Source organism: Mustela lutreola, chromosome 3 (assembly GCF_030435805.1).
Source record: "Mustela lutreola isolate mMusLut2 chromosome 3, mMusLut2.pri, whole genome shotgun sequence".
Classification (NCBI taxonomy): domain Eukaryota; kingdom Metazoa; phylum Chordata; class Mammalia; order Carnivora; family Mustelidae; genus Mustela; species Mustela lutreola.
The window spans coordinates 61,269,421-61,413,599 of NC_081292.1; the positions used below are offsets into that span (position 1 = coordinate 61,269,421).

The 144,179-nt window shown below is 38.8% G+C and overlaps 1 protein-coding gene across 1 annotated transcript; it reads left to right on the top strand.

Moving 5' to 3' along the window:
- The first annotated feature begins 29,946 nt into the window (after window positions 1-29,946).
- Window positions 29,947-106,305, top strand: TRPA1 (transient receptor potential cation channel subfamily A member 1). The gene is made up of 28 exons (XM_059166234.1): window positions 29,947-30,012; window positions 39,948-40,377; window positions 48,692-48,851; window positions 51,266-51,441; window positions 58,011-58,118; window positions 61,195-61,303; window positions 61,491-61,636; window positions 62,051-62,187; window positions 64,649-64,697; window positions 66,500-66,599; window positions 67,483-67,583; window positions 68,560-68,729; window positions 68,815-68,979; window positions 70,823-70,937; window positions 72,221-72,387; window positions 74,013-74,106; window positions 77,516-77,575; window positions 78,211-78,309; window positions 81,224-81,294; window positions 88,646-88,808; window positions 89,580-89,669; window positions 92,542-92,711; window positions 94,276-94,405; window positions 95,031-95,213; window positions 98,068-98,136; window positions 101,785-101,895; window positions 104,439-104,536; window positions 105,404-106,305. The coding sequence occupies exons 2-28, from the start codon at window positions 40,267-40,269 to the stop codon at window positions 105,612-105,614; spliced, it is 3,363 nt and encodes a 1,120-aa protein (XP_059022217.1). The 5' UTR covers window positions 29,947-30,012; window positions 39,948-40,266; the 3' UTR covers window positions 105,615-106,305.
- Window positions 106,306-144,179: the final 37,874 nt, after the last annotated feature.

Genomic DNA, 144,179 nt, shown 5'->3' on the forward strand with positions numbered 1-144,179 from the left:
GTAGGGCCACTACCTGCCATGACCTTAGGCAGCAGAGTTGAAGCAGATGGGAAGCAGGGCTCTAGCATGGCCCAACCACCCAGAGAAGCCATGTCCACCAATACATAACTGGTGGTGGACCCTCCTTTTCTCGAAGGCAGAGAAGGTTGCTCTTAAAAATCTGGCCTTAGAATTACCATTTGCAACAGCCTGTGATACAAAGCAGCAACAGCCCCAGGGTGTTTCCACACAAGACAAGAAGAGTTTATGACAGAGAGGGGTGGATGGGATCCGGGAAACATAGCAAAGGTGAATAGACACATTGAAATATCCCTTGGTTATGGGCTGAACTGTGCCCATCATCCTTCCCCTAAAACTTGTATGTTGACATCCTGACCTCCAGGACCTCAGAATGTGGCCTTATTTGGAAATAGGCTCATTGCAGATATGATTGGTTAAGGTGAGGTCATACTGGAGTAGAGGGGCCCCTAATTCAGTGACTGGTGCCCTGATAAAAAGGGGAAGTTTGGAGCCAGAGGGAGCAAACAGAGAGAATGCCATATGATGAGGTAGGCAGAGATGGGGGTGAGACACCTATCAAACAAGGAACACCGAAGACTGCCAGCAAACCACCAGGACCCAGGAATGAGGCATGGGCCAGATTCTCCCTCACAGCCTTGGGAGGGAGCCAACCCTGCTGACAGCTTGATCATGGACATCTAGCCTCTACAACTGTGAGGCAATCAATGTTTGTCATTTAAGTCACCCTGTCTGTGGCAGCCCTAGCAAATGACTTCAATCATTTACCAGTTCCTTAGTAAGTGCTAAACACTAATTACCAGAATACCTCTGTATAGAATTAGTAATAATCACATTCATATAACAGATGGAAGAAGCAAAAAGAATTAGAGGAATAGGTTTTGATTAATTCTAGTTGTTTTATTTCTACATTTACATGTCTATCCATCTACCTATTCTCCCTCCATAATTCAGTTAACCACATGGAAAACTGTCCGCCAATCTTTTTTTTTTTTTTTTTAAAGATTTTATTTATTTATTTATTTGATACAGAGAGAGAGAGAGAGGTCGCAAGTAGGCAGAGAGGCAGGCAGAGAGAGATGGGGGTCAGGAAAGCAGGCTCCCCGCTGAGCAGAGAGCCCAATATGGGGCTTGATCCCAGGACCCTGAGATCATGACCTGAGCTGAAGGCAGAGGCTTAACCCACCCAGGTGCCCCCTGTCCACTGATCTTGTCCCACATAGAGGTGTGAGTCCTTCTCAGCTTCCTCTCCCTGCTGCTGTGCATCTAAGCCTGTTAGAGATAACTGTGCTTCAGATTCTGCTGACCAAGGGGCCAGACCAATTAAATAGTGCCTCTCACCAAGTGGTGCTTCAACAACACTCCTGTTGGGTGTGCCACAGGTCACATCCAGGAAATTAAACTATCTTTTGTGCAACTACTATGTACAGGGCTCAAGGTGAGGCTCTTGGGGGCAAGACATACATTAATAATTAACTATTAGGCTGAACATTAACAAGAATACAGAGGTCATTTTTGCAGCTTTTTATTAATAATACCCTGGACAGAAAAAAATGCTGTGGATTGTAGAGATAAATCACAGGACTTCTTTGGGGCACCTGGGTGGCTCAGTGGGTTAAAGCCTCTGCCTTCAGCTCAGGTCATGATCCCAGGGTCCTGGGATAGAGCCCCACATCGGGCTCTCTGCTCAGCAGGGAGCCTGCTTCCTCCTCTTTCTCTCTCTGCCTGCCTCTCTGCCTACTTGTGATCTCTGTCTGTCAAATAAATAAAATCTTAAAAAAAAAAAATCACAGGACTTCTTTGAATTTATGACAGGTTTTATGCTTCCAAGGTCTAAAAAAGCCTAATTATAGCATTTCCCTCCTCTTTATGAAGAGGTACATTCTCTAAAGATCCCTACTTCCTGGACATTTGCCAAGTGAAGCCCTGTCACCTAGAAACATAATTACCAAAAAGTCATAGATAATTTATTATTGTATGATTATAGTAAATCATTTTACATATACCTCTTCCATTTTATTTATTTTTTAAGATTTTATTTATTTATTTGACAGAGAGAAAGATCACAAGTAGGCAGAGAGACAGGCAGAGAGAAGGGGAAGCAGGCTCCCCGCTGAGCAGAGAGCCTGATGCAGAGCTCGATCCCAGGACCCTGAGATCACTACCCGAGCCAAAGGCAGAGGCTTACTTAACCCACTGAGCCACCCAGGAGCCCCATACCTTTTCCATTTTAAAAGGCAACTTTCTTCTAACCTCTAAGGTGTGTACTACTTACCTTCATGTGAAAAAATATGTAGTTAGGGATAATTTTATCTTGAAATATTCAATACACTTTTTCTACTTATTTGCTTCTTTTTTTTTTTCAGTGACTTTATGGAAGATGTTTTATGAAATGCTTTGAATCCCCACATCCCCTCTCCTGCGTTCTAGAAGCACATAGGTAATAAAAGCTTCCCGCATAGGCTAATTGGAACTTACTGGATAAAAAGGGACTTAATCTCTGCTCCAGGATGACCCTCTGAAGAGAGGCTTTTTAAACAGCATCATTTAACCACAATCAGAAGTAGTTTCCTGACTTATACACCAGTGAAACTACTTCGGGAAACAATTTGCTTTATTGATGGAATGGGAAGAAATGCCAAATAGCAATCACAGAATCAGTGAGCAAACATTATTAAGCTTGTGATGGAAAGAACATTATTTAATCTGAATCCTTTCATTAGAATCCAGTATTTTGTTATAAACGGGTTACCATAGAATGTTTTCAAATTAACGTGAACCTCTTATTTAGATGTATCTAGAATTAGCTTCTATATATTAAAATCATGACTTGTGACTCCTGTACTTATAATTCTGCATTTCCTTAACAGGATCAGTCTAGTTTAGTATATATCTATGAAGCATATTTGAAATGGACATGGAGTAGCTCATATAAACACAGTGACCACTCTGGCTTTAGAGAAAGGTAGAGAACCATTTGGAGACATCTGAAACCATGAAAATGAGTAACTCCAATTGGTACATAATAACTAGAATCTTAAAAATCTGCCCAAATCCACTCTCTTCCTATAAAAGGTGTATATACAACTGAACACCAAAAGACCCCCAAACAATCCAATTAAAAATTGGGCAGAAAATGTGAATAGACACTTTCCAAAGATGACATCCAGATGGCCAATAGACATATGAAAAGATGCTCAACATCACCAACCATCAGAGAAATGCAAACAAAAACCAGAATGAGATATATCTCAACTGGCCAGAATGGCTAACATAAGAAAGATAAGAAATAACAAATGTTGAAGAGGCTGTGGAGAAAAAGAAACCCTCATCCACTATTGGTGGAAGTGTACATTGGTGCAACCACTGTGGAAAACAGTACAGAAGTTCCTCCAAAAATTAAAAATAGAAATGCCACATGGTCCAGTAATTTCACTACTGGGTATTTACCCAAAGAAAACAAAAACACTAATTCCAAAATATATACACACCTCTATGTTTACTGCAGCATTATTTATAATAGCCAAGATATGGAAGCAACCTAAGTGTCCATCCATTGATAGATGAATGGATAAAGATATTTTATATATATACACATATATATAAGCCTGTTAGAGGTATACACACACACACACACACACACACACACATATATATATATATATACACACACACACACACACACAATGGAGTGTTACTCAGCCCTAAAATGAACGAACTCTTGCCATTTGTGACAACATGGATGGATCTAAAGGGTATGATGCTAAGTGAAATAAGTCAGAGAAAGACAAATACCATATGATTTCACTTACATGTGTAATCTAAAACAAATGAACAAACAAAAAAAATCCCAAACAGACTTAAGTACAGAAAACAAACAGGAGGTTGCCAGATGGGAGTTGGGGGGATGGGTGAAGCAGTTGAAGGGGATTATGAGGTACAAACTTCTAGTTACAAAATAAATGAGTTACAGGTATTAAAATACAGCATGAAGAATATAATCAATAATACTGTAACAAGGTTCTATGGTGACAGATGGTGACTACATTTACCATGGTGAGCACTGAGTAATGCACAGAATTTTCAAATCAATAAGTCATATACCCAAAATGAATATTTTATTTTATTTTTTAAAAGATTCTATTATTTGACAGAGAGAGACACAGCAAGAGAGGAAACACAAGCAGGGGGAGTAGGGGAGGGAGAAGCAGGGTTCCCACAGAGCAGGGAGCCAGATGTAGAACTCAATCCCAGGACCCTGGGATCATGACCCAAGCGGAAGGCAAATGCTTAGCCACTGAGCCACCCAGGCGCCCCCCAAAACTAATATTTTTTAAAAAGCATATGTTCTCTCCTCTTTTGAAAAGCCTTCTCTTGCTGTTCTTTAATCTATACATGTCTTAATTCTTTCCAGAAACATTGATTTCTCAGTTAGCATGGATTCAAAGTCAAATGCTCATAGTAGCCAGGAAATCATACACTGGGGAGAGGTGGTGAGCAAGTTAAAGCAATGTGGCAAGTGACAGTAAGTGTTGGGAGCAACAGGGAGAAGAGGCAACTGTAGTGAATGGAGATTCTCTAAAGCTGCCTTTGGCTCTCTGGGTCATTCCAAGCAGGAATGTGGGCTCAGGTGAATGTCCTAATTTTAATGTCAGATTTTTAACACACTTGTGGAAGTTGAACAAAACACTTCTGTGTTTTCCACAGTGAGATTATTTCTTGCCCTCAAGGATGTTACAATCATTGAATAAAGTGTGATAACAGAGGTAGACATGATTCTGTGGAAAAAGATTCTTCATCTATTCTGAACAGGCTCAGAGGGCAGTGGGGGATGGGTGGAGGTAGCTTGGTAAAAGAATGCTTCTGGAGGATGATCAGCCTTATCTTGAATGATGACTGGGGGTGGCCGGATGTGAAAGCAGGCATAGAGACACTCTAGGTAGAGGACAGAATAGAAGCCACACAGTTGTGTGAACCAGAGCAGGGAAAAAGCTGCTGAGGTTCTTTATGCCTGGGGTATAGGTGAGGTGGTGAGAGAAGGAAGCTGTGGGTGAAATTTATGGAATTTGAGTTGAGCTGAAAGATTTAAAATATTTCCATTCTAGGTCATTTATTTTTTATTTAAGGTCAAAACAATGATTCTTTAATGTTGGAATTTCATGGACCAGTAATTTGGGACATGTATTTTAAAAAATTAATATTGAAGATAAACTTGATTTATCATAATTATGGTATAACACATCTCTATAGTTTTATCAAGTTTTAAATTGACATAAACCTCACATTTGATTAAAATATGATTAAAAATCATAAACATTATTAACATCTGTGTAAAACTGTCACCTCATTAAAGATAATTAATATCTTCCACAAAAGTGTCCTCATGTGCCTTTGTAATTACTTCTTACTCCACCCTGCCCCACCCTTGTTCACAGTCAACCATTGATCCGTCTCCTATTAATATAGATTAGTTTGTGCTTAATAGAGTATTATATCAATGGAACCATATATGTACCTTTTATCGTCTGGCTTCTAGCATTATTTTGAGATTTGTCAATGATGTCGAAGCATCAAATAGTTCCCAAATCAAGAATATATGAAAGTTTCAGCCTTTAAAAATTTTATCAGTTCTCATGGATGTAGTGGCGTATTACTGTGGATTTACTTAGCCTTTGACTAATGACTAATGATGTTGAAGAGCTTTTCACGTGCTTATATGCCGTCCATATATCTTCTTTGGTGGGATAGAACCATTTGCGGTCATAGACCCTTTCAAGCCAAAACCACTTTGTAAGAAAAGAAAGATTCTTTGGCCACAAACTGATTCTGAGTCTAACAACTATAAGCTTAAGATACAGTTAATGGATGAAACTTCAAAGTGGAGCACTGTGACTCTTTGGCACTGATGTATGTTTAAATTATGTGTTGTGATTGATTTTGCACATGCTGTTTTAAAGAATTTGTGTTATTTTTACATGGATTGTTCCAGACCTTAATTGTCTGGTCTCCTTTTGTTATTGTTGGGTAGCCCTTCCCTAAAACCTGGTCCTACCCTTGGAGGCCTGGCACTGCCAGTAGGAGGCAGGGCAGTGGCCTGGCAGGTCTACAGAAAGGCCACTTTCTGTCTAGAGAAAGGTGGGCCACTCACCACAATGGCAGGAGGCGACAGGACACACGGCCAGCTCATGCTGTCACTGCCCCTGCCAGGAACCTCTATTGGAATTCTGTCCTTCTCCTAGCCAGGTAAAAATAACCAGACCCTCTGAGAACCTATAGTTGTTGGGGAAATCTGCTTCCCTATTCTACCACTATTCTTTCCTCTCAATGCATGAAACAGGCTTAACATCCATTTCTTCCTTTCTCCCTATGGATTCTTCTCCTTCCTATAATTGAGTCTTGGGAGGCTAGAAGCCAAATGAAAGCTTGCCTATCATTTTATACATAAATTGTATCTGTGTAAATTGTATCTCTGTATGGTCATTTGACACACCGCCTGGGGAAAATGAACATGCTGTATTTTAAAATTAGTCTTTCATCAAACCCCTGGTCAGTCAACTAATAGCTTTAGTTTTTAAAAATTTTTCTATGAGGGTTTTATACTAGGTAGTACCTTACTCCTCCCAGCTCTAAACTCTCCATATTTGTAAACATCAATTTACGGAGGCATTAAATGTGTCACTCTTCGCAAGGCTTAGCTGTTAGTTCTTTCTTCCTCTTCTCCCTTCCTATGTAACAAAAACATCTGGCACAGAAGTTAAACAATATTAGGAGTGTTGATTGATTTTTCTTTTAATTTGTCAAGACATGATCTGTAATGTATGTTCTTAGATGTTTAATTTTCTCAGGAAATTTCAGTTGGCACTGCCATATTACCACTGTTACATATAGATTATTACATTACTCATATTTTGAATTACTCACATTTACTATTTCCTGTCTTGTCATGTAAAGAAAATTTGCTGTGAGGAGGGACAGAGTACTTCGAAGTCAACTGGATGGCAATATTCATTAGAATTGGTGAACATGTTTTTCTTCTAAAATAAAAAGTAAGAATCACTGTAATTACTGGAAGAGAGCTATCATGTTGGCAGAGATCAACTGTACCATAAATATTCTAATATTTTAAAAACTATTATTTTTTTATCGAAGTTGTACATGTTTTAAACAATCAAATAGCTCTATAACACTTAACAAAAAACTGCACAGGCCACCACCACTTTCAACCCCACAAAGGCAATAATTTTCCACTTTTTATCTAATTATTTTTTAATCTAATTTTTAAAATCTAATTAATAATTTTGTTATTTATCTCCATATCACAATATAATATGCTTCTGGATTGATTTTTCACTTTTCATCCTTTATTGACTGTTGAAAATGGAAAATGAGGCACAAGCTCTTTTTCAGTTTTTCACAATACCCCACACACTTCCTAAAACTTTAGTTTGTCATAATTCTACCGTAATATCATTGTAAATGCTCTTGAAAGATGCATTTTAAAAGGATACAGTGATTCGTTCTCCTTTTCTGTATATTTTATTTTCACTAGAATTAATTGTGCACATTTATTTGCTAACTCTTCTATATATTTATTACTTATTTAACTTCCAACTCTCCTTCAGTTATATACATCTCTCAGCATGTCCAAATGTTTTAGATATTCCAGCGATTTTGTCTTATTGAGCTCGTCTCTCTCAGAGCTTTCAGACTTGCTTCAGTCTGGAATGGTTTTTTCTTAGTCCCCTGGCTCAGGGTCATGGCAAGCTCTCCTCTCACCAGCCTCCAGGTGACTACTCTACTCTCCCCTCCCCTCCCCTCCCCTCCCATCCCGTCATCAATCTCCTTTCCTGGATTCCACATCTTCTTTTGCTCTCTACTCCCTTGGTATGATGTGGCGCATTCTCTTTTAGCTTCTTTTAATTTTTTTTTTAAAGATTTTATTTATTTATCAGAGAGAGAGAGAGGGAGAGAGCGAGCACAGGCAGACAGAATGGCAGGCAGAGGCAGAGGGAGAAGCAGGCTCCCTGCTGAGCAAGGAGCCCAATGCGGGACTCGATCCCAGGATGCCGGGATCATGACCTGAGCCGAAGGCAGCTGCTTAACCAACTGAGCCACCCAGGCGTCCCTAGCTTCTTTTAATTTTTAAAAAAATTTTTAAAAGATTTTACCTATTTACTTACTTGACAGAGCACGCGAGAGAGAAATCATAAGTAGGTAGAGAGGCAGCAGGGAGTGGGGGGAGCAAGTTCCCTGCCGAGCAAAAATCCCGATGTAGGGCTCGATCCCAGGACCCTGAGATCATGACCTGAGCCGAAGGCAGAGGCTTAAAACCCACTGAGCCACCCAGGTGCCCCTCTTTCAGCTTCTTTTAGAAAGCATAGGAGATAACATGTTCAGCTTGCTATTTATTCCACCTGAACACTTAATCAGGGTTTAAAATTTCAGTTTGGAGGTTAACTTTTTAAAAAAATTTGAAAACATGAATTATCTCCAGTCTTCCAGTGTGGCTATTAAGTCTTTTCTCATTCTTTAAAATCTTTTTTCTTTTTTATAAAACCCTTTTTCTTTTCTCTTTGAAAGCTGTAATTTTTTCTGCAGTTTTGCCCCACTTTCATATACTGTGCAGAGCACTTTGTAGTTCCTTCTATCAACAAACTCCAAATTCTCTGTTCTTAGAAATTTTCTTCAACTATTTCTGTAACTATTTTCCTCCCTGCCCCCCAATCCTAGTTCAATTTTCTCTTTTTCTTTTTTCTAGAAGTCCAAATATCTGAATGTGCTCTAGTTATCTTATTTTCTTGCTATTTTTCATCTGTTTCTCTGATGGCTGACTTCCTATAAGATTTTCTTCATCTTATTTTCTAAACTTTCTATTGAATTTTTAAAAATTTCTGAAATGATCTATTACATATTATCCCAGAAATTTTTCTCTCTGAATATTCATGCTTCATGGACATGGTATCTTCCCTTCTTTTATGATATTTATCTTAGTTTTCTTCTTTTTAAAATCCTTTCTCCCCTCTATCTTATCTCTATGCCACACTTACTTGTTTCTATTTGTTCACTTTGGCTTCTAACTTTTTGTGATTGGAATATTCCATTTTGCATAATGTCTTCAAGGTTCATCCCTGTTATAGCATGTGTCAGGATTCTTCTGCTTTTTAAAGTGGAATAACATTTCATTGCATGCACATGTCACACTTTGTTTATGCATTCATCTGTCGACGGAACCTAGATTGCTTCCACCTTTTGGCTATTATGAATACTGCTGCTGTGAACATGAACATGGGTATACAATACAATCCTTAATGTTGCCTTTGTTCAGACCCTTTCTTAAAGATCTCCAAATTTCTTCCCTTTGGTGTTTCATCAAAATTTTCTTTCTTCTTTGTTCTCTTCTCACAATTTCTCTGTAGCCCTTTACTGAACTTACAGGCTCAAGAAGGATAGTAAAGCCATGAAGGCTCAGTAGGCAGCACAGTATAGCTAAGCCTCAGAGGGACTTATCTTCAGAGTAACCCAGGCCTCTGACATTAAGGGATCTGGTCCATTTAGATAAATTAATACGGTTAATTATTAATTAATTAATTAATTAATACGGTTAATTAATACGGTTTCGGCTATGGTGATATAGTTTTATATGGCCTATCTTAGAAACTTAACCACAATTTGTATTTAATTTTTTGTATGAATGTACTGACTAAACATTTGGGATATAATTTGTATTGATCTGTATATTATGGCTACAACTTGTAACTGATTTGTAACCTAGTGGTTACTTGTAGAAACAAAATATTTTAGAAATAGTTTTAGCTATATAGTAACAAAATAATATGGGTGGGCATAGAATTGAATGCTACCTAAAAGACTACATGCAATTCAAATCCATAAACATTTTAAAATAAGTACATTTTAGGCACTGAATGTAATGAGAGTAGCTACCTATTAATACATGTTTTAAATATTCTGCCATGCTCTATTCAATTAAACTATACGCTCACTAATTCACGTGAGCATGATCACGTGAAGCCCCGTGCTGGAGAGATCTAGACTTAAAGCAATTACATAGCCTACCAAATAACACAGATGGTCTGTATGGTCCATACAGATGTCATACATTGATGTCTGTATGATCCAACTCATACGTTGGTGCTCTTAATGCTATGGTACAGAAACAGAATGCACGAAAAAGGCAGGACAACTCTAGGTGAAAAAGGAAGGGAAGTCTTGGCATTATAACATGGACAGGGAACCCTCTCATAAAGTTTTTTTTTAAATTTTAACCTTTGATTACATTAACTAATATTTAAAAAATAACATCTTTCAAAAAGAATCTTAAAATTCTCTATGTGTGTTAGACTCACCACAGTAGAAGTTAGTGGGGTGCATTTTCCAAGGACAACAGAACACCTTCCTGGTCTGTTTCATATATAATACATCATCCCACAGCTAATAATCATGACAATATGGCCTCTACACAGGAGTAGCATAATATATGAATATGAAAGACCAATGAAATCACAAAATATTTAATTCAGGTTTTGTAAAGATCTTTAATCTTTAAAGCATACACCTATTTCTATCATCATGATATTCTTAAATTCCATGTCCTAAAAAGATAGTTTTAAGTTCTGCCAAAAAAAAAAAAAAACAAAAACCCTTTTATATTCAATACTCCCAAATAGAACCCATTGTGTGACTGCATGTCTAGATGAGGTGCCTCTCTAAAATTCAATAGAATTGTAACTGAGAAAAACTTAGATTGAGATTTCTGTAAAGTTCACCTGAGATCAAGAAGGTCTTAGAAAATAATCTTTCTAATGGGCTTAATTTCAGGAACTCATTTACCGATTCCCTTGTTACTGGTGCCACTCCCTGAAGAACACAGTGTGAAAGTGATCTGAATCCAAGGAAGAAGGGGGAATGCTCTTGGAAAGCTAATGGGTTTTAAAAGCCTCATCATCTTCATCTCTGAGTACCCTGATGGGCAGTATTAAGCATCTGAAGATGGAAAGTGTTCCATGAGAGCACATTTTTAACCTTATTAAGCTTCTCACAGCAAATTGGGGTTTCTTATTCAGAAAAGTGCTGAAGAAAACCTCAACCTTGTTGAGTAGTAATAATGTAGGAATCTGGGACAGCAACCGTAATTGCTGTCAGTAATAATTAGTTTCAAGTGTAAAATTTAGTGATCATCAGTTCCATACAACCCCTGGTGCTCATCACAAGTGCTCTCCTGAATGCCCATCACCTATTTAACCCTTCCACCCCTCCCCCCTCCACCTCTCCTCCGGTAATCATCAATTTGTTCTCTATAGTTAAGAGTCTGTTTCTTAGATTCCTTCTTACTAAAACACTGATTGTCAGAATTCTCTTTGGGAAAGAAGTCATGATAATCAATCTCTATTATTAAAGCTTAAAAGCTTTATGGACTTAACCTTCTACAAAATAGTAAATTGTAAGTAAAATTATAAAGCCAGAAAGTACTTAACCTAGTTGAAATTCGTTATGATACAGGCTTTGGTATGAAATCGTTATTTCTAAGTTTAAATGGATGTGTAGCATAATGAGAAAGATATATTTGGGTTTCTGTCCCTGGTCTCTAATAGAGCTCCCAAAATTCTTATAAATTCCTGAGTGATAGGGACTATAAGAACATCTTTTATTCTAATATTTGGTCTTTCTCCTGATTCCTGACCTAGGCTCTTAATTCCTCTGGAATTTCCTGGGAGATCAAAATATCTTTTGTTTCAATGGGGCGACTTTTATAGCCTCCTAAGAAGCTACAGGATAGGAACTAATCACCAGGCAGACCGAGACAGTGTTTCAGTAGTACAAAAGTAGACAAAGTGAACAGAAGGACTAAATAAACACACCAGAAATAAACCTACCTGTCTCTAGATACGCACATCATGACAAAATGACCTAGAAGTACAATAGACAAAGACAGCTTTTTAATAATGGTGCTGGATTAATAAGATGTTCATATGAGAGACAAGTATACTTTGACTCCCACCTCAAACCACATATAAAAATCAATTCTATATAAATTGGAGATCAATTCTGTATAAGTTGTAGACCTCTATGTGACAGATAAAATAGCAAAGCTTTTGGAAAGATAAGATAAGATATCATTTCATGACTTGGAGTAGGCAGATTATTTAAAATAATACACAAAGAGGCAAAAGATTTGTATTAACTGATGAGAAACCAGAGTATTGCCATTTGCAACAATGTGGATGGAACTAGAGAGTATTACACTAAGCAAAATAATCAGAGAAAGACAATTATAATATGATCTCCCTCATTTGAGGAATTTGAGAAACAAGGCAGAGGATCATAGCGGAAGGGAGAGAAAAATGAAACAAGACAAAACCAAAGAGGAAGACAAACCTTAAGAGACTCCTGGTCTAAGGAAACAAACTGAGGATTGCTGGAGGGGAAGGAGGGGTAAGGGATGGAGTGGTAGGGTAGTGGACATTGGGGTGGGCATGTGGTATGGTTAGTGCTATGAATTATGTAAGACTGATGAACCACAGACCTGTACCCTTGAAACAAACAATATATTATATGTTAATTAAAAAAATAATACACAAAAAGGACTGAAAGATAAAAGATAAAAAAGCACTAAAGATGAAAGGAAAAATTGGGAAAGTTGACTATGTTAAAATCAAGACTTCTGAATACCAGAAGATACCACTGAAAGAGTCTAAGACCAATTCACAGAGTGGGAGAAGATACCTTCTTACATACATCTTAAAGAGGACTTTTTTCTAGGATATATTAAGGACTCTTACCAATCAGTAAGAAAAACACATATGTCCCAAAGATACTGAAAAAATACTTCAACATATACATCACAAAAGTGGATATTCAAATAGCTAGCAAACCTATAATAAAATGTTCAGTTTCATTATTATCAGGGAATTGTACATTTAAACCACGTGATACCACAATACTGCCAGAAATAAAAAAAGAAAAAGACGGAAAATATTTGGTGTTGGCAAAGATGTGGATAAGCTGGGTCACTTACCCAACACAAGTATGAAAAGAAATTGGTATAACTGCTTTGGAAAATGGGCATCTGTGACAACCCAACAGACTCATACCCTAAGACTCAATAATTCTACATATACACTCAATAAAAACACCAGGAACATACATTTGCCAAAGGACATGAAAGAGAATTTTCACAGGGACACTATTTTTAAAAGCAAAGTTCTGAACATTTTAAATGCCAAATAGAATGGATCAGTAAATAGTGATATAGTGACACACTGGAATGTATGCAACAATGAAAATGAATGATTTACAGCCGCATGAAACAATTTCAAAATATCTCAACCTAATATTGAGTGAGAAACCAAGCCATGAAAGAGTGTTTAATTTATATAAATTACATAATCGGACAAAGATAATGATGGTTAAAGTAGAATTATGGTGGTTAAAGAAGAATTATTACTGTCTGAGGTCCTAGTAATATTTTGTTTCTCTTCCTAGGTGCCAGTTACAAAGGTTCGATCTGTGCAATATTCCCTGAACATTATGTATATGCACACAAACACACACACATTTAAACTCTATGTTTAAAATGTTCCTCTTTCCTATGGATCTCTATGCTAGAGTTTCCTAGTTTTCTTAATGTTTCTTAATGTTTTTTATACATTCTATTTTTGGAATGATGCATATGAATATATTTGACACAACTGCTTTTTAAAAATTAACATTTGAATGTAAAATTGTAAGAAGGTTCATAAAAATTCAAGTGGCAGAAAATGGAAATTTAGTCTTCTGTAGCAAATTATAGCTTTGTGGATTCAAGTGACACAGTAATACACTGCCATGTTTATCACTGTGGTTTGGATATTTATACAAAGGAATTACAATGCTTCTTGAGTACAGGATGTTTAAAGCAATGATACCTTTTATGATAGTAGAAGGAATTTATATTATCTTGACTTAATTTTACTCAACATACCTTGATGTTAGGAGCCTGAGTCACTACTGACTCAGCCCTTGAAATACAATGGCGCTTTCCTAATAATTTTTCAATTAATTGAAAATTAATTAATTGAAAAATTAATTTTCAATTAATAAACTTTTATGGTAAAAAAGCAGAGGAGTACACTGGCAAAGCTATCAATACTGATTTTGCCCTCACTGTAATTGGCTTCAGCAACAGAACATAAAACTAGCAATAGAACATGGAGAAAACTCCTGCTAGTTTATTTTGTTCGCCTTTTTTGTTTTTTTAGATTTTATTTATTTGTTTGAGAGAGAGAACACAAGTGGGGAGGGAGCTCAGAGAGAGAAGCAGACTTCCCACTGAGCAGGGAGGCTGATGTGGGGGCTCCATCCCAGGATCCTGGAATCCCAGGATCATGACCTGAGCCAAAGGCAGACCCTTAACCAACTGAGCCACCCAGGTGCCCCTAGTTTATTTTGTTCTTGAAAATACGAATAATAGGGTGCCTGGGTGGCTATATTGGTTAAGCATCTGCTTTTGGCTTAAGTCATGATCCCAGAGTCCTGGAACTGAGCCCGGCATGGGGCTCTCTTCTCAGTGAGGAGCCTGCTTCTCTCCCTCTATCTGCCTCTCTGCCTACTTACGCCGTTAAATAAATAAATAAAATCTTTAAAATTAAAAAAAAAAAAAGAAAATATGGGTAATAAGTCCTCCTTCCCACAATAAAATATAAAGCCAAAATTTGGGGGGCTAATCTCTGCTTGGTTTTGATTGGTTTCTTCTTTGAGCACCCAAGAGACATCTCCCAAATTTGTGCCACATTTAATAAAGGGAAAAAAGTAATGATAAAGACTTTTTGTTGTTGCTGTTTTGTTCTCAGAATTAGTTACTAATAATTTTTCTGTGTCACCATTGGCATTTCAACAAGAAATTGGGAGAAGCTTTGTATAATTATATGCATTTGAAGGAATGTTTTTAAATACAAGTAAAAGAAAGTCTTTATTGTTTTATTAATAAAAAGTACAAAGAAATAGGTTTCCAGGATTGGTTCTGTAGCTCCATGATTGTGCTGCAGATGTAGAATCTGTTCGTTTTTCCTGTATCACCATTATGTGCCATCTTTCACTCAGGTAGTTTGCCTCATGCAAACATTAAATCCTCACATGACAATGTCCAAAGCTGAAGGGAGGTAAGTAGGAAGAAAAGGGCTTTTCATCCTATGGTTCTCTCCTTTAATCAAGGAGAAAAATTATTCTCAAATGGCCACTGCTCCCTAGCCAACCTTCTTAAGTCTCAAGTTCAGGGGCGATTACCATAATCAGTTTAGAACAATTACGGCTTAGTCCCTGAAACTCATTGAGCAAAACTCTCAGTATTTTCAAAGAAAAAAGTACAATGGACATCAAGTAGGCAAGGAATATTATCCATTCTAGGCTGTTTGCCATACACTTCTGTGAACAAAAGTCTTCACCTGAGTTATCCAACATCTCATTCTCTTATGAGATGCCAAATGCAGGCTTTATATGCTGAATATACGTCATTAGAAATCAATATCAAAAGCAAGAAATAAAATAATTTATTTCTTAATATTCTTACTGCACAAACCCAATAGCTATATATATTTTAATGATAGGCTCACAAGTCAGGTCACACTGGAAGGAAAACTGACTCTAGCTAAATGAGTAAATTGGATTGAAGATAATATTTGAACAGATATTTTCAATCCTACAATAACACCACCAAGAGCCAGTAGAAAGAAATGCTAGTAGATGAATGCAATTCATCACCACCACGCAAAAATTATCACAAGCATAGAACCTCTGATATTTCACCTTTTTACACCAGATAACCAAGTTATTTCCATGAAATCAAAATAAAAGAACACTGGGAAATGTATCCAAGAACCCCAACAGATATCACAAAGTCCACTGGAGGAAAAATCAACAAATGAAGATGGAGATTATATAGTGGTTACTATTCCAGAACAAACACATCTGAGTTTATCTTCTCCCAAAATATTTATTTTACTTGTTAAGACAGTTTTCCTGATGTTTAAAATTTTTCATATGCCTAAACACCCTTGTGGATAGGCAACCACTCTGTAAAGCTATGATGTGGCAACTTTACAGAAAGTCAGGCAACGTTTGGCAATATAAACACAGGATGTAACAGAAGATGAACATCTGTGCAGAAGGAAAATTAGCTGTTCAAATGGCATCAAAGTCAGTGGTGTGCAGTGCACCCTTTGTATCTCTGGTTGGCCAACTGGGCCAGTATCTTGTGGGAACATGCTCTATGAGGAGAACAGATTTTCACTGTTTGAACAGATGGATGGAATTGCATCAGATTATTTCCCTGAATGGGATTAGAATCCTTATTAAAGGATGCTCACTCAAGAGAAAAAAAATATTACTCTGGAAGCACAGAGTGCAGGAGGAAAAAGCAGAAGGAAGACAGCACTGGGAAGCAACAGGAGGATGATAAGAAAAGACAGAGAATGATCTCCTTCTTGTGGAGATTCTTGGATGGTTTTAGGGGCTCCTCCTGAGACCAAGCTATGACTTTGTACCACATTCTGTCCTCTAACCCCGTGGAACCACTTACAGAGGCAATGCATCACACCCACATGGTGGGGTGCAGGTGGCATTCCCGAGGACATCAGTCTTGGCTCTCCTCTCTCTTTATTCTAGATATGGCCCCAAAAGTTTTTGGTTCCACTTGCATAGTCTTTCTTCTTTCCCCACCTGTTTTCGTCCTGCTCAGTTGCCCTGGGAGGTGATTCTTGTCAGCTCCTTTAAGGCTTGGGGATGGGTGTGGACAAAAGACCCCAGCAGAACACTGAAGGACAACAGGGGAGAGAAGTCAAGTTGTTCTTTTCTGCTTCCTCCCTCTTTCAATGCTATCTCTCTGGCAGTGGCCTTGTTCCTGCCAGCAGGTCCTCCTCTAGCACTCTGGGTCCCAGTGGGCTCTGGAAGCCCTAGTTCTTCTTTTCCTTCTGCCTTAGTAGCCTATCATGCTTCCCAGAGCATTCTTGGTAACTAGTGGAAGCCTCACCAGCCATTGTTGGTTCTCTCCATCCTAACCCACCTCTGTAAGAAGGCCTTTTATTTCTCTACATTTGAATCATCTGGAGTAATTCTGCTTCCATTTAGGACCTTGACCACACAGCTGCTGTCTCCTAAAATTGGGAAATCACCTCTTGAAAAATCAGACTTGACAATACCAGGCTCATATTTTCACATCAAACCAATTATTTAGACAGAAAACAAAACAAAACAAAACAAAACAAAACAAAACAAAACAATTTGACCTTTTAAATCAGTGCTTCCCAGGCTTTAGTGTGCCTGAGTATCATTTGAGACTCTTGTTAAAATGAGTATCTGGCTATAGTAGCTCTGGGGTTGGGCCTGGGATTCTGTATTTCTAACAAGATTTCAGGTAACGTCAATGTTGACAGTCAGTCCATGAACCACATTTTTGAGTTGCAGGACTTTAGACAGGATGTAGTTACCCACATTTGCCACTCTCATCTATGTTACTTTCATAGTACTTTAATTTCCTCCACCAATCCTCACTCATTTATGATACTGGTCTGGCTTATAATCTTTGCTCTCTATTCATTTTCGTTAATTTTCTTACTCTGATGATCTCAATTGTCTTCGAGTTCAGACGTCTCCCTTGATCTTCCGATGAGTGATACCACCCACCACCCAGAAATGGAGTAACCCCAGAAAAAAAAAATCCCCTTTCCTCTACCCACATTTAACTGTTTAGAATTTTTGCTGTTTCTTTCTCCCATAAATCTTATCCATCCACTAGCATGTCTATTTGAATTTTTACTGCCCCCAACCAGACTCTTATTATTATCTGCCTGGTAGGACCTCTTACCGTGCCCCCCTGTCTTTAGGTTTTGTGCCTTCAACCTATTCTTCAGACAGCACCCGACTGATTTTTCTTATCTCTTTTTTTTTCTTTTAAGATTTTATTTATTTATTTATTTGACAGACAGAGATCACAAGTAGGCAGAGATGCAGGCAGGAGGGGTGGGGGGAGCTGGCTCCCCGCTGAGCAGAGAGCCCAATGTGGGGCTCGATCCCAGGACCCTGGGATCATGACCTGAGCCGAAGGCAGAGGCTTAACCCACTGGCCACCCAGGTGCCCCCAGACTGATTTTTCTAAAAAGCAAACTGAATGTTGTCTCACTTTTTTTTTCCCCCTTTGGTGTTTCATACAATCTATAGCATAAGAAAGCCTTAGCAATCCTGTTTCCAGCTTCTGATGCAGCCCCCCACCTATTAATTTTATGTTCTGAGAACATTGAAAAACTTACAGGAGACTTCCAGTCCCTCAAGCTTTGTCCATGCTGTTTCTTCTCCCTGAAATGCCTTTGCCACCACTTCTTGCAAACACATCTATGGGTTTTTGCTCCCAGGAGAAGGCCTTCAGGCCAGAAACCATGTCTCGTCTTCTTTTCCTTTCCCTTTCCCTTTCCGTTCTTTCTTATGTCCAGCATGTAGTCCAGAGTGTCTTCAGTAAATGTTAATAAATGTATCATTTAAAATGGTAGATTAATGTTTGACAATGTATTATAATATTCTATTTCAATTTATACACTAAGATTTATTTTAAATGTGGTTAGATATAAAACAAAACTGTTACTTCTCTTGATGTTCTCAATAGTAGGGAAGCAATTTTTAAAGAATGAGGTTTATCATCTTCACCCTGGTTGTCCATTTGGCCTTTATTAGAGATTAGTTATCTTCCTTGGATCTGCACTTGGAATCTCCTGATGAGGGTGACAGATGATAGATCCAATGTAGACCCTAATCTGTATTAATTTTGTATCTTACTGAGGAAGTAAGCAATGGTAATTTGTTTCTTTTTCTTTAACCACAACACAGGAAATTTATATCTGGAAGGATTTCCTCTTGGGCAGGCAATCTGCCTGGAAATACTTATTGAGCACAGTCCAGAGGAATCAGACTATTGGGTCTCAGTGTTTACAGATAAAAATAACTTACATTTATAGAGCAATAGAGGGGGTATTTGAGACTTGCTGCTGCATAGAGATCATTAAATGTTAGAACTGACAAGCAAAGATGCTACAGAATCCCTATCCGTGGCAGTTCTTAAAAGCCACATACACTAACTTAGGAAAGTCACTCCACCATTCCATTCCATGCCCTACTTGCCTTATTTGTAAAATGGACAAAATAAAAGACCTACTTCATAAGTTGTCATGAGAATTCACTGAGGTAATAAATGGGAAGCACTTAAACGAGATAATAAGTATAAACTTGCCTCACTGTGTTCATTAATAAATGTTACTATCAATTTAGTAAACAGTGTGTAGTAATGACTGTAAGTATCTTGGTGACTTTGGAATAAAGAATCAGAAAACATTATTTCCCTTTTATTACAATGGTTCAATTAAAAACTTAGTCTATAGTCATTGCCCCAAAGGCTCATCTTATTCCCAAGAACCTCAATAAAGTACCTTTGACTTTAGTAAAGTCCAAGATTAAATGTTTTTCCACCTGAAAGTTCCATAAATGCTGTGTCTTATATTGTATTCCTAATGTATTCTCCTGTCACTGATCATCAGCATAATAAATAAGCATTTTGTAATGGTGCTCATAAAACCCAGATGATTATGCTGCACTTTACAGTTTAATCAACATTTTCTCATGCACTAATTTGCTTGTAACAACCCCAGGGAGGCTTGTTGTACTATTTCCATTTTGTGCATAAGAGATGAGAAAATCAGAGAAATTACAAGACCAACCTAAGGTCATGAAATTACCAGATTGCAAGTTGGGACTCAAACATTGGTCCTTTTACTTCACATTTCATGTCATTGCACAAACTTGTGTCTCTTGGCCTGGAGAAGACTGGTTTAGCAGACCATTTGCAGAATCTTCTGTGAGTAGATGGTACTTTGGGTGTGGGTTTGCTAATTTCCTACTGGGATGACAGACCAACATTTGCAGTGGTCCTCTATATTAGTCCATAGCTGTTTTACATTCTACTATGGAATTATTGCATTTATTTATCCCTGAAGAGTGAGAAAAATAAAACTAAACATAACCAAATGTAAAAGGTAGTTTTTATTTATTTGTTTTTGTAAGAACTCATCATATTATAAGTTTAAAATAAATACAGGTCATTCACCACTTAAGTTTTTGAGCTTCTCATAGAATATATAGAGAAAAAGTTGCTCCATTTCAGTTTTTATAAGTATGCGATTATATAAACAAATGTATTTTACAGGCCAATTTCCATGTCACTTTTATTTCTTTGAGATTTTGTTATTCTAGATAATGCAGTATTGCATTTTGTTTTTTGGTTTTTTTTTTTTTTTTAAGATTTTATTTATTTATTTGACACAGAGAGAGAGAGAGATCACAAGTAGGTAGAGAGGCAGGCAGAGAGAGAGAGGGGGAAGCAGGTTCTCTGCAGAGCAGAAAGCCCAATGTGGGGCTCAATCCCAGGACCCTAAGATCATGACCTGAGCCGAAGGCAGAGGTTTTACCTACTGAGCCATCCAGGTGCCCCTGCATTTTCAGTCTTGAGAGATTTTCCATTCTACCAATTACAGTTTTGCTAATTTTTACAAGCTATTTTTTATCCTTTAGAGATCTGGAATTACATTGAAATGTCTGTTATTAAAATGTTTATCTTTTATAATAATAACTAAAGCATATCAGGGAGGAGTCAAGATGGCGGAGAAGTAGCAAGCTGAGACTGCTTCAGCTAGCCGGAGATCAGCTAGATAGCTTATCTAAAGATTGCAAACACCTGAAAATCCATCGGCAGATCGAAGAGAAGAAGAACAGCAATTCTGGAAACAGAAAAACAACCACTTTCTGAAAGGTAGGACCGGCGGAGAAGTGAATCCAAAGCGACGGGAAGATAGACCCCGGGGGGAGGGGCCGGCTCCCGGCAAGCGGCGGAGCAACCGCGCACAAAATCAGGACTTTTAAAAGTCTGCTCCGCTGAGGGACATCGCTCCAGAGGCTAAACCGGGGCGAAACCCACGCGCGGGGTCAGCGTGGCCTCAGGTCCCGCAGGGTCACAGAAGGATCGGGGGTGTCTGAGTGTCGCAGAGCTTGCGGGTATTGGAACGGGAAAGCCGGCTACAGAGACAGAGCCGACAGTAAGCTCGCAGCTCGGTGTTACCTTGAACCGGTCGCAGGCTCGGTGAGCTCGGAGCGCGGCCGGAGGTCAGGCAGACGGGAGTAACTGGGCGCTGTTCTCTGAGGGCGCACTGAGGAGTGGGGCCCTGGGCTCTCGGCTCCTCCGGGCCGGAGACCAGGAGGCCACCATTTGTATTCCCGTCCTCTGGAACTCTACGGAAAGCGCTCAGGGAACAAAAGCTCCTGAAAGCAAACCCGAGCGGATTACTCACCCCGGCCCCGGGTAAGGGCGGTGTAATTCCGCCTGGGGCAAAGACACTTGAGAATCACTACACCAGGCCCCTCCCCCAGAAGATCAACAAGAAATCCAGCCGAGACCAAGTTCACCTACCAAGGAGTGCGGTTTCAATACCAAGGAGAGCAGCAGAATTCCAGAGGAGGAGAAAGCCAAACACGGAACTCATGGCTTTTTTCCTGGGATTTTTTTTAGTCTTGCAGTTAATTTGATTTTTTCTTTTTCATTTTTTTTTTTTTTTCTCGCCTTCGGGTAAAATTTTTTTTTTTTAACTGTTACCTTTTTCTTTTTTAACGATTTTTTACTAGTTTATCTAATATATATATTTTTTCTTTTTTACATTTTTCTTAGGTGTTTTCTTTTTTTAAAAATTCTTTTCTTTTCTTTTCTTTTTTTTTTCTTTTCTTTTTGTTTTTTTTTTTTCTTTCTTCCTTTTTGAACCTCTTTTTATCCCCTTTCTCCCCACTCACGATTTTGGATCTCTTCTAATTTGGCTAAAGCATATTTTCCTGGGGTTGTTGCCACCCTTTTAGTATTTTACTTGCCCCTTCATTTACTCTTATCTGGACAAAATGACAAGACGTAAAAATTCAACACAAAAAAAAGAACAAGAGGCAGTACCGAAGGCTAGGGACCTAATCAATACAGACATCGGTAATATGTCAGATCTAGAGTTCAGAATGACAATTCTCAAGGTTCTAGCCGGGCTCGAAAAAGGCATGGAAGATATTAGAGAAACCCTCTCGAGAGATATAAAAGCCCTTTCTGGAGAAATAAAAGAACTAAAATCTAACCAAGGTGAAATCAAAAAAGCTATTAATGAGGTGCAATCAAAAATGGAGGCTCTAACTGCTAGGATAAATGAGGCAGAAGAAAGAATTAGTGATATAGAAGACCAAATGACAGAGAATAAAGAAGCTGAGCAAAAGAGGGACAAACAGCTACTGGACCACGAGGGGAGAATTCGAGAGATAAGTGACACCATAAGACGAAACAACATTAGAATAATTGGGATTCCAGAAGAAGAAGAAAGTGAGAGGGGAGCAGAAGGTATACTGGAGAGAATTATTGGGGAGAATTTCCCCAATATGGCAAAGGGATCGAGCATCAAAATTCAGGAGGTTCAGAGAACGCCCCTCAAAATCAATAAGAATAGGCCCACACCCCGTCACCTAATAGTAAAATTTACAAGTCTCAATGACAAAGAGAAAATCCTAAAAGCAGCCCGGGAAAAGAAGTCTGTAACATACAATGGTAAAAATATTAGATTGGCAGCTGACTTATCCACAGAGACCTGGCAGGCCAGAAAGAGCTGGCATGATATTTTCAGAGCACTAAACGAGAAAAACATGCAGCCAAGAATACTATATCCAGCTAGGCTATCATTGAAAATAGAAGGAGAGATTAAAAGCTTCCAGGACAAACAACAACTGAAAGAATTTGCAAATACCAAACCAGCTCTACAGGAAATCTTGAAAGGGGTCCTCTAAGCAAAGAGAGAGCCTACAAGTGGTAGATCAGAAAGGAACAGAGACCATATACAGTAACAGTCACCTTACAGGCAATACAATGGCACTAAATTCATATCTCTCAATAGTTACCCTGAATGTTAATGGGCTAAATGCCCCTGTCAAAAGACACAGGGTATCAGAATGGATAAAAAAACAAAGCCCATCTATATGTTGCCTCCAAGAAACACATTTTAAGCTCGAAGACACCTCCAGATTTAAAGTGAGGGGGTGGAAAAGAATTTACCATGCTAATGGACATCAGAAGAAAGCAGGAGTGGCAATCCTTATATCAGATCAATTAGATTTTAAGCCAAAGACTATAATAAGAGATGAGGAAGGACACTATATCATACTCAAAGGGTCTGTCCAACAAGAAGATTTAACAATTTTAAATATCTATGCCCCCAATGTGGGAGCAGCCAACTATATAAACCAATTAATAACAAAATCAAAGAAACACATCAACAATAATACAATAATAGTAGGGGACTTTAACACTCCCCTCACTGAAATGGACAGGTCATCCAAGCAAAAGATCAGGAAGGAAATAAAGGCCTTAAACGACACACTGGACCAGATGGACATCACAGATATATTCAGAACATTTCATCCCAAAGCAACAGAATACACATTCTTCTCTAGTGCACATGGAACATTCTCCAGAATAGATCACATCCTCGGTCCTAAATCAGGACTCAACTGGTATCAAAAGATTGGGATCATTCCCTGCATATTTTCAGACCACAATGCTCTAAAGCTAGAACTCAACCACAAAAGGAAGTTTGGAAAGAACCCAAATACATGGAGACTAAACAGTATCCTTCTAAAGAATGAATGGGTCAACCGGGAAATTAAAGAAGAATTGAAAAAAATCATGGAAACAAATGATAATGAAAATACAACGGTTCAAAATCTGTGGGACACAACAAAGGCAGTCCTGAGAGGAAAATATATAGCAGTACAAGCCTTTCTCAAGAAACAAGAAAGGTCTCAGGTACACAACCTAACCCTACACCTAAAGGAGCTGGAGAAAGAACAAGAAAGAAACCCTAAGCCCAGCAGGAGAAGAGAAATCATAAAGATCAGAGCAGAAATCAATGAAATAGAAACCAAAAAAACAATAGAACAAATCAACGAAACTAGGAGCTGGTTCTTTGAAAGAATTAATAAAATTGATAAACCCCTGGCCCGACTTATCAAAAAGAAAAGAGAAAGGACCCAAATAAATAAAATCATGAATGAAAGAGGAGAGATCACAACTAACACCAAAGAAATACAAACTATTATAAGAACATACTATGAGCAACTCTACGGCAATAGATTTGACAATCTGGAAGAAATGGATGCATTCCTAGAAACATATAAACTACCACAACTGAGCCAGGAAGAAATAGAAAGCCTGAACAGACCCATAACCAGTAAGGAGATTGAAACAGTCATTAAAAATCTCCAAACAAACAAAAGCCCAGGGCCAGACGGCTTCCCGGGGGAATTCTACCAAACATTTAAAGAAGAACTAATTCCTATTCTCCTGAAACTGTTCCAAAAAATAGAAATGGAAGGAAAACTTCCAAACTCATTTTATGAGGCCAGCATCACCTTGATCCCAAAACCAGACAAGGATCCCACCAAAAAAGAGAGCTATAGACCGATATCCTTGATGAACACAGATGCGAAAATACTCAACAAAATACTAGCCAATAGGATTCAACAGTACATTAAAAGGATTATTCACCACGACCAAGTGGGATTTATTCCAGGGCTGCAAGGTTGGTTCAACATCCGCAAATCAGTCAATGTGATACAACACATCAATAAAAGAAAGAACAAGAACCATATGATACTCTCAATAGATGCTGAAAAAGCATTTGACAAAGTACAACATCCCTTCCTGATCAAAACTCTTCAAAGTGTAGGGATAGAGGGCGCATACCTCAATATCATCAAAGCCATCTATGAAAAACCCACCGCAAATATCATTCTCAATGGAGAAAAACTGAAAGCTTTTCCGCTAAGGTCAGGAACACGGCAGGGATGTCCATTATCACCACTGCTATTCAACATCGTACTAGAGGTCCTAGCCTCAGCAATCAGACAACAAAAGGAAATTAAAGGCATCCAAATCGGCAAAGAAGAAGTCAAATTATCACTCTTCGCAGATGATATGATACTATATGTGGAAAACCCAAAAGACTCCACTCCAAAACTTCTAGAACTTATACAGGAATTCAGTAAAGTGTCAGGATATAAAATCAATGCACAGAAATCAGTTGCATTTCTCTACACCAACAGCAAGACAGAAGAAAGAGATATTAAGGAGTCAATCCCATTTACAATTGCATCCAAAACCATAAGATACCTAGGAATAAACCTAACCAAAGAGACACAGAATCTATACTCAGAAAACTATAAAGTACTCATGAAAGAAATTGAGGAAGACACAAAGAAATGGAAAAATGTGCCATGCTCCTGGATTGGAAGAATAAATATTGTGAAAATGTCTATGCTACCTAAAGCAATCTACACATTTAATGCAATTCCTATCAAAGTACCATCCATATTTTTCAAAGAAATGGAACAAATAATGCTAAAATTTATATGGAACCAGAAAAGACCTCGAATAGCCAAAGGGATATTGAAAAAGAAAGCCAACGTTGGTGGCATCACAATTCCGGACTTCAGGCTCTATTACAAAGCTGTCATCATCAAGACAGCATGGTACTGGCACAAAAACAGACACATAGATCAATGGAACAGAATAGAGAGCCCAGAAATAGACCCTCAACTCTATGGTCAACTAATCTTCGACAAAGCAGGAAAGAATGTCCAATGGAAAAAAGACAGCCTTTTCAATAAATGGTGCTGGGAAAATTGGACAGCCACATGCAGAAAAATGAAATTGGACCATTTCCTTACACCACACACAAAAATAGACTCAAAATGGATGAAGGACCTCAATGTACGAAAGGAATCCATCAAAATCCTTGAGGAGAACACGGGCAGCAACCTCTTCGACCTCTGCCGCAGCAACATCTTCCTAGGAACAACGCAAAAGGCAAGGGAAGCAAGGGAAAAAATGAACTACTGGGATTTCATCAAGATCAAAAGCTTTTGCACAGCAAAGGAAACAGTTAACAAAATCAAAAGACAACTGACAGAATGGGAGAAGATATTTGCAAACGACATATCAGATAAAGGACTAGTGTCCAGAATCTATAAAGAACTTAGCAAACTCAACACCCAAAGAACAAATAATCCAATCAAGAAATGGGCAGAGGACATGAACAGACATTTCTGCAAAGAAGACATCCAGATGGCGAACAGACACATGAAAAAGTGCTCCGTATCACTCGGCATCAGGGAAATACAAATCAAAACCACAATGAGATATCACCTCACACCAGTCAGAATGGCTAAAATCAACAAGTCAGGAAATGACAGATGCTGGCGAGGATGCGGAGAAAGGGGAACCCTCCTACACTGTTGGTGGGAATGCAAGCTGGTGCAGCCACTCTGGAAAACAGCATGGAGGTTCCTCAAAATGTTGAAAATAGAACTGCCCTATGACCCAGCAATTGCACTATTGGGTATTTACCCTAAAGATACAAATGTAGTGATCCAAAGGAGCACATGCACCCGAATGTTTATAGCAGCAATGTCCACAATAGCCAAACTATGGAAAGAACCTAGATGTCCATCAACAGATGAATGGATCAAGAAGATGTGGTATATATACACAATGGAATACTATGCAGCCATCAAAAGAAATGAAATCTTGCCATTTGCAACAACATGGATGGAACTAGAGCGTATCATGCTTAGCGAAATAAGTCAAGCAGAGAAAGACAACTATCATATGATCTCCCTGATATGAGGAAGTGGTGATGCAACATGGAGGCTTAAGTGGGTAGAAGAAGAATAAATGAAACAAGATGGGATTGGGAGGGAGACAAACCATAAGTGACTCTTAATCTCACAAAACAAACTGAGGGTTGCCGAGGGGAGGGGGTTTGGGAGAAGGGGTTGGGATTATGGACATTGGGGAGGGCATGTGATTTGGTGAGTGCTGTGAAGTGTGTAAACCTGGTGATTCACAGACCTGTACCCCTGGGGATAAAAATATATGTTTATAAAAAATAAAAAAATTATATAAAAAAAAATAACTAAAGCATATCATTGGGTATAAGGATTTGAAAAAAATAATTTTTGATTCTTCATACCTTGAAATTTTGTTGTCATAAATTCCAGAAGTCATCATTCTTGCTAATAGCATGATCTTATATCATTTTTATACTGAACTTTAAAAAAGATTATTGTAAATTACAATACTTAGCATGATGTTTTAGTAATAATAATATGCATTATCATCATCAAATTTCCCAACAATTTAGGCAGAGATGGAAGTCTTCCATATGGAGACATGCCAGCATTGGAACTCCAGTAATTCTGTATAGAAATAATCTTTTTTATATTCAAAACATAATAATTAATTTTAAAATTTGCCCAATATCATTGTGATAAACATCATAGCCCCTTCCTATCTATAACTGAATCACTTAAACACTAAACTAAGCTGTAACATTTTTTATCCTAACAAATGTGATATTATTTCCAATGCTATTTAAGTGCTTAGTATTAATAAATTTAAATGCTCATACTGCTGTTAGCAAGATCACCGGTGATACTCTGGTTTCCACATTGAAAAACTATTTTTTGGTTCTCATTTTTTTACCAACTGAAGGTTTTACCATATTAAATATTTCTAACATTTTTAAATCTCTCATCTCATGGCCTTCTGGATGGCAGGATTTTTTTCTCCCTCTTCTCTCAACACCTCTCACTTTTCCCTTCCTCCCCTCTCCATCTCAAGGAAACCAGAAACCCTGCAGCCATTCTACATTCTACTTTCACTCATCTCACCTTCAGATTGTCCTCTGATGTTTGTAATGTCTATGTCCTAGACATCTAATAAATCCTGCCCCCTCTTTGTTTCCATTGTCATGATTCAGGACTGGACTTCTTCCTTCTGAACTTTATGGCCACTATGCCTTCCTTATTGATTTTAGTGACTCTACTCTTATCCTGCTTACTTCATTCCCACAATATTGTTAGAGAGACATACGAAAAATGGAGTTTTATACCCTACAAAGTGGACAACCATATTACAAAACCCATCCATGTTCCTTCATGCTCTGTTTTCCTCCTATTCTTTCACAGGAACCCATGTTCTTGAAACGCCTTAATTTTACCATCTTCTCTCACTCCTATGATTTGCACATGGCTCCTTCTTCTACACAATGAGCTTGCTCACATACCTCTTAGTTCACCACTCCAGTTTAGCTCCTACTCATCAAATCAGATGGGCTTTTTCTCCTTCACAGAGCCATCTTGAACAACCTCCCACACAAGCTACAGTCCCAGAGCACGTGCAGAAGGGACTATCAAGAAACACACTCCTCCTCTTCCTCCTCAGCACCACCTTTCCCAGCCTTCTTTGCTGTTATTACAGTCATGTCACCACAAAGGACCTAGCCCAAAATGATGCCCCTGGAGCTAATCCATGCTTTTTTGTCTTTCATGGCTGGATACAAATAAACAAGGCAACATGGGAAGCCCTGAGAGGAAGATGGCAGAGTCACTATATGGGCATATCCTTGGTTTCTGAACTATCACTTGAACAAAATTTCTGGCTGGTTAGGAATACTTATTTTGGACTCTGTATGATTAAAGTACCAAGTTTTATTACCACAATTAGTTTATGCTAATACACGCTGTACACTCTAGCAAAAATGTCTACTTTCTTGTCTAATCAAGCTGGCAGCTCTCTGGGAGATCCCAATACACTACCTATTATAGTGACTACTCAATCAGTGTTTCTAAATAATAATTAAATGAGTGAATTAAAAATGTTTTAGAGAAAGAAAACAGAGAATAAATCAGATGGGACATCTTTTTTAAATTTTTTATTTTTATTTATTTATTTATTTTTAAATATTTTATTTATTTATTTGACAGAGAGAGAGAGAGATCGCAAGTAGGCAGAGAGGCAGACAGAGAGAGAGAGGAGGAAGCAGGCTCCCTGCTGAGCAGAGAGCCTGATGTGGGACTCGATCCCAGGACCCTGAGATCATGACCTGAGCCGAAGGCAGCAGCTTACCCCACTGAGCCACCCAGGTGCCCGGGACATCTTTTTTTTTTTTTTTTGTTAAGATTTTATTTATTTATTTATTTGTCTGAAAGAGAGAGAGAGCAAGCACAAGCAGAGGGAATGGCAGGCAGAGGGAGAAACAGGTTACCCACTGAGCAAGAAGCCTGATGAGGGACTCAAGTCCAGGACACTGGGATCATGACTGGGAACAAAGACAGATGCTCAACTGACAGCCACCCAGGCATCCCCAGATATTTAATCAAGTTGTCATAGTTGATGTGAAAAGTTAATTTTTAAATATTACAGCTTTCATAAGATAACTTGATAGTTAACCACTTTAGCAATACATTTTTCTCTAAATCATATCCATGATAGACACAGATATATGTTTTTGGCATGAGGCATCTATCATATTTTATTTTAGATAATTCTCCTTGGATAGGCCAGTTTTATCCCCAATATACTGATATATAGTAGATTTTAACAAATGATAATGCTATGGTCCTTTATTTACTTTTATTAGTAATCTTTTATTCAGTAGGAAGATGATAATTAGTTCACCAAAAAAAGCCAGATAATTCTCCTAAGCCTACCATTCTTAATTATTTTGAGTTTTGGTACTGCATTACAAAGGGGTCATAGCAGGTGAGATAAACCTGCAAGCAATAATTACATTAGGTGATTTTTTTTTTCAGTTGCCAATAATCAAATTTTAAAGCTGGCATTATGCAATCTTAGTGTTTACCCATCTTTTATGTAAGATAGTCTAATAAAAAGGCATAATATTGACTCTTAGAATGAACCACTCCTTGTATAATCATATGGAACTATAAAAGTAGATGTAACATATTGACTCTGTCAGGAAAAGAACAGTTCTCTACTTGGACATTTATACTTGTGTAACATCAGAAACAGGATGTCAATTTTTATGAATGAAGGTAAGCATAATTTTTATTACCTTGTAACTTTCACTTTTTAAAAAAGATTTTATTTATTTATTCAACAGACAGAGATCACAAGTAGGCAGAGAGGCAGGCATAGAGAGAGGGAGGGAGAAGCAGGCTTCCCGTTGAGCTGAGAGCCTGATGTGGGGCTTGATCCCAGGACACTGAGATTGTGACCTGAGCTGAAGGCAGAGGCTTAACCCACTGAGCCACCCAGGCACCTCAGTAACTTTTCATATTTTTAAAGGATAATGCATAGATTTAGATGTTAGAAAAGTTTTCTCATATAAGAAATTAGTATAATTTTAATACTAATTACATATCTGAAATGCCATTTTGGGTTTCAACTGAAAGGAATGCAGGCTCTCATTTTACATTTGACATTATTTAGCTTTAACCTGACCTCCTTACCATAATGCATTGGATAAAATAAAAACTTTATTTTACAACTAATTCAGTTCAAATTGTTTAAGCTATTGTCCAGAATTCGCTATGGAACTTAAGAATTGGGATCCTAAAAAGTTTTTCTCTTCACAGACTGAGATAAGTTAATATATCCTTGAAACAGTAAACAGTATCTCTAAATACTAAAGACAGATTTTGAACTACAGACATTATTAGTATGAGCTACCTAGGACAAATTTGATAAAGTGTTTTCATATTTTAAATACTTTAAAATGTTTTAAAATTTAAATAATTTAAAATATCCTTGGACTAAAAGCATTCCATATGTAATAAATTTGTTAAGGTAAATAACAGAGTTGCTAAAGAGAAAAGAACTTTCTTTTGTATTCTCACTGCCCCGGTCTAAAATGATCTATGTATAAATTAGTTTAGTGTCTATCAAGTAAAGTTGTATCCTACATGCCTTTTATAATCAGTAGGAAGTTTCAATTATACTTTCAAATCCTATAAAGGAATTCTACTATTATGAGGAATCTGCCATTATCTCTCATTCACTGGCAGATATCATGGCAACTTTTAAAATTTTGTCTGTTGCTTCTGGTTAAATAGTTGGGAGATAAAAATTTACAATGTCAGGATTAATCCCATCATAAAATTTTGCCTCACTTTAGGTTAAACAGAACGAAAATTCACAACATAACGACTAATTCTATCATCTGATTAAGTTATATAATAGAAGTTTATAAGAAGACGAATCAATTTATTATACCTAGATTTATTCTAAATTTCAAAATATTATTTGGTATGACATAATTAACTTTTAGGAAGGTTTTCCTTGTATAGAAAGAAGGCCAACTTAATTAGCTTTCTAAATATCTCACATTTTAAATAATCCTATCAGATTTGCATTTTTATTAATTGTTCTAATAATTTCCCTAGACTATGGTTGCTAACGGCCCTGAGAATGGTGCTGGTTTGGATAATCTACGTACAGCAATTAGTCCTCTGGGTAGTAAACAGAGCAGAATTTCCTTCAGGTTTCTCTGTAACGAAGTACACTGAGTTGCTCTGACTCCCTGGCAGAAAAGAGCATTTCATAAGTGCCCATAGTAGCATGTGTGTATGTGTATGTGTAATTTATCTCACTATTTATCAAGATGAAGCAGAATTTTCCATGTGAGACTCAACGGTCACAAGACTAATGACACACCCTGTGACTAGGAGAATCTCATGAACATTAGTTTCCTCCCTTCCTCCCTGACCCAATCCTTTTCTCATGTAATTTCAATGTTCAAGACATGCTATATGAAAAATTTCTCCTTTCCATGCAATTTGGCAGGAATGAGGTAGAATTTTTGAAAGTTACATAACAAATAAGAAAAAGCAATTAAATTAAGATAATTAATGTGATAGTTATGTGTCCTGAGTATACATATTTATTTTCCTTTCCATCTGAAAACCTATGAAATGTCAAAAAAATTTTAATAAAGAGTAAATACAAACCAAGGTATGAAAACAAAAAAGCAAGCAATGCCACCTACCATCTAGAAATGTTAAAAAGAATTCTGGGAAGATGGAAGGTGAGCGGGATCACATCTACAGAGATATAAATAAAGGAAAACACAAGCATAGGCAAAAGTATACTGTGATGGGAAAAATGACAGGGAGCCAGGAGCCAAAGGATAAAAGAGGTAGGCTTTAATCATTCCTCAGAACAGTTGTTAATGGATGAGAAATGGTCAGAGTAAGGCTAGTCAATACCTCTCTCCTCTCCAATTTGTAGTAAGCAGTAGACAGCAATGGTGTTTGCCCATAGCCTAAAGTGAAGTGTGGGCAGTGGGGGCCTGGAAAGCAGAGCAATGTTCCAGAGAGGACAGGAACTGCTCAACTCAGAAGGGAAGCTGATGCACACTGCATGATCTTCCAACAGCCTATCTGGCCTCTCCCACACAATCCCCAGAGACTGAGCTTGAACAGTAAAGTCAAGTGCATAGAGATACCAAACACAGAAATGAACTAACAGCAATTACTGAGCATGTGAAGGAAATGACCACTACTATAAAGAGGAAAGGAGATCAGGACTTTAAAACAACCATGTGAGCATATACTGCATTTAAGGATACTCAAGCAGAAATTTTGAAATAAAAATTTCTTCGTGAAATTAAAAAAAAATACTTGAATGATAAACCTAACTGGAGAGCAAAACAGTGAATTGGAAGATCAAGTTGAAGAATTTTCCCATGACACAGTATAAAAAGAAAAATAAGTTATACGTATATGCTTATACATACACACACACACACAGACACCCATATATATGTATGGGTATGCATTCTTACATATAAATGAGTGACAAGAAGCTTAAGATGCAAGGAAAGATGGATCAGGAAATGTTAATATGTAACCAGAAAAATCAAACAGAGAGATGGTATATAAACATCCACACAACCAGCTGGAAACAGACACTTAGCGTCAATTCCTCCTTCTTCTGCCAGTGTACTCCAAGTGATCTCAGGGTGATAGAAATGATCGTTCCCCCATTCTCAGTCCATGCAATTCAGGCAAAGTTGATATCAAGTATGACATTGACAAAGAGCATGTAACTCAGATCTGAATAATCAGATCACTCTTTTTCTGGCTGTGGTGATTAAGATATTGAATTTATAACCCAATTAGAGCCAGTGGTACATCATGGAGTTTTGTAGAGCTGGTAGAAAATTCAGTGGTCACACCCACAGATGTAAACTTGAACAATTTCAGCCAGGTGCTGCTGTAGGTGAAACTTCAAAGAAGTGGAGACATTTCTTTCTTTCTTTCTTTCTTTCTTTCTTTCTTTCTTTCTTTCTCTCTTTCTTTCTTTCTTTCTTTTAGGATTTTATTTATTTTTTTGGACAGAGAGCACAAGCAGGGGGAGCAGCAAACGGAGGGAGAGGGAGAACAATGTGGGGCTCAATCCCAGGATTCTGGGATCATGACCTGAGCTGAAGGCAGCCACTTAATGGACTGAACCAGCCAGGTTCCCCAAGTGGAGAAATTTCTTGCTCTTGATATAAAAAAGTAGAAACAGGTTTTTTATTTTTAAGATTTTATTGATTTATTCGAGAGGGAGAAGGACAGAGGGAAAAGGAGGAGCAGAATTCCCACTGAAGAGGAAGCCCGACTTAGAGCTTGATCCCAGGACCCCAGGATCATGACCTGAGCCAAAGGCAGACATGTAACTGAGTCACACAGGTTTCCCAAGAAACAGCTTCAATGACATGGAGTCCTGGATCCATCTGGGTCCTAAGCTAGTTCTGCCACAGGCCTTTTTCGTTTTGGAGCCAATTAATTCTAGTTTGGGTTAAGCCAGTTCTGGTTGTGTTTTTCTATTATTTGCCATGAAAAGATGCCTAACTTATGTAGAAATAAATAATGACACTAAACAAAATAGAAGAAAATTTCCCAGAACCCTAGAAAGATAATCACTAGATTAGAAGAGACCACAGAGTACAGAACAAGACAAACAACAGAAAATCCCCACTGAGTTACAGGATGGTGAAATTTCAGAACACCAAGAATATAATAAAAGTCCTAAAGTTTTCAGAGAAATAAACAAAATAAGTACCAAGAAATGAATGAGATATAGCTTGACATTAGACACTTTAACTGCAAATATTGGAAGGTAAAAGAAAACAAGAAAGTCTTAAAATTTCTGAGGGAAAATGACTTTGAAAGAGTTTTGTACCTATTTAAACCACTATCTACTATGAAGGCAAAATAAGGAGAGTTTTGTAAGGTAAGTCGCAAGGACGGAGGCATCTTACCACCAACATACTTTTCCTGGAAGAATTATTTATATATAGAATCTAAAAAATTAATATGAATTCAAGAAAAAGAATTATAAAGATTGTGAGAAACAATGCAATTTGCGATTGTCTAAATATTTTATAAAGTTTAATTTCTTAAAAATCAGAAATTAGAATACTGGATGTATTAATAGGGATGGAAGAGAAACTCAGGGAGGAGAGAAATGCAAGCATGGTAAGCTTATTATATTGTAAATGGGGAAGATACAGACAATCACTAACTTTTGAGGTCATACAGACAATCATTAACTTTTGAGGTCAGCAAAAATCTTAAGTCATTTAAGTAACAACAATATGATATGATATTTTGATGACTTCTCATCAGAAACAATAGAGGACAGAATAACATTTGAGTTGCTCAAAAAAACAAAACAAAACAAAAAAAAACACAAAAAAACCAGAACACAAAAACCAAACCAAACCAAAACAAAACAAAAAACCCCCCCAAAAACCCCTGCTAAGCAGAAGTTCTCCATCCAGCAAAAGTATGCCTTAACATATTTTTCAAACAGAACTGCCTTACAAAAAATTCCAAAGAAAGCCCTCCAGATTGAAAAGAGAGGACACCAGAAAGTAACTCAGATCTACAGGAAGAAATGAGTAGTGGATATGGTAAATACAGCACCGTATTTTAGAGTGCATAACATTAAGAAAATAAATTTTTAAAAACTTACAAATAAATGAGAATTGTTTTCCAAAAAAAAATGTTGGACACAAAAGAAGGCATTAAAGAAAGAACAGATGGCAGAAAATGATATAAGATATAGAAAACAAATATCAAAATAGAAGTATCATAGCAACAATTACATTAAATGTCAATGACTAAACATTAATTAAAAAGCAGAGACTATCAAGCTGGATAAAATAGCAACATCTAACTCTATGCTATTTACAGGAAACAAACTTTAAAAATACAAATAGGTTAAAAGTAAAAGGATGGGAAAAGATTTACCAAAGAAACAATAAATATAGGATATGTGGAATAGCTATCTCAGACAAAATTGACTTTAACTGGAAATATTACTAAAGACAAAAAAACTCATAATGATAAAGAAAAATGCAATAGAAACCCCACAGTTACAAATATGCATACATTTAAGAACAGAGAATCCCCAAAATGAAGTAAATCTTGAACAGAATGAAGAGACTAGAAAATTTAACAGTTATAATGAAATGTTAACACTCCTTGCTCAGTAGTTGATAGAAGAATAGACAGAAAGTTACTAAGAATACAAAAGGCTTGAACAGCACTATTAACCAACTGGACCTAATAACATATTGAGAAACTTGACCAAACCACAGCATAATACACTTTCTTTTCAAGTAACAATCTCCAGGATAGACCACATGCCAGCCATAAAAACATGTTTCAACAAGTCTACATTTGAATGTAGACAGTCTAAAATCATACAAAGTATGTTCCCTGAGCACAACCAGATTGGATTAGAATTCAACAACTGAAAGAAATTTGAGGAAACCCCACATATATAGAAATTAAACAATACACTTCTAAAAAACAACTTGTGAATAAAAAAAGAAGCCATAAATGAAAACAACAGCAAATCAGAGTTTATGGGATGTCACTAATACAATGTTTAGAAAGTATCTTATAGCTTTAAACACTTACACTAGAATGATGAAAGATCTAAAATCAATAACCTAAGGTTACATATCAAGGAAGTAGAGAAAGAAGAACAAATCAAACCCAAAGTAATTAGAAAGAAAGAAAAATCAAAGAAGAAAAAAAAAACAATGAAACCTAAAATAGATTTTAGAGAAAAACCAGTAACATTAAAAACTGGATCTTTGCAAAGATCAAGAAAGTTGATAAGCAATAGGTTATAATAACTAATAAGCTAAAAAAGAGAGATGACACAAATTATCAAAATCAGGAATGAAAGAGCTGGCATACTGCAGATCCTATAAGAATTAAAAGGATTATAAGGGAATTTTATGAATAAACCCATACCAAAAATAGGTGACTTAGATGAACAGATATATTTCTTGAAAGATACAAATTACCAAAATCTACTGAAGCAAATTATAAATTCAGAAAATACCTATAAAAGAAAAGGAAATTGGCAATTAAAAATATTTCCAGAAAGAAAAGAGCCCAGACAACCCAATTCACCAGGCTGCACTGGTGACTTGTATCAGAAATTTTAGAAAGAAATAATACCAATATTATATGTTCTACTTCAGGAAATAGAAGGGGACATTTCTCAGCTCTATCAGTGAGGCCACTATTACACTGACACCAAAGCCATACAGAGACATACCACAAAAGAAAAGCCACAGACCAATATTCTTCATGAATATAAACACCAAAATCCTTGATATTAACAAATTGAATTCAGCAACATATAAAAGGCTAACTAAATATTATAAAATCAATTAATGTAAAATAATAGAATAAATGAGAAAAAGCACACAATCATCTCAACTGTAGAGAAAGCATCAGATAAAATTAATGCCTCCTCATGATTAAAAACTCTTAACAAAGTCATCATGGAAGTTATGTCCCTCAACATGATAATAGGCAATTATGAAAATTCTAATATTAACATCATACTCCAAAAGACTGAGAAAGAGGCAAGATGTCAGCTCTGTTCAACTGACTGTTCAACAATGTTCTGGAGCTTCTAACTAATGATTATGGAGGGGAAAAAAAGTTAAAGATGTAGAGTTGGGAAAGAAAGAAGCAAACTGTCCTTATAGTGAAAGGCACAATCTTATTAGTTCATAAGAAATCCAGGAAAAAAAACTATTAAAGTTAATGAGCAAGATTAACAAGGTTGTAGAATATACAAGAAATATAAAAATTCAAATTTTATTTTTATACTTTAAAACAGATAGTCAGAAAGTGAAATTAAGAAAATAATTCTGTTCAAAATATCTTAAAACTAATAAAATTCTTAGGAATACATTTAACAACAACAACAAAGTGTATGGCCTGTCCATGGAAAATTGTAAAACGCTGCTTAGAAATCAAGAAGTATCTATATGATGGAGAAAATGCCACATTTCTGGATTAGGAGACTTGATATTGTTAAGATGGCACATCTGCCAAATTGCTCTATAGACTAAATGCCAATTCATCAAATCCCAGCAAGCTTTCCCATGGAAATTGACAAACTGATTCTAAAATTTATAGTGCAAAGAACTTAGAAGAGCCAAACCAATTTGGAAAAAGAAGAAGTTTGGAGGATTTATACTTACTGTTTTCAAAATTTGCCATCAAGTGCAAAATCAAGATTGTGATATTGACTTACTTAGGCACAGACTTATCAATCAATGGAATAGAGTATGAAGTCTAGGAACAAACCCAAATATTTATGGTCATTTGATATTTTTTTTAAAATTTATTTTTTATTTTCAGCATAACAGTATTCATTATTTTTGCACCACACCCAGTGCTCCATGCAATCCATGCCCTCTATAATACTCACCACCTGGTACCCCGACCTCCCACCCCCCGCCCCTTCAAAACCCTCAGATTGGTCATTTGATTTTTGACTATGGTCCCAAGGCAATTCTATGAAGAAAACACAAGCTCTATTTAACAACTATGTAACAACTGAATATCCATATGCAATAAAAATGAACTTATACCTCTCCTCTACCTCATACCCTATATAAAAATTAACTCAAAATGAATCTAAAAGAATAGAATAATAAGCCTTTTTTTAATTTTTTTATTTTTTATAAACATATATTTTTATCCCCAGGGGTACAGGTCTGTGAATCACCAGGTTTACACACTTCACAGCACTCACCAAATCAAATAATAAGCCTTTTTAACGTGATCATAAGCAAAAATTGCTATACATGACACTCAAAGCACAATCCATAAAAATAATAAATTAGACATTTTTCAAAGTTAAAAGTTTTACTTTTCACAAGACACCATTAAGGGGCATGTGGGTGGCTCAGTCATTAAGCATCTGCCTTCGGCTCAGGTCATGATCCCAGGGTCCTAGGATCGAGCCCTACATGGGGCTCCTTGCTCAGCAGGAAGCCTGCTTCTCCCTCTTCCACTCCTCCTGCTTGTGTTCTCTCTGTCAAATAAATAAATAAAATCTTAAAAAACAACAACAACAACAAAAGACACAATTAAGAAAATAAAAAGAGATTCCAGACTCTGCAAAAATATTTGTGAAACATTTATCTGATACAAGACCTGTATCCAGAATAAAGAACTCCTACAACCTAATATTAAGAAGACGACTCGACTTAAAAAAGACAAAATAATTTAGTAAGCATTTTGTTAAGATGTATGAATGGCTAATAAATGAAAAACGTGGACAATATCATTAGCCATTAGGGAAATGCCAATTAAAACCAAAATGAGATACAATTATATACACAACAGAATGATTATAATCAAAAAGATTGTTGACACCAAGTTTTGTGAGGATACAGAGAAACTTGGAAGCCTCATACAGTGTTGGTGGGCATGTAAAACGACCCAGACACGTTGGAAAATGTTCAGCAGTTTCAACAAAGCCAAGCACATACTTATTATATAATCAAACAGTTTGCGACTAGGTATGCACTCAAGAGAAATGAAGACAGGTGTCCATGGAAAGACTTGTATGAAAAATTTCATAGCAGCATTACTTTTGATAAACTAAAAATTAGAAATAATCCAAATGCCCATCACCTGGTAAACAGGAATAACCTTAATATATCCTTCTAGGGAATTCTAAGGAATTCTATTCTATGGGTGGAACAGATGGCAACCTGCAAAATCTATTGATAGCTTTGGCGGGGGGGGGGGGGGGCGGGGGGGGGAGCTTCCATAGTCCCCAAATAACATCATGCCACATTACCTGCCCTTACGTTCAGCCCAGCGTAGCCCCTAGGTCAAGAAGTCCACAAACCTCTATTTATTTAGCACAGGATCTACGCCAGGTCCTGGAGCCATGAGGGTCTTGTGACACATACTGGAGATTGCCGTGTGATTAGGACAACCCAGAGCCTTGAAGGAGCGCACAGATTGTCCAAACAAGAAGCTGATAAAGTTTTGGCCTGTGCAAAGTATAGTCACTTTTTGAAAGAAGTTTTTTCCTTTCTAATCTTGTAGCCTAAACATAACTGCTACAGTTTCAAAGGCTCCAGTGTATGAACAGAGAGAAAAGCAGCCTGGTCAGCGGAGAGGAAAACACCTTCCTCTCCACAACTTACACACAGGCTGTCGATTAATAGATGTAGGGCAGGCCCGTGAAGATAAGCTTTTCACAAACAAAGTTGAGGGTATACAAGCCGAGAGCAGTCAATGTGATTTACCTTTACCCTAACAGTGATTTTTTTTTTTTTAGCCATTCTGAAACACCAGATCGTGAGATTAGTATTGCCATCCACAGGAGATGGGACCTATTTCAAAGGGACCTGATCTAGTTACTCAAATCGGTGCCAGGGTTTAATCTCTCTCCCTATTCTTCTGGAAAGAGAAGTGTTCATAAAAATCTTATTTCCGACTCAAAGAGTCTAAAACGCAACGGGCACCCAAACTCAGAAGCGTTGGGGGAGGGGAGGGAGGGAATCCTAAAAGAGAAAAATCTTCCAAGGGACTCGGTTATCCTCTCATTCTCCACTTCCAACCTCAGCCATCCTCCACCCCCACCCCCGCGCCCCACTCCAGTGGGTGGGAGGTTCTTACTACTTTTATTATAAAAGATTCCAGGTTCCTTGGATCCACCCAGACCTGACACCTTGAGTCTAAGTGTGCGCAGCCGGGACAGGCAAGTCGCGCGTGCTCTGGGCGCGAAGCGGCGAGCGGGGGACAGTCTCAGGGCGGCCACGAGGTCTGTGTCCCTGCCTCCTCCCCGTGCCCCTCCTGTTTCCTGCACTGCTAGCAGCCCGGGACGCAAAAGCCCTTCCAGAAGTTCTCTCCGCCTGGGGGAGAGCGAGGCGCCGACAGCTCTCCGCGCTCCCTCGCCGCGGGTGCCCGCGCACGTGGGGAGCAGCTGGCGCAGGTGGCGCCGGGGTGCGGTCGATGAGGCGCAGCCTGAGGAAGATGCTGAGCCCTGGGAAGCAGGAGGAGCCCCAGGGCGCAGTCTACCAGGGTGTGGAGAACGACATGGACGACTCCAAGGACTCGCTTAAGGTACTCCGGGCGATGGGTGGGCGGGACGGGTCCGAAGCCGGGCGGGGGCGGCAGTGCTTAACTCTGCGCTCCTGCGTTCGGGGTTTCCCAGCCGGCAACCCCGCGACGGGAGGACGCCGAGCACTGGGGACCTTCTGAGAATGGGGGCGGGGGGCGAAGGGCCGCGTTTGCTAGGCCAGTTTGCCTGCCGCTTTGCTCAACCTGCCCTTACCCCGGCGCGGGCACCTGCAGTCTGGGGAGACTTACCCCCAATACGGGGACTGGCGGGACTGGCGGGCTCCTCCGGGGAGTGGGGGCGTCAGGAAGGACTGTGGAAGAAGAGGCCTCTTGACGTGGGATGGGTGGGCTTCTCGAGGCGCTCAGGGCTAGGATGGGCTGGGTCGCTTGCATGGTTCCCGGGACACCCTGGCGTCCGTCCCAAGAGGCAGCACTAGCTGCAGACTGCCGGGTCGGGGGACCAAGGCTGTTGAGGGCTCAGCAAACCCGCCCCTGGCTTTCCGCCCGTTGTCAGCAGGAGGAATGGTCTTTTTTGTTTGTTTGTTTGTTTTGTTTTGTTTTTTTACCGTTAATATTACGAGTCTTTTCGACCCCACCCCCTACCTCAAATCCATTTCCTGAATTGGAACCGTGTTATCAGTGCCTCCAGTATTTTCCAGAGCGCGGGAGAGGAGGAGTTTGAACAAATACATACACGTGACACAAAATTATATTTTAGAGTACTTTAAAATTCACTTACAGATGTACCTCACTGTGTTTTTGGAGCTTTATAGTATTCCCTTACGTGAATGTATCATGATTTACTTCACTAGTTCAGCATGAGTGGACTCTCAGGTTGTGTTTGTTTTTGTTGTGTTTTGCTATCACACATGTGCTTGTGTAATGAGTGTGGATATAGCTTATTCTGTTAGTATATTAGTGAATATGCATGCATATCAAAGTCTTAGCAGAACCAAGATGTGTGTGCAGCTTTAATTTTGATAGAAATCACCAGCTTGACCTCTAAATAGGTTGCACAGATTGTTACTGAGACAAGTGCGTGTAATGAATCACATAAACTGACAAACCAGCCTTCCCCTATTTGCACATCCAGATCAAACACTTTTTTTCTTCCCTTCTCCTTAATATAAACATATTAACTAGGGTCTTTTGGCTTAATCCAAAGGATTGAGGTTCTGAGTTCCAGGGCTAGGATAGTGTTTTTGGAATTAATATTACAGACTGGAAGAAAATTGTACATTTCACAAATCTCAGAAATACTTCACTTACCAACGTGGTTTTGTTTTCAAGAGATATTTGCCAAAGGATTTCTACAGCACAGAGTCTCAAACTTCATATTTTTGTTTGTAGCTCATGTAGTTTTATTGCCTAAGTCAAGTAGAGCCATTTATGTGATTTAAGGCTTTTAGAGGCTACAATAGAGCTTGTAGTTTGAAGGGTTTATGTATTTTATTAACTAAAGTAATTCCAGATCATTCTGTAGGAATGTCAGCGGTGAGACTAATTACAAATTGGTACCTATAATACTGTAGAGAGTTCTGACTCTAAAGGTTTTCTGATTAAAAAGATGTGGTGTATAGTATTTTCTCCAGCATCTCCACACCATCTCAGGAATACTTAAAAAAAAATCAAAGGATGGAAGAAACCTTACAAGATGAGAAATGTGGACAGAGAACCATCTGATTGAGGCCTTTACCTTTTTCCATGACACTCTAAGCATTTGACCCTTCATTTGTCAAAATCTTTCACCTGCTTCCCTCTTTTTTACCCCATTACTGCTTGTATTTCATTAAAGCAACCTAGAACAAATGCATTTGATACCTCTGTGTTTTTTTTTTTAAAGATTTTTATCTATCCATTTGACAGATCACAAGTAGGCAGAAAGGCAGACACAGAGAGAGAGATGCCTCTGTTTTAAAGTGCTTAGAATTAGTTTCTTTAAAAGTGATTATGTTCTGTATCTAGTCATGTAGTTTGGAATCCAAAAGAATCTGAAGTAACCCTGTGACAAAAAAACAAAACAAAAAAATAAAACTATATTGAGTGAATATAAAATAATTCTGTCTAAATGACATTCCCGAATTACTTTCAGAACTTTAAAAAGTCTCTTCAAAACCCAATTTAACATATGCTGTACTAAATCCAGACTGTTTAGCACATCTGATGAGCTTATATAAAGTACTTAGATGCTCTTTTGTCATTTTGAATTCAGCAGTACCTTATGAGCGTCTGAGCCTAGTATTTGTCCTCTAGAGCATGTAATTGGGTTTGTGTTGACAGCACGTCACTGATCAGACCTGTAGACTGTTCTCTCCAGCCCTGCAGGGTGGGCAGTGTAATCCCTTTATTACTGGGAGAACATCAAATTCAAGTGCTAAAATACTTCCAAATGTAATTAGACACTTTCTTTGGTAGAGTGAGACATTGAGAAACAGTGTATTTCTGAAAGAACCTCATTTTTAATTTTATTATTGAATCTGTTTAAGTTTAGAAATGGTTGCATGCTCCCTGTTCTATCATTCATTCACCAAAATTATGGGTTGTTACATAGAGTTTTGTAGTTGAAAAGTGATTCATGTGTATTTAAAAGACTATCATAGAAAAATGATTTATTCGGTACTATTCTGTGATAACAGAGCAAAAACCAAAGTTCAAACTTTTAAGGGATTTCGTTTTATTTATTTCAACCTGGCATTTGTTGAATGAATCCTTTGAGTTGTTGAGTAAATCCTAATATGCTCCATGTTTATTAACTATATTAAAAAACATTAAGTAGTTTAACAATTTTATGTCAATGCGTGTCAAACATGACCAGTCACAGCCAAAGGTAGAATTAAAGCAAGTATCTGGATTATTTGTTTGGAGAATGTTGCTGCATTTTCAGGAAGTAGTTATTTTATGGTGGTTTCTATGAAAAGCTACTGTCTTGTAAAATGTTTTGTTTTCATTTCATTTGATGAAATATTTGATAAGAAATACCTTCAGAAAAAAGTCAGATTATTACTTGGTCTCATATTTGCAAAGCTTGGAGGAACATTGAGAAATAATTTTAGCCAATATATTAGTATAGCATTGGAATGAGGCTCCATTAATTTTTCCCACTGATTTTTAAAAAGGTAGTCTGGGGAAATTCTGAGGTGTATACGGGTCCATATGACCCCACCTGCTGCTCTGTAAGAGCTCTGGATCTGCCTTATTTCTCTTCTTCCTTCAGTTTCTTTTTCTGGAAAACCTATTTACATATATAAACTACCATGCAAAATAAGTATCCAAATGTGTAGAGCACATTTAGCATAGACAGTCTGAGGAATGAACTAGAGAATATTTCTCAAACTTTTTTGTGTGTGTCTTAGAACACCTTTAAACTTAAAATTGATGATTTCAAAAAATGCTTGTTTATGAGGTTAAAGCTACCAATAGTTACCATATTAGAAATTAAAGTGGAGAAAACACTTAAGACATGGGAATCCATGGCACGCATTCTAGTAACTGTCAGTGCTATAATGTCACCATACCTTCTGTGGCCTGTCTCTCACTGCGCAGTCATGAGAGACAGAAAGAAAGGCTAGGCTAGAGAATGGCATCCTGTAGCTCTCCCGAAAGCCTCAAGGAGGAGGGAGAATTTAGGAGGGCATTTAGAAGGTGGATTGGAAAGGAAAGAGAACAGGGCACACTTCATTCAGGTGGACAGACTGGTATAGTTTGAGCTAAGCACAACATGGACACGGTGCAGCATGGTGCTAGAAGAGGCTGGCTTCTGGAGTAGAGCACTTGTGTGCAGTTCAGGGACATGTCAGAGTTTGGCGACAGCCTCAGTTTTGGCCCACACTCTGCAATTTGGCTTTGGCTTTGGCAATCAAATATGAAAATACCTTATTCAGTGCCATTTCTGGTGTCTTCTGGCTGATGTGTTATCAGTGATACCATCATATCTAAACACTATAAAAATGTTAGCAATAGAATATGGCATGTTGTTCATATTTGTTAATACCTAAACACTTTCAAATATAAGGAATTCTAGAAGCAACTTAGACTAACACTCTTGTCAGTCAGTTGAAAGTGTAATTAATAAACATGATTATATTTAATTATTTTGAAAATTCCTTTTTTTTCTTTCTAAAGATTTTATTCATTTGAGAAGGTGCGAGAAAGCACAAGAGTTGGGCGAGCAGAGAGTCCAATGTGAGACTCGATCCCTGGACCCTGGAATCATGACCTGAGCCAAAGGCAGATGCTTAATTGACTGAGCCCCAAATTTGAAAATTCTTAATTTTTTGTATAAAACAGATAGTAAGAATTTTCAAGTAGGGAAGTAGAATATGGAACTAGACTGTCAGTTAATACAGATATTATAAAAGGATACATTACTTAATTTTTGAAAAAAACAACATACTTTTGATCTAAAGTATTCATGAAAATTTAAATAATGCAAGGCAAGGTAATAGAAGTAAGTTCATTACATTAAGGTTTTAATAAAATTTTGTTTGCTATAGTAACATTAATAACATCAAATGAAATTATTTTTAAAGATTTACTTATTTTTTAGTAAATTTATTCTGTTTAGGCCATGAGGTTTTCTAGAAAAAGTTCGGCTTGGGAATTTTTCATATCTTGTGAGAATGAGTCAAAAGCGGAATATCAACATTGTCACCACAAAATTTCATAAGGAAGAGATACAGTGTCATTTATGATAAATTATCCTCAGTCCAGTCATGATAAAGAATATAAAAAGCAAGAGGAAGAAAAAAGAGTATTAGAGAAAAATAAGGTATTCAAAAAAAGCTCTCACTTTTCCCCTGACATCAGTGGAAATGAGCATATGTTTGGAGTTACACTTTCACAGGCCAGTGACAACAGCCAACTATGCCAAAAACTTACTGAACTTGCTCTCCAAGATCTGTTCTTATGGTTCAAAATATTTTTTTTTTTTTTTATGCTTAGGAATTTTTTTTTTTTTTATAAACATATATTTTTATCCCCAGGGGTACAGGTCTGTGAATCACCAGGTTTACACACTTCACAGCACTCACCAAATCACATACCCTCCCCAATGTCCATAATCCCACCCCCTTCTCCCAAACCCCCTCCCCCCGGCAACCCTCAGTTTGTTTCGTGAGATTAAGAGTCACTTATGGTTTGTCTCCCTCCCAATCCCATCTTGTTTCATTTATTCTTCTTCTACCCACTTAAGCCTCCATGTTGCATCACCACTTCCTCATATCAGGGAGATCATATGATAGTTGTCTTTCTCTGCTTGACTTATTTTGCTAAGCATGATACGCTCTAGTTCCATCCATGTTGTTGCAAATGGCAAGATTTCATTTCTTTTGATGGCTGCATAGTATTCCATTGTGTATATATACCACATCTTCTTGATCCATTCATCTGTTGATGGACATCTAGGTTCTTTCCATAGTTTGGCTATTGTGGACATTGCTGCTATAAACATTCGGGTGCATGTGTCCCTTTGGATCACTACGTTTGTATCTTTAGGGTAAATGCCCAATAGTGCAATTGCTGGGTCATAGGGCAGTTCTATTTTCAACATTTTGAGGAACCTCCATGCTGTTTTCCAGAGTGGCTGCACCAGCTTGCATTCCCACCAACAGTGTAGGAGGGTTCCCCTTTCTCCGCATCCTCGCCAGCATCTGTCATTTCCTGACTTGTTGATTTTAGCCATTCTGACTGGTGTGAGGTGATATCTCATTGTGGTTTTGATTTGTATTTCCCTGATGCCGAGTGATACGGAGCACTTTTTCATGTGTCTGTTCGCCATCTGGATGTCTTCTTTGCAGAAATGTCTGTTCATGTCCTCTGCCCATTTCTTGATTGGATTATTTGTTCTTTGGGTGTTGAGTTTGCTAAGTTCTTTATAGATTCTGGACACTAGTCCTTTATCTGATATGTCGTTTGCAAATATCTTCTCCCATTCTGTCAGTTGTCTTTTGATTTTGTGAACTGTTTCCTTTGCTGTGCAAAAGCTTTTGATCTTGATGAAATCCCAATAGTTCATTTTTTCCCTTGCTTCCCTTGCCTTTTGCATTGTTCCTAGGAAGATGTTGCTGCGGCAGAGGTCGAAGAGGTTGCTTCCTGTGTTCTCCTCAAGGATTTTGATGGATTCCTTTCTCACATTGAGGTCTTTCATCCATTTTGAGTCTATTTCCATGTGTGGTGTAAGGAAATGGTCCAGTTTCATTCTTCTGCATGTGGCTGTCCAATTTTCCCAACACCATTTGTTGAAGAGACTGTCTTTTTTTCCGTTGGACATTCCTTCCTGCTTTGTCAAAGATTAGACCATAGAATTGAGGGTCTATTCTGGGCTCCCTATATTGTTCCATTGATCTGTATGTCTGTTTTTGTGCCAGTACCATACTGTCTTGATGATGACAGCTTTGTAATAGAGCTTGAAGTCTGGAATTGAGATGCCGCCAAATTTGATTTTTTATTTTTAACATTCCTCTGGCTATTTGGGGTCTTTTCTGGTTCCATATAAATTTTAGGGTTATTTGTTCCATTTCTTTGAAAGAACTGGACAGTATTTTGATAGGGATTGCATTAAATGTATAGATTGTTTTAGGTAGCATAGACATTTTCACAATATTTGTTATTCCAATCCATGAGCATGGAACATTTTTCCATTTCTTTGTGTCTTCCTCAATTTCTTTCATGAGTACTTTATAGTTTTTTGAATACAGATTCTTTGTGTCTTTGGTTAGATTTATTCCTAGGTATCTTATGGTTTTGAGTGTAATTGTAAATGGGATCGACTCCTTAATTTCTCTTTCTTCTGTCTTGTTGTTGATATATAGAAATGCAACTGATTTCTGAGCATTGATTTTATATCCTGACACATTACTGAATTCCTGTATGAGTTCTAGCAGATTTGGAGTGGAGTCTTTTGGGTTTTCCACATGAAGTAACATATCATCTGCAAAGAGTGATAGTTTGGCTTCTTTGCCAATTTGGATGTCTTTTATTTCTTTTTGTTGTCTGATTGCTGAGGCTAGGACTTCTAGTACTATGTTGAATAGAGTGGTGAAAGTGGGCATCCCTGCCATGTTCCTGATCTTAACAGAAAAGCTCTCACTTTTTCCCCATTGAGAATGATATTGGCTATCATACAGCTCATTCTATGATGATGGTTTTTTACCTCAACTTCAATTTCTCTTGTATGTTGGTTTTTCCATCATTGACCAATCAGCCAAAATACATATTCCATGCATCTCCTGTTCAAGTTGTGACTTTGCCATTTACTGAGTCCCTTTGGGCAAATTGTGCAACCTCTCCATGTCCTCGAGTGTAGCCCTACATAAGTCCACAGTATAGCTAGGATTTCCAATGTGCAGAGAACAATGAGGTTGGGCTGACTTGGCCTGGTGCAGGATCCCACTAATCAAAAGAGGAGGAATAATGTAATCCCAGGGCATGAGTGGATAGCCATCTAGACTACTAACCAAGTAAGTTACATAACACTGTTTTGGTATAAATCTAGCTCTGCTACTTAAGGAAACATTGTATGGGAATTAACTGTCAGCAGGAAGGTCAAAGATGAGACAATAATTTAGATTCCTGGACTTAATCCTTGTATCATGAAAATATTTTTATTTAACAAAAATCCCACATGCTCTGATATAAGTACATATTCATCTGAAAAAATTTCTCTATGTTTCTGGGCACCTGGGTGTCTCAGTTGGCTAAACTCCTGCCTTTGGCTCAGGTCATGATCTCAGGGTCCTGGGTTCAAGTCCCCCACTGAGCAGGGAGTCTGTTTCTCTCTCTCCCTCTGCCCCTGCTCATTCTCTTTCTCAAAGAAATTCTTAAAAATTTTTCTCTATATTTTCACTATACTTGCTATTTTTTAGATCACATCCCTTATAATTACTTCAATAAAAGTTTTCTCAAGGCCTTTATTTCTACAGCATATACAAGTTTATGATCAGAAAACCTGATCATTTATTTAATGCATTTATTAATGTTCAAGCATCTACTTGTACCTTCTATATATCTGTACTCATTTTGTGTTCTTCAAAAAATATTTACTTTATCATAAGCATGATGAATAATTTTGGGTGATAGTAACCTTTTAACAAACAGATTGTAGTGAGGTGCCTGGGCAGATCAGTGGTTTAAGCATCTGACTCTTGATTTTAGCTCAGGTCCTGATCTCAGGATTTTGAGATTGAGCCCTGCATGGCCTCCACCTTCAGCAGATTCTCTCCCTCCTTCTCCCTCTGCCCCTCCTCCCTTAAAAAATTAACTTGTATTAATACGTTTTATGTATGCTTGTTGGAGGTAACAATTTTTTATATACTTCCAGGTGGTTTTTGAAGGAAGTACATGTAGACTTAAAAACCTTCTGAAGAAACGAAAGAAATTAAGCAAATATGATGATATGAATGCATCCCCTTTGCACCATGCTGCAGCAGAAGGTCATGTGGAGCTGATGGAGATGATCATCAATGACTCCTCTTTTGAAGGTCACGGGATGTTACAATGAGAGCTGTATAAGTACATCATCCCATTAGATTCATTGGGAAGAGTGGTATGAAGTAATTTTGAAGGGCAGATGAGTTCCAGATTATAAAGGGCTTGAATATCTCACTCAGGAGTGTGGTTTTCCCTTCGAGCTAGTTTCCACTGAAATAATGCAAAGGGTGATGCAGGGATCTGGCACATTGCACAACATGCAGAGATTTTCTTTATACACATTTGTTGAGTTCTTTACTATTTTAATTGAGGTCATTCTGCACTTAAATTGCATATCATTGAATAAAATCAAGGCTCTAAGAAGACGGAACATCCTCTCCTATCCAGCCTCATGCACACACAACCTTGTTTGATAAACTCAACTGTAATCCCATAAGGAAGGGAGATGCTACAGATTTAAGCCATGAGATACTGTGATAAGACCTTTGTTACTTGAGCTGATTCCATCAATATTGTGGAAGATGGATTGGAGGAGGAAGCACAAATGAAAAGCTATTTTAGTAGCAAAGAGAAGATGAGAGTCCATGAGGGTTTTGAGATTGCAATAGGGAGAAAGGGAGAGAATCAAGAGCTGTTTTGCTTGTAGAATGGACAAGGCTTGATAAGAGATTGAGTGTGAGGAGTAAGTAGCAAGCAGTGGAACCAACTTTGAGTTTCCTAATTTAGGAGATTAGGCTAATAGTAAAGCTATCCAGAAAAGAAGGCATATAAAAAGAAGAGAAGAATAGTGAGAGTGAGATGTGAAGAATAATGAATTTGGTTTGGTCATACTAAGTCTGAAAGGTCCAGAGGACATCTACTATTGGAAATATCCAGTAGACTAGAACTCTAGAAGGAAGGGGGCTGCCCCCACAGGACCTTTGTTCATAGAAAGTATCAGAGGCTATGGAAGTGCATGGAAATCCTTTAGGAGACCGTGAAATTGACGGCAAAGGTAGCTTAAGGTTAGAGCACTGTCATTAAGGATCAGATGGCAGAGGAAAAGCTAGCAAGAGGATCTTTGAAAAGGGTGGTGGATAAGGGATGGATGGTACAGAAGCCCAGGGAGGAGTTCTCAGATGTGTAATAAGAGCAATTGCACCCAAGAACTAAAATAGGAAGAAGAACACAATAACCCATGTGCAAAAGGGTCTCAATGACCTTTATAAAAATGGTTTCTGAAAACTGATAGAGATAAAGGTCAAATTCATTAGTTAGTTAGTGAATGGGAATTTATCATTGTAGGCCCCTGTTTAAGTTTGGTGCTGAATGAAAATCTTGAAAGGAGTGATTTAATCAGACAGATTGGTCCAAAGATGTAGATGAGTATGAGAGAGTAGGAGTATATGCATGTGTGTGTGTGTGTATGTGTGTATGGGTGTGTTGCTGAGAATGAGGTATTGGATGAATGAAAGGAGAGAGGAAAGATAAATTTTTAAAAGGAGAAACATGGGCATTGTCGCTGCAGTGTGGTTGCACATGGTCCCAAATAATTTTCATGATTGAGTACTTTCCCATCTCCTCAGACATAATAATATCCTGCCACTAATTAAAAAGGCTGATAAAGCAGACAGACATGTCTATTTTAGAATAGATATAAGATACTGCTGTAAAAAAGGTCTTACTCTTATGTTGAGCTCACAAGGTAAGTAGTATAATATGTTGCATTGTAGCGGAATTGTAAGCAGAAACCACATGTGCATTAGGGGCACAAACTCTAGTTCTAGCTTTATGGTTTATTAGTGGTGTGTCTTTTTTCTCATTAACATTTTTTTGAACCATTGCTGTGGGCCATTCTACTAGAATCATTGAGGACATGATTTGATATTATCCCCCCTCAAACATTGTGAAGTATATATATATTTTAAACTTCCTCTTTCCTCCCTCTCACCCACGCTTTCCTACCAAATTTGACTATAATAACACTGAGGTTCAAAGAGTAAGGCAGTTTACAGAACTCCATACTGGTTGTGTAACATTGGCAAGATTTTGAACCTCTGGTCTCATCTTTTTTATCTTTCTGAAAAAAATGGCCGTGGTTCCTTGTGGGGTGTTGGAGGGTTGAATGTGGTAAAGGTTATATGGAACTTCGTTGTGTTTCTGACATATAGTTACTACTTTTATATAAACTCAATATTTTATAACTCTTCTCAAATTCATACTTAAGATAAAAACATATAGCAACAGGAGAATCTGTTTCTTGAGGATGCTGTAGACGGACATCTGACTCATTTGACAGTGCTGGTGCTGTACTTCAGCATATCCCTGTTAGGTGTCAGTCAGATGTTTCCTGAGAACTGAAGCTATATTGTATTGTTTTTATAGAGAAGGTAAAGCCTGTGTCAGCAGTACCTGGCTTTGAAGTCATGCAATAGGTGTTGAATATAGTCCATGCAAAATCTGTTATTTCGGTGTATTTTTCTAGTGCTGAACGTCATGGATGATTATGGAAATACCCCTCTGCATTGGGCTGCAGAAAAAAACCAGGTTGAAAGTGTGAAGTTTCTTCTTAGCAAAGGAGCTAACCCAAACCTCCGGAACAGCAGCATGATGGCGCCCCTTCACATAGCTGTGCAGAGCTTGCACAACGAGGTGATGAAGGTAAGGCTGCTACCCATACCCCATCATAGCATGAGCCAGGACCCCAGTCTGGTGGTCTCTGCCTGAGCCAGAGTGGTCAACATTGCCAACCAGGATGAAGGAAATATGGTGATGAGAACATTGGTTTTGCTTTTGACCAATTGGTGATGATCTTGTCTTTATCAAAGCATTCTTATATATCAGCATTTTTATTTTTTAAAGATTTTATTTATTTACTTGACAGCGAGAGATCACAAGTAGGTAGAGAGGCAGGCAGAGAGGGGTGGAAGCAGGTTCCCTGCTGAGTGGAGAGCCTGATGCGGGGCTTGATCCCAGAACCCCGAGATCATGACCTGAGCCGAAGGCAGAGGATTAACCTGTTGGGTCCATGGTCAGAGGAGCGAGACTGATACAAAGCGAAGGTCAATCAAAGCTTTATTTAGCGCCAAGCATCGAGAATCAAACTGACCCACCAGGGCCGTTTCTTGCAAAGAGGCGACCCCTCCCAGCTTCCCAGATTAACTTTTATAGAGTAGGCCATGTAGTTAAGCCTGGCCACACACAGGTGGCCAATTGAATTACAATTCACCCTATAGTAGTTATTTGAACTAGCCTATCACTCTGGTCAGAATTGACACCCAAAAGGCAGGGCCCACATTCTTGGGTGGTTAGGGAGGTTCTCTCCTGATTGGATGTCTCCACCTGGCATGGCTCATCCTTGTATTCTGGGCTCTGTTACCTCTCCCTGACCTGATACGTTCTGGTATATGGGCTCTGTTATCAGGGGCTGGTCAGTCAGATTTTACTGGTTTCCCAGACTTGTTTCTAAGTAAGTTCCTCTGTGGGGGCAGGATCAATCTAAGTTTACTGCATAAAAACCAAAATGGCTCGCTCTGGCTAAGCAGGCCCTTACAAACCCACTGAGCCACAAAGGCGCCCCTGTATCGGCATTTTTAAAAAAAGTTTTATATGTTTCAACTTTTTAATCCTCATTCAAAGAAACAGAACTGTGTACCAAGACTATTATTATCCCTATATCAGAGCTGAGGGAACTGAGGCACAGAGAGAATGAAATAATTTGCCTAATTGTCATATAACTGGTTGAAAGTAAAAATTAGGAATTTTGTTCTCATTTTTGTGAGTTCATGCTTTGCTATTTTTTTTTCCTGACTGATTAAATGATAAAAAGGAAGACAGTGATGAATGCCTCAGGAAGACAGAAAACATAATTGCGACTATTTTTGTTACAGCAGACAACATGCCTTGGTGGATGGCATGATTTGGCAGAAGACATAATGACATTTTTGGGGGGATTTCTTACTTTTTCCAAGACCTCAGAGTGAGTGAGTTTTGTCAAATAAAGGAAATGCTGGGAAATGCCAAAAGGGTAAGGTTTAGCACAAGGCTTTTAAACTGCATCGCAGAGTCTCACAGACACACCAGAAGACACATGTGGTTACTGACTTAAAGAGCCATGAAATTTATGAAGGGATCATGTTTTGCATATTCATTTCTAAGAGAGGCAATTTGGAACTTATAATAAGTTTTTCTGAGGTAATTATATTGCAAATAATGACTTGGCTATGAGGCTAAGCCACCTATCTTAATTAGTTCTAGTTACTGTAACAAAATACCATGGACAGTGGGCCTAAGCAGAAACATTTCTTCTTCACAGTTCTGGAGGCTGGGGAGTCCAAAATCAAGGCACTAGCCAGTTTGGTGTCTGCTGGGGGCCTTCTTAAGGCTTGTCTTTCACAGATGGCTGTCGTCTCCCTGTGTCCTTATAAAGCAGAAGGGGCGAGAGAGCGTACGGGGTTTCTTTTATAAGGGCACAACTGTCATTCTTAATCACCTTTTGAAGGCCCCACCGCCCAATACTATCACATTGGGGATTAAGTTTTTACATAAATATCAGGTCCATCCCACCATCCCCAAACCGACTTTGTGTATAAATCACCCCCCAAATCCCAGGGGTGTTCTTGCGCTCCATGCTCCCTGTAGCCCAGAACACCTTCCTCTCCGCCCCCTGGGTCCTTGGTTCCTTGAAGCTGAGCATAGAGGGTGTGAGAGGAGCCTGCTTTCTGCTTTCCCACTGTAAGGTGTGTATAGCTCTATCACAGTACTTGGCACATGGTATTGTAATCAAAGTTCATGTGCTCCGGGAAACAAATGGAGGGTTTTAGAGGGGAGGATGGGATGGGGTAGCCAGCTGATGGGTATTAAGGAGGGCATGTGTTGTGATGAGCACTGGGTGTTATCTGCAACTAATGAAATCGTTGCACTACATCAAAAACTGATGTTGCACTATAGGCTGGATAACCGAACATAATAAAAAAATGAAAAAAATATTAAAATCAAAAGACTTAAAAAAAAAAGTTCATGTGGTTTCTCTGGCTCTGGCTGGTTAACCTTGAAGAAGGGACTATGTGCAGCTAATCTAAATATCTCTAGTCCTCATCAGGATGGCTCTTGAATAAGTAAATGAATGAATGAGTGAATGGGCATTTTTGCCTGAAGGAGAAGGAATGAGTTTAAGTTTCAGCCCCTAGGAAGATGGTTCAGGACAGCCCTTTGATGAGGTTACTGAAAAGGCCTTTGGCAAGGGTCTATTTGTTTTTAAATGTCTGCATTGTTTGTGAGCCAGATGCTTTATTCTATGCCTTCTGCACTGGACCCCCTAGTGACTGTGGGGACCTCTCTCTACCTAAAGAAGCCACATTATTTCCTCAAGGAACTCTTGTGTTTCTTCTGAAGGCTCTCTTCAGATACAAACACCCACTGACTTAATTAACCTTGACTCTGAAAGTGTGATTTGGGAATTCAAAGGCAGGTAACAGTGGAAGGGAATTAGGAATTAGGAATCAGAAACCTTAAGACTGGCAAATACAGAAAGATACCACATAGAAATAGAAAAGAAAGTTTAGAAATAAGTCCTTAGCTGGTTTATAAACTAGTTCGTGGGGGGGGGGGGTATAACAAAGAATTTCCTAGTGACACCAGAATAAGAAAAAAAAAAAAAAGAAAGAAAGAAAGAAAGAAAGCAGGATTATAAAAGAAGTGAAAATAGTTGTCTCTCCTGTGCTTGATTTTACCAGCCATAACTTCATCTAAAAATATTTCCAAACCCTCTACTTCACCAGAGATGATATAAGTGGAAGGAGGAGGAATTTGGGGTTATTTCTCTGTGTGCTTGTAAGCTCTTTTAGGGCTGCCTCTCCCACTTACACCCATGGGTCCAGCCTGTACCCCACCAGCCTTTGCTGAATGTGGAATGCTTCTCCATTGTCTGTTTGGCCAACCTCCCCCAAACCTTCTACCCCTGCCTATATGCTTGTAAAGTAAAAAACTTCAATGTCCCCTCAAGTTCTTGTGCAGCTATCAGCTGTGTTTCCTGGGACACAGTGGCCTAGAGGTTAGTGGGTGGGCTCATTTCTCAATAGCCTCTAAGCTTTACTACTCAGGGCTTACCCCTTCAGCATCCAGTGGTTAACCCTCCAGTGAGGCTTCCTAGATTTCTATCAAAGGGACCTCTGGAGGCCACACCTACAAATGGTCCAGGCTTGCCTGCTTATGTGTGTGTGAATCTGAAGTGGGCACAGTTCAGTTGCTCTCTCTGGGATCTCTGCCACATACAATTTTACACAGCTTTAGGAAAAATTGTGCTTATGGTAGTAAGCAAAAGCACCCTCCTAAGTGCTGTAACTCTGTGATCTCTGATTCTAAGAGGGCAAATGGGGCAAAGAGAGAAAAATCTCTTACAGACTCAGTAGGAATGCAGAGTTTGCTGAGAAAAGAATGTGAAAGTGCCTGACGTTGGGAATGAACTTGTGCTCTCACTTTCTTTCACCCATCAATAATCTCCTATGTGTTCTTACATACTAAAATCTCCATTTAATTTTGTTTTATGACCAGAGCTAATTAGTAAGCCTAATTCATTTACTTACCTATCTGGGCTTTTTTTTTTTTTTTTTTTTCATTTTATTTTATTTCTTTGCAGTGTTCCAGCATTCATTGTTTATGCACCACACCCAGTGTTCCATGCAATATGTTACCTTTATAATACCCACCACCAGGTTCACCCAACCCCCCACCCCCTCCCCTCCAAAACCCTCAGTTTGTTTCTCAGAGTCCACAGTCTCTCATGGTTTGTTTCCCCTATCAGGGCATATTCTATTAACAAGGGGGCTCTGTGCACTTTTTCTTTTTTTTTTTTTAAGTCAAGGTTTTTAGGAAATAGCTTGTTTAATAAATTCTTAAGAAATTTAATTGTAAGTACATATCATAGTTTTATCATAGTTTTGCTCTAAGAGAAAAGGCCTCTAGTAGGCTAATTCAAAAATTCTTTCTTGGGGGACACATTTATAGGAGCTAATTATTAGATTTGATATAAAATGAAGACTGGTTAGATTCTTTTTATTAATTTAAAGATTTTATTTATTTATTTGACAGAGAGACAGCAAGAGAGGGAACACAACAGAGGGTGAGTGGGAGAGGGAGAAGCAGGCTTCCCACTGAACAGGGAGCCCGATATGGGGCTTGGTCCCAGGACTCTGGGACCATGACCTGAGCTAAAGGCAGACACTTAATGACTGAGCCACCCAGGTACCCAAGATCTATAGATTCTTGGCCCATAATCAGCTGGAAGCCACCAGCTGAGGGGATGTCATGGGCATGCTATGAAGGCATATATAGGAGTTGTGTCTTTTCACAGTGTCAGCTTTATTCAGTCATAAAGCCAAGTTAATCACAATTATAAAGCAGGTTCAGGACCCCAAACTCCATGACAGTTTGCCATGTGATTAAACTTGGCTTCTTACGTGGCACACAGAGCAGGACAGAAGACAAGCCAAACAACAAGCAAGATAACAGAGGGGGCAGGACATGAAGGAACCAAATGCAAAGTCAGTCTATGGGTGCCCAGTTGAGAAAGGTCTGGTCAGGGTCTGCTCTCAGCCCTCACTACTTCAGATCAATCATACAGAGCCTTCTGAGGCAGCTGCTTGTTTTAATCGATCAGACACAGAGGGGTCACATCTGAAGAGTCTGACAGTTTGCTGTCCAAATCTTCTCTTTTCTAAAAAGATTGAATTGGTCCTGGGTCCTTGCAGACCTCCGCTGGTTGCTTGTTATCAGTTCTGGGGTGTCAGCTAGCCGATGCTGGTCCCGGCGAGATCTCCTAACTGCAGTACCTTAACTGCTTGCGTCACTGTTTGACAGGAGAGACTGCGTTGTGTTCTCTACAAGGGAACAGTTCTTAAGTTAAATTCCATCAGAAAAACTGCTTAACCATTTTATCAGGAACGGTAAGTTATTACATCACAGAAAAAGTTTCTATTCTGGACTAAGTCTGAATTAATTGAGGTAAGCCATATCAGTGTTACATGAACTCTCTTTTTTCTGCTAAAGAGAATGGAGTTTTTTTTTTTTTTTTAAAGATTTATTTATTTATTTGACAGAGGGAAATCACAAGTAGACAGAGAGGCAGGCAGAGAGAGAGAGAGAGAGAGAGAGAGAGGGAAGCAGGCTCCCTGCTGAGCAGAAAGCCCGATGCGGGACTTGATCCCAGGACCCCGAGATCATGACCTGAGCTGAAGGCAGTGGCTTAACCCACTGAGCCACCCAGGCGCCCCAAGAGAATGGAGTTTTTAACTGACATTTCCCAGAATACTTAGAATAGAGGTACAAGAAAAATGACTGGAGGGGAGAAAGCAGCTCTCCCCCATCCACCCCTTCTCCCTCTCTCCTTTCCCACCTTTCCCACCTTCCTTCTTTGTCTCTCCCTTCTCCCCCTCCCTTCTTCCTCCACACTCACACATTCTGAATGGCTCCACAAATTTATTTTCTTGAAGCTGTTAATTTGTTAATTAACATAGTTCATTTAATACAAGAGAGAAGTATTAAGTGAGCTGTTTATTAGTATCTGTATTTCTTCTTGTTTCATAACTCCATATTGCCTTAATTGATGTGATACAGAAACCTCCCGCTCTCCCTTCCCTTCTTCCTTGAGAGAGAACATGCATGGGCACATGAAGGGTGGGGAAGGGCAGAGGGAGAGAGAGAATCTTTTTTTTTTAAGATTTTATTTATTTATTTGACAGAAAACGCAAGTAGGCAGGCAGGCAGAGAGAGAGGAGGAAGCAGACTCCCTGCTGAGCAGAGTGCCCGATGTGGGGCTCGATCCCAGGACCCTGAGACCATGACCTGAGCCGAAGGCAGAGGCTTAACCCACTGAGCCACCCAGGTGCCCTGGGAGAGAGAGAATCTTAAGTAGGCTCCATGCCCACTGTGAAGCTTGACACAGTGCTTGATCTCTTGACCCTGAGATCATGACCTGAACCAAAATCAAGAGTTGATTGCTTAACCAACTGAGCCACTGAGGTGCCCCCAAATCACCATTATTTAATCTTTTTGAGAAATGTATACAGTACCTACTAAGTAAATGTTTATGCCTTATTCTATGGGAGAGGGATGAAAAAAGATGAGTAAAGACATGGTCCCTAACATCCAGGAGCTTATAATCTAATGGAAGGCAAATATTCTCATTGGCAACTTGAAAGCTAACGTTTGACCGTTATCCCCCTCTTGTGTAGGTCTTGACTGAGCACAGCAGTACAGATATTAATTTGGAAGGAGAAAATGGAAACACAGCTGTGATAATTGCATGTTCCAAAGACAACAGTGAAGCACTGCGAATCTTGGTTTGTGTTTTAACCATTTCCCCCCATTTTCTTTCCTTTCATTAGGGTAACACGGATTGTTGTTATTTATAGCAGATTTGTTGTTATTTATAGAAGATCTTCTCAGCAAAATATAAAATGCAGAAAATGCCAGGAAAAATCGTTCTCTGTGTTTCTGTATTTGTGCACACTCCTTAAATCAATCTGAGATTGTTTACAGAAGGTTCACAAGAAAACTTTGGAGAAAATGTGAGGAGAACCAAGTGACAAGAAAGTATAGACAGCAAAAAAGAAGATGAAGCTGCTGGTCAGGCTAGACTGCAAAATACAAAGTATAGTAGATTGGATGTTAGTAAAGGTGGACCATAGTTTTGACTCTGAGTTTCTGAATAGTCTGAGGAGAGATAAACATAGTTGACTGCAAACTTCCTTTGGGGCTCATGAAATAAAAGCCAAGAGACATGGACTTTCATGTTCCTAGGACTAGAAGTTGCCGCCATGGATTCTCAGAAAGGGAGCCCTATCTGACATAATGACTGAGGTCCTTGGCCACAGTCCTAAAAGTAGGGCCAGTCCTCTCTCTGGTGGGATTTCCTGGGGTGGTCCACTGAAACTCTGGAGATGCCCATCTGAAATGACTGACTCCTACCCTACATAATGTCCCTTCTGAGTGTGGTATTAGAATTCCCAAACAGCTTTCTTTCAACTATCGCTTAAAAACTTGTATGCTATTCAGACGAGGGTATATATTTTTGCTGCTTGATTTTTTTTTTCTCTTCGCTATCCCAGAGAGTAAGAAAATAAAAATAATTTTAGAATATCTTCCTGAATATTTAAATTTACAAATAAGTTCTAAAAACTTAATTACATGTTTTGGAGAAAAAATACATATTCCTATAAACTGTTATGATTGGACCAAAAAGAGGACAAAAAGTAAATGAATTAACACTTAAACCAAGAATTTAGAAAGAGAGCCTCAAATAAAATAAAAGAAAATTATAATAAAGGAACAGCACATTTGAAAACAAATATTAATGATTTTTAGAATTATTTGACAAGTTGATTTGTTTCTTTGAAAAAGATGATACAATAGAGTTGGTATGGGGCAAGTCTAAATAAAAGAGAAAAAGATGAATTGCAAATCATGGAGGACTTTATCTGGATATGATAGGAAATATTAAGATGACAAAAGATCAGTATGAATAATCCTATTCTAAAAAATTGGAAATTCATTTTTAAATGTGTAAATAGTTAAAAGTAGTTGAAATTTAGTAATTAGCCAAAAGTTAACTCTAATTTATATAAAGAACTATAAAAATATTTAAAATGCATTATTAAGCTCTGTAGTCAGCTAATTTTACAAGCTTTTATAGATTCTATAAGTTCTTTCAAACTTGTAAGGAAAAGGTTTTCATTTCAGGTAACTATTTTATAACACAAGAAAAGAGTGAAAATATCCAGTTTAATATTAAGAAGCAAATGTAACAATTCTAAAATTTGCCAGTTTTCCTGGCAACTTAGACTAGTTTTACATATAAACATATAGATGCAAAAATCTTAAAAATACTAGCAAAATTGATTTTAATCATTAAAAGAGTACTTCATCGGCTTTATCCAGGGAATGTACAAATAGTTTAGTATCTGATTATAGCACACCAGTTGATGTGAACAGACTATGCATATGATTATCCATTTCTTTATCTTTAAATGGATAAAAATGTATCTTTAAGGTATTCTTACAAATCTGTAAGGAAAAGGCTACAGAAAATTGGCCAGGATCACATGAAGTTTAATTAGTTTCTCTAATACAGAGAAACCTATTGAAATAATGAGGTTGTTTTTTTTTTTTTTAATCTCTTAAATTGGAGGAAACAAAGTTATTGATTTGATATTCAGGGTTAGAGAAATTTTGATGAATCAAAGAATTTCATTCACTGTGGGTGTGAATACTTTTTGATTCACCACTTTCAATTCTTGGAATATATTCCAAGGAGATAATTAAACCTATTATGGATATTAATGCTAGTGGTACATATATCAGAGGGAGAAAACTTGAAAAAAAGCAGAAGTTCAGTAATAGGGATTTATTGTATAAAGTTTTGTGTATCCAAAAATGCAATATGTACTTAAAAAATCATATTTTTAAAGAATGTAGAACTTTTTGAACAAAATGATCACACAGTGTACACAAAATTACTTTTGAAAAGAAATAAGACAAAAACAGTTGTTTCCTAAAATGTAAATCAACACTGTTCCCCAGAAGTGAGAGTGTAGGTAATATTTGCTTCTTCACAGCTTCCTGCTTGTATAAAAAATGATAGTTGAAAATAATGGACTCAGAGATCAAAGTAATATTTCTTTAGTAGAGAATTTCTACTAATGAAAATACCTGAATTTCATTCTTTTAGTAGAGAATTTCCATTAATGAAAATACCTGATTTTCATAGTTTTTTTTTTTTTTAAGAGTTTATTTATTTATTTGACAGAGAGAGATCACAGTAGGAGAGAGGAAGGGAAGAGATCACAGAGAGAGAGGAAGGGAAGCAGGCCCCCTGCTGAGCAGAGAGCCCAATGTGGGACTCGATCCCAGGACCCTGAGATCATGACCTGAGCCGAAGGCAGAGGCTTAACCCACTGAGCCACCCAGGCGCCCTGATTTTCATAGTTTAACAAGAGTGCTGGTCTTATCATTTATTAATTTTATATAAATGAGAGGAAAGGAATTTGGGAAATATCACTTTATTTATGTATTGAACGTAGATATAGGAGAGGTCATGGTAATGTTTTAAAACACGTCATTAATTTCATTGAAAAATATGTTGACTTTAGTTTGGAGTATCAAGATTGATATTTTTGTGTCTACATTGTTACTTCATCTTTGGAAAATACAAAGTATCTCTAGTTCATAATCCTAGCCTCCTTCCACAATTACCTTCTTCCCTAGATTTCCTATCCTATGAATCTTTTCTATATAGTGTTACTTAGGCACAGAATAATGTAATGACCTAAGAGTGGCAATTAATTCTTGTTTATCCTTGTGATTTGGGTTTTTGCTTGGATCAGTTGACTTTTTTTTTTCTCCTTTCTTTTCTTCCAGTTAAATAAAGGAGCTCAGCCATGTAAATCAAATAAATGGGGATGTTTCCCTATTCACCAGGCTGCATTCTCAGGTGCCAAAAAATGCATGGAAATAATATTAAAGTTTGGTGAGTAGAAGTTTTCATACATTATGTACTATAAAGAAGCCTGTTGTACTCGATGCTATTAATTTGAAAAAATATTTAATAGAGTTTACATAGAGGCTTTTATATAAGTCTAAATATCCTTTTTTTTTTTTTTTTAAATCCTTGTATTTATAATGTTTGTTCTTTTGAATTCTATTTTCCTCTGAAGGTGAAGAACATGGATATAGTAGACAGTCTCACATTAACTTTGTGAATAATGGGAAATCTAGCCCCCTGCACATGGCTGTTCAAAATGGTGACTTGGAGATGATTAAAATGTGCTTGGACAACGGTGCACAGTTGGAACTGATGGAAGTAATTGCTCATGTTCTACATGCTGCTTTTATTTAGGGTTGTCGTAAATTTGTCTCCAAAATGCTTTATTGCTCTTTTACAGTTAACTTAGGTTGCAGCAGGCATCATTTTTTGCTGTTCATGTAGAAGCAGAACAAGAGAATATCACATTTCAACCTAGCCAAAGAATTCTGAGAGCTACCCACAACACTTTCAAACACAAATATGGGCGGATAATGATACTGATAATGATAGTAGAGGTACTGTCAGAGCTGTCAAAAGCTCTCAGATTTCAAGGAAGCAGAATTGTTCACTGTGAATCTTATATTAATGCTTGATTTTGTTGATCTAGGAAGAAAAAACTCACAGATGAATTTAGGTTATATCCTTAAATTTGGACTTAAATATTGGTTCTGATATTAAAACTCTTTGCAGAATGGGAAGTGCACACCCCTTCATTTTGCTGCCACCCAGGGAGCCACTGAGATTGTTAAGCTGATGCTATCCTCTTATTCTGGTAGCAGCGATATCGTCAACGCAGTGGATGGAAATCATGAGACACTCCTTCACAGGCAAGTTTCCTGCCTATCATTGGGTGTACAAGTTTTTAGTCTGCATGTGTTAAAGTGTACCCTCCAAGAAAAAGTTAGCACTCATAGTAGTGGAAATTCTATCATTTAAAAGAAAAGAACAGAACAGAGATACAGATCCTATGTTTCAAATGGAATCTCTATGTTCCTCTGGAATTAGAGTGTTAAATAGATTTTCGAAGAATAAAGTCTCCAGTGGCATGTTCTGGATTGTTTCTTGGGCCAGTGAATATAAGCTCAAGATTAATCTTTTATATGCTCCGGATAGCAACATACATGCTTTTCTAAACCTTTTCTTATTTGTTTCAATTCCTTATGTGTGTCTTTTCCTTATTTTTAGTGGAGATAATGGAGCAGATGCATCTGGAGGTTTCACTGTTCCTTACCCTTTCCACTCACCCTCATAGTTATAAATATTTTCAAAACAGTTTTTAGGAGATAGTGGCCAAGCTCCAAATAAGATGAGAGTTTAACAGAAATACACATCAAAGAAAAAAAGCATCTGAAACTGTAGGCTTGCTAGATGCAAAGGCAGAAAGCAGGCAGTATGGACTGAGAAGGAAAAACAAGGAGTAAATACTTCCTGTGTGAGTGAAAGAAGTAGCTGAGACGAGCCTTCCCTCTCTCTGTCCCTGACTCTCTCTCTCACACACACACAAACTGGCATTTGTGAATAAAAGGTTGGTGATATGAAAATGGCTATTAAATCAGAACAAAAACAATTGATTAGCCTCCAGATTGGAGATTCTCAAACACCCGTGTATTAGTATCAGGGCAGTAATTTATAAACTCCCAGCTTCTTTGGGATGGTCTCGGGAACTTTTTAAAATGTTATAAACTATTTCCAGGTTTAAGCCAATTTAGAAACCCAGTGATCAGGATGTAAATAAAATGTGTCCATTTGGGTCACAGCTTTAATGTACAAGTATGCAAAAGAAGGAATTATTTTATTTTATTTTATTTATTTATTTATTTTTTAAAGATTTTATTTATTTATTTGACAGAGAGAGATCACAAGTAGGCAGAGAGGCAGGCAGAGAGAGAGAGGAGGAAACAGGCTCCCTGCTGAGCAGAGAGCCCGATGTGGGACCCGATCCCAGGACCCTGAGATCATGACCTGAGCCGAAGGCAGCGGCTTAACCCACTGAGCCACCCAGGCGCCCCAAGAAGGAATTATTTTAGAAAAATAAATCATTCACCTGACCTGTAAGTGTCCTCAACCTGGTGACTACTCTAGCTGGACATACTCAACTTGGATTGGCTGTAGATTTCTTGCATCCATTCAGTCCAATTCCGATTAACCTAATACTGATCTATAATCCTGGGATGTCCTTTTAATAGCCAGTGACATTTGGAGTTTATGTTGAGCTTCAAAGTGAAGTTTGCTCTTTGGGCTAGAATTCTTTTAGTTATCATAGTGCAAAGACCCCAGTTCCTTGTTATGACTGAAACAGTGAACTTTGGAGGAAGGGGAATAGGGTGCCAGCCCTACCTGGCTGTGTAATATTTGGAAAGTCATTAACCTCTCCCAACCTCAATGTTAAGATCTCCTGAGAATCTGCATTTTTAATGGACCTCTCCCAGGTGGTGCCAGCGCTGGTCTGCGGTCGACAGTTTGAGTAGCAAAACTCTAGACTGGGGAGAGAGAAGAACAAGTCAAATGGGGCCTTAATGTTGTTATTCATTTTCTACAGTTGCTAAACATATTTAATGTAATTTAAATGTAATACAACCTCTTGTGAATTTGGGGTGAAAATTGACAAGCCAGTTCTAAAATTTATATACAAAGGCTAAATAGCTGAGATCATCTTAAGTAGGAACAAAGAAAGAAGATTTGCAATAGGAAACAAAATTTTCAGTCATTAGTATTAATATTTATTACAGAGTTGCTATAATGTAGATTGAAAGTTTTTACTTGCTTTATTAATATTATCCTTATGACTGGTTGTGAGATAATACCAAAGTGACTTCAGTGTTACCCACAATTTGATTTTGGCTTCATAAAATCTTAGGAAAGTAGTGCTGCCTTTTAACTTTTGGCAAAGAGGGCATTTTGAACACTGCCAGTGAATTTTAGGTGCACCTTGTATGCAGCTGTTTTTATTCCCCATGATCATGGTGATAACAACCAGTTCCTCGGTCTTTTGTTTTCAGCTCTTAGGACAGCTGTTACTATTCACTTCACATCTTCATGGTGATTTTACAAGGAGAAAATCATTTTACTAAAAGATGAGGAGGGAAATCTTGTGATGTATTTGAACTTTCTCTGTTCTTTGAAAATATTATCCTCCTCACAGTCAGTTACACATTTTGGAAGGTTATTGATTGCCTAGCATTTCATTATGTTGTTAAATGATCATTTTAATTGACCTTTTAAGTGCAGTATAGTAGCTTTATTTTCTCTATCAGTAGTCCCTTAATATGTGTGTCACTCTCTTTGCAGAGCCTCACTATTTGATCACCATGAACTGGCAGGCTACTTAATTTCAGTGGTAACTATTCCATGGACAGTTTTTTATTTTATTACTATTTTCAGTTGAACAATCATATAATTAAATAATACAAATGTTCAAATAAGCCGAACTTTAATTTGTTGCTTCTAAGCAAAAAAGTTTACAAAAAGATGACTGACACATTTACAAATAGGCTGTATTGTGTATGAATACATTCCTGGCCAGATGTCATTGCCGTGTAGTTGGTCAGAAGTACCAAAGTGTACTTTTGATACCTGGATCCATGTTTTTAGTATTGGGGGTTGGTGAGTACATGGCAAGGACAGTTCTGTGAACCAGTCCTAGAAGAGGGTTAGGCTTTGCAACTCTGATGACTCTTCCATGCACAACAAGCTTTCCTGGTGGAAGCAGGATAGGCAGCACAAGTCGCCTCCACCATTCACTGTAAGCTTCTACCCCAGCTGCCTCAGTGCCATCTTTCAAACAAGGAAAAACTGAGAAATTAAAAATACTGTCTAAAGTCTGCCACAAGTGAAAGCACACAGTCTTTTTCATTCTGAGAAGGGTACTTACTCAGTTGGCTTTTGAGTTAAATTTTAACAAGTCGTTTACACAAACGAATATATGATGTATTTATTGAAGCCCCACTGTATCAGCAAAAGTGTAATTCTATTGTAGTGTTTGTTGTGAATAGCTACTATTGAAATTGTGATATTTACATAGAGGAATCCTGGAAAGATTCATTATATGCCATAGTTTTGTCATGCATGGTTTCCTATAAATGCAGCCATGTCACCTGGCAACCTCACTAACCAACATGAGATTTTCAAAGGGGCTGCTGGTGCTATCATTCGTCTGTACTTGCTGGGTCCCCGCCCCCCCCCCCCCAAACAGCTTCAAAGTGAAGCTGGAGCTTAAGTTATTTTTATTATCCTGTCCAAAAGATAGAATTCTTTCCATGAACTTTTTAAAGCCCTGTTTCTGGTCATGTAAAGTATTATAATTAACACATCATGGTAAATACTGACTTAGTCATTTAAAATATCTGTGACTTTTAAATATAAATTGTCTCAAATATTTGGCTAAAATTTCACTGTAGGATCTGAATTAGTTCAGTTTAGTTGTTTCAGTTCATCTATTTCAGATGAAATGGATTTTTTTTTTAAAAAGTGAACAACTACTTATGAATGTTTTAAAAATCACATATGCAATAAATTTGGAAGATTTATCATGGATATATCAGGGATATTTATTTTTTTATTTATTTTTTAAAGATTTTATTTATTTATTTGACAGAGAGAGATCACAAGCAGGCAGAGAGGCAGTCAGAGAGAGAGGAGGAAGCAGGCTCCCTGCTGAGCAGAGGGCCCGATGCGGGGCTCGATTCTAGGACCCCGAGATCATGATCTGAGCCGAAGGCAGCGGCTTAACCACTGAGTCACCCAGGCGCCCCTATCATGGATATTTAGAAGTATTTTCTTACATTGAGAACTAAACTGTTGCTATAGGTCGGAGGGTTTTATTTTTATGATTTAGGAACATTTTTACTAACATAAACATTGATGTTATATACAGTAACATTGATCTGTTGCCAGATGTCAATCAAAAGGTTAACATGTGAGGATAATTTTTGTTGTTAAAAACTGTAAAAGAACGTCTTGATTTCTGATGTTACAACATAAGAATTAGAGGGAAATTCTAAGTAATTCTGTAGTTAGTCATGTACTTGAGTGCTAGCCCTATAATGGCTACTCTATTTTAATGAATTAACATCACTTACTGATTGCAGTGTAAGCTAATTTGTTCATAAACTCTTTGTTGAATAACTTGTTTTATTTTAGGGAGCAGATATTAATAGCACCGATTCGGAAGGACGTTCTCCACTTATATTAGCAACTGCCTCTGCATCTTGGAATATTGTAAATTTGCTACTCTCTAAAGGTACCATGAGGGGCCAAGCCAAGCTTTTAGAACTACTACTCAATTTAATATTAAACATTTATTTGTCATTTATTGTGCACCATGTTTTGGGCCAGGTGCTGTGAATACAAAGATAAATAGAATACTTTCCCTGGCTGGAATAATTTTCAGTCCAGTAAAGATGTGATATTTTTTAAAAGAAAATTTTGGAATAGCAATAGACAACATTTATAAAGTAAGAATTTTATTGCAGGCACACTGATGAACATTTTAACTACATTCTCTCAATTATTAATCCTTTGACTGTCCCCATTGTAGGTACTAACCCGATGTGAAGATTACAGAGTGGAGAGCTACTGTCCTTTTTTCTTGATATCTAATCTCTCCATCTTTATATTTTATGCTTTAAAAGCTAAGCTATCATATATTAATTGACATAACAAATCATCTAGTCTCTATTGCCCCTACACACACACACTCACACACACAAACACCTAGATAAACCAATTTTAAATACAGTTTTGTTATTTAAATAAAGTTTCCTGTAAGTTAATGTTTGACAAAGTTTTTTTTTGTTTGTTTTTTTTTTGTTTTTTTTTTCTTTTTAAAGATTTTATTTATTTATTTGACAGAGAGAAATCACAAGTAGATGGAGAGGCAGGCAGAGAGAGAGAGAGAGGGAAGCAGGCTCCCTGCTGAGCAGAGAGCCCGATGCGGGACTCGATCCCAGTACCCTGAGATCATGACCTGAGCTGAAGGCAGCGACTTAACCCACTGAGCCACCCAGGCGCCCTGTTTGACAAAGTTTTAAGTAAATAAAAAACTTTTATTTTATTAAATTGAAAATCTACCATAGGTCATGCTTTAAATAAATAAGTATTATATTTATATTGTGTTTTCTTAGGTGCCCGTGTAGACATAAAAGATCATCTTGGACGTAATTTTTTGCATTTGACGGTACAGCAGCCTCATGGATTAAAAAATCTGCAACCTGAGTTTATGCAGGTAATATATATAGTATATGTGAATTTCCATAACTGAGTTGGGTTTGATGGAGAATACAATAATTTTGCTTATTATGATTTTTATTGTTATGAAGTCTGACTCTGAAATTTAGAAATTATTTTAAAATAAAGATGCCGTATTTGAACACATGATGATTATGATAATACATTTCATTGGTATTGAATTTTCCAAGTTACAAGTGGTTCCCATATATCCCCATCTATAATGAGTCAGCTTTCCTTCATTCTTTTAACCATTATGAATTGCTTATCAGTGGAAAAGCCAGGTGCATGAGTCAATTAGCAGTATTTCATCATCAGTTAAGAAAGATTTATATGTATTTGATTTGACAGATTGAAATGTTATCTCCATATTTATATTCACCAGCACATACTGAGTGACTATGAGATATATCTGAAGTTCATCATATTTTTGTAATAAGTAGATTTTCATATTGTCAAAGTCTTTAACAAAGAATAAAAATACTTTTATTTGAACATTTTAAACAAAAATAATTTATTGATTGGATGAAGTGCTCATTTTGTATTCACTTTTTATTTCATAGTCATATAAAAATAAAGTAAATCTAGTTTCAGCATCTTATCCTTTTTGCCTAACAGAACACATTAGCATTAAGCTCTTAAGTGTTATTTGGGGGGGAAGAATGTAAAAGGAGGGCTGAAAGGGATGGCCTTTAGCAAACACATTTAGAAAATACTCAGTTGAACAGTTAAGTACATTTCTTATCCTTAGGATTTTTCAGAGCCCTTAATACAGTAATATACATTTTAGGGAGGCAGAGCATATACCATTATCCATATTTATTTTACTCTAGTACCTTTAAGTTACTATATTTTTGTCCTCAAGGTACACATATTGATCCTTATTAGGAAATACTGTCCTATAGAATAATTTGAAAAATAGTATATTAACATGAAAACAAAACTATATTTAGAATATTTGTTTTTTTCCATAGATGCAGCACATTAAACAACTGGTAATGGATGAAGATGATGACGGGTGTACCCCTCTACATTATGCGTGTAGACATGGGATTCCTGTCTCTGTAAATAACCTACTTGACTTTAATGTGTCCATTCATTCCAAAAGTAAAGATAAGAAATCACCCTTACATTTTGCAGCCAGGTAAGGGTCAGTTTATACAATATATGAGCATGTTTTCTCTCTGTTTAATATTTGCTTTGAGAACATGAAACCTAATTTTTTCAAGTTATGGGCGAATCAACACTTGTCAGAGGCTTCTGCAAGACATGAGTGACACGAGGCTTTTGAATGAAGGTGACCTTCATGGAATGACACCTCTGCACCTAGCTGCAAAAAATGGGCATGATAAAGTAGTTCAACTTCTTCTGAAAAAAGGTGCATTATTTCTCAGGTAAGGACATGTCATCAAAATATTTATATATTCTTTTTAATTGGCCATATTCTGTCTGTTTTTCTATGTTATTTTTTAATTATGATAGTTGATTTTCTCACAAAGTACTTTTATCCATCTTACTTAATCCTCAAAACATATATGACTTCTCATATATGAAATATATTCATATATGAAATATTGAAAGGCACATCAGTATTATTTCTGATTGACAGACAAAGATGTCATAATTTATAAAGTTGAAGACTTCATTTGAGGTCACAGAATAAGTGGCTTTGTGGAAAGTAGTTGTCAGAACCTTTGAAATACAGCTCTTGATATTTGGCTTTATCATGCTACCATCCCTTTATACAGATACATGTGCACACACACCCCATACAGATTCAGACTTTTTCATTCAGTCTGATGGATGATGAACATGAAAAGCTCAAGAATTCCCAAATTTCATTATACTTATAGGAAGTCTAACAAAAAGAGCAAAGACAAAATAATTAAGCATTAAAAAATGTAGTATAATTAAATGACATCTTTGTAAAAAGAAAAATTTTATAGAAGTTCGGTGAGCTATTTTCTAATTTTACCAGCAGGGAGGCAAAGAGCTTATTAGGCTAAGTTCAAAAGCACATTTATTATTTTTTTTTTAATCAGAGCACTGGTCATGTAAAGTAGGGTTGCAGCTCCAAAAAGAATGCTCTGCTCAGTTCCCTCCTACCTCCAAGGGGCCACCAGGCAGTGGACATGCAAAGGGGATACAAAATGGATCTAGACCAGAGATTTGTTGCTTAATGACATCATAATAACTGAAATGGCAATGTGGACTTTGTACCTTAAAATAATTGCTCACCAGCACTGAAATTAAATTCTGTCAGGATCTCATTTTTTTTTTCATTCTAATTTGGAAAAATGACAGGCCTTCATTGTATTTATATCTTGAACTTCTGTTAGAAACAACAAACATTTTCTAAAGGGATTAAAAAAGCATCTTTGAGAGCACAAGAGGAATGCTCTCTTCAGACCTGAACAGTTAGAAGAATAATAAGGAGCATTAAGCTAAGCATCTTAAGGTGATATTATTATTATGATTATTAGCAATACCTAGTGGCCATGAAGACTAATACTACCATCATGGAATTTTTTAAAAGAATTTATTTTTAAGTAATCTGTACAACCACCATGGGGCTTGAATTCACAACCCCGAAATCAGGAGACATGTGCTCTACTGACTGAGCCAGCCAGGGACCAACCACCCCCATCATGGAAAATTTTTGATGTGATATTTGATGACAGAATAAAACCAGATTCAAGATAGTGTGTATAAGTACATTACAGCCTTGAAAAAATATGCACAGCACAGACATGCTAACTCTAGTTGTACCTACCTCCAGATGTTTATGTGCTTTTTTTTTTTTCTTTATTTTTTTAAAGATTTTTATTTATTTATTTGACAGAGAGAAATCACAAGTACACTGAGAGGCAGGCAGAGAGAGAGAGAGGGAAGCAGGCTCCTTGCTGAGCAGAGAGCCCGATGTGGGACTCGATCCCAGGACCCTGAGATCATGACCTGAGCCGAAGGCAGCGGCTTAACCCACTGAGCCACCCAGGCACCCTGTTTATGTGCTTTTATATGTTAATCTGCTAAATTAAAAAAGTGTGTATGAATCACATTCTAGAAAGGTTATTTAAGACCATTAAGCTTGAAATTAGCTCATTTGTTAGAAATATGTAATATTTAGATGCTAGAACTCAGACAGGCTTTTTTGTTGTCACCTTTCCAGTGGGTAGCATCGTTTCCCACGATTCACCTGTGAAGTGAATGCACAGTCTTTTCTTAACTCTTTCACAGTGACCACAATGGCTGGACTGCTTTGCATCATGCTTCCTTAGGCGGGTACACTCAGACCATGAAGGTCATTCTTGACACTAACTTGAAGTGCACAGATCAGCTAGATGAAGAAGGGGTAGGTATTGTGCTCCTCATACCTGCCCAATGTCTTGGCGTAGGAGAAACTTCCAAAATTACAAGAAAGCCACCTTCTTAGCCTCTCTCTTTCTTTCCTTGCTGCATTCGTACTCTTTTTTGGGTTCTTACTCTGCAGGGGGAAAAGAATAAGAATGCCAATGGGGTGGATGCATGTTGAGAACACCTCTTAAGTCTCACAGAGACTCCACAGGCCCATGTAGATTGATGAAAGAATTTTCACTACTCCCCGGTGAACCAAGAAAAATGAAGTCAGGGATAGGTCTTCATAAAACTAAGTGTATTGGATTTGAAGGACTATCGTTTATACTGCTATGAAGTTCTCCCTCTTTTTATGGAGTGTATTAAATAAGTGCACATTCTTTCATGAAATGATAGAGAGTTTTCACTGCGTTTTAAAATGTCTCTATGGGGGGCGCCTGGGTGGCTCAGTGGGGTAAAGCCTCTGCCTTCGGCTCAGGTCATGATCCCAGGGTCCTGGGATCGAGCGCCGCATCGGGCTGTCTGCTCCGCGGAGAGCCTGCTTCCTCCTCTCTCTCTCTCTGCCTGCCTCTCTGCCTACTTGTGATCTCTGTCTGTCAAATAAATAAATAAAATCTTAAAAAAAAAAATATGTCTCTATGGGGCAAAATTAAAGACTGGCAACCTTCTAGCTATATCTCATTTTTTTTTTTTTTAATTTCACAAGCCTGTGAAAACCCCAAATCTGGAAATTATTGCTCTAAGATCATAAATCTCTTGGAAGTATACTGTGGTCACTCCAGTATCCTTACCCTGAAAATTTGTCATTTATCCTTCTGGAATCATCCCACTGCACAAAGAGAGTATGGAATTCCATATATATACACACACACAGCACCTCTTCCCTACCACACACACACACACACACACACAAAATGTTCAAACTATAAACTCATGATGCGAAGCCTGATTCTGAACACTGGCTTTAAATTTTGGTATTAAATAGTTAAGTTTTTTAATAATTTATTTTAAGCAGTTCAAGAATGAAAGCAGAAAAATAGCCAGAGGATGACCAGCCATCGTTATTGGATTTTCTTTGTTCTATTTTTCCTTTTTTTAAGATTTTATTTATTTGACAGAGAGAGCGAGAGAGGGATTATAAGCATGGGGAGTGGGAGAGGGAGAAGGAAGCCTGATGCAGGACTCGATCTCAGGACCCTGGGATCATGACCTGAACTGAAGGCAGATGCTTAACAAATGAACCACCCAGGCACCCCAACTGTGTTCTATTTTTTCTAAAAGAACACTGCACTTCACTTTGCTGCAAGGGAAGGCCATGCGAAAGCCGTTGCACTTCTTCTGAGCTACGATGCTGACGTCGTCCTGAACAAGCAGCAGGCCTCCTTTTTGCATGTTGCAATTCACAATAAGAGGAAGGAGGTGGTTCTTATGACCATCAAGAACAAAAGGTATGCTGTCTTCCTATCCCATTGTCATTTAGTGTCCTCTGGGCACATGGGATGATACACAACCTGAGAGGAAATAGGAAAAGAATAACTTTCAGCTGTTAACATTCCTTACACAGCAATTGTTTACATAAAATTTTTAATTAACTCTTTGGGTAGCAACAGACATGTTACTTAACCTCTCTGGCTTTTGGTTTTCATCTGTAAATTCTGGGAGCATAGATCACCTTCATAACACCCATGTAAGACACATGGGGTTCAGGCATGTGTAGTTTTGTCTTTGTCTACCACACTCTGCCCTGATCTCCATGAATCTGCCCAACACTCTTTTACCAAAAGAAATGTCGAAACTGAATGTTGGTGAAAATAATCTCCAGGGCAATTATCATATGGTTTAACTTATTTGTGGAGCATAAGAAATAACATGGAGGACATGGGGAGATGGAGAGAAGAGAGTTGAGGGAAATTGGAGGGGGAGACGAACCATGAGAGACTATGGACTCTGAAAATCAATCTGAGAGTTTTGGAGCGGCTGAGGGTGAGAGGTTGGGTGAGGCTGGTGGTGGGTATTGTGGAGGGCACGTTTTGCATGGAGCACTGGATGTGGTACATAAACAATGAATTCTGGAACACTGAAAAGAAATTTAAAAAATAAATAAAAATTAAAATAATAATCTCCAGGGCATACCCATGCTGTTACAAGGCCATCTACTGGAATTTCCCTTAACACAGGATCTTTTGTGGTTGTGGATTTTTAAACCATACTCTATGAAGTTTTAATGATGAAGTTGGAGGGTCGTTTGTTCTACTTTTCATACATAAACTTTTTGTATAATCACAGGTATGCTCAAGGGCCCAGTATCACCTAGTCACGGACACAGAGATGAACCTTGTCCTATTCAAGACAGATCAAGCCTGTGTTTTGATCTCAAGTTCCTCCTGCTGATCACTTCTTTGAAACACTAGTCACTGCAAATGTAAAACTGGAAGTTTTCTACTGATTATGTAGATATTCTAGATGGATTTTACTGATAAGGTTAACAGAAAATTTGGGTACTTTTTAAAAGTAGTCTCTTCTTTACTTCCTGTTGGGGATTTATTTCCCTCTTGTGATCATAAGTATCTTCTTATTCTGTCCAACTGGATGGTGTTGAAGAAAGGAGCAGGCTATGCAATCTCCTGGCAGAATCCGTGCTTATTAATGTACTTGACACATGTTTTGTAGTTTAAAGCAACACATGATTATGTACATGGATTGAATGTTAACTATCACGTGCCCACTGTGTTGCTATTGTATTTACATGACTATGAATCTCTCTACCCAACAAGACGAGGATGACTTCAGGATGAGAAGAAGATAAAAGCTTACCTTCTGTAGAAGGCATTTAGAGAACGAGAACAGTGATTATAACTGCCATCCCGGAGTCTGTGCACATTTCTAATTTCCATTAATGGACAAAGATCCTATTAATGGATTGATCTTGATTCACATATTGGTTTCACTAGAACAAATTCAGATTTCTTCTAAAGTTATAATCTTGAATATCAGCTGGTAGCTTTGCTGTATCAAACAGAAAGATTAAGACTTGTGTTTGTGTTATTATTTTCACCACTGTTATTTTTTACAGATGGGAAGAATGCCTTAAGGTTTTTAGTCATTATTCTCCAAGCAATAAATGTCCAGTCATGGAAATGGTAGAATACCTCCCTGAATGCATGAAAGTAAGCTGTCTAGAAAGAACTGCTTCTGGGTAGATGCTTGACATAATATAATATAATATAATATAATATAATATAATATAATATATAAGGATTTATTATTGTGATTATTGTTGTAATCACAATGTAAATAATAGCAATTTTCATTTTTAAAGTAGTTTGTTGTTTCCCATAGGCTATCAACCAGGGAAGTTAGCCAACAATTATTTAATAAGGACCTACTCAGATTAAAGGATGCTGTTAGTTGTTGTGTGGAATCTAGAAAAATATAGTCAGGAGATTTTTTTATTCAAATAATCCAAATCTAGGACAAAGACCACTAATTGTCGTTGCTGCATGAATAAAGTCTCTAGCTGGTTTTTCTGGGGGCATGCATGTTGTTGTCTCAAAGCTACAGTAGTTGGTAACATTTAAAACCAGGCTACTTAAGGATCCAGATATCTGGCTTCCTGTAAAAATCAGAAGGTCTGGTGACTGGGCCTCCTCCCCATGAGGAAGGAACTGCTGGGCTAGTAGCAGCTGCTTCCTTTAGATGGGGCAAACACTGCTCCCATTGCAAACACTTTTCCTTTTGTATACTCTGTCTAATGCCTCCTATTTGTTGCCATATGTTGTCATTCTGGTGAAACTGCTCTCCTAGCAGTAGAGAGAGATTTCTCTGTATTTGCCTCTACCTAAACTGTAAAGACAAAAGCCAGCTCAGGGAGAGCCAACATTTCAGAAACAGTGGGAAAGAAGCACTTAAGGCTGGTACAGTTTATTCATTTACACTACCTGCCTGGTCTCTAAGGACCTCCAAATGTGTGCTTCTCTGCTGGATTACAACAAGACAAACACTCATGAACTATGGAGGATGTGAGTGTTTAAGGAACTAGAAGGGAGACCTCCTTGGGAAGGTAGAGGTTTGAAGATTGGGATAGATATAGAATAATCAAAAAAAGAGGAAGGATGTCGAGTGTCATTCATAGGGAAAAATATATTCAAATCCTGGAGGAGGCAATGAGACATTGAGACACAGGAGACATAGGGCCCGGTTCAGAGCCTGATGGTCCTGGGATTTAGACCTGGCTCTGCCTCTTGCTGTGCTGCTTTTGGCAAGTCATTTCATCTCTCTGAAATTCATTTTTGCTTGCTTGCTTGCTTTTTTTAATTTTTAAAATATTTTATTTATTTATCTGAGAGACAGAGTAGGAGCAGGTAGAGAGGCAAACAGACAGGAAGAAGCTGACTCCCTGTAGAGCGGAGAGCCCGAGCCCAATGATGCAATGACGCAGAAGCCAGGAGCCCTGGATCCTGACCTGAGCTGAAGGCAGTTGCTTAACTGACTGAGCCACCCAGGCACCCCATTTTCTGCTTTCTTTACCTCTAAAAAAGTGTTGCTGATACTAATGTTGCAAAGTGATTTTAAAAATTAGAGGTAAAATATACGAAGTATTCAGAATGGTGCTTGGTGTATATTCTACATTCTACTATTTTTATACTGCTTCTGTGGTTGTTAGTACTACAGCTACTCAAACTTATTGTTTTTATTTATTCAGTAAGCCTGTGGTATGTGCTAAGTGCTTCAGATGCATTTTTTTCTTACCTAATAAGAAATTGGAACCAGTCCAGTCTATAAATTATCATTTCAGGTGCTTAAATTTCATCAAAGGGAACATAAAAATTCAGAATTTAAAATGGTCTTGGAACTTAGTAATTCCAGTTGTTGTAATCTGTCCTAATGAATAATCATAGGTACAGACAGATTTATATACAATAATGTTTTCTGCTATGTTACTAAAAATAGTTAAAAAAATATAAGAAATAGTCACATGTGGAAAACATAGGATAGAACTGAAGAAATTATACTAAAATGTTAAGAATTATCACAATTGTAGATTATTAGTTTTTTCTTTTTTACACTACTGTATATTTTCTTTAAAGGTTTTAAAATTTTTTAAAAGATTTTTATTTATTTATTTGACAGAGAGAGATCACAAGTAGGAAGAGAGGCAGGCAGAGAGAGAAAGGAGGAAGCAGGCTCCCTGCTGAGCAGAGAGCCTGATGTGGGACTCGATCCCAGAACCCTGAGATCATGACCTGAGCCGAAGGCAGAGGCTTAACCCACTGAGCTACCCAGGTGCCCCACACTACTGTATATTTTCTAGTTAGTTTTCTATAATTTCCTTGTATTTTAGTATTGTGAATTTTTCCTTAAATAGGGAAACTTGAAGTTCTTTCAGTTTAGCCTCAGATGACACATTTGAATAATTTACATAATCCCTCCCCCATTTATCTGCAACCCCCGCCCCCCCACCTCAGTCTATCTTTATTTTGTCTGTGCTGGTGGTTATAAAATTCTCAGTCTCAGATCTGCTTCTTTGGTTTTGCTTTACACAGCACTACTGACTAGCTTTGTCTTCATTATTATTTTTTTTTTATGATGCCTTTTATGACCCTTAGTATCACTGCTGGGTCACCAACAGAGATTGAACTTTTTAAAGTCCCTATGGTGCTTGAGACCAGCCAGGACAGCAGTGCCCTCCCAGTGGGTTCTGGGTCCCTATTTCTCCCCTGCAGTTGCAAGTGGGGTTGACCTGATGCCCCATGAGTTTTGGGGGACACAATGGTGAGGTCATCTGGGGCTTTGTGTCCAGACTCTATTTCAGGAGGGCAAACTGGGCAGTATTTTTTCTCCCCTCAGGATGATGAATTTGGGGTGCCAGAAAAGTGCCAACACACAGATTGGGGGTGACTGAAATTGTTTATGTTAATAGACACCCCATAAAAATATTTGTTCCTACACACCCTAGAGGTATGGCTCTAATAATCTCTTAAACATTCTCTCCTTTTCTTAAGCATGTAGAGGGCCGTCAGTATTGCTGTGTATAACATTTATTCCCTGCTATGCTGTCACGCAGCTCTGGATGAATACTTTGTCAGTGTTGCTCAGCAAGTGAGGTACAGAAACCAATCCAGTACTCCATGCTTGAGCAATATGGAAGATGACACAGAGACCAAAGAAAGACCCTAGTGCTCAGCTGTGAGATCACAATTAGAGACAATAAACTGTCACTATAAGATGCTGAGCAAAGGAATCCTTTATATATTCTCTGGAAGCCCAGGACATCAAATCTTAGGCAAAACTAATGAAATATTTTTTACTCCAAATTTTAGTAAATGTAATTTCATTCTTAACCACGTGGTACATTTTCTGAGTCATGTGGTGTTTCTGAAGCATGCAATGGTAGTTGAAACACTTTATATTTTAAACTTTGTTCCTTGATGACATGGATTATAGTTTATCTTTGAGGCACCAGAAATGAAGGGAGGGGAAAGGACTATCTTCGGTATAATTTTAGAAGGGGAATCAAATCCTGTCTCTTATGTAAGTCTTCTGACTAATATCTTAGCCATTTTTTCTTTCTTAAAGGTCCTTTTAGATTGTTGCATAATCCCCTCCACAGGAGACAAGTCTTGCAAAGACTACCATGTAAGTTTATTTTATCATGATAATTTAAAGTTTATTCTAATTCTTTAATGAATATTTAAAATGTTACTAGAGTTCCACAATCTCAGAAGTTGGTAATTATTATCTTCATTTGTCATACTATTGTATCATCTACTTGTGAGAGAATTTTTCCTCCGTTTTCTTCCAATATTTTAATTGTTTCTAACAGCATTATTTAGGGTTGTTTCTAGTCTTTATATTTTCTTCAGTAGTACCACCTAAAGAATGAAGTTCCAAAAATCTAAGTGATCTTTTGAGAATTCATCTTTGAGAGAGAGAGAGAACTTCAGAACATGAGTGGGGCAGGGAGGGGCAGAGGGTGAAGAAGTAGTGGACTTCCTGCTGAGCAGGGAGCCTCGCCTCAGGGCTTGATCCCAGGACCCTGAGACCATGACCTGAGTCCAAGGCAGAGGCATAACCAACTGAGCCACCCAGGTGCCTCTAAGATACTTACTTTTTGAAATAACTTAATCTACATTCTTCAGACAAAGTGACTCAATTTTATTTGAACTACTTAATTTTCAGCAGAATGATAGTCTTGCATATTTGATTTGTCAAGACCTATTTTGGAGGTATAAACTAGATTGTTAATTTTTTCAAAATTTTGTCTTATACAGATCGAGTATAATTTCACATATCTTCAGTGTCCATTAGAATTTACCAAGAAATTAACACCTGCACAGGATGTTACATATGAGCCTCTTACAACCCTCAATGTAAGTCCGGTGTCTTCATTAACCAGGTAGTTTCTGCATGGGTTCTATAATGTTTTGGTACAATAGTTTCAGGAAGGGGCATGGAAAGAATTTAACGTTAATAGTTTTAGATCTCTGTCCTTCATGTGTCCTAACCCCTTATTTTTTAGGAAAGAAAGTAGTCATTTTCTATAGTAGCTATAATTTGATCTGCCTTAAAGTTCCACATTCTTGATCACTTTAATCCTAACGGTCATATTATTAACCTGCCCCAACCTACAGTCCAATAAGCCACGGACAATATAGGCTGACAGATGGCACTTGCTCCCCACCTCTGTCCACCTAAATATAAACATATATATTTCAGAGCTTCCTCCATGCAAAACCATGGGAAAATTCAAGGTTGATAACTTATAGTCATAGCTTCCAAGTCAGCTAACCACTGGGGTCCATGGTAAACTCTGACCTTTCAGAACCACTTAGATCATTCTGGAAGAATGATCCCAATCTGAAAGCAGGCCCAGCATATACAGTATAGACCCAAATTGCCCAAGAGACCTAATATCAAACCAGCTCTTATTCCAAAGAGGACTTTTATATTTCCAGCAGATGGGACAATAAAAACCATGCCAATATGATCCACTGCATCTAAATCAGGGGTCTCAAACACAACTACAGAGGAAACAGGTTACTGGATGGTTTAAAAAGAGATCAGCTATTGGCATCAACAAATTAGTGCCATGTGGGAAGGGCAGCCTAGCTTATAAAAACTGGCAACAAATTAACACTGTGTGTTAGCAAAAGAAAACCTATTTGAGGGTTAGATTTCCAAATGGGGTCTAGGGTCTAGATCTGTGCTAATAGGTAACCACTGACCACATGTGACTACTTAAAACTAATTAAAATTAAGTAAAGTTGAAAGTTCATTTCTTCATTTGCAGTAGCCACATTTCAAGTGCTCAGTAGACTGTGTGTCTTGGGGCTCTCTATTGAACAGCACAAATATAGGACATTTCCATCATTACAGTAAGTTCTATGGGACAGCCCTGGTCTAGACCAATTGGGAATTTTCATTCACTTTAAATGAATTAATGTTTCTGCATGAAAGACTTTGGTACAGACCATGGTATCAACCATCACCTAAGTGGTTATCTAGAAGTCTTAGTGAGTATTTGGAAGAGGAAAGATTCAGAGTCACATGGACTTTATGCCCACAGGGCTGGCAGTGGAAACTGACTCGCATACTAGCTTTATGCAAAGAGTTTTAGCTCTGCTGGAGTATGTTATGTTTTGTAGTTGTTACTATAGTTCAGACTCAATAGCCAAATGACCTAAAAGTAACTATACTTAACAGCTATACTTAGGAGAATTTTTGTGTATGTATGTGGAGGTTTTTAAATTGTAATTTAAAGAATAGGCAATACCTCTATCAGAGTGTATTGTTTTCACCACAAGAGTGACAATAGGAGAAAATAAAATCTTTGTAGGCTCTAAAAAGTAATATGCTTAATAAGATATGGACTAGGAATAATCTATATGAACCCAGCTTGCTTGAATAAATACACTGCACTTAGTGGACTTTTGGCAAGATTGAATAGTGCCTTAAAACACGACAAACCTGAGCCAAGAGGGGTTCTTTGGGAAGGATAGCTGATCCATCATAGGAAAGTACTGTGCACAGAAGTCTGAAAGTCTAGATGGACCTGTCAGTGCTTAGATTCAGGCAAGACAGAAACCTGTCCCTTGGAAAGTTCCCCACAAAGTTACAACATTCCACACCTCTCTTTCCTCCTCAGGGAGAAGCTAGAAGTTAGGAATTTTCTCTTAATCTCACTACTCCGTGATGGGAGAGGGACTGTGGCGATAAATGCCATGAATTTCTTGCTGTCTTTGATTGTGCTTCTTCTTGGCTACAGGCTCATTCAGGGTGCCCGAACCTCTTAACTGGTTTCTGTATTTCTCACAAAGATAGTTTTCCGGGTATTGCTATTAAGTTGATGTCTCTTCTCTCCATGGGTGTAGGAGGGTCTAGGATTTCTGTTCCATCTTGCTGACATCACTTCTTCTATGTATTTCTTGAATAATTGAAAATTAATTTGGAGACACCTGGGTGGTTCTATCAGTTAACTGTCTGCTATTGATTTGGGCTCAGGTGATGATCTCAGGGATGTGAGATCAGACCCTGCATCAGGCTTCACACTGGACGTGGAGCCCGCTTAAGATTCTTTCTTTCCCTCTTCTTCCCCCCCACCCCAACTAAGAAAAAAAAATTTGAAATGGATACTAGTAGTTCCCAATAATTCATGAAAACTTAATAATCTACAAGCTAATTTAATGACTATGTGTACTATACTATTTAAAATTCTTCTAGAGGGACACTTGGGTGGCTCAGTTGGTTAAGCAGCTGCCTTCGGCTCAGGTCATGATCCCAGCATCCTGGGATCAAGTCCCACATCAGGCTCCTTGCTTGGCAGGGAGCCTGCTTCTCCCTCTGCCTCTGCCTGCCATTCTGTTTGCCTGTGCTTACTCTCTCTCCCTCTCTCTCTCTGACAAATAAATAAAATCTTAAAAAAAAATTCTTCTAGAAAGATAATCCTGAGTTTCTTCAAGGAAAGAAACAGGGTGTAGAGCTTCCTTCTTTATCTTTAATATCCTTTCCAGTTGTAATTTTGTATGAGATTAAAATGCTTAGTCTATCTCAACTAATGAGAAATTGAAAGAGACAAACTGAATCAAATAACCACATGTACAAAATGGTTCTCTCTAGCTTGTTTTTCAAAATATACATTCTTGCTATAATTTTGATATTTCAGACTTTCATATAAAAAGTGTTACTTTTATAATATTAAAATAAAATTATAAAACAAAGAAAAAGCTTAACTTGTGTTAATAGTTTAATAGGATTTATTTTGACTGATCTTTTCTTATTTCTCAGGTAATGGTACAACATAACCGCATAGAACTTCTCAACCATCCTGTATGTAAAGAATACTTACTTATGAAATGGTAGGTAGTAAGTAGTATTTCTTTCTAAAAATGCCCCATTGTTTGTTTAAAATCTTCTTATTAATTGTTTAGATTTTATTATCTTAATGCTTTATACTTTGAAAAAGAAATGTGTTGAAGGCAAATTTTGGTATTAAAAATGTTGTTTGGGAGAGGAATCAAGATGGCGGAGAAGTAGCAGGCTGAGACAACATCAAATAGCAGGAGATTAGCTAGATAGTTTATCAAACCATTCCGAATACCTACAAATCCAACAGGAGATCGAAGAGAAGAAAACCAAGAATTCTAGAAACAGAAAATCAACCACTTTCTGAAAGGTAGGACCAGCAGAGAAGTGAATCCAAAGTGACAGGAAGATCCGGGCAAGCAGCAGAGCAATGGAGCACAAAATCAGAACTTTAAAAAGTGTGCTCCACTGAGGGACATCGCTGCAGAGGTCATCCCGTGGTGAAGCCCCCATGGGGACAGACTGGTCTCAGGTCCTGTGGGGTCATAGAAGGATCGGGGGTGTCTGAGTATTGTTGCAGAGCTTGCAGGTATTAGAACAGGGAAGCCAGCTACAGAGACAGAGCGGAGGAGTGAGCTCTCAGGTCGGGGTTACCTTGAGCCACAATCCATGGCACAGGCCACTGCTCTGTGAGTAGGGTCCCCACAAAATTTGGGGAGACCCCCCCTGGAAGAACTCAGGGATCTGCGGGGTTTGGAGACTCTAGGCAGAACTGTGTGCCAGAGACAGAAAATCTTGGTCACAGGCTATATGAGCTTGGAGCACAGCCAGAGGCCAGGGAGACAGGAGTGCTTGAGCGCTTTTCTCTGAGGGCACACTGAGGAGTGGGGCCCGAGCTCTTGGCTCCTCCGGGCCGAAGACTGGGAGGCCGCCATTGTCATTCCCGTCCTCCGGAACTCTACTGAAAGCACTTAGGGAACAAAAGCTCCCGAAGGCAAACCCGAGCAGATTACTTAGCCCGGCCGCTGGTAAGAGCAGTGCAATTGTGCCTGGGGCAAAGACACTTGAGAATCACTACAACAGGCCACTCCCACAGAAGATCAACAAGAAATCCAGCCAAGACCAAGTTCACTTACCAAGGAGAACAGTGGAATTCCAGAGGAGGAGGAAGCAAAGCATGGAATTCATGGCTTTCTCCCCATAAATCTTTAGTCTTGCAAAGTTAATTTTTAATTTTTTTTTTTGCTGCTGCTAAATTTTTTTTAACTTTTACCCTTTCTTCTTTTAACGTTTTTTAACTAGTTTATCTTAATACCTTTCATAAAAAAAATTTTTTGAAGCTTCATTATTATAATCATGTTATCCTTCGTTGTACTAACTTTATTTTTTGTATACAGATAGGGTTTTTTCTTCTAAAAAATTTGGGGTACAGCTTCTTCTAATAGATCAAAATACACACTAAATCTAACACCAGGCTTGTTCTAGTCTCCAGCCCGAGCAAATTCTGTCCACTTTTTTATTCTTTATTCTCCCAACCAACTTATCAACACCTTTTTTAGAAGTTAAAAAAAAAAAATTATCTTTATAGTCATATTCCATCCCTTCATTGTGTTTACCCTTATATATGTTTTTCATTCTTTAAAATTTGGGGAGGTAGTTTCTTCTAAGAAACCAAAATACTCCCCAAATTAAGTGGGTAACTCTGCTCTATACACCAGTCCAACATATATATATATATATATATTTGTTTTCTTTATTTGGTTTCTTTTTGTAATTTTTTTCCTGAACTTCTTTTTTTACCCCCTTGCTCCCCACCCCCACAATTTGGGGTCTTTTCTGATTTGTTTAAAGCACGTTTTCTTAGAGTCTTTACCACCATTTTAGTATTTTATTCTCTCCTTCATATATTCTTATCTGGATAAAATGACACGCAGAAAAACTCACCACAAAAGAAAGAACAAGAGGCAGTGCCGAAGGCTAGGGATCAAATCAATATGGACATTGATAATATGTCAGATCTAGAGTTCAGAATGACGATTCTCAAAGTGCTAGCCAGGCTCGAAAAAGGCATGGAAGATATTAGAGAAACTGTCCAGAGAAATAAAAGCCCTTTCTGGAGAAATAAAAGAACTAAAATCTAACCAAGTTGAAATCAAAAGAGCCATTAATGAGGTATAATAAAAAATGGAGGCTCTTACTGCTAGGATAAATGAGGCAGAAGAAGGAATTAGCGATATATAAGACCAAATGACAGAGAATAAAGAAGCTGAGCAAAAGAGAGACAAACAACTACTGGACCATGAGAGGAGAATTCAAGAGATAAGTGATACCATAAGATGAAACAACGTTAGAATAATTGGATTCCAGAAGAAGAAGAAAGAGAGAGGGGAGCAAAAGGTATATTGGAGAGAATTATTGTAGAGAATTTCCCTAATATGGCAGAGAGAGCAAGCATCAAAATTTAGGAGGTGCGGAGAATCCCCCTCAAAATCAATAAGAATAGGTCCATACCCTGTCATCTAATAGTAAAATTTACAAGTCTTTGCGACAAAGAGGAAATCCTGAAAGCAGCCTGGGACAAGAAGTCTGTAACATACAACAGTAAAAATATTAGATTGTCAGTGGACTTATCCACAGAGACCTGGCAGGCCAGAAAGAACTGGCATGATATATTCAGAGCACTAAATGAGAAAAACACTCAACCAAGAATACTATATCCAGCTAGGCTATCACTGAAAATAGAAGAAGAGATAAAAAGCTTCCAGGACAAAAAAAAAACTGAAAGAATATGCCAACACCAAACCAGCTCTACAGGAAATATTGAAAGGGGTCCTCTAAGCTAATAGAGACTCTAAAAGTAGTAGATCAGTAAGGAATAGAGACATTATACAGTAAAAGTCACCTTGCAGGCAATACAATGGCACTAAATTCATATATCTCAATAGTTACCCTGAATGTAAATGGACTAAATGCCCCAATCAAAAGACACAGGGTATCAGAATGGATAAAAAAGCAAAACCCATCAATATGCTGTCTACAAGAAACTCATTTTAGACCCAAAGACACCTCCAGATTTAAAGTGAGGGGGTGGAAAACAATTTACCATGCTAATGGACATCAAAAGAAAGCTGGGGTGGCAATCCTTATATCAGATCAATTAGATTTTATGCCATATAGTATAATGAGAGCTGAGGAAGGACACTATATCATACTTAAAGGGTCTGTCCAACAAGAAGATCTAACCATTTTAAATATCTATGCCCCCAACATGGGAGCAGGCAACTATATAAACCAATTAATAACAAAATCAAAGAAATGCATTGACAATAATACAATAATAGTAGGGGACGTTAACACTCCCCTCACTGAAATGGACAGATCATCCAAGCAAAAGATCAACAAGAAAATAAAGGCCTTAAATGACACACTGGACCAGATGGACATCACAGATATATTCAGAACATTCCATCCCAAAGCAACAGAATACACATTATTCTCTAGTGCACATGGAACATTCTCCAGAATAGATCACATCCTGGGACATAAATCAGGTATCAACCAGTATCAAAAGATTGGGATCATTCCCTGCATATTTTTATCCCACAATGCTCTAAAGCTAGAATTCAATCACAAGAGGAAATTGGAAAGAACCCAAATACATGGAGACTAAACAGCATCCTTCTAAAGAATGAATGGGTCAATCAGGAAATTAAGGAAGAATTGAAAAAATTCATGGAAAACAATGATAATGAAAACACAACAGTTCAAAATCTGTGGGACACAGCAAAGGCAGTCCTGAGAGGAAAATATATAGCGGTAGAAGCCTTTCTCAAGAAACAAGAAAGATCTCAAATACACAACCTAACTCTACACCTAAAGGAGCTGGAGAAAGAACAACAAAGAAAGCCTAAACCCAGCAGGAGAAGAGAAATAATAAAGATCAGAGCAGAGATCAATGACATAGAAACAAACAAACAAACAAAAAATAGAACAAATCAATGAACCTAGGATCTGATTCTTTGAAAGAATTAATAAGATTTATAAACTCCTGACCAGACTTATCAAAAAGAAAAGAGAAAGGACCCAAATTAATAAAATCATGAATGAAAGAGGAGAGATCACAATCAACACCAAAGAAATACAAACAATTATAAGAACATATTATGAGCAACTCTACATCAACAAATTTGATAATCTGGAAGAAATGGATGCATTCCTAGAAACATATAAACTATCACAACTGAACCAGGAAGAAATAGAAAATCTGAACAGACCAATAACCAGTAAGGAGATTGAAGCAGTCATCAAAAATCTCCCAACTAAAAGAGCCCAGGGCCAGACAGCTTCCCAGGGGAATTCTACCAAACATTTACAGAAGAATTATTTCCTATTCCCCTGAAACTGTTCCAAAAAATATAAATGAAAGGAAAACTTCCAAACTCATTTTATGAGGCCAACATTACCTTGATCCCAAAACCAGACAAGGATCCCATCAAAAAAGAATTACAGACCAATATCCTTAATGAACACAGATGCAAAAATTCTCACCAAAATACTAACCAGTAGGCTCCAACAGTACATTAAAAGGATTATTCAGCACGACCAAGTTGGATTTATTCCAGGGCTGCAAGGTTGGTTCAACATCCGCAGATCAATCAGTATGATACAATACATTAATAAAAGAAAGAACAAGAAACATATGATACTCTCAGTAGATGCTGAAAAAGCATTTGAGAAAGTACAGCATCCCTTCCTGATCAAAACTCTTCAAAGAGTAGGGATAGAGGGCACATACCACAATATTATCAAAAGGATCTATGAAAAACCCACCGTAAATATTATTCTTAATGGAGAAAAACAGAGAGCTTTTCCACTAAGGTCAGGAACATGGCATGGATGTCCATTATCACCACTGCTATTCAAAATAGTACTAGAAGTCCTAGCCTCAGCAATCAGACAACAAAAATAAATTAAAGGCATCCAAATTGGCAAAGAAGAAGTCAAACTATCGCTCTTTGCAGATGATGTGATACTATATGTGGAAAACCCAAAAGACTCCACTCCAAATCTGCTAGAATTCATACAGGAATTCAGTAAAGTGTCAGGATATAAAATCAATGCTCAGAAATAAGTTTCATTTCTATACACCAACAGCAAGACAGAAGAAAGAGAAATTAAGATGTTGATCTCATTTACAAGTGCACCCAAACCATAAGATACCTAGGAATAAACCTAACCAAAGAGGCAAAGAATCTATACTCAGAAAACTATAAAGTGCTCATGAAAGAAATTGAGGAAGACACAAATGGAAAAATGTTCCATGCTCATGGATTGGAAGAACAAATATTGTGAAAATGTCTATGCTACCTAAAGCAATCTACACACTTAATGCAATCCCTATCAAAATACCATCCATTTTTCAAAGAAATGGAACAAATAACCCTAAAATTTATATGGAACCAGAAGAGACCCCAAATAGCCAAAGGAATATTGAAAAGGAAAGCCAAAGTTGGTGGCATCACAATTCCAGACTTCAAGCTCTATTACAAAGCTGTCATCATCAAGACAGTATGGTACTGGCACAAAAACAGACACACAGATCAATGGAACAGAATAGAGAGCCCATAAATAGATCCTCAACTCTATGGTCAACTAATCTTCCACAAAGCAGGAAAGAATGTCCAGTGGAAAAAAGACAGCCTTTTCAATAAATGGTGTTGGGAAAGTTGGACAGCCACATGCAGAAAAATAATACTGGACCATTTCCTTATACCACATATGAAAATAGACTCAAAATGGATGAAGGACCTCAATGTGAGAAAGGAATCCATCAGAATTCTTGAGAACACAGGCAGCAACCTCTTCGACCTCAGCTGCAGCAACTTCTTCCTATGAACATCACCAAAGGCAAGGGAAGCAAAGGCCAAAATGAAATATTGGGATTTCATCAAGATCAAAAGCTTTTGCACAGCAAAGGAAATAGTTAACAAAACCAAAAGACAACCGACAGAATGGGAGAAGATATTTGCAAACGACATATCAGATAAAGGGCTAGTACCCAAAATCTATAAAGAGCTTATCAAATTCAACATCCAAAGAACAAAGAATCTAATCAAGGAATGGGCAGAGGACATGGACAGACATTTCTGCAAGGAAGACATCCAGATGACCATCAGACACATGAAAAAGTGCTTCACATCACTCAGCATCGGGGAAATACAAATCAAAACCACACTGAGATACCACCTCATACCAGTCAGAATGGCTAAAATTCAGTCAGGAAATGACAGATCCTGGCGAGGATGCAGAGAAACGGAACTCTCCTACTGTTGGTAGGAATGCAAGCTGGTGCAACCACTCTGTAAAACAGCATGGAGGTTCCTCAAAAAGTTTAAAATAGAGCTACATTATGACCCAGCAATTGCACTACTGGGTATTTACCCTAAAGATACAAACATAGTGATCTGAAGGGGCACATGCACCCAAATGTTTATAGCAGCAATGTTCACAATAGCCAAACTATGGAAAGAACCTAGATGTCCATAAACAGATAAAGAAGAGGTGGTGTGGTGTATATATATATACATACATACACAATGGAATACTATGCAGCCATCAAAAGAAAGAAATTTTGCCATTTGCGATGACGTGAATGGAAGTAGAGGGTATTATGCTCAGTGAAATAAGTCAGTCAGAGAAAGACAACTATCATATGGTCTCCCTGATATGAGGAAGTAGAGATGCAACGTGGGGGTTTAGGGGGTAGGAAAAGAATAAATGAAACAAGATGGGATTGGGAGGGAGACAAGCCATAAGAGACTCTTAATGTCACAAAACAAACTGAGGGCTGCTGGTGGAAAGGGGGTAGGGAGAGGGTGGTGAGGTTATATACATTGGGGAGGGTATGTGTTATGGTGAGTGCTGTGAAGTCTGTAAACCTGGTGATTCACAGACCTGTACCCCTGGGGCTAATAATACATTATATGTTTATTTAAAAAAAAATAAAAATTATTAAAAAATGTTTATCTTTGACATTAAATGAGACATTTCAGGGGTGGAAATCCTTATAGAAGACATAAAGAAGCACTCCTGAGCCTTGCATTTTAATGGACAGTGAAGTGAGAGGGGTACCTGAGAAGAGCAATCAGTGTGGAAGTCAGAAAATATGAGCTAAAGTCTCTGTTTTTCCATTAATTGGTGAGAGATTTTAAATAACTCAGGATTTTCTGGGAAGTTGAGATTGAGATTCCTTTTCTGAAAATGAAAAATGGTGAATTTGAAGACCTTGTTTGTGAAGTTCAATGAATTTACCAAATAGATTTCTGAGAGGGATTATAACTACTTCTTCCATGGGTTATCTTATATATTTTTGTTAAAATTGTGTGTTTTTTTTAATTTTTGTAGGCTGGCTTATGGGTTTAGAGCCCATGTTATGAACTTAGGATCTTACTGTATTGGTCTCCTACCTATGACATTTCTTGTTACCAGTATAAAGCCAGGTATGGCTTTCAACTCAACTGGAATCATCAATGAAACTCATGATCATTCAGAAATATTAGACACTAAGGTATTTTTGATTGGTCTTCATATTTCAACTTTTTAAAATAAAATATTATCAAAAGTGTTGTTTTTTCTTAGAAATACTAACCTCATAATAAATCTGAACTATCAAGATTTTATTAAAAATAGACTGTAGAATTAATATATGAACAGTTTCTACTAAAATCTTTTGTGGAATGAGAGGGACTATAAATAAATAGATCAATAAATGAATTTGTAAATTAAAAAGAATTGACATGTATGAGATGCTAACTTTAATGCTGAAGTATAAAACTTTAAAATAGGTCTACGAATGTAGATGTGTGGCTGTCAGGGATTTTGAGGGAGAGGAAGTGGTTCTTAGTGGATACAGTTTGTGTTTGAAGGTGGTGAAATGTTACGGAGCTAAATGCTGATGGATGGTGGTGGTTGCCTTAATGTCACAGAATTACACATTTTGAAATATAAATGTACCTGTAAAATATGAAATTTGAAAATGATAAATTTTATGTTTATGTGTATTTTACCATAGTAAAAAAAATTTTTTTACATAGGTCTACAGATTAGTATTCTTTTAGAATTTGTTTGGTGATTTTTGAATCTCTCTTAAAAAGGACATTACGAAATGAGGATGAGTTATCTTTATATTTGTATCAGTAATTTTTTGTTTAGAGCAAATATGAACAATGTGTATGAATAAAGCAGAAGAAAAACAAATATTTAGTAGTAGAAATTATGAAGATGCTTAAGTGTTGTTTTACTTGATATCCTTCATAACTTTTGTACTTTTCTGTTTCAGAATTCATATTTTATAAAAGTTTGCATGATTTTAGTTTTTTTGTCAAGTATATTTGGATATTGCAAAGAAGTGGTCCAAATTTTCCAACAGGTACACAATACATTTTATATCTCTAAAGTTGCAAATATTTTATTTTATTTTTCATTTATTTATTTTCAGCATAAAAGTATCATTATTTTTTCACCACACCCAGTGCTCCATGCAATCCGTGCCCTCTATAATACCCACCACCTGGTACCCCAACCTCCCACTCCCCACCCCTTCAAAACCCTCAGATTGTTTTTAAGAGTCCATAGTCTCTCATGATTCACCTCCCTTCCAATTTATCCCAACCCCCTTCTCTGTAATTCCCCATGTCCTCCATGCTTTTTGTTATGCTCCACAAATAAGTGAAACCATATGATAATTGACTCTCTCTGCTTGACTTATTTCACTCAGCAGAATCTCTTCCAGTCCCGTTCATGTTGCTACAAAAGTTGGGTATTCATCCTTTCTGATGGAGGCATAATACTCCATAGTGTATATGGACCACGTCTTCCTTATCCATTCATCCCTTGAAGAGCATCTTGGTTCTTTCCACAGTTTGGCGACCGTGGCCATTGCTGCTATAAACATTGGGGTACAGATGGCTCTTCTTTTCACTACATCTGTATCTTTGGAGTAAATACCCAGGAGTGCAATGGCAGGGTCATAGGGAAGTTCTATTTTTAATTTCTTGAGGAATCTCCACACTATTCTCCAAAGAGGCTGCACCAACTTGCATTCTCACCAACGGTGTAAGAGGGTTCCCCTTTCTCCACATCCTCTCCAACAAATGTTGTTTCCTGTCTTGCTAATTTTGGCCATTCTAACTGGTGTAAGGTGATATCTCAATGTAGTTTTAATTTGAATCTCCCTGATGGCTAGTGATGATGAACATTTTTTCATGTGTCTGATAGCCATTTGTATGTCTTTATTGGAGAAGTGTCTGTCCATATCTTCTGCAAGTATTTTAATACACAGAACATAAATTGCTAAACTATTATTTTTTAAACTATTGTTGGAGCAATGTATGTCAGAATAAAATTGCTTATCTTGACAAATGTGTAGATTAGAAATACCAAGCATAAACTTTTCAAACTGTAGAAATCACATGATTTTAGATAAGACTCCTGCATCAAATGGTGTCTATTTGACAGAATTGAAGTAAAGATGTTCTAGTTGTACTAGTTAGTCCATATGGGTCTGCTTGGCTACAAATGAACTTATGAATGCCTTCTCTGTATTTTCTCTCATATCAGTTAGATATTTTGCTGACATCACAGATTTTGAATTTGATATTTTTGAATGTAGCATTTATAAAGAACTTACTTAGTCCATGACTCTATTTCAACTGGGTTTTTCTTTGAATTCCTTTCTTTTTTTTTTTTTTTAAAGAATTCTTTTTTTTTTTCTTTAAGATTTTATTTATTTATTTGACAGAGAGAGATCACAAGTAGGCAGAGAGGCAGGCAGAGAGAGAGGGGGAAGCAGGATCCCTGCTGAGCAGAGAGCCGATGTGGGGCTCAATCCCAGCACCCTGGGGTCATGACCTGAGCCAAATTAGAGGCTTTAACCCACTGAGCCACCCAGGCGCCCCTTGAATTCCTTTCTTAATAAGAATGCTTTTCAGGGGCATCTGGGTGGCTCAGTTGATTAGGTGACTGCCTTTGGCTCAGGTCATGATCCCAGGGCCCTGGGATTGAGGCCAGGGTACTGCGATCCAGCCCCGTGTTGGGCTCCTTGCTCAGGAGGGAGCCTGCTTCTCCCTCTCCCTCTGCTTGCTGCTCTGCATGCTTGTGCTGTCAAATAAATAAATAAAATTTTAAAAAAAGAATGCTTTTCTTTATTGGATAAACTTTCAAGTTATAATAAAATTTGGAGCTCTTTATAGCATAATTTTTGCTTCATACCTTTTTTTTAAATGGGTGAACCAAATTCAGATCAGACTCAAGAACTATGTAAATTATCTACAGGTCCTTACTTTGACTAATAAATGGTATCAGTCTTTTATTTCTCAGTGTGGAGGTTTAAAGTCTTTCATTCATTTTGGGTTTTTTTGTGCATCTTTTTATAAGATGTGTCTCTTTTATACGATACCTCATTTTATGTGAAAATTTACCTTGTTATATGTTAATGATAGTTACAGTGCTTCACATTTGTTTGATACACTATACATTGCAAAAACATATATATGTGTATATGTATGTGTATGTAGGTGTGTGTGTATATCTATCTATAGTTGTAGTAAATTGTCACAATTTGGAGAATTAGACTATATTGTTTCATTGTAACTTTAATTATTGTGGGCACATTATTTAATCTTGTCATAATTTTCATTTTTTACAGATTATAGTTTAAAGTAAACTATCAAGCTACATGATTTCTGTAACAGAGTTGGTCTCCACCTTTTTTTATTGATAGTAAAATCATTACCTCTACAGGAAATTCGATGTCCAAAACATGAAATCTTTAAGAGTAGGACACGACTTCAAATTGTCGTGGTCATTAAGTCTTAGCACAGGCCTCAAATCCCCTTAGAAGCAGCTTCAGTTTATTTATATCCTGAGAAATCCACATATATGTCCTTACATAGGGAGAAAAGAATTATCTAAACCAACTTGCAGCTACCAAGGAATTTCCTTAAGAAGGAATGAACTCTACAGAGAAAGTCAGAAACTTGTTGAATTTCCTTAGGTATCAGATTTCCAAAGCGTGCCAGGTCAACAGAAGAGGCTGGGCCATCTCCAGTACTGGTCCATACCTGGGCTCTGAGTTCAGTCAAGGGTGGCAGGAGCAGGGTCCTTGGTCCTACACCTCTCCCAACTGCAGTGTCACAAAAATGTTGCTGCTGGTCAACGTGTGTGTGTGTGAGTGTAAGATGCCAGGACTCTAAGATACTTGGACTCTACATGTGGTAATTCTGAATTCTTTTCAACCTCAGAAAAGGAACTATATTTTGGATAACGCCAATGCAGTTGAATGGATTATCTACACAACAAGCATCATTTTTGTGTCCCCCTTATTTGTTGGTATACCAGCTTCTGTGCAGTGGCAGTGTGGGGCAATTGCTATATACTTCTACTGGATGAACTTCTTACTGTATCTTCAGAGGTAAAGCCAGCCTGAATGCTTTCTGTATCCCTTAGGTATTTTTAACATTAAAGGAACAACTATTTGAAGTACCATAGATTTATAATTGTCTTATTCCTTTTCCAATTGTTTTTAGACTATGAAGATACCTTTTATATACTATTAAGGAAAAAGTGAGGAAGGTTTGGAGCTCAGAGTGTAGACCAAGATTGCTTAACCTTGGCACTACTGAAATTTGTGGCTAGATAATTTTTTGATGTGGGGGGTGGGGGAACTGCCACCCTGTGCATTGAAGAATGTTTAGCAGCATCTCTGGCCTCTACCCATTAGATAAACAGTAGCAACACCCCTACTAGGTGACAACAAAAGAGTATGCAGATATTATCCAGTTCTTCTGAATGGCAAAATCACCTGGGGTCGAGAAACACTGGTCTAAACAAATCTAGGTTAAATGTGGGGAGTAAATGGAAATAAAAGTATTAGCTATTCTTGGCTTTACTTCATATTATTTGGTAAGAATTTGCTTTAGATTAAAACAATCAAAATGAAGTGATAAGTATAGGGAATAATAATGATATACAAGAAAAAAAAAGTTAGAAAACTAATTACAGAGAGGGGAAAAGGACTAAGCTCCCTTACCTCCGGATAGTGTTATTTCATATAATCTTTACAATAACAGAGGGTAAATGTTATTACTCACAGTATATAAAAGAAGAAAATGAAGGTGTGAGTTAAGTAACTTTCCCAGGATCTCAGCCAGTAAGAGGACATTTTGCCTACACCTTTCTAACCCCAGGGACCATGCTTTTCCTACTCTATCATCTGCATCACTGTTCACAAGCACAAGGCAGTGGGGCTGAGCCCAGCCCCTTGGAAAGGACAAGGTATGGTGGGACGAACAGTGGTCTGAAAGTCAAGAGGCTTCAAGGCAAGTCTGGGTGCTGCCACTCCCTTGGCTTTGCTATTATCAGTGACCTTAGCGAGTTCTTGGACAGCTTTGGGAACTTAGTTTCTGAGGCCTCTAAAGTCCCTTTCATCTTTAAAGTTTCATGACTCCCCCTTTAACAAGTTGTCTTTGCCAAAGGAAATGTCCAGGTTGGTGGATAGAGGACACATCCATCCTCTCTCTAAACATTTCACAATTTTGGTTTGTAGGAGAGAAAGGAAACCTCAGGAGGTCAGGAGGTCCTGTAAATCATGTGGGTGCGCCCTTCAGGTGTGTGAGCTCATTTAGAGTCCCCACTGGATGCATCTCCTAACTCAGCTCTAGGATCCCTTTATCAGGCTTTGCTAGCACTTCCTATGATCCTGAGGAGATTTTTCTCTCCTGCTTTGTTTGAAGTGATTCCTAGTGGTCAAGTAGTAAAACAAAGATAAACATGAACAAGAAGGAAAAATAAAACCCTTTGACAGTTTGAAAATGAGACAACTATGCTTGATTTCTCATGTCTCCTTTTTGAAAGTAACTGGTCTCCATTACTCATCTGTGGAATGCAGTTACTAATGCATGATAAATATTGACGCTGAGTGAAATACAATTTGACCAGAAAAGTAAATACATACTTTAATTTTTACATTTTCTTAGATTTGAAAATTGTGGAATTTTCATTGTTATGTTGGAGGTAATTGTGAAAACTTTGTTAAGGTCTACGGTCGTGTTTGTCTTCCTTCTTCTGGCTTTTGGTCTCAGCTTTTACGTCCTCCTGAGCTTGCAGGTGAGGCAGCTACCTTAGTTGATTTTGTTGATGCGAATGTTACGAATATATATTTATACTTAAATCTGAACAGCCTAGAACATTAATAGTAATGTAATAGTTTTTTTTTAATCTGATAAAATTGCCTTCAAATGATTTTTACCACAGGAAAAAATGTCATCTAACTCAATGACTTTTTCCCACTGTCAAAATGTTTATATAAGGGTGCCTGGGTGGCTCAGTAGGTTAAAGCCTCTGTCTTTGGCTCGGGTCATGGTCTCAGGGTCCTGGAATCGAGCTATGCATCAGGCTCTCTGCTCGGAGGCGAGCCTGCTTCCCCCTCTCTCTCTGCCTAATTGTGATCCCCCTCTCTCTCTCTGCCTACTTGTGATCTAAATTTAAATAAAGAAAAATTTATCTAAAACATTTTAAAAAAGTTTATATGTAATGCATGATGATTTGTTATAGATGCAGAAAAGATCTTTTTGATGACTTTATTGTCAGCTTATTAGTAGTTCTTATCACTTTCAGTAGTTATAGTCCTGTGACTTAAAAACATATTCTAAATATGATTTTTATTTTACTCTTCGGGAAGTGTTTTTTCCTTATATGCATTTTGCATTTCACTTTTACCATCTTTTCTCAGGATGCTTTCAGCACTCCATTGCTTTCTATAATCCAGACCTTCAGCATGATGCTAGGAGACATTAATTACCGTGATGCCTTCTTAGAACCGTTTTTGAGAAACGAATTGGCATATCCAGTTCTGTCCTTTATACAGATTATTGCCTTTACCATGTTTGTTCCAATTGTGCTCATGAATTTACTTGTAAGTAATTTTTCCTTATATTTCCTGTTGATCATGTGGGGGCATTTAGCAATGACCATTATTCTTTGCCTCCTTTAATTCCCTTCATGAAAGGAAAAAGGGACTATTATAAAATCGATTCATTCAACATTCATTTAGTGCCTGGGTGTGCCAGGCACAGCATGAGGCCCAGAGGATGCCAGCCAAGATGCATTCACTTGGCAGATACTTATGAAGAATCTAGACAGTGATCCAGGTGCTGGGAAACAGTGGTGAATAGACCAATACCCAGCCCTTACATTATAAGCTAGTCATGAAGTTAAATAGTAGATAAATACGTGATATAACGTCATGGGGATGAAAAAATGCTATGAGGAACTACAAAGCAGAATAAGGAAATAAAGATGAATGGTGTTTGTGCTGGTCTGGGTTTGGGTGGGAGGTCAGAGCATCGCAGAGATCTTGGTGGAATGAAGGATTAAAACCTCATCTCTGCCTTTAAATTTCTCATTGATCAGAGATTCAAGTGGGGAAGAGAGTCTCAGGCATGAGGGCATCTGTGGCATTCAGGTGCCATTTCTAAACCAGTTACAGGCTGAACGTCCTCAACAGACACAGATGTGCCCTTCACAGAGAACCTGCTCCAGCCATGGGTGTCTTAGCCAGTGCAGGCAGAAGTACATCCCAGGTCCATGAAATGCCTGAGCTGACGTTGCAGTGCATTTTTTCCCTTATCCATTTATGCATACATTCGGTACACTTACTGAGTCTGACTATACACCAGAGATTGTGCTCTATGGTGTTTCTGGAAAGAAAAGAAAATATCAACTACTTAATATTTTGATTCACTTACTTGATGCAACTCCAGTGTTTTATGTTGTTGACCTAGAAAAATAAAGGATAGCACTAAGAATAATAAAGAATGACATAAAGCCCACGTTCTTCCCTTAGAATCACTTATGTTTTAGAAGATAATCATCTAGAAGAGGATTTGGCCTAGCAGTAGTACACACATGGGTGCCATCTCTACCTGCACATCCCAGAAGAAAATTAAACCCAACAGAGCCAAGACTGTCAATGTTTTCTTTCCTTCAAGCCCTTCTGTTCCTCTCAGTAGAACCTTCCTGGTTATCTGACTCAGATCACTGGAAGATACTCTAGATTCAGCTCTGCCCTTCCCTCTCTTCTCCCAGTAAATACTTGCCTCAAATGCCTACTTCCAGTTGGCTTACATCCTTATGGTTCCTCCTCCATAAAGTTGCAGTAGCCCGAAGAGGCTCTCTTGTCTCACTTCTCTGTCTAATCCTTCCTGCCAATTGTCATCACATAGATGTTCTAAGGAAAAGCTGAAATTTCTTTTTTCATCATTTTTTATCTTTTTTAATCCCCAGGACTCTTCAATTCAGTTTAAATCCATTAGCATGCCACACAAGGGTTCTCATGATCTGATTCTTACCCAGATCTCACTCAGCTCCCCGCTGTTGGCAGGATTTACCCAGACATGTACCGTGAATGTTCACTGAGTGTGCCAGATTTTTCTGTGGGCTTTCTGGGCTCTGTTCAAGCTGCTCCTTTTCCTGGAAGGCCCCCCACTTTGGGTTAACTCTTTCTAAGCTCCCAACACTCAGCTCAAGCATCATCTCTCCTAGGTAGATTATCTTAACCAACACCTCCCTGCCATCACCCTGATCTGAATCAGATGCCCCTTCCTTGTGTTTTCATATTTTGGGGACACAAATCAGAAAAATGTCATAAAACCTACTTTCTAGCTTATGCAGAGAAAATGAGCTAATACAAAGCACTTGAAATGATGCTTGGCACATGATAAGCATTAGACAAATGTTAGCTATAATTAAATAGTAAGTTATCTACTCTCTGACTCACAAGATCAGACGTCTTCAGATCCTAGGCAAGTATCTTCAGTATGAGACAGCTGGGTTTTGATGGAGGTTGATATAAACTAGAGAGAATGCCCACTGAAAGGCTTCCAAATTAAAAATAAAAAAACATTATCCTGCCAAATAAAGCCCACTTGCTGACTACATGTGGTTCCAGTGCTAGTCTGCACACTCTGGAGTATACTCTCGCTGCTCATTCACTCAGTAGCTGTCTTGTGTTCCTGCTCTGTCCCCGCTGTGGTTCTAAGCACTGGGCATACAGTGGTGACCTGGACAGACTGAGCCCTTCCCTTATGCAGTTTACTTGACTTTCTGAGAACATCAACATCCAGGAGGCTGGTTTAGCATAGGCGGGTACTGATTGTCTAACAGATACATGTCAGCTCATGTAAGTAAGTGGATTTAATTGGGATTGAGTAGAGAACTAAGCTGACAGGTTCCCTTCACCTAATTCTACGAAGCCACGGATTTCTAGACGCAGTTCCTGTTTGTTTTTGTTTGTTACCAAAGCCACACCCATCCTTGAAGTGTACCTCTTCCTGCCAAACCTATGTAAGACATATATTTCTGCATCACCTCGGTTTGCCATTTAACTTTTCCATTTGTCAAGTCACTCTTGTTTACCTTAGAGAGGCCCAGCTCCTGGAGTTTGCAACCGTGTTGCGTGGTTACCCCAGTGGCATTTGATACTCTAGCACCCCGTCCTCTCCAAAAATAACAAATTTTTATTTTAAATTAAAATGAATTTCAGATGGGTGTCCGAGTGTTTTATGATAACACTTAAAATCAGTGAACCCATGTGGCTACCATTGTGACCAAGGTGTATAGGCTTTACGGTGTGCTGCAAGAGGTGTTAGCCCTGTTGGGGTCACTACTAGGCAGTTACATGCTCACTCCCCCACTGCAGCCAAAGAGATCTTAGTCCATTTTTAGGTGTCACTAAACTGGTGATGACTCAGTGCTGTGTTGTATTGTAGATTGGTTTGGCCGTTGGCGACATTGCAGAGGTCCAGAAGCATGCATTGTTGAAGAGGATTGCTATGCAGGTAGGTACTGCATTTATTTAAAACTTCTCGAAATTAACACCATCTTAATTATTCATGTATGAGCATAGCTGATTTCTGTGAACAGTATTTAAAACAGATATTTTGTTAGTGCTGAGAAGTTTCACACCGTATAGTGCTTGTTGGGCCCATTCTTTGTAGTACCTGCTGTAGTCAAAGACTCAGAAATGAGGAGAAAATTTCCAGAAAAAATTCAGCAGAGAAACAGAAATTATCTGGGCCTCTTTTAATGTCAGCATGTGGCCAAACAGGTAGCTAGCTGCTAAATAAGGATGTGACAGGTGTGAGGTGTTCTGTCTTGTCACAGCCCCACTGTTCCAAGGATCCTGGTATTCTGGCCCTAGTCTTGCAAGGTTCCCACATCACAGGTTATATTGAAGTGACGTTCACTGCATCCAGGAGATTTTGTTCCTTTGTCACATCCCTGACATCTTTCTAAATAATTCGATGTAAAATCCGCTCGAGTCAGAGGCTTCTGGGTGGGTCCTTGGCTGCTGAATCCTGTGAGGTGGTCTCCTGTTACACAATGCAAAACTATTTTGCATTTGTAATATTTGCCTTGTAATTATTTGCCTTGTCTTTAAATTTCAAATTTGAATGGGAATATTTGATGCTTCAAAAATATCTGATGACCAGTTGAACATACACATTCAGAAACTTAGGCCAGTTCAAGAGAAAGACAAATTCATGGTAAGATTTAACTTTATTTTCTTCACTTTTCTTTGTCACACTGCTTTCTTCTGTGTCACTCACTCAGCTATCCATGAGCACATGTTTATTTCTGAACAGTGTTCCAGTACATGACACGTGTGGAGTACAGTCCAGTTTAGCATGAGTGAACACAGAACCCCAGCCCAAAGTCATCCAGTCATTTGCTAACTTTAATACGTAAAAGAAGTCTAATTAGAGAGCACATCAACAGAACATTCAGAGTGTAAAACGTCGAAGTCAACTTAGAACCGTGCTTCAAGTCTCTGTTCTGTGACTAAGTTGTACATTTTACAGAGGGCTTGGCACATTTAAAGAACAAAAATATATAAATTAACTGATTAAAGTGTTAGGTCCAGAAAATGAATGGAAACGCAGTTAAGGAAATGCTACATGGAAGAGTTGGCATGTGAGCCAGACCTTGAAAGATAGGATTCAGAAGAGCAGTGAGGCCGGTCCAGAAGGGCGGGATCCGGCAGGAGCAAAGGGCTGAAGGCAGAATGAGAAGTGGCTAAGGAGGGGTGAAGGGCTGCCTGGCCTAGAAGGATGGCTCTTAAAGAGCACTAAGGCTGCTCAGGATTATAGAGGGCTTTATTAAAAAATAGCAAAGGAAAACCTCAGCTTTGTTTTTGTTTTTGTTTTTGTTTTTTTAAGATTTTATTTTTGAGTAGTATCTCACTGCCAACCTGGGGTTTTAACTCACAATCCTGAGATCTATAGTCTGAGCCAGCCAGGCACCTCAGAAAACCTTAGCTTTGAAAGAAAGGGCAGTAAATGATGGAAGTGCTTCAAGATATTTCGTTAGTGCGTGGGACGCTTTTAGCTCTTCCGAAGAATGAGAACAAAATGAAAGTGGCGTTTAAGATGATCAGTTATTATCTCTATTTGGTGGAGAAAGATTAAAGGAAGAGCTAACTGACCAGTTCCTACTGTAACAAAGATGGGGTGTGGGACTTGAGGGAGGTAGGGAAGAAAAGGAAAAGAGATGCAGAAACCTCCTCGCAGGCATGCCGCAGTACCTCATAACTGACGACTCTTGAAAAGGTCAAGGAAAGTAAATAAAAAGAACAATACAAGCAATAGCACTACATAAGATGTCTGCGGAAGTCCACTAAACAACATGGTTAATACAGCTAACCAGTTCATACGGTTAATAGGAAAAGCACAATTCTGTATTAGGTTTGACCTCTTCCCTGAAACACAGCAACAAAAGGGCTTATAAAGGAAACGGGCACAGCAAGTGCTCCTATGTTATCTGCCTTGTTTTGGATCACGAAGAGCATTGGCTAGAAAACCAGGAAGCCATTCTCTTACTTCCCCTAAGTTGTTTTTTTAAGCAAATTTCTATAATCCATGTACAACTCTGTGAGGTCCAACCTGAGTGTGAGGCCACATCAGAACCAGAGCGTAAGGGGATGGCAGCAGCCCCCTCACAGAGGGACATTTGGTCTTTTCACAGAGTCCTCTCAGACCTAAGTGGGGACAGAGAGGTCCCTGGGGAAGTGCATGCTGGGAGATGGAACAGTTACTCAAAGACAGGAGTTGTATTGTGAGGAGCTTGGAGCTCTGTAGTTTTCCACATTAGTATCCCATTTCCAGTACAGGCTGGCAGCTGTCAACACTGCACACGGACAGGCACATCACGAGGGATAGCCATGGAACTCACTTACCTCCAGCGTGGGAAAGCCACCAGGTGGAGGAGGTGCAGATCAGTCCTAAGCCCACAGGAGCCATGCTCGGTGGGTGCCAGCAGACCCACCAAGGTTGGACTTGAAACTCTGCTTGCCATCCTCCCCAGGACCATATTTAAGGAAGGAAATCTGGCAGGTCCTATGTAAAAAATGAGCAGGGTTAAGATATATCATGTGCTTTGTCTGTTGGCAGGCACTAGACTTGAATAAATCTTTTTCAATCAAGTAAGTGAATGATAACATGTGACCTCTGAAAAAATGTATATTGTAAGTGGAAAGGAATATTGCTCTTAAGACCCAAGGGGAAAAGGAACCTTGGAAACTATTTATTATAGAAACCCAAAGAAAATTTTTAATTGGTGTTGTGAATAAAATACAAGAAAACATAGCTGTTCTCGAAACTAGAACCAATATAGAGCATGTTAACTGGTGGTAAGTGCTATAAAAACGGGAAGCAAGATAGAGTGTGTTATGTGGGAGAGAGGCTAGTGTTTTAAACAGGTGGCCAGGGAAGTTCTTAGCATCTCACCATTTGTGGATGTGAGCCACTGAAGTGCCCATATATAAAAAAGCCAGTGGTCTTAGCTTAGAGAGCAAACTCTCACCTACATGGTCATTACAATAAACATATCTAAACAGACACAAAGGACTACAAAAAATGAGTAGAAGATAAATTTGGCAAATAAAAAGTAAAATGTCAACTCAAGGTAAACCCATTAAATGACACAAATGATTGTATCTCTGAAAATAGAAATTATTAGACTCAAGATGGGTCACGGATAAATCATTTTGCACCCGATAGCACATCGTGAAAAGTCAGTGGAGTACTAGTCTTCGATGCACCAGCTGTATTCCTTCCTCTGGCTCCGGTCATGGTCCTCCATCTAAGCACGAGTTCCTCCCCTGTCACAGATGTGCATTTTGGACGACACCCCAGAGGACAGGCCAAGTTGTCTTCTGTGGGTGGTGTCAGTCACCGTCCCTGAAGAGTGACCATCTGCTCACTTCCATTGAATTCCTTCTTTAAGCAGTCTGCCTCAGCTGCAGACTGCTTGGCCCCCATCTTGTCAGAGTGGAGAGGCGGCGAACCTGGCCAGCCCGGCTGCTTATGCGTTAAGCAGGGCACCAGAGTCAGTTTTCAGTTCGCTGTGCTAATGGTTGCTTTCCTGTGGTATAAAAATTCCAGATGCTTATTAATAATTCCTCTCAATCAATCCAAACTGCACTTTAGGTGGAACTTCATACCAGCTTAGAGAAGAAGCTGCCCCTCTGGTTCCTACGCAGAGTAGACCAGAAATCCATCATTGTGTATCCCAACAGACCCAGATGTTCAGGATTATTGGTAAGTACATGTGAAAAATATCGGCATCAGTAACATGATACTGTTTGACCTTCATTCATGGTGTTATCCTTAAGGGTACCCTTAGGAAAAGAAGTAATTGTGATTTAAAAAAAAAAAATTAAGTGCCTGATTAACCCATAGTGAGAAAGTGAAGGGCCCTGGAAAGGAGGCATTTGTCCTACTGGCTCATTCACAACATCTGTGTTAAATGTGTACCACATCCCTGTGAGGGCAGGTGCTTGGGTGGGTGATTGGCTGTGCCCTGTATCTTTCCTACAGTGTACGCTTCATTTTTCCTAGTCACATGCCACTTACATAATTCGTGCAAAGAATAGGTCTATCTGCAAATATAGAGCACATATGTACCTATGCTCAGATATATACACACACACATACACGTGCATGGGGAGTGTACATTATAGACAATATACTAAGTGTCCAAGACTAAGCAAGCCACTGCATTATAATGGAAAAGGATTGTATTAAGGATCAGAAGTACTAGATGCTAATCCTGGCCATGCCTGGGCTTCCTCCTCTATGAATATTTTTTTCTCAATTCTTTGCTTATTACTTTTCCATTGTGTGGTCATGAAATGATAAAGTCAATTTGAGTATTGGCCTAGGCTTTATTCTATCTACACTATTTCCCTGTTTAATTGCATTCATATCCATGGTTGTGACTACTCCTAAAACACAGAAGGCTCTCAGCAATTGATTCCCTAGCCTAAAACTCTCTTTGAGTTCCAGGCTCCTATGTCCAGCTGTCTACCGTGACTCTTTACTGGTATGTCTCAAGGTACCTCAATTCTGCATATTCAGAACAAACTCATGCAAAAGAAACTCACTTTTTTCACTTCTCCCATGTTTATTCCCCCTGCAGGGAAAGAATGAAAAAGCCTCTTTCCTCTTCAAAGTTTCTTTCAATTCATGTCCACACCATTCACTTGCTTGTGCAAGATGTCATCCTTGATGTTTCTTTTCCCCCCTGCTGACTGCTCACACCCAGGGACTCCCATGTTTGGTTTATTAGGCTTCCCGGATCACCTGTGTGCACTGTCCTCTTGTCTTGCCGGGATTCCTAGAATTGCCTCATTTCTGGTCATTTCATTTCTGTCCTTGACCCATTCCAGTCTATCAATGGTTTAAAAGACACTAAATTTTAAAAATTTATATTAAAATAGAATTTCAGAAACATCCTTATTGGAAATTCAGTTGTGTTAGATAATGGTGTGGTTTTAGAGAACAATTAATCTTGTATGGAATACCACCACTTATGATGAGCTTTTTTCATAATAAAATATAAGATAATTTGGTTATACTTTTTCATAAGCAGTCTTCCACGCTTATTTTCTCCTTCTAATCTGTATAGCTTGTACTTTATTATAATATGCATGACTTGTTTTATAGCTTTTTATATGCCTGTTTCTTTTTTTTAATGTATTTTATTTTACTTATTTATTTATTTTTTTTAAATTTTTATTTTTTATAAACATATATTTTTATCCCCAGGGGTACAGGTCTGTGAATCGCCAGGTTTACACACTTCACAGCACTCACCAAAGCACATACCCTCCCCAATGTCCATAACCCTACTCCCCTTCTCCCAAACCCCCTCCCCCCAGCAATCCTCAGTTTGTTTTGTGAGATTAAGAGTCACTTATGGTTTGTCTCCCTCCCAATCCCATCTTGTTTCATTGATTCTTCTCCTACCCACTTAAGCCCCCATGTTGCATCACCACTTCCTCATATCAGGGAGATCATATGATAGTTGTCTTTCTCTGCTTGACTTATTTCGCTAAGCATGATACGCTCTAGTTCCATCCATGTTGTCGCAAATGGCAAGATTTCATTTCTTTTGATGGCTGCATAGTATTCCATTGTGTATATATACCACATCTTCTTGATCCATTCATCTGTTGATGGACATCTAGGTTCTTTCCATAGTTTGGCTATTGTGGACATTGCTGCTATAAACATTCGGGTGCACGTGCCCCTTTGGATCACTACGTTTGTATCTTTAGGGTAAATACCCAGTAGTGATCCAGCAATTGCCTGTTTCTTTTTTTATTTTATTTTTTAAATTTCTTTTCAGTGTACCAGAATTGTTTATGCACCACACCCAGTGCTCCCTGCAATACATGCCCTCCATAATACCCACCACCAGGCTCACCCAGCCTCCCACCCCCACCCCTCCAAAACTCTCAGATTGTTTTTCAGAGTCCATAGTCTCTCATGGTTTGTCTCCCCTTCCAATTTCCCCCAACTCCCTTCTCCCCCCCATCTCCCCATGTCCTCTGTATTATTTCTTATGCTCCACAAATAAGTGAAACCATATGATAATTGACTCTCTCTGCTTGACTTATTTCACTCAGCATAATCTCTCCCAGTTTCTCTTAAACTGTGAGCTCCTTAAGGGCCATAGCCATGTCTTAGCTATTTGTCGTGCTAGCATACCTGATGCAGTGCTGAATCATGGCACACGTTCAAGAAATAGTTCCTGAATTGAGTTCAACCTGAGTAACTATTCATCGTTTATCCCACAGCGTATATTTCATTTTCTTTTTCACACCAAAGAAACAAGACAAGAAATTCCAAATGTTGACACATCTCTAGAAATAGAAATATTGAAGCAAAAGTATCGGTATGTGTTTTTCTTTGTTTCTGTATTTGAGAAACTTAAAACATTTAAATAATGATGTCTAGTGTAAGGTTATATTGTATATTTGTGTTTATCTCATATATTAAGTCATACTTTAGGTGACTGATGTCGTAGTGTTTTGAGAATCATGAGAAATTTTTGAGACCCAACAATTTATTAGCTGCAGTTCAACAATCAGTTTTCTTTTTTTTTTTTTTTTTTTAAGATTTTATTTTTATTTATTTGACAGAGAGAGATCACAAGTAGGCAGAGAGGCAGGCAGAGAGAGAGAGAGGAGGAAACAGGCTCCCTACTGAGCAGAGAGCCCGATGCGGGACTCGATCCCAGGACCCTGAGATCATGACCTGAGCCGAAGGCAGCGGCTTAACCCACTGAGCCACCCAGGCTCCCAACAATCAGTTTTCTAGTCAGTATCTTAAACTGCATTCCCATGAGCCATCTGAATTCATACATCAAAGTTTTGAAAGATTTTGAAGATTCCTAGAGAAGCTATATAGTGTACAGTGGCTAAGCATTAGGGCATTAGAGTTTATTCACCTGAGTTTAAAGCCCTATTCAACTGCTTACTAACTGTGACCTTGGATAAGCTGCTTATTCTTTCTGTGCAACAGCATTTTAATCTTTAGAATGGGAACAAAAGTAAACTGGCCAAGAACTAACAGCCCGACCTTAAGAAGAACACCTAACCTTAAAAAATGTGTATTGCTTAGAAGGGTTAGGACTACCACAAAGCTATGACCTGACAGAGCCCATTGGATATAGAACACCTCTCGTAACCTAGGCTTCTCTACACTCAAGGACTGAAAGGATCATTGATAGTAAATTCACGAGACATGCATATCCTTTTAGGCTGAAGGATCTCACTTCTCTTCTGGAAAAACAGCATGAGCTTATCAAACTCATCATTCAGAAGATGGAAATCATCTCTGAGACAGAGGATGAAGATAACCATAGTTCTTTTCAAGATAGGTTTAAAAAAGAACAGTTAGAACAAAGGAATAGCAAGTGGAATTCTGTATTGAAAGCTGTAAAGACAAAGACCCACAGCCCTTTGCCTTAGGCTGCAGTGGGGCTTCCTGTCGGGGGTGGGGGGGGGAGTTTGCATGACCCTGTTGGGTCCAATTTCCAGGTTAGCAAAAGTGAGAAAAAAGCAGAACTAGGACTCTGATTTCACTACATATGAAAGGATGGTTCCTGTATTCTTTGTAAAATAAACCTTCTCTCTATTCATATTTTATGCCAGTTAGAACATAGAGAGAATATCCTTACTAATGAGTTCAAGTTGTACTTCACTTCTCATTATTTGAGTAGAAAACTGACTTGTTAGAACATACATTTTAATGAGGACTAGTAAATGTAACTCTTAAACTAGAATACAAATGTCAATACTGGATTCCTGCTTGATAATTATGTAATATGTAATGTATTAGACAATAAAGTATTATATTAGGTTATACCATTGGGTATGCTTTTTGTGTGTGTGTTGTAAGAACCTGTGGGTGGAACACTGTGTACTCCGTTCCAACTATAATAAATGACCACACCCTTCTTGCTGCTCCTAACACACCTGATGTCACTTTGAGTTGAGATCCAAATTAATAGACATTATATGCATGAATTTTACTATAGGTATAGATAATATGTGCTGTTTCTATATTTTTGATTTTCTAATAATCATAATAAATGTAAAATCATATAAATGTAAAATGTAAAGTTTATAAAATCTAATAAATGTAAAATCACCCCACTGATTATTGTGTGAACTTTTTACTACACTTAGTTTTTTGAGATTTGTAAAAATACTTCCATCACACATGGAACTAGAGAAAGATACTACAAAAAAAGAGAACTACAAGCCAGTATTTCTAATGACCTAGGTCCTCAGCAAAATATTAGCAAACTGAATCTAATAATACATTTTAAAAAAATCATACACCACAGTCAAGTGGAATCCATTGCCAGGATGCAAGGGTGGTCCAATATTTGCCAAACAATCAGCATGATAAGTCACATCAGTAAGAGAAAGAATAAAAGCCGTATGATCATTTCAATAGGTGCCAAGAAAGCATTTCACCAAGTACAACATCCATTCATAATAAAAACCCTCTGCAATGTAGCTGTAGAGGGAACATACCTCAGCATAATAAAAGCCTTATACGAAAAATCCACAGTCAACATCAGAGTCCACGGTAAAAAACTGAGAGCTTTTCCCCCGAGGATCAGGAAGAAAACAAAGATATCCACTCTTACCACTTGTATTCAGTGTGGTACTGGAAGTCCTAGCCACAGCATTTAGACTATATAGAGAAATAAAAGGCATCCAAATTGGTACGGAAGAAATATAACTTTATTTGCAGATTATATGATGCTATATATAGAAAACCCTAAGGGCCCACAAAAAATTTACTAGAACTGATAATTGAATTCAGTGAAGTCGCATGGTACAAAATCAGTGTACAGAAATCTGTTCCATTCCTATACATTAATAATGAAGCAACAGAAAATGAAATTAAGAAAACAATCTCATTTACAATTGCACCTAAAACAAATTTTCTAGGAATAAATTTAACGAAAGAGGTGAAAGACCTATACTCTGAGGACTATAAAACATTGATGAAAGAAATTCAAAATGATGCAAACAAAACAAAACAACAAAAAAAGACATCTCAATGCTCATGGGTTATTATTATACAATGTCCATACTATGCAAAGCCATTTATAGATTTAATGCAATCCCTATCAAAATACCAAGAGCATTTTTCATAGAACTAGAACATACAATTCTAAAATTTGTAAGGAACCACAAAAGACCTCAGATAGTCAAAGCAATCTTGAAAAACAAAATGAAGTATCATATTTCCAGATTTCAAGTTATATTTCAAAGCAGTAGTAATTAAAACAGTATGTTATGGTCACAAAAATAGACACATTGATCAGTGGGCTAGAATGGAAAACCCAGAAACAAACCCACAACTATATAATCAATCTTCAACACAGGAGAAATGAACATACAGTGGTATTGGGAAAACTGGACAGGAACATGCAAAAGAATAAAACCAGACCCCTTTCTCCCATCATACACAAAAATAAACTCAAAATGGATTAAAAATTTAAATGTGAGACCTGAAGCCATAAAAATCCTAGATGAGAGCAGAGGCAGTAATTTCTCTGACATTGGGCACAGCAACATTTTCTGAGCTCCATCTCCTGAGGCAAGCAAAATACAGCAAAAATAAACTGTTGGGACTTGATCAAAATAAAGAAGTTTCTGTACAATGAAGGAAACAAGAAAACTAAAAGGCAACCTACGGTATGGGAGAAGATATTTGCAAACGACATATCCAATAAATTGTTAGTGTCCAAAATATGTAAAGAACTGATACAACTCAACACCCAAAAAGGAAATAATCCAGTTTAAAAATAGTCTGAAGATATGAACAGATATTTCTTAGACATACAAATGGTCAACAGACACATGCAAAGATGCTCAACGTCACAAATCATCAGGGAAATGCAAATCAAAACCGCAATGAGATATTATACCTTACACCTGTCAGAATTACTAAAATCAAAACCAAAATAAACAGTAAGTGTTGGCAAGGGTTTGGAGAAAACAGAACCCTTATGAACTACTGGTGGGAATGTAGATCAGTGCAAACACTGTGAAAAGCAGTATGGAGATTCCTCCAAAGATTAAAAATAGAAATACCATATGATCCAGTAATTTCACAACTGGGTATTTACCCAAAGAATACAAAAACACTCATTCAAAAAGATATATGTACTGTATGTTTATTGCAGCATTATTTATAATAGCCAAACTGTAGAGGAAGACCAGGTGTCCATCAATAGAATGGATAAAGAAGTGCGTAGGGGACGCCTGGGTGGTTCAGGGGGTTAAAGCCTCTGCCTTCGGCTCAGGTCATGATCTCAGGGTCTTTGGATCAAGCCCCGCATTGGGCTCTCTGCTTAGCAGGGAGTCTGCTTCCTCCTCTCTCTGCCTGCCTCTCTGCCTACTTGTGATCTCTGTCTGTCAAATAAATAAATAAAATCTTAAAAAAAAAAGATGTGTATACACACACACACACACTCACACACATGTACATACCTGCAATGGACTATTATTCAGCCATAAAAAAGAAAGAAATCTTGCCATTTGCAACAACATGGATAGGGTTAAGTATAATGCTAAGCAAAATAAGCCAGAGAAAGACAAATATATGATCTCACTCATGTGTGAAATTTAAGAAACAAATGAGTAAAGGAAAAAGACAAACCAAGAAGCCGACTTTTAACTATAGAGAACAAACCAGTGGGGAGGGGGGTGGGAGGATGGGTGAAATACGGGGCGGGGAATAAAGAGTACACTTACCTGATGGAAAAAGTGCTTCCATCACATACGCCCTTTTTTTTCTTTTGATGTCCACCACAGTGTATGCATCGGTCACATACGTCATTGTTGATCTTTTTCAAGGTCCTTGTTTTTATTTTCCTCTTCATCCTAATTCTGATGTTTTTTCCCTCACTTGCCCAGGACATGCCGCTCTAATGAATGTCTTTGGCTAAATGTGTACCCTTGTATTACACTGACAGTGTTGGTTCATGTGTGTTTTTATTTACATAGGTGCTATGATGCCAAGGTTCTTGTTCTCCTTACTTCTTTCCATTTAATGTATTGATGAGATAGAACGATGGAACCCTCTGTCCATCTAGCACAAGGGTTCTGACAGATGTTACTGTAATTTTTGGGGCCCCATTGCATGGACTCCTCTCTTTTCCACAGATGGACATCTTGGTGGCCTCCATCTCCTGCTGTCACATGCATTCTCAGCCACACACTCACCCAATCAGGCAGAGTGCTAAGTGACAATATATAATATGAGGAAACCAGTCATTTATGGTCCTACAGAATACATGCCCTAGAGACAATATTGTATGTTCCTTAGTCTTTGATTCAGACAAGATCTTTGTCCCCTTCATTTTCCTTAAAACATAAAGGCTAAAATTCACAGTATAGGATCACCAGGATGTCCTAATCATGAAAACAAATGGTCTTCTCACAGTCTTCCCACTCCTCAAACTTCATGGAGCATTGATACCATTCATTTAATATTAATTGAACATCAAGAATGTAAGAATATGTGCCATATTGTACTACACCTGTTCTGGGGGGGGGGTATGGATATAGGCTATCCAACCTGCTCTCGAGGAGATGACAGTTGAAAAAAATCACTTAGCTTTCTGAAATTCTTCCTTCCTTTTACCCCCAACACTGAATTCTGTTTTTTCCACTATTTTTGTTACTGCTCCTCCTCTACGTCCCATCAGCTTCTCTCTATGGCTACTACTACTACTAGCTGATATTTACACCCCTGAGGTCTGTCCTTGACCCTTTTCTCTTGCATACTCATCTCTTTGCCAGCTGTCTTGACATACCACAACTTTGCTTAGATTTGTAACCGACTACTTGATACAATCTCTCCTGCCCCTCCCCACAAATTCTAGCTCTGCGTTTCCATAGTTCTTCCAATTGAATACCCATGAATACGAACAGGGGAGTGCATACCATTTCCTCCAGGGTTCCTATTTCCTATCAATGGTATCATTCTCTCAGAGTCCTAGACTTGAAACTGATGTATTGCATTGCTTAATCTTTCTGAAGTAGAGCTCTTGGCCTTCACACCCATGCTGTAAGGCTTTAAAGACTTTGCTTTTCTTTCATAAGCAACCTTATTTTCAGAACTTGACTCTTGAGTCCAATTTAGTCTTATCTGCAGTTCATCCAAACCAGAACACTATTTCATCCAAACACACCATGGCTTCCCACTTCCTGCCTCTTACTAGGCTCTCCCACCCCAGATGTCCTTCCTCCAGCTCTTCTCAAGCTCAGTATAAATGGAACCTGCATCTTGAAGTCTTCTTTAATGGCCCAACTGATGATGCTCCCCACATCCTCAGAACTGGTGACACTGCATTTCTCCTCTGCCACTTGTGCCTGTTTGGTTGACCATGACTCTTGTTCCACTAGGGTCCATCTAGTGGGAAAGAGAGTCAGTCCATCTCAAGTTCATCTTTGAGATTATCATCATCAGTCCCAAGTATCCAAAGACTTACACCTTATTTCTTTATGTTTCCTTTTTTCATCCTTTGTAGCTCCTGGCCCAGGCTCTTGCACATAACAGATGTCAATGAATACACACATATAAAGTAAATAATAAAAATCAGTGAAAACAACAAATATCACAGGTCTAAAAGATACTCCATGAAAACCAGTTCAATCTGCCTCAGAAAAGAAGTTTAGTGTCCCAAATTCTGTTGACCATTTGCCCTACAAAAGTTGAATAACACACCTCTAACTGGTGGAAGAGACGTTCGAATGCCTCTTTTCTGTCTTTTCTACTGCTTCTGTCTTCTGTGGTTGTTGAGTATGGTTTTTGACTATGGTTTGTGTGGATGACGTCTGTACTTTGCAATAACACAACTGAACATTGATACTGACCCTAATTCTTATTGACTGAATGACTCTGAGTATGTTTCCACATTTCTAAAATGGTAATCTAAATATAAATTGCTATGGTGTTGGTAGGATTGGAAAATATCATGCATGCAAAGTGCCTACCTCAATAAATGCTATTGCAGTGTATTTGGGAGAACTGACTTAGCCGAGGTAAAGGGGATTATATCCTAGTGATTACAGGGAATTTCCTCAGAATCAAGCTGGTGCTCCCAGGTACTTCTGAGTCTCATCAGCCAAACAAATCTTGGAGTGTGTACCACCAAAAAACCTCACATTTAGAGAAAATAATTAAAATATGCATTACAGCACTTTTTCTTATTTTTGTTTTTGCCCCAGATTCAAATCACCAAATATCAACAGAGCACCACCTCTCTGCTGTCAGGATAAGCCATTGCCACTGTGTATTTCTAAACCATTTTCAACATTTTGATATGAGCACATTAAAAGACAGTAATAAGACTATGGAGTATTATGCCTCCATCAGAAAGGATGAATACCCAACTTTTGTAGTAACATGGACGGGACTGGAAGAGATTATGCTGAGTGAGATAAGTCAAGCAGAGAGAGTCAATTATCATATGGTTTCATTTATTTGTGGAGCATAACAAATAGCATGGAGGACAAGGGGAGTTAGAGAGGAGAAGGGAATTGAGGGAAATTGGAAGGGGAGGTGAACCATGAGAGACTATGGACTCTGAAAAACAATCTGAGGGTTTTGAAGGGGCGAGGGGTGGGAGGTTGGGGTACCAGGTGGTGGGTATTATAGAGGGCACGGATTGCATGGAGCACTGGGTGTGGTGCAAAAACAATAAATACTGTTATGCTGAAAAGAAATTTAAAAAAAAAAAAGAAAGAAGTAACAAGGGTCACCTGGGTAGCTCAGTCGTTAAGCCTCTGCTGAGTCCTGGGATCAAGCCCCGCATTGGGTTCCCTGGTCAGCAGGAAGCCTACTTCTCCCTCTCCCACCCCACTGCTTGTGTTCCCTTTCTCTCTGTGTCTCTCTCTGTCAAATAAATAAAATCTTAAAAAAATAAATAAAAGACAGTAACAAGAAGGTGGCTTATGAAATATTTACTATGTTTCAGTTACTGCTCCAAGCACTGTTAACTCACTTGATTCTCAAACAACCACATGAGGTTGGTCCTATTATTCATCATCCTTGCTTTATGAAAGAAATCATGACACTTTTAGGTAGAGTAGCTTGTCCAAATTGCTATGGTGTTGGTAGGATTGGAAAATTGCAAAGTGCCTACCTCAATAAATGCTATTGCAGTGTATTGTCCAAAGTCACGGTGCTGAGATGTGACCTCAGAGGTCTACTTGTGCATGCTGTGACCTTACATTGAAGCCTGCCTAGCTCTTGAATAAAAATCAGGAAAAAGGTAATTTTTTTTCCCCCTGGGGACACTGTATCTGAAAGGTCACTGAGTGGATATTGGCAATGTCACATTCACAGGTACGGGGATTTGAAGGTTAGGAGACGTGGGGCATGGCAGACTGAGTGAAATTGGTTGTGCAACCTCTAAAGTCAGGCTGCCTGAGTCTCTCCAAGTCAAATAACTTTCTAGTTGTGTGACTTTGAACAACATACTTAACCTCTTAGTTGGGGGGGTCTAATAAGAGTACATACCTCACAGAGTTGTGCTGAAGATTCAGTGAGTTCATGCAAGTAAAATGCTTGGAGTAGTAAACTGGCACTATTCTAAGTATTAGCACTCAAAAAATACTAGCCACTACAGAAGAGTGAATAATTTGTAAAGTTCCGGAAGAACAACTATTTATTTAAAGCATTTTTTTTTCATTTTCATCCAAGCTGATAAATATAAGACTGTACAAGGACGATGTCACAAATTCAGCTGTCATACCCTTGTACAGACTTTTCCCCCCAGTTTGATCCCCAAATCTTTCAAATCTAATTTCACCCATGTGCTTGATATGTAAGACCTCACTATCTTCCCAGATTATGAGTGACATTTTGTAAATTGTAAAAATTCAAATGGGCATATTGGGTTTTTGTTTTTGTTTTTGTTTTTTTACTATGACTAACATAGAGGGGCACAAGGCACCTCGACAGCCCTTCTATGGGTCTAATATCTGTTTCAAATAATGGTGATTTATAAGAAGATGGTGAAAATAAAACATATCATTTGAAGATTAGATATGAATGTGAGCACATATAGGAATTGTCCAGGTTCTCTGTCTGCCAAATGTGTTTAGTCCACACAGTAATTTTAAAGACTGTTTTTTAAGGGCAATGAGATTTAAAAAGACAGCCTGGAAATGTCCTGAATCCTTCCAAAAGAAATAATCAGTAGAGAGTGATTTTTTACAAACCTATCAAGTACATCTAAGAAATGTTTAACTTTAGACATTCCTTAGTGTGTGCAGCATCTGTAGACCTGGGGTTTGACAGAGGGGCCAGTAACCCTGTAATCCAGGGATCCCAGGTGCCAAGACGGCCACAGAGAATTCCAGAGCAGCACCTGGCTTGGCTGCACAATCCCAAGTACAGTTGCTGGGAAATTGCAGGAACCAGGAGCTAGAACATCTCCTGACAGCATTATGGAAATGGTGTCAAGAAAGCAGTCAAAGCCCAGTGACAGAGAACCTGTCTCTGATTCTAGGATGGTAACAGTTCTGTTCACTGCGTAGCTTCATGCTGGGTTAAAGTTCACTGTTAACAAGGGAGCCTTCTACTGTAGCATCTCCAGCACCAACGTCTTTGCCATTAACATGCTTTCAAGGAAGAGCAGTTTCAGTGGGAGACAAGACAGGAAGCTGCAGGCCACCCTTTGCAATTTCCAACTAGAAATCATCCCCAACCCCTCGAAAGGCATTCAGAAATTTCCACAGTTTCTCAGACTTAAGACAACTCAGCTGCCATTCCAGTAATGGCAACAGTAAAACTAGCGCCCCCTTGAGGTGCGATTCATACTGAGCCCAAATGGAAGGGCAGAGGTGGATGGTGGCGCTGATTCACAGAGGCTTCAGCTGTTGAAGCCTGCATTACTGAGGCCACCAAGAAGCAGTACACAGAATAAGCAGGTGTAGAATCAGAAGTATTTAGCTGCTTAAAGGAGATCTAGTTCCTGTCTAGAACCAAATCTGAAAAAAAGGGAGGACCAGTCTCAGACGAGATAGTTCTCAGGGGTAACCTCAACCGTTTGGTTGTTTTTAAAAATTGATGGAGAAAAAAGAAGGAAAGCGGGGAGAAGGAGGGTTATTATGGTGCATGGACAGAAAAGGTCTCGGTAGTACCAGCAAAACCTGAAAGACAGTTTCACTTGCACCTTCCAAACCAGCTTCCAAGCATCTAATTTTGAAGCAATACCAAAGCTCCGGAACCTGTTAGAGTAACAACCAACTCTTCCACAGCCGGCCACAGAGATAGTTGCTCTCAAAACATGAATTTCTCAGGGGCGCCTGGGTGGCTCAGAGGGTTAAGCGTCTGCTTTCAGCTCAGGTCATGGTCCCAGGGTCCTGGGATCAAGCCCCACATCGGATTCCCTGCTCAGTAGGGAGCCTGCTTCTCCCTCTCTCTCTGCCTGGCTTTCTGCCTGCTTGTGATCTCTCTCTGCCAAATAAATAAATAAAATCTTTTTAAAAAAACAACATGAATTTCTCATCAACACCTGCTGCAGGTATGGCTTCAGGCAAAGCAGGACCCTCAATTTAAGCCCCCGCTTAAGGACTTCCACAAAGAGAGGGATGTGTGCGTGGTGAATGGTTGGGGGGAGCTGGATATCAAGTGACTTAACAAAGGTAATTGTTTTCCTGTCTCCAAAGTGACTCAATAAAGGCAAAAACACTACAGGTTGACTGAGAGCCACATACTGTAAAGAGCACTGATTCTGAAGAAGCCAAAGGACCTGGGGATGGAGAGGACAGACATCTCTACTTTCCAGATACCTCAGGCAGACTCAAAATCTTTCACAACCAGATACACCTCCCAAGTTTACAGTGATGCTGGGAGGTGTCCCCAGCCCTGGAGACTTAGGATAGGTCCCGTGGAGGAATGGAACCAGTAAGCCACACTGTAGTCTTCTAAAGGGGACTGAAAGCCATCTCCCCAACACCATAGTGACTCAGTTTTGCCTTTCAAGTCCAGGGTGCTTTACAGGAACCAGAAAAGTACCAGAGAACTGCAATATTGGACTCCCTATAAAAATGTATGCAATTACTACCATTCAGTGTCACTTTGAAACCTTCCCCATTACAAACTTGCTAAAAAATGCGTTCACCCAAATTTAAATGGCCAGGGCAATGTGAAGCCCAACTGTCCTTCTCAGTCAAGCAGAGCCCTACAGCTTTGGGTCCGTCTGAGCACTGCCATCTAGTGGTCAGCTCCGCCATTCCCTCTCCACTTGCAAGACAAACGGCTTTTCCTCATCTGAATCTCCGCAGACCTTACCACTCTCTGAGAGCTAGTGGCCACTGCCTGACTTGAAATGGATTCCACCCAAGCTGGTCACAGAGACACGGCCAGCCAACGACCAGCCTGAAGATCAGGGATTTTCCAAGTTTCTATAAATTGGTGAATGACACTCCACAGAATTGATATAACCCTTGAAATGTGGATTATATTAATTTCATAATGTGAAGTGTGCTACCTGTGTGGCAGATCAAATTTTTCAAAATGTTAAGTTTTTAAAGTAGGTGTGTGTGTGTGTGTGTGTGTGTGTGTGTGTGTGTGTTTTAGCTACGAAAAAAGCCAGTGAGAGAAAAAGCTAAATGCTATGGAATACCTCAAAATGAGGTGTTTGATACTGCCATTTTAAGTCCTAGAATTTATAATAAGAATCAACAAAATACAGCGATTTCCTTGTTATTAAGATAATACCATGTTCAAAAAAACAAAGAGGCAACCCACGGAATGGGAGAAGGTATTTGCAAATGACAGTACAGACAAAAGGTTGATATCCAGGATCTATAATGAACTCCTCAAACTCAACACACATGAAACAGGCAAACATATCAAAAAATGGGCAGAAGATATGAACAGACACTTCTCCAATCAAGACATACAAATGGCTATCAGACACATGAAAAAGTGTTCATCATCACTAGCCATCAGGGAGATTCAAATTAAAGCTACATTGAGATATTACCTTACACCAGTTAGAATGGCCAAAATTAACAAAACAGGAAACAACATGTGTTGGAGAGGATGTGGAGAAAGGGGAACCCTCTTCCACTGTTGGTGGGAATGCAAGTTGGTGCAGCCTCTTTGGAGAACAGGGTGGAGATTCCTCAAGAAATTAAAAATAGAACTTCCCTATGACCCTGCCATTGCACTCCTGGATATTTACCCCAAAGATACAGATGTCGTGAAAAGAAGAGCCATCTGTACCCCAATGTTTACAGCAGCAATGGCCATGGTCGCCAAACTATGGAAAGAACCAAGATGCCCTTCAGCGGACGAATGGATAAGGAAGATGTGGTCCATATACACTATGGAGTATTATGCCTCCATCAGAAAGGATGAATACCCAACTTTTGTAGCAACATGGACTGGACTGGAAGAGATTCTGCTGAGTGAAATCGGTCAAGCAGAGAGAGTCAACTATCATATGGTTTCACTTATTTGTGTAGCATAACAAATAGCATGGAGGACATGGGGTGTTAGAGAGGAGAAGGGAGTTGAGGTAAATTGGAAGGGGAGGTGAACCATGAGACTATGGACTCTGAAAAACAATCTGAGGGTTTGAAGGGGCGGGGTGTGGGAGGTTGGGGTACCAGGTGGCGGGTATTATAGAGGGCACAGATTGCATGGAGCACTGGGTGTGGTGAAAAAATAATGAATACTGTTTTTCTGAAAATAAACAAATTAATTTTATTTTAAAAAAAGATAATACCATGTTGAGAGCACCTGGCCGGCTCAGTTGGTAGAACATGGGCCTCTTGATCTTGGGGTTGTGAGTTCAAGCCCCAACCCTGGGTGTAGGGATTACTTAAGAAAAATAAAATCTTAAAAACAAAACACAATACCATGTTAGATTTACTGGATGTTCTTTGCACATGGAGATTCAGCAAACTTCTGCTTTTAGTTTTCCTCAAGATTGGTATGCAATTACCATAACCCACTTTGAAAACATAATAAAATAGAGCCAAAAAAGTGCTGAGCTGCTTAAAGTAGTCATTCTGTTCTATTTTTAGTTTTTAAGGTTATTTACCTTGAGAAGGTACTGGAGCAGAAACGTGGGGTACATCTTTCAATCTGGGCAGAATTTTGCTGGTTGGGTAAAATGTTTCTTAAGATTTAGGTCCTTACCTGCTTGGAAAGGATGAAGAAGAAAAAGTCAGGATGAGTGTTTTGATTTAACTATTTAGAATGGCAATTGCAGGGGCGCCTGGGTGGCTCAGTGGGTCATGCCTCTACCTTCGGCTTAGGTCATGGTCTCAGGGTCCTGGGGTCAAGCCCCGCATTGGGCTTTCTGCTCAAAGGGGAGTCTGCTTCTCCCTCTCTCTCTGTCTGCCTCTCTGTCTACTTGTAATCTCTCTCTGTCAAATAAATAAATAAAATCTTAAAAAAAAAAGAGTGGCAGTTGCAAAAGTAAGTATAATTTTAAATGTTTCCATTTATTGTTAATATTTACTTCTAAAGAAATGTTCTAAGAAATCATTACATAGAAAACTATTACATATATATATATATATATATATATATATATATACAAAATCTCAGAAAACTGTAATTAGCTGAAGCTTTAGGTTCCCAAGGATATACACATCTATCTTCATGTTCTGAAAAATGACATCCTAAAAATAATTTATAAGTGAAAATATTGAGAGTTACCACTGAAGATAACTTTTAAAACGTAAACTTTGTTTTCCACAATATATTTCAAATGACACAAATCACAGGGGTAAATAGAAAATTGGGACAAATAAATATGGGCTATTGTATTAATATACAGACTATTGTGTGTAGGACTTAAGAATTTGTATTAAGGTAAGAAGGATCAGATGCTTTTGAATTACACAAAAGAATGCATCACTGGTAAAACATAACCACTCCATTGTTAAGTGGCTTCATAACCTTCAAAGGAGAAGATGTGAGGCAGCACAAAAACCTTGCCATGTGAATATTCTAGAGTCCGCTCTAGACAGGGCTTCGACTCTGCGCTGCTAATGACACTTGTGACCCACAGCAATCTCAGATGGATTTAACCTGTCCACGCTGCACTTGTAAAACAAGTTAGAAAAAGGCAAACTCTCTGTTCTTCTGGTGCCATGTGTATATATTTTGGCTATTTCAGGATATAAGGTAATGGGGGAAAAGCACCTTTTGTTTCATTTTTCACCATAATGAGGAACACCATTTGACATGTGCTCCAATTCACTAGATAAGAGAAGAGCAATAAAACACAGGGCTGAAACATGAAAAAAGGAATGTTTCCTAAGGTCCTCTTGGGCACTGGATCATTATGATATTTTGAAGCTTGGTTTTAACTGACCATGCCTGAGTCCAAACTTTGGAACAGAAATACCTAGGAATTCTCACTAATCAACAAATGTTCCAGGAGATCAGACACACCAGAGCATGGATGCCCATGGCACAGGGCACAGATGTTTGTGGGGAAGTGGCTAACCCATTTGTAAATTTCCACTGTATACATTTCAAAGACTGCCAGTGCTATGTAACTGAGGATTATGCCTTCAGTATTGATCAATGACACTTCTGACAACTATAAAAAAAATCATACAGCATTTCACAATTATGGGTGGTGAACGAAGGATGGTAAATGTGCTTAATCATTTTTCTTCGCAAGGAGTCATTTCTATTCAAATCAAGTAAAGGTATTGCTTCATACCTGATTCTTGCAACTTAAGAAAGAGAGGTTTGACAATTTCTTTTAAAAATTAAGGAACTATAAACATACTTTAAACAGAATAAATACCTATGAATGCACTAAAGGTAGAAGAAAATGAAAGAAGCAGTATCAGAAAAGCTTTCTTTAAAAGACAGAAAAATCAAAACACACAAAAATCCTAAAACATAAACAAGACTACCCAAATAAAATAACACCCATCAACTCTGACAAATAAATACAAACATCAGCAAAAAGCAAATATTCTCCATTTGAGCCCAGAAATGTAATTACTAGAGAATGATATAAACTGGTGTTACAGAAAGATAAAGAGAAATCTTAAAATGTAAACAACATTTTGTGATCAAATGAATCTAACACAAAGAGCTGAAGGGAGGAATTATGAAATTAAGCAAAAATAGTGCTTTACACTGATAAAGGTTTTGATCCATCAGGAAGTCATGAGTTATTAGCCTTTTTTGTTTTCAAATAAGTTACCAAAATATGTCAAGCCGTAACTGGTAGAAATGAATCACTGGTAGAAATATTATGGGAGAACCTTATCACACCTCCATTAGACTAATCCCTAGCTCTACATTTATGAACTGTGTGACCCACAAAGGTTATTAAAACACAGTTGTCAAGGGACCAGGAGAGAAGAGGCTGCCGGCCAAGGCCGCCGGCAGAGACTAGCAGTTGCTAGAGTAACACAGGTGCCAAAACCAGGTTCCCAGACAAGACCAGGGCCTCAGTGGAAAGGTGGGTCTTTGAAGATAAGAGGGTCTCTGAACCCCTTAGCATCTGACTCATTTTGTAGTGTTACCTCCTCACTTTTCATCTCAGTCTATTTTTTCTCCTCCAATTTCTGCCATTAATACTCCATTTTGAATAATGAATTCATTTAAAAAAAAATCACAACCCACAGAACTTGAGTTTACAGATAAAGAAAGTGATAATGAACCAATACCAGGTCTGACTTTCTTCCCTCCTTACCTGGGTTTTAATGACAAAATGAACCTGTATTAGTCCATATGCACTTTAAGGGGCTATTTAACCATCCTTATGCCCCTTCCCCCAATTAATTCACCTCCCAGACATTAGCTGAATGAAACCTGCCCACTTAAGCTACCTAAATTTAGTCTTGCTTGCTGCTTCCTCCAGAATTGCTCTGCATATGGGTTTATCCCCTCTTCCCTCATCCCGGCTCAACGACATTCTTGTTTAAACAGTTGGTCCCTATGGTGAGTAGGGTATGCTTCAATGGTGTTATTAGCTCCTTCTCCACAATACCAAATATTTTTTCTTGACTCTTCATATGTTCTAGCACCATCCTCCTCCAATGTGGCCTGTGGGCCAGCAGCAGGAGCATCTCCTGGGAGCTCATTAGAAACACAGACTCTCAGACCCTACCTTAAACCCACACAAGCAGAGCCTTCATTTTAACAAGATTACCTGGTGATTCAGGTGCATGGGACAGTCTGAAAAGCACTGCTTTAGTGATTCTTTCCCGCAAATACTGCCGGATACATCCAATAATGTGTTGAACCATCCTCACTCCAGGTTCTCAATGTCCACTGACTTAATAAAGTCTCTGCTAAAACTGTATTGAAGAAACCAATTTTTTTTAACTTTAGTATTTTTGCAGCAACTTACTCTTCCATGGATCCCCCTGTCCCATGATAACTATTATCATCCTCCAGAATTCACAATCTGTGGAACACATTTTGAAAAATGCTGGACTAATGGACATAATACGATGAATGAAAATAAATCACTAATTAGGCACATCTCTGGGTTTCAGTTTCCTCAACTACTCAATAGGGATAAAACAGACCTACTAATGTCAAAGGGTAGTTTGGAGAAAAAGATGAAATGTATCTCAAAGCCCTCTGAAAATATGAATGGTAAGAAAAATTTCATTCATTTATTTGTCCACTGAGCAAATATTTATGAGTGTCTACTCTGTCTGTCCTGGGTATGGGGGTTACAGCAATGAGAAAAGCAGAAATGTTTTTCCTATTTTCATGGAGCCAAAAATCAGTTCAAGTGAATTAAGGATTAAGATCTATAGACAATCCCATCAGTGTTATTTCAACTCAGAATTTATTTAATTAGCAGAATGGCTTCTCAAAAACCACAAAGGAGTTGGAATACCTACTGAGTGATAATTGTAATGATTTAACATTTATAGAGAATTTAAGGCATACAGCCAAGCCAAGCCAGAACTTGATGTGTAATGTTTGACAGTTTCCATAGTATATATCCTCTCACAAGACCAATTCATTTCAAGCTACTGATAAGAGGTTACTGGATTGGGGGATGGGAGGCTTTGGAGAATCAGAAAAGTTATACACACTATCAGTCCTCGTGAGCCACCGCAAACCAGCTTCGGCCCATTGTGATAAAGATCGTGCATAAAATAAAATATAACTACCTCATAATATAGTAACTATTATATTCCTCATTTTACAGATGAGGAAATGGAGGCATAGAAAAGATTACAGAATTTCCAAGATCATGCAACTAGTAAATGGTAAGTTGGGATTTGAATGTAGAGACACGTGGTTGCAGAGGCCCTACCTCTAGACACCCTAGCTCAGTACTTTGTGGAAAGCTCTGATGTAATTCCTTGGGTTAGTGTCAGCCAAATCCCCCTCATTCATTCATTTACTCAGTAACACTCCAGGAGTAGCCAGTGATGGGGATACACTATGGCTGAGATGCAGCTGCTTCACTGGAGTGAAAATCTTCTAGTGGGGACTAAAATAAGTCAACATTTAGATGTGGCTGGTATACTCTTGTGTGATAGAAACACACTATCACAGGATAGCCAGAAGATTTCCTTGCTTGGGCTTTCCAGATGAACCAAGATATGGCCCAAACAACTGATCAGGGATTGCGGTGAGAAATTTTGACAGAAGTCCAGGTAGGCACGTGGATATGTGTATAGTTCCTGTTAACTGAATGGTAAGAATACTGCTCTGGATTAAGCTAAGTTTAATCCATATTTTAATATAGCCGGACTTTAATTGGCTAGGACGTAACAAGAAGGATTTACCTCAGAATCGAGAAATTGCTTCAGCAATTGCCACAGCAGCCTTACAAATACATCCAAAGAATGAGGACTAGCTTCAGGCATTCAGGTGTGGAGGCAACCATAAAAGAGGGTTTGGATGAAAAATCTCCATCTTCAGGAAAGCATAAAACCTGCCTTATCAGGAAACTGCAATAGGAAGGAAAAGAGTGAATGAACTGAGTGAACAGAACGGAGATCTTCCTCTCTGACACACCTGTTGGCATAGTGAAAGGACTGCCATAAATACTGAACTTGTTCCCATATCCCTATATCCTGAGAGCAGAGGCTAATTCAAGCTTCAGATAAGCCTACTTCTGAAGATCTAGGAAGAACAGCAATAATTTTTCTCTCTCATAAAATGTGATTTTAAATATTCTGTATTTTGGCTTCACTGCTGTAAAGGATTATGCAAATGGCTTAAAATGAATCTTGATAGAGTTCTAATTCTTCAAGATAGTGTTTCAAAAACATAGATGATTTAAATTCGAATATATGAATAAGTTATATTCTTTTTATTCCCATTCTAAATAGTTTAAGTTTAGTATTTTATTTTTTAACAAGTTCACAAAAATAGGACAGGAATTTTATATCAGCAATTGGAGACGTGTGAGACAAACTGAAGACACTTGTGCGAAGAAATTAGAGACATTTGAAACAAAGGCCATGTCTGTACATGCCCAGGGATGTAATTACTATGCAACTTAAAGTTTACCTGAATAACTTAGTTGCTTTTCAGAAACTATTTCAGAGCCTTTGGAACTCAAGTGTTTAATATAAAGTTCAGACGCTTCTCTTGGAGTTTTATTCAAGTAAACGTTGAAGCTCACTTACAAAAGTAGAGAAATCCGTTTCTTGATTATCTCCCTGATTCACTGATGAGTTACAGACTTTCTCTTTCTGTTACAAACTTTCTCCCCCAGCAAGGAATTCATCTAGTCCTATGAGGTTATGAAACCTAAAGGAGAAGTCTGCGCAAGGAGGGCTGGTACCAGTGCCGGAGGTCTGGGGAGCAGAAACACAGTGAGAGGAGACTGAGCCGTAGGGTACGCCTGCGGAGCCAGGAAACACAGTTTTTCAGGACACAGACAGCACAAGACTAGATGTTCGGAAGAGATGGTCTGCAAGCTCTGCTTTAATCTGAACACAGAGGGCTGCTGGCTGGGAAAAGAATTTAGGGAGACATGAAAAAATTTCATTTATCTGGTTAACACTAGATGGCAGTGAATGATAGTATTTATTAGGAAATAGGAATTGGTTGTCATTAATAATGACATCATGGGCATATTTGGACTATCTTAGGGCTTGACACAGAACAACAACACCACCACAATAAAAATCACCTGATCACTCTTGGTGAATCTTGGTTCATTGTTTTGCTATAATCCAAGTGAAATATTCAATGCATTAGTTTTTCCCTTCCCTAAACATAACTATAGTTTTGTCTCAATGTTCTGTGTTACATTCAGCTTCTCTATTCTTTGTTTCAGTGTGGTGATCTTTCACATTTATGTGCCTTAATGTAAATTTCTTTTTTTTTTTTTTAAGTTTTATTTGAGACAGACAGTGAGCAAGCACGAGTGGGGTTGGAAGGGGCAGAGAGAGGGAAAAACGGACTCCCCACTGAAGGTGAGGCGGAGCTCCATCCCAGGACCCTGAGATCGTGACCTGAGCCCAAGGCAGATGCTTAACTGACTGAGCCACCAAGGCACCTCATAGTTTTGTTTTGTTTTAACATATATAGACTCTTTAGAGACAGTAAGCATACTTCATTCTTTTTTTTTTTTAAAGATTTTATTTATTTATTTGACAGAGAGAAATTACAAGTACACTGAGAGGCAGGCAGAGAGAGAGGGAAGGAAGCAGGCTCCCTGCTGAGCAGAGAGCCCGATGCGGGACTCGATCCCAGGACCCTGAGATCATGACCTGAGCCGAAGTCAGCGGCTTAACCCACTGAGCCACCCAGGCGCCCAAGCATACTTCATTCTTAAAGGAAGAAGTTATGTAGAATTTTTGCATCTTGGACCATCAGAGCTAAAAGGGACCTTAATAATCATGTGGTCCACGTTTTCAAATGAAATAACTAAGGTTCACAGAAGTTTAGTAGCTTGCCTGAGGTCACACAGCCCATCAGTGATGCAGTTAAAAATAGAACCAAGGTATCTTGGCCTGCATAGTTTTTTCATTACTTTTGAAGCTCCCAGGCCAAAGGCTGTGAATGGAAGAAGTAGGTTCTCTCCAAGCTGAGGTACCGGGTTGGGGTGATGTCCCACCTGCAGTCATTTATTTTCAGCTAGCTTCTATGACCTTGAAGCCCAGCCAAGCAGGCCAGAAGTCCCATGCGTGCTCTGTAACATCAGTTAGGGGCAGGACAAACAGGTAGGATATGAAGGACAGGCTCCCTTTAAGACACTGAAGCAATCCCCCTGCTGTCAGGAGGAAAGGAGTGTCACCAATCCTACATTTAAAAGGAGGATTGCAGCCAGGGCTCTGTCTGTGAAGCTGTGTCATCTGGGACAACCAGTGGCCACGCAGCTGACCCGGAACATCGTGCAGGGAACCTTGGCCGGTGCCCTGCTGGCCACAGCGCCTCCACCGTCACCACCTCCTGGTCCCCGCATGACGCCCACACAGCAGTCCTTTCCAAGCCAGATGCTGGCCTCACCTCCTCCGGCCCCTACCGCAGGGTAGGTGGGGCAGGCATGAGTGCTCCCCAGGGGTTGGTGGGGCAGGGCGGGCCAGTACTGGCTCTCCTGATTCTTCTGATTCCCAGAGGTTAACTTGTAAGGCTGCAGGGTCCACAGGCCACTGGCAGGAGGGGCGGCAGGCTTGGGGTTGCTCTCTGGGGCAGTGGGGCAGGTGGCGGGAGGCAGGAGCGCTTGAAGCAGCCCAGCTCTCCTTCCTTCCAGCTCCAGTTCCTCTCGGGCTTACATAAATATACACTTGCTCTTTGAAATGGTGGAGCCATGCTGGTCTGCTGCTCAAAGAAAAAGAATACAAACAAAATAAAACAGAACAAAAAGCCCTCCAACTTGACTGAGCTTAAGAAAACTGCACAATTGAAGAGACTGGACCCATGTGGAAACTCCTTATAACCTCAGATCATCTGCCAGTAAGTATTAGCCAATAAGTACTTGGGGGACATCTGCTAAGTGTCAAGACTGTGCTAGGCATGGGAGTTCCCATGGTGAATAAGACAGATGTCATTTCTTCTCTCCTGGAGCGTGAAGTGTAGAGGAAAAGACTGGCATGGAGGAAATAAGTAGTTACATGCTCACATGCTTACACTGGGGATCCCTGACACCTATGTGTTGAACCCCACTGGTACTGGCTCCCCAGAGGCAACTGTTCAATATTCAGGGATGTTGTCAGCCAGCTGTTAAACACGGCCATGAATGGGATGAGCTGAGGTGGGAGAGCTGAGACCACTGAAATCAGTAAATGTCACAAACTGGTCCTTCCCCCAGAACCCCTGCTGTTAGCCGCTAACCTGCCTAGCATTGGAGGAAGTTCATGTCTCTTGTGAGGGCTCCTCCTTGCTACTAACCAGGATCCAGTGAGTATTTCCAACTACTGGCCCCTGTGGGGGGAACTGGGCAGGGGGTCAAGGCATCTGACTTGAGGGTAGTATTGTTTCCTTCTCTCCGTTAGTAGACTGAGGAGGAAGGATTACTTTCTAGGCCACCTGTGCCAATCAAGTGGCCAAGGAGTGTAGATGGGGCACCTAAAGATAGCCTCCTTCGTGGGAAGAAACATTTGGATTATGAAGGTTTGATGAAGTCAAGTAAATGCCCCCCAAACCCTCTCCCAGAGTTTAGACACAAGCCTTCCCCCATCAAGATTTTACCTGATCTGGGGATACCCAGGTGGCTCAGTGGGTGAAGCATCTGCCTTTGGCTCAGGTCATGATCTCAGGGTCCTGGATCGAGCCCCGCCCTGGAGGTCACAGCCCTGGGTGGGTCCCATGTCAGGTTTCCCGCTCAGCAGGGAGCCTGCTTCTTCCACTCCCTCTCCCTCTGTTTGCTCTCTCTCTCAAGTAAATAAAATCTTTAAAAAAGAAAAAAGGTTTTGCCTGAGCTGTATTCCTCCTCTCCTATCAGTAACTTCACATTTTCTTTAAATTGGCTTTCTTTATCCCCCAAAACACATATCTTAAAGGACACTGTGGTCACCACCATTAATAAATCGATATTGTTTGTAATAAAGTAATCATTAAATAAAGTGCAATGATAACAAAACAATGGTAGTCAGTTCCAGCTCTGAGCTTGAGGTCGGCTCAGAGATTAAACGGCAATCTGTGTACGAGACACACTGGTGCCACCTGGCCACCTTCTTCTGCGGGTCATCAGAAAAATAAAAAAATGAAATAACTTCATCAATGCGTGATTTGACATTATCACGTCTTACCTGAACATTATTTAAAATTACCTTGTTATTACAAGGATGATGATGATGATGATGTCATCATATCCTACTGACATTTACTGAGTGCCTGATGTGCACCAGGCGCCCTTGGAAGTGACTCCACTCTTCTGTGGGGGTTGGATATTGAACCCTCCTTTATTCAGTCTCTGCTAGTTCTGTCATGATTCTGCTTTGGGCTTTTTCTACCTGTAATGTTTCAGTTGATTCTATTTCTCTAGTACCTAAAGGCAAACACAATTCACTACTGTGATAGTTATCGTCTAATGAGCACAACATTAATCCTTCTAATTAACTGGTGGACATTACTTTAAAACAGGCTTTCATGTTGTCATGGTTATAAGTGCAGAAAAAAATTAATTTCCTAGAATGAAAAATAAAATTAAGCTTTTTAAAAAAAAGATTTTATTTATTTATTTGAAAGAGAGAGAGAGAGCATGAGAGGGGAGAAGGTCAGAGGGCGAAGCAGACTCCTCATGGAACTGGGAGCCCAATGTGGGACTCGATCCCGGGACTCCCGGATCATGACGGGAGCCAAAGGCAGTTGCTTAACCAACTGAGCCACCCAGGTGCCCCAAATTAAGCTTTCTTGATTGACTAAGTGATTCATTCAACAGATAGTTGTTGAGTTCCTCTTACAAGGAATGGCAGGGGGACAAAGAAGATTAGCTTCCCTGGCTGATGGTACAGTCAGAGTCCCAGAAGTCACCATCTCTCCCAGGATGTGGATACAAGAATGATCATGTTGATGTCATCAGTTATTGGAAAAAGTTTACTTAAGAGCAGAGGAGAGCCAGGGGCTGAAGTGCGTGATTGAGAGAGGAGACTTCCAAAAGGGAATGATAAATTAAAAAACAAAAGTGCAGCATGATGATTATAGTTAATACTAATGTATCATACACTTGGCTACTGCTAACAGAGTAGAACTTAAATGTTCTCAACACAAAAAAGAAATCATAACTATGTGAAGAGATAGAAGGTAGCTAATATAGCTAAGAGTATAGCAGTAACTATTTTTGCAATTTATAATTGTATCAAATCAATGCCCTAAACTTAATACACTTAAGCCTTAGAAAGGTAATCCATATATTTTTTTAAGATTTTATTTATTTGACAGAGAGAGAGATCACGAGTAGGCAGAGAGGCAGGGAGGCAGGCAGAGAGAGTGGGGAAGCAGGCTCCCCACCGAGCAGAGAGCCCTATGAAGGGCTCGATCCCAAGACCCTGAGACCATGACCCAGGCCGAAGGCAGAGGCCCAACTCACTGAGCCACCCAGGTGCCCTGATAGTCCATATTTTAACTTTAGACCTGCTAGCCCTAGCTCGCCTGGCTGATTAGCACCGACGTTTTCCTTTATAATTTAATAAATTGAAAGACTGTTAGTATATATTCTATTATTTCATTCTTTCCCTCTCTCTCTCTATACAAGCTCGTTTCTCTCAGTATTTTTAATGAAATATTCGATCTAGATCTCTCCACCCCTTTGCTGTCTTCCTATGATTACAGTCCCATTTACTAATGTGCCCTTTAAAAGGCTTGGGTGCAGCCAGATCTTTGAGGCAAGTCCCCCACCACATCTAGAGGAGACTGGGAAGCAAAGTATTTCATCTCTATGAGATACAGGATACAGACATTAAAAGAAACTAAGAAGCAAGAACATAATACCCAGGAAAGTCGACCATTTACAAGAGGGGAAGCCAAAACAGGGTGGAGTTGGGATGACCTTCAGGCCACCTGTGAACAGAAGCCAGTATTTTTCTTCTTCAGTGCATTTTATCTTCCTCTTGAACATCTGGCCCATTTCCTAATGGAAGTGGAAATGCCAAATGGGTGTTGTTTTCATTCAGTTTGAAGAATGCAGCACAGGGTCGTTTTGGTTGTCACAATTGGGGTGCAGGAAATGCCGTTTGTGTCTAATGAGTATGATGCTAAATGTTCTACAACGTATAGGCCAGTTCCCAGAGCAAACACTTATTCCCTTAATGTCCATAGCCCGAGGTTGCCAAACACAGGATTAGAGGAGCAATATTCGGATGCTGTAACATGAAGTCTGTAATACCCTACAAGAGTTCAAACAATCAGAACAGAAACTGAGAAGGGCCATCACTTAACCGGTTGTTCTCTAGAGTTTCCAGAAGACTTGCTCTATTTACCCCCTGTCACTGTGCCTGGATTCATTCGCAGATGGAGTTATAAAATTTTAAGATACTTTCAAAATGGGTTCTTGCTCCCCACATGGATGTCCCTTGATGCTAGCTCAATTTCTCATTAAGAGACTTCTGCTAATTCTTAAACCAGCTCCTTACTTTGCATTTCTGCAACTCCACTCTACATCATATCTGAAAATGCTCAGATTAGTCAGCACTGCATCTGAAAATAGGAAGATTAGTCAAAACCCCCCAAGAAGTACATTTTCTTGGTGTTTGCCTCAAAGGCAAAGGCCTCAACCACCAATCACAGCTGCACGCCAAAAAACATTGCAGCACAAAGTAGGGCACGAATGCACTCGCAGGTAGTGGCCCTCACCACGCTGGTGATGGTGACCGCGCCAAGGGCGTGCAAGGCTCGGCCTCACACTTCGGTTGCTCACACTTCGGCTGGTAAAACTGACACTTCTTTCAGTTTAACTAAACAGGTATGGTGGAATGAATAGCATTTCATAAAGTTGGGGCTTCAGAGAACTGTCCTCTTTCTTGAATCATTGTCAACTTCACATTTTCTTTCCCAAGTTACTCAGTGATGGACAAGCGAATGGCAGAAGAGAATGGGTTTGGCAGGGTTGTCGGGTAGCAGCATGTAATACAGGAGGGAAATTTATATTAGAGTGATAAGTATATATTATATATAATTATATATTGTATATTTATAGCATATTTCAATATTATTCATGTAATTATTATTTATTTTTTAAAAGATTTTATTTATTTATGACAGACAGAGATCACAAGTAGGCAGAGAGGCAGGCAGAGAGAGGAGGAAGCCGACTCCCTGCTGAGCAGAGAGCCCGATGTGGGGCTCGATCCCAGGACCCTGGGATCATGACCTGAGCCAAAGGCAGAGGCCTTAACCCACTGAGCCACCCAGGTGCCCCCAGGTGTGTAACTATTATATACAATTCTTTACGATATATATTTCCATTATAGGGGAAGGAAATCACAATTGTGCAACTGCCACGATAGGGTTTTGGAAGAAATATGTAAATAGAGCAATGGGACATAAACATGAGGAGGAAATGGGCAGGGCTAAGCCCCGTGGAGAGTAAACACGGCTTGTTTAAAAAACAGAAATGATCCTTGTAACTTCAGCTCTCGCGGGTGCAAACAGGGTCCATCTGATTCCACTCTGTGGTAGCAAGATGCTCTGTTACCTCGGGTAAACAGGAAATTACAACTAGAGACTGTCCTATAATCGGAGTAACCTGCTCTGAATCACCCTGCACACTAAGCTTTGCAGTGCTCCTGGATTGATATAGAAATATTTCAGAGCTTGAAATAGTAAAAGCCTAGATCTGTTTGTGTCTGCACTGTATACTTGGGGATTAAGAAAAATTTAAGGAAATAATTTACTGTTACTGTTAAAAGCTCTGAGTGCAATATTTAGGACACAAAATTCCCTCCCTTAAAACATGCGGGAAACTCTGTTGCAGGAACTTTTTAAAAATAACATACAGAACAAAATGATCATTTTGCTGATGAAAAGCTAAGTGCACCCTGTCCTTCCCCAACACCAATATAAAGCAAATTGGTACGAACCGAAGACGAGACCCTTCTCTCAGTCAGGCTCTCCCTGCCTGGATTTTATCAGAGATTCATTTTTTTATCTCTCACGAAGGATTTACCACATCAAATGACTGCCTGCACCTCTGTTCTGAATCTTTGTTTAGGGAAGCAGTAGCCCTCCTCAGGACAGAATGCTTGGGTATGGTCTTTCACTGAAATGCCAGAGACAAGAGCGAGCTAGAAGAGCTCCCAAAGACATCAGAAGGTTTGCTCGGAGCTGAGCAGATAGGAAGTGACTGCGACAGCCTGGGCTTCTGATTCTGGGTGCAGGGTTAGGTCTGCTCCCAAAATGCTGATGGCTCCAGACATCCTTACATCCCAGCATAGACCCACACCAGCCTGAAAGCTTCTCTCCAGGCAATCTAATAATCGAAATCCATTCGCATGTATAAACCAAACCTAAGGATATTTGATCTAAAGAATGAAAGTTCAGGGGTGCTTGGGTGGCTCAGTTCATTACACAACTGCCTTCAGCACAGGTCATGATCCTGGAATCCTGGGATCGAGTCCCATGCCAGGCTCCCCACTCGGCTGGGAATCTGCTTCTCCCTCTGACCCTCTCATACTCCGCTCACTCTTTCTCTCAAATAGATAAATAAAATCTTAAAAACAAAAGAAAAAAGAAAGTCTGTATGTACTCATTTTTCTAGAAACTTCAGAGGTGGCCCAAGTGCCTCAAATGTACCCTTCAGGGCAGCCCAATATCACTTTAGCTTTAAGCAGTGGAGTACTTTGTAGAAAGAAAATACATAGTTTCTTATAGAAACACAAACAGTCCTAAAACCACCTGCATTTCAATTTCACTATTTACCTACTTGCTACCAGTGTAAATTTCTGGCTGTTAAGTGTTATGAGACTCTGTTAACTCTTTGGTGAAAGGAAGAAAGATATCACCTTCCCTACTGGAAATGCAGATTCCTGAGTTCCGCTCTTAAAGATTCGGCAGTTGGGGGGCCCAGGAACCATCATTTTGGGGAAGGTCCTCCTGTCATTCTGATGTACACCAGACAGAGGAACCCTTGACTGATTACAATAATTCCAAGACAATAAAACTATTATTTTGGGAAAAACAAAAGGCATGTTGACATTTCATGTTCACCCAAACCAGGCATGAATCTGGAGGACAGTATCCTACATCAAGAAAGGGTTAAATTTAGCATGTGTAATCTTATAGGCTGAGATTAAGAGGGAAAAAAAGCAGGAAGCCATTGATTGCTGGCAGGATTTCCTCAGCTAATCTGTGTAAAGGGCTTAACTGGTATGGGTATATGGTAAATGTTCAATAAATGTTAACAATTATTTTTAGTATTGCATAGAAACTATTGGTTCACCTAGGAAAACTGTAAGTGATCATTAAAGCAAGGAATGATCAACTCTTTATGCGAGCAAAATGCCTTTTAGAAATTATATATAAATACCTGAACACATTAAAACCACAGATGTGTTAACTTCTTACATTTTCCCACCAAGCAATATTGGAGAGACCTCTTCTTCCTCTTGCCTTACTTCTTCCTCTTTACAGCTGATATCAATCCCTTTCTTTCTGAAAAACAAACACTAAAATTTATGTAGAAAAGAGATCTGTTCTCCTTCTAAGAAATTGGAGCTGGACACGCCCTTCAGGTTCTCTCATTGATCCTTGGGACCAACACTCAAAGGGTATATTGTAACACACACTAATTAAACACACACTTATGAGAAAATTCCACAAACTTCTCCTACCTTGTACTTTATTATCATACAAAACGTATCTGAAACAGCCGTGATGGTTTGAAGGTATAAAATGTTTGGTTTTAGTTGCTGCATTTCCCCAGCTGAGTTTCGGGGGAGTTCTTGGTCTTCTTCATAAGCTTTCTGCCCGACGCAGGCAGCAGCCCACTTCTTGCCTGTTCTTCACTGGGGCTGGGTGATACTTCTTAGCAGGTACAAAATGACTAAGTAACTTTTGGTAATGTCAGTCCCTTGCTGGGTTCTTAATATGAGAACACTCCGTGACCCTGCTCAATTATTTTAACCCTTTCTTCTCCCCAAGGTGTCCCTTAACCAAAGCACTAGCCACTATTAAAACAGGATTATAAATCATGGTTATTCGCCCACTGACCTTACTTACGCCATCAAAAAAAAAAAAAAAAAAAAAAAAAAAAGAAGCTGTGAGCTCTGAAGGCTCAGGCCTGACTTTGACAGTGTCTCTGCTGTTGATGAATGTTTATGGAAGTCTTATCTTATATTTTTAACAGCAAAGCTTGGGCTCTGTTTTACTGAAGCTGTTTATATATCTAATCAGAGTAGATCAGGAAATGTGGCTGACAGCGTCGGGCTGCATGAGAAACATAATATTTGCCGGCCAGCTTTAAGGCCACCTCTCAGCTAAGAGCCATGATCAATGAAGTGTGCCTGAGGCCCTGTTTAGATTAAGGGAAATAAGCACATCGGTGGCCACATTCATCCCAAGCAAATCGTCTTCCCACACACAAAGCTGCAGCGAAAAGCTTTCCAATAAACTGCTGACAGGATTCAAGACAAGCAGCTCCTCATGCACCCCTCATGTAGCTGTGGGCCGCAGGCAGGGAGGGGCACAGGCTCTCTAGGTGGACTAGAAGGAGGATGGCCTTGCAGGAAAGGGCAGCGCACCCTCTACCCTGCCACTAACCACCTGCATGGCCTACGGTCAATTAATTTCTAACTCTTGTTTCATCATTTGCAAAAGAGATGCATTAGGGTTCTCCGGAGTTAAAATACACAAGCGCGCGCACACACGCACACGCACACACACACAATGAGAAAGACAGAGCTGTATTTTAAGGAATTGGGACATAGGACTGTGAGCACAGACAAGGAAAATCTGCAGCTGGAGGCCCAGGCAAGAGCCCAGTGGCTTGGGTCCACAAGCATTCTTGAGGAAGTCTTCCCTCCTCCCCGGGGGAATTCAGCCTTTGTTCCTATGATCTTCAACGGACTAGATTATAGATGGTATATACACGTTATAGATGGTAATCTGCTTTACTCAAAGGCTCCCTATTTATTTTTAAAGATTTTATTTATTTATTTTTGAGGGCAAACAAGTGCATGAGCAGGGGAAGGGGCAGAGGGAGAAGGAGAAGCAGACTCCCTGCTGCGCAGGGAACTGACAGGGGACTCCATCCCAGGACCCCAGAATCATGACCTGAGCTGAATGCAGATGCTTAAGCAACTGCACCACCCAGGCATCCCAAAGGCTACTGATTTAAATGTTAATTTCATCTGAAACTTACCTTCACAGCTACATCTAAATTGGTGTTCGACCTACAACTGGGAACCTTGGGTACCATGACACATAGCCAAGTTGACACATAAAATCAACCATCATCACAGGGTACCACGATAATGCTTCACTCAGGTAGGTTTGAGGAAAATTGAGTGCCAATGCCGACAAACATTTGGTGTGGGCCTCAACTGACCATTTTTCTCCCAAGATTTAAGGCAGATTGACTAATAATTGAAGGTTAAATTTTAAAACAGTAGAAAACCTGAGTTAGCACTAGGTATAATTCAGCATTACCCTCTGATGGTACCTGCTTCAGCTGCATGGGGGAGTCCTTGGCGGTCAGCTTCAGTTGTTGTCCTTGGAGGCTAAAGGATGACACCTGAGCAAAGGCATGTTTATAGGCTCCTAGACTTTTTTTTTTTTTTTTTTTTAAAGACTTACCTTCTAGACTTGAAAAACAGAGAAACTTTGTGGATACAGTCATCTTCTCATGGATGATTTCCTACCATGTGGCCCCAGCAATTTAGAACACAGAGGATTAAGTGAAGGGCTCATTAAAAGACTCAGAAAGCATGTACCCCATAGTTGGAAAGAGGTGCTTAGGGATGTGGTTCCAATGTACATCTCCGTAGTATGAAATTTGGCAGCAAAGAAAACTCATTGCTTCCCTTTCAGTGTCCTCTCCTGAGGAGGAAGCTGGGCAGTTACTGGTGGAATGCTACCTTTCTAAGATTTATTAGGAGCCGTAGAGGGCTCTGCAACCTCAGAAGGTAACTTTGTATCCTACAGCACTCAAGCCTGATTTAATTTCATGTCAGTCCTAGAACTGCAACCACAATATGAACTGCAACTTTATAAATTGCTCCTTGGAGCAGCTGCCCTTGCAGGTGGGGAAGTCGGACGGGTGGAAGCGTGGAGGGAGCTGGACGATTGAGAATCCGCACCCAGAGTGAGCAGATATATTTCACCAAACTCTGCTGTTCTCAGCTGTCCCCCATTTCACCCCCACAGCTCCTTCTTCTTTCACTCGTGTTTGTCTCCTGCTTCAAATACTCATTTATTCCCCCAGAAGGATTTCAGATGAGACGCGAGGGAGAAACTGAATTATGCTATCATACTGCATAAGGCTTTTGGATTTCCAATGATTATTCACCAAAATTTCTGCTTGTGAGAAACTCAGAGTGAACAGAGTAAAGCCTAATTTACGTCTCCTCTCACAATAGAGTCCCTGATGAGAATATTAAAACAAACTGATGTCACTAAGAAAACAAAGCTCATACTCAGAAGCACGGACTTCTCACAGGAGCTACAGAATGTGGTTTGGGTTCATAGCATCGATTAAGCCATGCCTTAAAACCAGCATGCAGCAGCCAACGTTACAGGAAGGAAACCACATACAATGGATCAGGGCGAATCTCCTAACAGTCTGTCCATTCTGTTACAGTGGGACGTTTGTCTTATGCAGGCAGTGGCAGCCTGTTCTCAAAATTTCATCACTTGAAATTATTCTGGACCAAGCATTTGAGGATAATGTGAGGACAGGCTTACCTTGGTGATGGGATGTTATGACCATCCCATCATAGCTTGAGAGGTATTTCCATGAGTTAGAAAGAATACATGTGGTTAATTCTAAAAAATAATATAATTTAGAGGAAATGTAGGTAATGCTTTCACATGATTCACTGTAGACATTATATAGATTCATCATATAAATATACATACATATAAATTCATCAGCTAACAGACCCACAGTCACATGATCTCAATGCTTTATAGAGAAATATGTTCTTCGTGCCAATCACATTTCAGATATTTAGACATATTTCAAGAATGAAGTTTAAAGATTATTTATTTATTTATTTATTTGACAGACAGAGATCACAAGTAGGCAGAGAGGCAGGCAGAGACACAGAGAGAAGAGAAACCAGGTCCCTGCTGAGCAGAAACCCCGATTCAGGCTCGATCTCAAGACCCTGAGATCATGACCTGAGCCGAAGGCAGAGGCTTTAACTCACTGAGCCACCCAGGCGCCCTTCAAGAATGAAGTTAAATGTTTATATTCGCTCTGGCCAAAACTGGCCTCTACATGGCACTGCATGGGGCCTTTTAAAAGTGAGAAAATGAAAATAAGAAAGACTCACACTACACATTTACAAATCTCAAGATTTACCTACATCTACCACCCTTATGAAGAGAGTAAGTGATAAAGGTCTACACACATGTACACACACACACACACCCCATCCCTAGGAGCCCAGGAGAAGCTCCATCTTGTACCATCTTCTACTACTCTCATGTTGTATGCTCACTGCTCTGCTCTTTAATCAGGGAATTTCCTTGTTACCTCTGATCTGCAACTGGACATAGAAGAGCCACGAGAAACGTATTTCTTGTCCCAAACTCTAAAGCAGAAATGTAGGCTTGAGTCTGGGTCCAGCGTCTTCCACCTGATCTGCATTTCCAGCTCCTCGCTCAGCATCACGCAGTTACACCAGAATTGTAAGTGGGATTCACATCTCCCAGGCATCAGACACATTTCTCGTACTTAAGCTGGACATTACCTTCAAGGCTGAGAGGGAGGAGAGCTGCAGAGTGTATCCACGTGCTGAAGGGATATTGTGTGCAACAGTGGTGGGAGGGAAGGATGGAAAATATATATTTATCTGATTCCAAACCATTTCCTTCACGGCTGGCGGCAGACTATCAGGAAGTTACTAAATGCCACAGTTTTTCACTTTAAAGTGGTTACTTTCATGTTATGTTAATTTCATCTCAATACATTATTGATCTCATTTCATCTCAATACATTATTGAAAGTTATTGATAACTTTTCAAAGTTATCCACGAAGCAATCACCTAAATGATCTAAGGGTTCAACAATATCGGACTCCACCTTCCATTCTCCCTTCCTGTTTCTTTAGGTTGTATTTTAAGCCTTCTAGTCTGGCCACATTGACCAGACCTGTCCCTGGCCCACTGTGAGGTAGGCGAAGTGTGGCTGGTGGCCTCCTGGGTCCCTGCTGATCTCTTATCTGCTCCATCACTGTCCCCAAAGCCCTGTGTCCTCTTACTACTCAGCACCTCCAAACCCAGAGAAATGCACCTAAAGAGCCTATCTGGAGGTGGTAGGTTGATGTTTTACTCTCCAGTGTTGGAGTTTCATTCAGCCAGTTACTCACCAAACATATTTTGAGGACTATGGACTGGTAAGTAGTTTTTTCCTTGGCCAAGCAGAAGAAAAGCACAGCGGGGAAGAGAAAGTCATGGAGTTGTGAAAAGGCCAGAAAAGTTCCAGGAAAGTCGAGACTTCAGTGTGCCTGAGCAAAGTCGTGTGATCAGTAGCTGAGGAGCTCTGGGAGAAAGCGAGCCTAGGAACAGGCTTCTAATCATCGGGGGTGAAGACAGGATGCTCAGAGGCTCCAGGAAATGGTTGTGAGGGCAGAGAAGGACAGAATCCAGGAGGCATTTATGATCAATTGAGTGCGGGAGCTGTTAGTGAGAAAGAGGGGTAAGGAGACCCAAGTTACTAGCTAGACAGGCCACACAGTGAGTCACCCTGTTGAACAAAGTCTGCTTAAAATAATGGGAAAGATCTGGAAAGGCAGATACCAAATGAAGTGGCAACTTGAATCAGAGGTAGATTGGGAGCAGAAAGTTTCCCCTGAGATCTTTTCAAAGTCTCCTTTCAAATTTATGACTGCGCCGATTCAAGAAGCCAGTCCATCAATATGGAAAAGGAGAATTTGTGTCAAATTCCACAAGCTGAGTTAATCTTAAGGAGAATTTTAATAATAGTTACACGCTATTCTCTACATTCAATATATAATTGCATTTCAGTCCCAATATAAGCTTCAATCTTTGACACAACGTAAGTTCATCGTCAATTACACTTTAAAATACGCAATTTCATTTCAGTCTGATGGAGAATTATTTTATTTGATAAGGACCTAAGAAAAACAGCCTAGTTAAAGTCAAAATAGTACAAAACATTCATCTAAGAAATTCTTTATACAAGGTGCTACAATTTTTCCTCGAATACTTTCATGAGATTGAAAGGGTCAGATATGCAATAAATTACTTCTTTCAATATGAAATTCCATCCAGATCAAGTTACGCTCATTGTGTGCACAGGTCTACCTGTGAAAACCCCCAGTCACTTTCACAGCCAATACCTGATACATTGCCAGCATCATAAACCTACAAGTTGCTAATATTATAAGGCAGGAGGCAAATTACATGTAATTTTTTTTATATCTTAATATCCTTTTTTGTTATATCTTAATAACCTTTCTATTATAAGCATCTGATTTTAAAAGTGGGGAGAAGTGGGGTTAGTAGTATTACATAAAGCCATAAGTGAACCAAAACTAAAGGAGTGTTGATGTAAACTAATTTAAATGCATTTACTTGTGTGAGCTATGCTACAAATAATCCCATTTGAGGGTAAAATAATATTGGGGAAAAATCCTAGTAGTGAAAATAACCAAATAAGAACATTTACATTCTTTGACATTAAAAAAAAAATCAGCCTGAGTAATATAAAAGTTAGCAAATTCCTTAAAATAATGAGCTAAATCTTTCTTATTGTGAAAGAAATGGTAAATTTAAAACATTAAATCATACTGTTTGTAGTCATTAATAAAATAAATGTTAAGTTGATTCCTAAATAGCAACATTTAATTATAAACTAAGTTAAAGTCAGAATATGTGGACATTTGTAAATGGATTTGAAATTGTGTCCCCATTTTCCAGTTCTGTACTGTTTTTACCTACATAAAACATAGTGAAAGGAAAAGACTAACTAGCCAAATTCCAAACTAACACAACAAGGATAGCTGGAAACTAAGCTTCAATTTTTAGGACGTAAATACATCTAAATAAACATTCAATTTCATTACTACAAGCATTACTGAGTTCACCTTGCAAATGACCAGGAAGAATAGTTAAGTGTAGAATGCAAATAAAATGAAAGCTTTTCATAAACCCCTTAGAAATCTTGAAATTTCACTCATAAAATTTATGCAAAGAGTAGACAGAATAAAAGCAAATCATTGGAGAAAAATATATTTGGGAAGGATTTAAAGGCTTTTAGAGAAAGAGCTTTCATGTTTGTTTGCTTGTTTTTTCTTTTTGTAACAGTTTAGACTAATACTTTAACATGTTTCCAGGATTTACTGAACAATTTACAATAATATACTTTTATAAAAGTGATATTAAAGATTTTACGGTTAATCTTGAATATGTGTTAATGTATTAATAAAGGATAAAAACCTACTACCCTAATTTTGTAAATGTCTTAACAAATCATTCATCAAATATATTTAAAGTGTCACTTTTTACATAATAAGACTTACTTGTGTAGTTTATTGTATAAACAGAAGCTAATATGAGGTGCCACTCACTGTTAGGTATCAATGAGAAATAAGGTTTCATTCTTACAGTAGTATATAAATTACGTGTGTGTGTGTGTGTGTGTGTGTTTATGTGTGTGTGTAAATAAACTTTAAAAACTCTGTGAATGTTGAGGTTTTCTGCCCTGTCTACTGAGATAGAGGGGAGGAAAAATTACTTTTAACTACTTTTAATTGAGCTTCTTTTACATTCCAGACTCTGTGATAGGACTTTGTATCTATTTTGTCATCTAACTTTTAAATTATGAGATAGCTGTTACTCCCTCAACATCATAGCTGGTAAATGGAGGTACTATTTTTAAAAATAAGGCGTGCTAAACATTTAAACAACAATTAGTACAAATCTTTTTCAAATTCTTCCAAAATATTGAAAAAAGGCATTTCCAAAGTCACTTTATAACCCAAAGTGTGTTTGCTAGGTCACAGGTTATAAACTCTTTTAGAAAAGTGATGACTTTAATCATTGCGATTGTGCTTAATTTATGGAAGCATACATTAAGGTAGAGCACAGAGTGGTCAAACAAGCAAAGACACAGAGTAAATCAAGGGGCCAACTTTGCTTCCTTGGTATGCATATGAGAAAATTCAGTTGTTGTTTTCCAGAAGAGCAAGATGATAGTTTTTGGACACAGAGGTCGAACTCAAGAGAGGCCAGGAGGAGAAGGCTGTGAATTAGGCAATGGTTTCAAAGGCTAGCTTGTCCATAATGGCCTGGAGGCTGGAGAGACTGAGAGGAGAGTAAAACAATTGAGAATGAGGTTGTCCTTGGTAGGGCAGAGGTAGTGGACTGGTGCGAGATTATCAGCCACAGAGGGCAGAAGGCAGAGAGGTTGACTCAGCAGGTGGGAAGTTTCTGGAATATGTTTCTATCTTTTCTTTTCAATTCCTAGCACCAACTCCCAGTTCAGCTTCTTATCATCTATTCCCAGATTAATGCAATGCTTCCTTTCCGGTCACTGACCCCCTTCAAAGTGACAGTTTTCATTCATTAGGGTTAAAAATAACAAAGGTCATTAATATTCAGAATTAGCTAATATGCGTGAAAGAGGTATACTTCCACTGTTGAGAGAATTACTTCTATGGTAAATCTTTGATAAAGAACATTTGCTTATTTTTAGCTGTTTAGTGTCCACTTTGCTCTTTTCACCATCTATACCAAGAGCTGTCTTAGAGGAGAATTCCCCATTGTATGGAGTCTTGGCAGCAACTCCTGCGAGTCCGTCGGTCTAGTGGTCAAGGGCATAGACTCTGATGTCAGACCATCCTGAGCTTGACACTGGACTCTGCCATTAATTCTGTCATCTTAGGAAAGTTGCCTAACTTTCCTGAAGCTCAGTTTCATTAGTTGCTGATATCTATGTGTAGATCTTTGTTATATTTCTTCCAATGGGATAACCACCGGAGTTCAGCTTTGAGTTGAACCAGGGAAAATCAAACAGAAGAAATGGGTCCAGATATGGGGAACACAGAGGAATGGGTGTTTACTGAATTCCTAGGTCATGCAAATATTTCCAGGTAATTCAAATACATTGTCTCATTTTAACCCCCAAATCATTTCATAAGATAGTATAATCATGATGATGCCCATTTTACAGATGAAGAAATAGAGTTGTTTCCTATGTCATATAATATTTAAATAGGACGAAAATTTAAACTGAAGTCTGAAACCAGAGGCCATGCTTTAACCATTACCTAACACTGTTCCTGAAGGCTTAGGAAGCAATGAGGGGATGTCATGGGAACACTAGGCCACTGAGGGCATGGAGACCTGTGTAGGTGAAGGGAGGCAGAAATCCAGCTGATCCTGATGGTTGGATCATTGACCCAACTGCTAGTCCCACAAAGGACCAAAGTTCCAGACAGCGTATCTGCAGATCCCATCTTTAAGGGCTGAATAGTTTCCTAGTGCTCCTGAGGATAAATATAGTCAGTAATAAAAATCCTTTTAAGAAAACAATGGAATTATCTAAAGTGGCCTCCTTTCTTTCTAAGAAAGAATCAGAGGGATAGGTCACTAATAAATCAATAAATAGATAAAAATGAAAACTACTCTCAGAAGGAATGGCTGACCATTAGACAATATTACTAGTCCCAAAAGAACGTTATTGCTTATATGACAATTATTTGAAATCAGACTTGAAGCACTTGGCTATACTTGAAAGAGATAAACAGAAATTATTCACAGTATGAATCTGTTTAATATTTAGAGTCTCTCTCCCAGGTCAGTTTTCTATTTGAAAACAAGAAAGAATAACCAAGGAGCAAAGACAGGACTTCAATCATCAAATCCATATCATATCGAGATAACAAGAGCATTTTTTAATACCTTAAATTTTTATTCACTAAGGAAAAGACTAATTTATTAGGTAAACATAAAAGATCTACAAGTTCTAAAAATTCCACATTTTACAGAAATTCTTTTGATGTCTTCCTTGTCACCTGGACATTCCAGTTTTGAGGCTACCCATGGCTGGTAAGCTGTCAGCTATACAGTAGGAGGACCTGAAGCATATACCTGAGAAGATTCAACTACAGTGAAACAGTTGATAAGTCTATGATCAATAAATAAAACAAATCTTAATAACATAAGAGAAAATTCAGTAACTATTTTAAAAAGGACTCATTCACTGGACTAAAATAATAAAATTCAGAATGCTGTTGCTCTCTTGGCTTGGGCTGCTATAACAAAACATAATAGACCTGCTGGTTTAAATGAAACATATTTATTTCTCATAGTTATGGAGGCTGGGAAGTCTAAGATGATGATGCCGGCTGATACAGTTCCTCGTGAGAAATTTCATGTGTGTTCATAAGGCAGAGAGAGAGAGAAGCTCTGATGTCCCTTCCTCTTCTTATAGGGTCACTAATCCCATTATGATGCTTTACCCCCATGACATTATCTAAACCTAATTAACCTTCCAAAGGTGCTACCTCCCAATACCATCATATTAGTGGTCAGGGCTTCAACCTATGAATTCTGTGGGAACACAAACATCAATCCATAATATCTCCTAACTCTTGATTCTGGAGGTCTTACCCCTTAAAAAGCTAGCAAGATTAGTTTCCGATTTCAAACATCTCTCTGAATGTTGGCTGCTAAACATTTAAAATTCTTGCACTAAGTTTTTTCCCTCAGTTCTTGCTTCCCTAATTTATAAACTTACTGTTTCTTAATTAAAATTATGCAATTTTGCCTAACGAGAGCTGTGATTTATTTTTCATGCATTTACTACCGTTAGCATGCAAAATTGAGTCATTCTCTCTTAACACCTGGTCTAACATCTGGTCAGAGCCCACAGAGTTGCAGGAGAGGCTAATAGGTAGGACAGGGCTTGGGGTGTTAGGGGCAGAGCCATGGCTGCCAACTTGAAGGCCTCTCAGGTAAAGCTTGGGGATTGCCGCCTATGCCTTGGGACTCCAACTATGATATAAATATCTGTGTTCCTCCCAAATTCATGTTGAAATCCTAATCTCCAATGTGATGAAATTTGGAGGTGGGGCCTTTGGGAAGTGATTGGGTCATGGGAGTGGAGACTTTGTGAATGGGATTAGTATCGTTATGAAAGGGACTCCAGGGAGCTCCCTTTTACCCCTTCCACTTTGTGAGGTTACTGCAAGAAGCGGGCTTGGACCCTCACTTGACACAGAATCTGTGGGTGCCACGATTTTGGACTATCCAGCCTCCAGAACTGTTAGAAATAAATGTTTGCTGTTTATAAGTCACTGTCTATAGTAATTTTTTGTAGCAACCTGAGCACACTAAGACAATCCTGCTCAATTTGCTAGGCTTTTACATATTTTCAAGATTCTAGGTGAAAGAGCCACAGCTTTTGTGCCCAGAATTAAGTATAGAAGGAGAATGAAAAGTGTGTATTTTCCGGAAATCTTACGGGAGACTCATTTCTGATCTCTTCAGTAAACTTAATTTTTTCACCTTTTTTTTTTTATGCATTAGCCATCTTATACTCTTCAAGGACACCTATGTTTCTCATGCAAAGCTTCAATTTGCATGTACAAAAGGTCATTTGTGTGTACAGAGGTAAGAACACCCAAACCTCCAATATCCATGTGTGCACTGAAGAGCACACTTAAAATGTCACATTTCGTAGAACTTTCTCCCATCCAAAGACATAGAAATTTGGCTGGATGTATTTGTGAAACTAAAATTGCTCTCCAAGAGGCTTACCTCACCTTCCCATGGCAACCAAAACAAATCTGGAAATGGAAAGGCTATGAAACCACAGCTATTCTTTTTTAAAATACCATTGTAATGCTGAAGGCGGCATTGGAAACCAGCACAGCCTCACAAACATTTCTTTTACCGCCTCTAAATTCAGTTGGGTGTCAAACCCTACTGGTCTGGGCTCCTAGTAGACTGAATTGGTGGCGCAGATGTTAGCAACGTCTCTCCTCTTGGGGACCAAGTGGGCAAAGCAGTCAAAAGTCCCATCACAGCACATGGAATCCGCCATGCTCTGTGTTTGCCTTGGAGCAGAGGGAAAGGAGCCTTTGTCAGAGGATTTGGTTCTCCCAGCGCCTCAGTCCTGCTGCCATCACATCATCTGTGTCACATCTCATCTGGGAAGACTTTTGATGGAGACGGTGAGTTTGCAATGGCCTATGCCACAAACTCAGTGTGCGGTCAACTCTTCCCCTGCCCTTCCCACATCAGTGCGGCTGCGCGCTTATGGTCCACACCATCGCGGTCCGTCCCTCCCACCCCAGGGTGCTGCTTGGGTTTCCCTGCGAATGCATTCCTGCAGTGCCTGCCGTTCATGTTCTGACTTCGATCAGAATAAAAATGGCTGGGCGTCCCCTGCTCTGCATGTTCTGAAACAAAAAAGAATTAAAACCAGCCGTATTTCCATCAGGGGGGCTACTGCTGTTCCCCAAACAGCTTAGGCTGTCTTCTCATAGTTTATGATGTCAGCAGGATCTCCCGACTGAAATACAGCCTTGAAATCTCACCCCACCCCTCTCTGGCCTTCTGTCTGCGGTATATATTATTCTTGTAGTTTTCAGAGACAGCTGTGTGAATTAATGAACTGATGTGAGAATCAGAGTTGGCCTAGAGCCCCATTTAAAAGTCATGTCGATGACCTCATAAAAACAGCAAAGAATGCTTACAGCCCGCTTGTAAAAGAAAGCCATTTCTTCGTAACTTGGAATGCCCGCATAATTCAGCACATATTTTAACCCCAAATGATTATTTCATAAGAGAATGAAAATTTCCCATGAAAAAGACATTTAGCCAAGCCAGGCAACTCTAAACTTTAATTGACATTTCACAGTATGTAGCAGCGGGCTCTCCGGGGAGGGTAGAGTATCATTCCTGCACCTGCGCTTTACCTCCAGCCTTCTAGTCTT

Bases quoted from the DNA above. Each gene is read 5' to 3' on its own strand.
- TRPA1 (XM_059166234.1), top strand. From the start codon at position 40,267: ATGAGGCGCAGCCTGAGGAAGATGCTGAGCCCTGGGAAGCAGGAGGAG. The intron at 68,730-68,814 runs GTAAGGGTCAGT...AATTTTTTCAAG, and splicing joins CCCTTACATTTTGCAGCCAG to TTATGGGCGAATCAACACTT. The intron at 89,670-92,541 runs GTACACAATACA...TTTCAACCTCAG, and splicing joins TGGTCCAAATTTTCCAACAG to AAAAGGAACTATATTTTGGA.